Source organism: Staurois parvus, unplaced genomic scaffold (genome assembly GCF_062004578.1).
Source record: "Staurois parvus isolate SC_StPar_1 unplaced genomic scaffold, SC_StPar_1.0 ptg000025l, whole genome shotgun sequence".
NCBI lineage: Eukaryota > Metazoa > Chordata > Amphibia > Anura > Ranidae > Staurois > Staurois parvus.
Genome location: NW_028317821.1, coordinates 3171405 through 3315583, shown reverse-complemented (window position 1 = coordinate 3315583; position 144179 = coordinate 3171405). Strand labels below are relative to the sequence as shown.

Here is a 144179-nt window from a genome sequence, read left to right as displayed (position 1 = left end):
ATCCTAAGTCTTGTGAAAAATGGTTACTTCCATCTATGCAGTGAGATTCCTATATAGGCAATTATAATGATTTGCTTGAAAATTGCTTGAGCTAGATCCTCTTTGTCTTTATTTGCAGTAATTATATATTCTAAAATACAGAAAACACATTCTAAAACACAGAGAGACCTAAAACGTGTAACCAGTCATGATGTCATGTTAATCACAACAGAATGCTTTTTGCCTATTTGAAACAGATAATCTGAGGTCAAAGGGATTATTTTGTTAAATATAATATAGAGTCCTTTTGTAGTAAAGTTTATCACCAAAATTTTACTTTATTCTGTATTATTTAAATAAACTAAGGGTACAATTGGAATTAAAATTGAGAAGTATGGAATAATGACTGTGGTCAGTTCCGATGGACTGATGCTTATAACATGATCTAAAGGCATGCTATAGCTACATTTTATAATATTGACAGGGAGGCCACCTTAGCAAGCCTTAGGTGGACTTTTGGGGCCATTAGGTTTCATTGCAGCTTGATGAATTACAAACTATGTTTGGGAAAACTAGACTGCATATGGTTGAGCAGTAAAAATACAGTAGAAAAAGGACAGACACTGGTGAAAATTACAAATAGAGTCTCACAATGGTACGTGTGACATTCTTTTCTTTTATGAATCTCTTGTACTGTAAAAAAAGATGTGCTTTAAAATGTGCTATTGTAAAAAAAAAAAAAAAACACTAGTTTATTTTACCTTTCTTTTTAAGGACAACCTTGTTTTCCACTGATAAGCATTTATGTTGCAGGGCAGTACTAATAAAATGTATTTCATTGCTAAGCTAGGCCCACAGTTGTAGCTTATAGTAATATGAACTATAACTAGAAGTTTTATTATTACACTAACAAGCTAAATTTATTGCCTTCTTTAAAACCATATTTAATGTACTCCAGGCCCTGGCGCCTCATTTTACATTCCTGATGCTAACAGTTATGAAGAAGACTCTGCAGGAAAGTTTAGTTGCCTGGCAAAGTTAGAGGTAAGTTATAGATTAAAGGACTTTGATTGAAACTAATTACATATAAACTTTGTGGGAATGAAGCCTAGAATGCTGGTTTACTAAAGGCGAAGGAATTTGCATTCTGCAAGAGAATTTTCACTTAGCTTGTGACTGAAGCTCTGGTGACTTCCATCATCCAGTCATGTGCAAGCACACACAGTGTGTTCTTTTATTTTCCTTGCACATTTTGGGTATTTTTTTGCAAAATGAAGGTTCATCTCAATCACTAAGCTAAGAGAAGATTCCCCTACAAAGTGAAAATTCCTTTGCAAAGTGAACAGTCCATTTGTTTTCAGTAAATCAGCCCCTTGATGTAGCAATTGCTAGAAATCTCTCTGTTGCTTTTTTCTGTAAATTCTTGCAGTGCCTAATTTTCTCCAGTCAACTGAAATGTTCCAAAAGTGAAATAGGTTGGTGGGATAAGGATGCTTTTTAATCCTCCAGTACGTGCAGAATAAAGCAACCAATTGTATTAAGGGCATCATATTTTCTAAACGTCTTCTTACATTGTTTAAACATCCCTTTGAACAGAAGTAAGGTGTTAAATACTGTATTCAACTGCTTAATATTTCTTTCCCATTACTTTTTAGGAAGAAAACAATGTAGATGCAAAATTGGTACTTATCAAATTCCTGTGCACATGGCACGAAGACATGGTAAAAATAATAATAATGTCACTTGAGTATTTTGGCTAATGGTGGTCTACGAGTGGGGGAGTTGGTCATTCTGTTATTAGTTATTATTAATTGAACACATTTTAACTAATTAAAACATGTTTATTAGGATCTGAAAAAGAAAGAAAAATTAATTGAATTCATCCAAGAAATTGTGGTAAGGAACAACATTTATGTTCATTATCAGAAGCTTAGTGATGGTAGCCTACACTATATACTGTTCAAATGCACTACTTATATACTGTTCAAGTATTTCATTTAGCCAAAAAAAGGCTTATTTTGAAAAGCTATGTCTTTCTTGCAATGTTTTCAGCTGCCATCAGATACTATGACAAATATGTAATTGACAAAATTTAGAAAATATCTCTAGAAAGAACATCACTGTATGGTTCAGCAAGATGCAGAGGTTGCAAATTAGAAATATGAAATATATGATCATTATGAACAGTCTAATATTGTTGTAAAGATATATCTGTACATCTTTACATGCAATTAATAAATTGTAAGCACCTGATATAAACCTCCTGTAATCTCCAGAATAAGAGAGAAAGGGGTTCATTAGGGATCAATCAGGGCTATTTCTTGCAGAGTACATCATGCCTACATGATGGGAGAACACAGTGATGACCTCACCAGTGTACTTCTGTTCCTTCATTGTCCAATCTCAGGCTGTAGTATCTTGTTGACTCTCTGTGGCCCATTAGCCCAGAGTACTTATGTTCTTAAACTGTAACCTGACTATTACTGTACCCAGGGGGTCAGCATAACAGCTAGGCAACTAACATTTTCAGAAGAAGGTTAGCAATAGCATCTTAAACATTTCTCTTAGGAAAGGTTAACTTTAAACTAGGTCCAGGACCTGTGCATGCTGTATGGCTGGGGGTACCTGTTTTTGTTAGGAAAGGTTTACCTAAACCCAGGTCCAGGATCTGTCCATAATATCTGGCTAGGGGTGCCTGTTTCACTTAGGAAAGGTTTACCTTAACTCAGATCCATGACCTGTTCCTGCTATCTGGCAAGGGTACCTGTTTCTCTTAGGAAAGGTTTACCTTAACTCAGATCCATGACCTGTTCCTGCTATCTGGCTAGGGTACCTGTTTCTCTTAGGAAAGGTTTACCTTAACTCAGATCCATGACCTGTTCCTGCTATCTGGCTAGGGGTGCCTGTTTTTCTTAGCAAAGGTTTACCTTAACTCAGGTCCAGGATCTGTCCATGATATCTAGCTAGGGGTTCCTGTTTCTCTTAGGAAAGGTTTACCTTAACTCAGATCCATGACCTATTCCTGCTATCTGGCTAGGGGTACCTGTTTCTCTTAGGAAATGTTTACCTTAACTCAGGTCCATGAATTGTTCTTGCTATCTGGCTAGGGATACCTGTTTCTCTTAGGGAAGGTTTACTTTAAATTAGGTCCAGGAAATACCTGTATGACAAGACTGGCTGCTTGGAAGTTACAAATCCTTTGGCAGGTAAAGCAGTTTACATATGCAGTATGTATTTTAACTAGGCATTTAACTGCATGCTTTAAAATTGCTTCCTTGTTTGTATACAGTACTATAAGTAGTTTAAATTATTAGTGGTGTTTTAGCATGTCGAAGTTTTGAACAACTCTGACTTTTATTATTCTTTCACTTTCTAAATTAGAATGTCACAGGTTGCACTCAACGTGACTTTTTGGAATCGGATGCAAATATAGTAAGAAATCAAATTTATATTTGACCTCACTCCTTGACCTCACTTTTCAATCTTTCTGCCATATTTAGCATGCATGCATGTACAGTATATTCTACAATATATATATTACCAAATATGCATCTTATTAATTGGTGTTTTATTTGCTTTTGGCAGGAGGAGCTACTCGTGGACCAAAGAGGAGCATTACAAAAACTGACAATGAATGTGAAGCAGCTTTTGGTAAAGCCAACTTGCAATAATGTAGATGATTAAATTTCTCAGGCCTAGTTACAGTGGCATTAACCTTTATTAATTATTGTAAAGTGTTAATCTGCAATAATCACAGGAATACAAATACTGTGACATAAGTTTAAAGCTGAACTCCAGGAATCCTTATCAGGAGCCCCACTGCAAGGAGTAACTGCTAATTTGGGTCTAGATGGCATGGAAAGAAAAGTAAGGAAAGAAGATTCACTCATCCAATCCTCTGTTCCTCCACACTACCGGACTGGTCCCAGCAGTGTCTTCTTCCCCATGCTCCAGCTGTTTAAGGCCCTAACGTTATCAAGATCAGTGCAAGGTCCATAGCCCTGCATTGAATATGTTGATGCTGAGGGACAGTCCACTGTCAGAGCATGGGGGAGTGCTGTCTGCTGGGGGTGCAGAGGATCAGGTAAGTAAAAATGTTTTTACAGCCCTAGGCTAAATGAGCAGTAGTAGGTGCAAGAGAGTTAGGCTTTACCTCCAGTCAAAAACCTTTATAATTTGGATAGACTAGGAAAGGGTAAGAATCTTTCTCAGATTTCTCTTGCTGTCTAGGTACCTAGCAGATTCTGAAGCTCCAATTTCACAGACCTAGTTCTTCAGTAAGCAGCTTTTAAAGTAGTCTACTCCTTTGCATTGAATGTGGATAACCTCTGATAAAAGTCTACTTTACAGCATGCTGAATCAATGTAATAGCATACTGTATATCCATATACTGTAGCATAGTTTACAGAAATGTATCTTAAAGCAATGCAGGTTACAAATATATTGGTAATTATTCCTGTATAAATTGTCAGAATTATTTATTATTCAATAGCTTGTGATCCCCCAGGCTTTTCTTTAGTTGACATATACAAGAAGTACCTATGTCTACCTGGTTTTATACCAAACAAAAGGCATTTCACATTCTTTTGCTTACCTTAGTTTATTCTTTTTGCAGAGACATCTACATAAAACTGATGTACCAATATCTTTCTGTAGACTTCTGGTAAGCTTTCCTTGTAGCAACGCTTTCTTGTTACTATGCAATTATACATTATACTGTGGGTGATGAATTTATTAAAATTAGCATATCTTGACGACAAATAGTTTCAAAACATGTGTAACTGTTTCTGAAATATATTGTAAGGTTTGGTAAAGCTTAGAGCAACCTTTTTATTATTATTATTATTACATCGAGTTTATATAGCGCCAAAGGGTTTGCTCAGCGCTGTACAATAGGGGAGGGACAATACATGGCACAGTACAACAATAACAAACAACGTACGAGGGGTTAGAGGGCCCTACTCTTTCGAGCTTTCTAGACCTTTTTCTACACAGAGGAACCCTTGAAAGAATTTTCCGATCTCAGGAAAATCCTGCTAAAATCAAAATTCGTATATATATATACAATTTATAATACATTAATGTAATGGTCAGTGGGAAGAATGCTCCTTACACCTGTGGTCATTGGTCATTACCCCCTTACAGATAGCTAAAAAGACCAATGGTGTCATTGGGAACTTATCTGAGAGGCAGAAATTGTACATTGCTCAAGGAACCTCTAGCAACCTTTGGAGGAACCCTAGGGTTCCATGGAACCTTGGTTGAGAAACCCTGGCCCAGAGGTCAGATTAGTATGTTTTCAGTTTTATTCTCATTTTGTTTTATTTGTCCTTAGACATGAACATAACTGACCATGTGCTAAAACGTGAAGGCATTACAGTTACTGGTAGATTAAGTATATCTCAGGCTCTGGGCTGTTTTTAATTTAAGCATCTCTCAGTAGTGCTGCTCATAGGGTCCAAAGGATCCTAAAGGTGGCTTATAAATGGGACCAGTACTACTTCTGTAGAGGCCAAAGGTAGTCAGGTTTTAGGTATGTTGCAGGAGCCTGGTTTGAAATGCGCTACAAGTGAAAGTTACTACTACACCTGCCAGTGTGTCTGCCAGTCTGTACATCTATCCCATATGATATATTCAGTTTCATTAAGTGTTACTGAGCAATATTGAACATAAGCCACTTCCTATCACAGGCTCTGCAACAACTGTTCTTGAACTACTAGCCCCAGCATGTGTATACTGCAAGATGCAAGGAGTAAATGGAACATTGCACATAGTTTAACTATACTATACAGGGCTCAATTAGAATAAGTAATAAACTTTCCAAATCATGCAGTGAATGCCCCAGTCAAATTACACACTTGGGTTTATTTACTAAAGCTGGCACTCAGACTCTTGTGCACTTCTGCATAGAAACCAATCAGCTTCCGGGTAAGCCACGCACCAGTATCTCCTGTGCATTAAAGTAGATTTTGGCTTCCTGTAGTCATCTAACTAGTGATTTTGCATTGCTATAGGCTACTGAACTTTGTACATCACCATTCCTCTATGCTGCCTCATTGTTTTTCTATTCTTCATCCTCCATTCAGTGGGAAGGAGTCCAAGAACTACATGTTCAAGGACTGACACATATATCCTAGTAAAACTCATGTCTATCACATTTCTAATATTGTCAATTAGCATAGTGTTAACTGTATTCTGGATGCTTTTAAATTACTTTGCAATCAAGAAAGAGCTTCTAGATATTTACTTTTTATACTGCTAGTTTCTGCTTTAGCAAAAGCCATGTGATTCCTGAATTTTTTTAAAAACCTGCATGGATCCTGGGATCCATTGTTCTAGGCATCCTGCATGTAGGCCTCTTTCACATGGCTGGCTGGGGGGATGGTAAAACAGGCACCTAAACTGCAGTATTACCACCCCGGGCCGAACACCTAAAGGCTAAATAACAGTCGGTGGAGGTCGTTTACATGCAGCAGCCGCCATGTTTCACATTGTCTACTGCAAATGTCTACTGCAAATTTAAGGTCAGCTATTAAATTCAACGTGGCTGTGCTTGGCTTGCAGTTGCAGTCAGTTATAAACTACTGTTCAGCAGTAGAAATTCATTCATTCAGGTGGTGGCAGAACTTCCTCCTGAAAACCTGACAGCAGCTGCCTAGCCATGCTCTAAGTAGAGATTTCACTGCATATCGCTTTTCAGAACTTTGGCTAGTGTCATCCTTGCCTTAGACAACTTTTTGTTTGTTCTGAACTCTTGCGATGTATTGGTAAAAAATAAAAACAGTAAAACAATGTCAATTTTATTTCATGCAGGATATTCTGACAAATAATGCAGCTGCCTCCAGTGGGCACAGACGACCCACCCGCTCCCTTGGAGAAGCACTTAGTGGTGTTACCAACTTGTTATCTTTAGTAAATAGCATTTCTCCACTGCTAGGTCTTTTAGGACCAGTTGCAAATCTACTATCTCCTGTTGGTAACATAGCGACTAATTTGTTAGGAGGAGGTGGTGGATTGTTGGGATTGCTAGGAGGGAGCCAAGGTGGCTTATTGCCCAGTGTGCTGAATGGAGTACTAGGTAGTAAAGGTAGCTTGCTAGGTGGTGGTCTGGGGGGTTTGCTAGGGGGGGGTCAAGGTTGTGGAGCAGGAGGAGGTGGACTGCTAGGAGGTCTTACTGAGGGTATTTTAGGAGACAAAGGGATGCTAGGAAGTGTGCTTGGAGGGGGCCATGGACAAGCCTCAGGTGGATTACTTAGTGGTGTAAATAATTTGGCCAGTGGTCTTTTAGGAGAAAATGGACTGCTAGGAGGGAATAAAGGAAAAGGCTCAGGCATAACAAGTGTGGTCAGTGATCTCACTGGAGGCCTCTTGAGTGGACCAGCAGGAGGACTTCTTGGAGGATTTCTGGGATAATAGAAGGTAAACAATCACAATACTTGACAGATGGATCAGAGTATGTATTAATTATTGTGTTTCAGCGTTTGAGTACAGAATGCAGCCATTTTCCCTAGCCCACAAGTACAAAGTGTACATCAATCCAATCACTAAAAGCTCATATAAGGTTAACATGTTAAAGTAATATTTAAAAGTTTAATGGTTTTTTTTTTAATTTTCAGCTTTTATTAAAATATTATCTGGTGATCCTCCCATGAAAGTGTTTGTTTCTGCATTTTCTGTTATAGAGTGACAATCTCTGTCACTGTCTCTCTGTTGTACACCTGTGTTGTCCCCGGCACCCCCTCTCCCAATGCTGATACACTTTACACACACACCTTCGAAAAACAGTGTCTCTGAAAAAAAGTGTTTCTGAAACTTAGAGGTGAGACAGTAAGTGCAGGGTGACAGGTCTTGGTATGGTATATGGAAAAACATTTTAGCTAACTAATAGGCAAAATTGTTTTTTTTTAAAGGTGTGTATTATTTAACATCCATCCCACCCCACCAAACCAGCCATAATGGAGTTGCCCCATGAACTCAGGGCCATGCAAAAGGCAAGAGATACTCAACCTGCCACTCTAGCTTCCCCCATACAAGTTGTATATACTCACCTTTCATTAGCTCATTCTTCCCTCTATTTGGTTGGGAATGGGGGTAGCGGTATTCATCCCAATCATTAGATGTGGTGCCTGCAATAGTTTCCTTTTTTTATGCTTTTTCCCCTATATTTCACCTAGTGATCCCGCCATATAACACTTCCTGTCTTAGGGTGTCTGTATTCTGGATGAAGTAGTAAAGCAGATACCTTTAGACTGCAGCATTATCAGTATGGGGAGCAGGTAGTGTTAGACTAGCAGATTTATGTATAATCTGTTTTTATTGCAAGTTTTTGAATTTTTGAAAAAGCTAGGAAAACATTAAAAGGGCAAGAATTAAGGACGAAAAATACAGGCACACCAACAGTACACAGGAAAATAGGGCTTAGAGACAGTGTACAAAGGAGGTGAAATTATGTCACTTTACTACATAGATATATAAAGTACAATAGACGAATTGGTGTGAAACAGAACAGCCGGTAACATAATGTGGTAGAAGACTCAAGGGAAAGCAAGGAATAAAGGCAAACTGGCCTTTCAAAGTAACATAACCTATCATGGTAAGGGCAGCACAGTGGCTAAGTGGTTAGCACTTCTGCCTGGTAGCACTAGGATTGCCAGTTCAAATCCCAACCACAGCACCACCTGACTGGAGTTTGCATGTTCTCCCTGTGCCTGCGTGGGCTTCCTCCAAAACATGCTGGTAGGTTAATTGGCTCCTGTCCAAATTTGCCCTAGTATGTGTATGTATGAATGTGAGTTAGGGACCTTAGATTGCACACCCCTTGAGGGTTAGGGACCGATGTAAATGTACAATATATATGTAAAGTGCTGCATAAATTGATGGCGCTATATAAGTACCTGAAATAAATAAATAAGTATGTTCTTGCGACATATGTCTGCAGTATCAGATATTAAAAAAGCATAGAAAAAAAAACATTAAGAAGAAAAGAATACTCCAAAGCATAATCCTATGTAGCCCAGGCAGTGGTCTTATAGATTATTGTAGAAATGTAAAGAGCCATAAAAGAAAACAAGGAAAGATGAGAGAAAAAAAGGGAAGGAGGAATAGGAGTATAGGGAAAGCATCGGATGTTGTGCCTGAGACTCAGACTAGAAGATGTAAATCAACTTGACAAACAAATTGAAGCTGAATTCCAGCTAACATGGAGAAACTAGAAACAGGGTAAAGAAGTAGAGTATTAGTAGCTGGGTAGAGAATAGCCCTGTTGCTTTACCCCACATGAACTGGTTACTTTATCCTACATGGAAAAAGCACCATTTGTCTTTTTTGAAGTCAGGTAGTAGAGCTAATGTGAATAACATTAGTTGAAGGCTAAAAACGTGAACAAATTATAATAAATAAAACTGTCCAATTATTTAAAATCAGATCTGTTAGAAATAATTTATTGACATGTACCTTTTTCTTTAATTTCAGAGGAAGAACAGTGAATTTCCACGCTGTCTGGAAACAACTGACATTGCCTGCTGAAGTAGTCTAGAGCAAAGCTAATCACAGTCTGAATAAATTAAATATAATTCAGTACATGACTTCGTGGTCCTCTTTTTGTTCCACAACAGGTCCCATGCCCTGTATTTCAATACTGTTGTTTCAGTTTTGCACTTTTTGTATGTTTACCCATCACATGCCATCTCTGGGGGTTAATAACATGTTATTAGGTAATAGTGACATCAGTAAGGTATAAGCGAAAGTGCCAAGATGACACATGCCATCTATGGGGGTAACAACATGCATTAGGTAATAGTGACATTGGTAAGGTATAAGTGAACGTGCCAAGATGACACATGCCATCTATGGGGGGTAACAACATGCATTAGGTAATAGTGACATCAGTAAGGTATAAGCGAAAGTGCCAAGATGACACATGCCATCTATGGGGGGTAACAACATGCATTAGGTAATAGTGACATTGGTAAGGTATGAGTATAAGTGCCAAGATGACACATGCCATCGATGGGGGGTAACAACATGCATTAGGTAATAGTGACATTGGTAAGGTATAAGTGAAAGTGCCAAGATGACACATGTCATCTATGGGGGGTAACAACATGCATTAGGTAATAGTGACATTGGTAAGGTATGAGTATAAGTGCCAAGATGACACATGCCATCTATGGAGGGTAACAACATGCATTAGGTAATAGTGACATTGGTAAGGTATGAGTATAAGTGCCAAGATGACACATGTCATCTATGGGGGGTAACAACATGCATTAGGTAATAGTGACATTGGTAAGGTATGAGTATAAGTGCCAAGATGACACATGCCATCTATGGAGGGTAACAACATGCATTAGGTAATAGTGACATTGGTAAGGTATGAGTATAAGTGCCAAGATGACACATGTCATCTATGGGGGGTAACAACATGCATTAGGTAATAGTGACATCAGTAAGGTATGAGTATAAGTGCCAAGATGACACATGTTATCTATGGGGGGTAACAACATGCATTAGGCAATAGTGACATCAGTAAGGTATGAGTATAAGTGCCAAGATGGCACATGCCGTCTATGGGGGGTAACAACATGCATTAGGCAATAGTGACATCAGTAAGGTATGAGTATAAGTGCCAAGGTGACACATGTTATCTATGGGGGGTAACAACATGGATTAGGCAATAGTGACATCAGTAAGGTATGAGTATAAGTACCAAGATGGCACATGCCATCTATGGGGGGTAACAACATGTATTAGGCAATAGTGACATCAGTAAGGTATGAGTGTGACAAACGCGGCGTCAGACTCCAGCCCTTCTCACCAAACTCGTGACTGAAGGACTAGCCAATCTAAAATCGCGATGTCACGTGCGTAACAATGCCACACCCAGCTGAACCCTGCACAATGATTTTCCAGCTAATTTGACCACAATCTATGTACCGGCAGCCTGAGCGATTGTAACTGGGTCAGGTTAATTACGCAATTAACCCTTCACACTGCCACCACCTCCTTTTTGTACAGAGAAAGAGGAAACTCGGCGATATCCGCAATAACACTATAATGGTTGAGATAATTGTCTGTATAACATGGTCACCACAGGCCAGGTATACAGAGGGTTAAACAAACACAGTAGCGCTCTTTTAGAGGCAGGAATTCGTAAATTGCAATAAAGAGCTATAGAAACAGTTCAACGCTTTTAGAAGGAAAGATTTATTACTAAAAAGTCGAAAAGGGTGCAATAAAAATATTTACAGAAAAAAGATGTAACCAATATATATACAAATATACAGAGAACAACAGCACAGCAGAGAGATAACAGAAAGGAGGTTAAAGGGTTAAAGTACTTGCCAAAGTTCTGGGCTAGCAGATCAAGTTTCAGAGCGAAAGGGCACGGGTCTCCACAGGTGGTGCTGATGTTAAAATGGGAGAATTCTTCAACTTAGCTCTCTTAGGCCTGACAACCCATTTTGTGGTTCCCTAGCAGGGGGTGTCTCTGAAGTCAAGGACCAATGCCCCGTTTATGGCGTAAAGGTCTGGGCGTAGACCTAAACTAGAGCCAAATTCTCTCATAGTTCATATTTTGCTCATAACTTTCCCTATGCACAAGTGACATTCCACCCGTGGGTAGATTATTATGCAGATGCCACTGACGATCGGGTAGATATGAAATATGAAATACATATTTGAAGGGTTCCAGAGATGTAATTTTCTGCTTTCCTATGTATTGTAGTCAGGGAGTGTGACCTACCAAACTGTTTGTCTGCTCTTGGCCAATCCGATGATATGCCTGGTTTTTATGTAAGTCTCTCATATTCCAAGATGTGAGACATAGGGGAAAAATGGATTTTTAAAAGTTTTATCTGGTCTCGCCTTCCTTGGAATGTCTTTGAACTCCTGGGAAGGCTTGCTGTAGCTTTTACGAGGTGCTAAATCGCACAGATTCTTTGGACAGCGAAGTCCCAGCTCCCTTGGGGTTTTTATAACTCATAGCCCCCTGCTGGACTCTGGCCTCCTGTGACATTCCTAACACACACACACTGGCCAAATGTTACTGTGACTTTCAGAGAGGGAAGGGGGGGGAGACATGGAGAATTCTTAACAAAATGGAGGGTTGTGCCTGCCTTTGGTGCGCACATTTGCGACAATGAGTATAAGTACCAAGATGACACATGCCATCTATGGGGGGGGTAACAACATGTATTAGGCAATAGTGACATCAGTAAGGTACGAGTATAAGTGCCAAGATGATACATGCCATCTATGGGGGGTAACGACATACATTAGGCAATAGTGACATCAGTAAGGTATGAGTATAAGTGCCAAGATGACACATGCCATCTATGGGGGTAACAACATGCATTAGGCAATAGTGACATCAGTAAGGTAAAGTGCTTCACTTGTTTTAAAAATAATTTAATCATTTGCACAGAGGTGCATTTTTTAAAAATGTGAAGAGATTTGCTGAATGCAGGAAATCCTTCAGCACTAGTGCTATTCAGGTAACATTCCATTCATTGCTCAAGCACTCTTTAATATAGGTTACCTGTTGAGGAAAGCAAAGTAAATCAATGTTCATATGTAGACCAAATATTATAATCAATGTTTGGGTCAGAACAAAGTAAAGTTACACCTGCCAATCACAAATGTACAGCACAGACTCTTAGACCTGACAGCCGAAGGGTGGTGAGATGTGATGTCAGGCACCTCCACCTGGGGATTTTTAGATTTTCAAGCACTGACCTTGGCTAATAAGTAGGTGCTTAGGTTTCCCCTACTGGGCCTAACTAATAACCCATCAATGTGATAGGCAACTTCACTGACCATTTATGAGGCATTGTGGGGCTATCTGATGACCTTCTAAACAGAGTGAGTATTTGCATATTAGTGCATCCCAGGATTTGGGGCTCCAAAGGCACTCTAAAACAGGGGCTCTCTTCTAGGGTCCATGGACCTCTATAAACTGAGTTACAAATGCAGTGAACCACTGATGAATATCAGAAGTCAATCAGAAGTTGATTTTTTTTAGATTTAGAAAGAGTAGGGAATTTTAGTTTTAAAAATTGGTTAAAACTTTTGCCAAGTATTGCTCATCTACATCCGATTCAAGAGATTTCCCTTCACTTCCTGTCCTTTAGACTCAGCAGTACAGGAGTCTGGCCATCAGGGTAAACAGAGAAAGTAAATCTCCCTATTGTCTGCATCTCTTTAAATGTTAATTCCCTTTGGGAGTATCTCACCAAAAATTGCATTTTTGTTGCAAGGGATGCCCAACATGTGACTTTATCTTAGTGCAGACTTCTGGGAAAATCAATGAGTCAATCGCCAAAGCAGAAAATTATATATCTGCGGAAAGGGGGGCGTTCTGTATGCCATCTGTGTACAGAATACCTCCAGGTAGCCATATTGCATTTTGCAGATATTACAGAGCTGAAAAGGAAAGGTAATTTTTAATAACATTCAATTACAATATGACGTGAGTTGCAATTGTATACGCTATATTATTTATTTTTTTATTTGCTAATTTTTTTCCCCATGAAAGTAGAGTTACTCTTTAATGCCAATTGCTGATGTCAGTTGGATGTCAAAATAAGTGCCAAATGGTGTCAATGAAATAAAATAGGCCCCTTCTTTCATGTGGGGAAAAAACAATTACCAAACAATGGTGTCATTGGGAAAGAATAAGTGACAATGTTTGTTGTCAGTGAAAAAAAAAAAGGAACCAATTGATAGGTTCAAGGGGAAGAATAAGTGCCAATCCCTGGCTGGTGTCAGTAAGATATCAAGATAGGTGCCAGCCGTTGACAAAGCCCTAACCTTGGTGTGGGGAAAAATAAGTGCCAGTAATTGGTCTAAGTGTAACATTAAAAACATGTCAATCTTTGTTGTCGGTGAGAAAAAATAGGTGACAATGGCTGGTGTCAGTGGGATATTAAAATAAGTACCAATCCTTGGTACCAATGAGATATCAGGATAAATGCCAACTATTGACAAAGCTTTACTTTGTGTCAGTGGAGAAAAACAGAAAATTTCCTATCAAATACTTACCATAATTTTCCTTTCCTGAAGGACTCCATGGCAGCATATGTAAGGGTTAGTCCCGCCCTCTCCTCTCCTAAAGGACTCCACTCCCATACATCTTTGCTCTTCACCAGAGGCCGTTTTCCATAACTAGCCTACTCATGGCATTGGGAGGGTACTCCTGCTGCCATGGAGTCCATCAAAAAAGTAAAATTACGGGAAGTATTTGATAGGAAATTTCCCGGTTTTCTGACAGACTCCATGGCAGCGTACGATTGACCCATGGAAAAGGGTGAATAGATGGTCAGGAAGACGCCACTGGGCTAAACGTATGTCGAAGTGTCACTACATCACTTCCAGGGACGGGACGTTCAGCCATAGCGAAAGCGAGGCTTGGAGAGCATGTTAGCCATCTTTGATATTCACTAGCTGCAGATACTGTCGGTATTATAGGCACCGCTTCATGTGAGTGCTAAATCATTTGTTTTTAGCTCAAAATGTGTATTTAATAAATAATACACTTAGAAAGATCTTATATCTTTCTGTTGTATTTCGGTTTCGGTTATCTTATATCTTTCGGTTTGTATGAGCAGCCTGGCACCACATCTCCTTAAGGATTAACCCGTGTTGAATACCTAGATGAATCGGAGAGTTTGCTGAAAATCCCTTTGCCTTAGCTTTTGGCCTTAATGGAAAGCTGCTAGAGGGGAGTAACATTCTAGGAAAGCCTGAGAGGATGGTTCCCTATTTGACCAAAAAACGCATTTGACCACCTTTATTGGGGTCAAAAGGTCTGGTGATTGAGCAATTTATATATATCTTGCCAGTCACATGGTGAAAATACAAAATCACTCACTTATTTGGGTTACAGCATAGAGGAATAGAAAGGACGGTCACTTCTTTCAAAATCTAAATTCACTTTTGGAATTTTTTTGGTTTTTGTGTTCTTTGTAAAGTTAATGGAAAATATAGCACCCACTATAGGTGTAATAAATCAAATTTTACGGTTTGGTTTAGGGGCATGTTGTGAAACAAGCCTCCTATATGTTCATGCACATTATTTATGTAGCACCTGTCTATTTATACATATTGGTTTGCACAAGTGTGGTCATCTACCTATTAGGGACAGCTGCACATCTTACACAATTTACTTGTAATTATTTTTGATAGATTAGGCGCCATAACAATAATCTTCAATTCACTCAAGGGCAAAGAATGGCCCCCTGCGACAGCAGGTCTGGCTTAAAATGGAAAAGAACAGGATCCCAAAAGCTGTGCTGCACCAGTAAGGGAAACCATGGTCTAATATAGGTGCACCACTTAGATACTCAAGACCAGAATTATAGATGCAATGTTAATCGTATGCAAATAAATAGTTATAAATAATTATAAAAATTGAGTAATTGTTGATAGTCAAATAAAACTCTATTGTGCGGAGGATGCTGGACTTTCTTCACTAGTTCTCCTAACTTTGTACCTTCATCAACGGATCTCCCAGCACACAGGTTCTTCTCTGGAGGGATTGTCCTGGATCCAGTCGTAGCCAGTGAGATCAGAATAAGTGCCTGATCTGGGATGATTGGAGCTAACAAACCCACAGAGCCCATCTCGGAGGAACCCAGGGAAAGGGGATCTCTCTGACCAGACCAGGCTGTGTACATCCTTAAGGGGCCCTCTGGCTAACCACATTATTTACAAATGCGTATTAAATGCGTATTAATGTTACGCATCTGGTGAGTGCGTAATCTTAACACATTCCTGGCATATCACCGATTAATCGTCATAGTGTGTGAAGCACTTACCTTAAGATCATTCTCAGCTGGATCTTCACACTATCACTTTATGGACATTTAATTGCCATTTTTACTAGTTTGTTATTTTAGCACTGTCTTATGCTCATGATTATCACTTTATTAGCACTTTATTGATACTGCAGAAATGGTTTACTAGCACATTATTTGCACTTTGTCACTTTATGGGTTTTTTTGACTATCAACAATTATTCAATTTTTATTATTATTTATAACTAATTATTTGCATACGATTAACATTGCATCTATAATTCTGATCTTGAGTATCTAAGCGCTGCACCTATATTTATCTTATTGTCTTGGAGGTTGTTTTGGTTACCTTTTTGGTGCATTAGCTGCTTATGGTTTTAGCGCTTGCTTTTCTGCCTTGAAACCATGGTCTGCTTGGCCTGTATGGAACTACGGCCACTACCTCCACTGCTTCTGCTCTGATCTTCCGAATAAACCTAAAAATGACACGGATCAGGGGAAACACATAGGCTGTGTGAAACCTCCACTGATCAATCAGAGCGTCCACCCCGAAGGCCTGAGGACAACAATTCCTGGTGTAGTACATCTCCAGTTTGCTCTTGCATGGGGAGGCAAACAGATCGACTTGTGGACTGATCCCGAGGGTCAGTATCCACTTGAAATCTACCGTGTCGAGAGACCACTTGTTGTCTAATTGAACTCTGGATAGAAGGTCTACTTGTGAGTTCAGGACTCTGGGGACGTATACTGCCGATATGTTGGACAGGTTTCTCTGAGCCCAGATCATGATTGGGTATGCCCCTCGCAAGAGGGACAGGCTGTGGGTCTCACCTTCTCTCCTTATGTAGGACACTGCCGTCGTATTGTCAGACCTCAGGAGGACTGATTTCCCCTGTGTTAGGTGCTGGAAAGCCCATAGGGCACAGAACACCACTCGCAATTACAGGACATTCAACTCCAACCTGTGGGAGGGAAAGCTACATCTGCCCTGAGCATTCTCTGACTGGCAGAGAGCGCCCCATCTGGACTTGCTGACATTCATTGTGATTGTGACCCAGGAGATGGGGGCAATCGAATGCCTCTAGTTCTGATCAGGACCACGACCGCCAACAAGACTTTTGAAAACACATGAGTCGATGTCAAAAGCCCAAAGGGAAGACATATGAACTGGAGATGCTGTTGGTCCACAGCAAACCAGAGAAACCTCTGAAAATTTCTTGCAATGGGCACATGAAAGTAGGCATCCTTCAGATCCATAGAAAGGGGCCAGTTGCCTGGTTGAATTGCTTCTTGAATTGTGAATAGTGTATCCATCTTAAATTTTGACTTCCTGATAAAGGAGTTTAGATGGGTGAGATCTATGACTGGCTTCCAGGCCCCATTTCTTTTCTGGACCAAAAAGAGGGTTGAGTACATGACCTGAAATTTTTCGCCCTCTGGAATTGGCACAACAACACCCTGCGCCAGAAGAGAGTCCACGTAGGACAGCAGGATTTTCCTCCTTTCTCTGGAATCTGGAAGGGCCATAGGGATAAACTTGAGATGAGGAGGGACACATCCATGCCGGGTCGGCTGTGATGGCAACCAAGCTGTGAAAAAAAAGCATGACATGCCACCAGCAGAATCCCAACAGACCACCATGGGGGGCAGAAGGGAGCAGGTATTGACCTTCACAGTGGACCACAGCGCTTGGGGAATCTGCCACATTAAGCCCACAGGGATTCTGACAGCTGTTTAAATCTGCCACCAATGTGACGTAACCGCCGCCGTACTGCGTATGCGCCAGAACCCTGGCATCTCCTCATGATACCTGCGTGCATGCACGAGCACCAGCATCTTGCCACACTGTGCATGCGCAAAGCCAAGCCTCGTTCTGAGACCAGCTCGAGCATGCGCAATGCACTGGAGGAATCGCAGACCAGGAAGTGGTGGCCTGGAGCGCAGCACTGTGCTCCAGCCACCCACTAGCACCAGGGAAAAAGAAAAAAGGGGGAAAGGGAACACAAACGGGGGCACAGGAGACAGAGAGAGACCACTGCTAACTGATCCCAGCACACCCACCCCCGCCTGCCTCAGGGACCACCTCGTCCGTTCAGGGCGCTACATGGCCACCCGCTGTAAGCAGGCTATCTGGCCTAAGTTGCCACTCGCCTGCCATTGACAGACCTCAGCTCTTCCAGGCACTGACTCCTGCTTGCCCATTTCTTCCCTGCTATTAGCTGTTAAACGCTGGAATTGATGAGGGGACGCATCTGTGCAACTCCACCACGTCCAATACCCCACCATTAGCTGGGAACCCATAGAACTGACAAGCGACGCGTCACCTCACATCTCCTGGAGAGTTTCACCAGGCCTTGGTCGTGGACCATCTTGTAGGAGGGAGCCAGGTAACACTTGCACTAGGTCCATAAGAGTAGGACAAAAAAGGAAAGCGGCCTCTGGCGAGGAGCAAAGACTTATGGGTATAGGGTACTATAGGAGAGGAGAGGGCGGGACTAACCCATATGTATACTGCCATGGAGTCTGTCAGGGAAATAGGTGCCAATAACTGGTGTCAGTGAAATTTTAAAAATGTGTCAGTCTTTTGTGCCAGTGGGATAAAATGTAAGTGCCAGTTGGTGTCAGTTTGACGAAAGAGGTGCCAATCATTGGTGAAACTGGGATAAAATAAATCTCATATCAATGGCATAAGTGGGAGCATTGTCTCTGCTAACCGGAACTGTTGTGACCAATGGGCAGGAGATCACTCCGCCCGATACACAACTGCACAGCATTGCTGCTCTGCCAAATACTAAGTGTTCTGGATGCTGCGGGATGGGGTTGTCTCTGGATTAAAGTGAAATTCCAGTCAAAAAATGAAAGCCTCCCTGTGATTTGTACCTAATAACCCATTCGTTTTCATATTAACCATTAGTCCTCATGCACACTAGATGTTTTTACAGCTGCTAGTTTTGGCTTTTGGTGTTTTTTTCTACAGCAACAAAACTCCCCAGCATGCTGTCCTATGTGTCCATACACACATAGGCTTTAATCAGCATTTTTTGGCAGGGGCGGTTTTTGGTTGTCAAAAACTCCGAGAACTAGTGGGTTTCTAGAGGATGTTTTTCGCTGTAAAAATACTCTAACGCTGGTAAACACAGAAAAACGCAGTAAAATAATAAAAATGTGGCAACCCCGCGTTTTGGGCATTTTTTTAGCAAAAATTTTATTTATTTTTTTGTCTAAAAAAACGAAAATGTGGCTACATGCTAATACAAAAACACTAAAAGCTGCGGAAAAAGTTGTGTTTTTATTGTGACTTTATACAGCTAATGCTACCGGCGTTTTTAAAACTCCCAGTGTGCATGAGTACTTAGTTGTAAATGTTAATGTATGTATCTGTTGATCCAGCCAGTTCACAGTTCTCATCATAAACTCTTGTTCAAGCCCGACTATGCTGTATTGACATTTTTGGAGGATATATATTAAAACTGATGCTGGAATACAGTGTTCATGTATTTTGTGCGACAACTACATCAGTATTCAGTAGAGATATAATCTTCAACCAGTAGATGGCAGTGTTGATAAGTTTGTAGCTGCATCTATGGTGTACTCCTTCTTTTCTCTGAATACAATGTTCCTGTTTCCTTGTTGTGTGAAGCAGAAAAGCAGATATGGACTGTGAATGGTCTGTTCTGTAGGACTATATATATGTGTATGGCCAGCATTTGTTTTAGTACACTATAATTACTGGGTGCTGTGTAATACCAAACTTCACCGCTGGGTGGCAGGATGTAGCGGTACAGTATATATATTTAGCAGTTTTTCTATTAAAATGTTAATATTATTCTGTGTATTAGGCTGGGTTCACACTTGTGCGGTGTGGAACATCACATGTGATTCGCACAGGAACCGCACCGCATTCCCGTGCAAATCACATGCAAATTCTTTGTGGTACAATTTGAGCCATACATTTTGTATGGCTCAAATCGCACTGCATCCGCACCAGAAAGGTGCAGGACCTTTTTTTTGGTCGGCAACTTTTTTTTGGTCGGCACCTATGTGATCCAATTCTGCACATCGCACTGTATTTTGCAAACAGATTCCGGGGTGTTGTTAACATACACACCCGCAGCGGTTTGCATGAACAGGGTGCGATTTTGATGCGGTGCGGAATTCGCAGAGAAATCGGTGCGCATTGCTCACCGCATCAGTGTGAACTCAGGCTTACCCTAGGTTCACACCCAAGCATTTTCCGCAGCGTTTTGCAGAAATGCAGTACAGTCCATTTAACATGATTTCCTATGGGACACGTTCACATCTCCGTGTTTCAACCCGGTGCGTTCCGGGTGCAGAAAAAAAAGTAGAACAGGCTGCATTTTTCTGCACAGATCTGTATTGGAACGCAGTAAAACGCATCAAATACGCACCAGAACACACCAAAAAGCACCAAAAACCTACTGGAACGCACATGTCCCTATTTAAATTGAAGAAAAAGGAGAAAATTAACTGGAATGCATAAAAAACGCACTGGAAAGTGTCAAAAATGCAAAAAAAGTGCCAAAAACATACATGCAAAAATGCATCCGGAACGCATCTGGACTGCATTTCTATAGTGTGAACTGGCCCTCAGGGCCAGTTTACACTATAGAAACGCAGTCCAAATGCGTTTTGTATGTGTTTTTGCATGTGCGTTTTTGGCACGGTTTTGATGCGTTCCAGTGCATTTTTTATGCATTCCAGTTCATTTTTTTCCTCTCTCTTTTTCTTCAATTTAAATAGGGACATGTGCGTTCCAGTGCATTTTTGGTGCATTTTGGTGTGTTTTTGTGCATTTTACCACATTCCAGTACAGTTCTGTGCAGAAAAAATACAGCCTGTTCTACTTTTTTTTCTCTACCTGTAACGCCCTGCACTGCAGTCACTGATGTGAACTATGACATTGATAACCATATAACCTACTTTCTGTACGTTTTGGATGCAGAAAAAACACAACTGAAGCGCATGGAGTGTGAACGCAAAATGTTTTTTTTGGTTCTATAGACTTCAATAGGACACTTCACAAAAGCATGTATTGTGTTTTTGCTGCATTTTTTATGTGTTTTGCGTTTAAAAGCCTAGCAACAAGAAAAATAAAAAAATGGAAATAAAAACGCAAAATGCATAAAAAACGCAAGTGCAAAAATGCAACGCAATGCAGAAATGCCTCAAACGCAACCTGCATAGGTGTGAACCTAGACAGTCTAAGCTCCCACTTATGCGTTTTCCGCTGCATTTTGCGTTTTCAAAAAACGCACAGTAGTCCATTCACACCCCGGTCACATTGATCCTGACTTTGAAATCATGTGACTTCACTGTAAGTCACACGATTTCAAAGTCGGGATGTCATTGCGATTTCAAGTGCGATTTGCAAGACATCTGACACAGATGTCTATGCAAATTGCACCAAAAGTAGTACATGTACTACTTTAGAAAGCGTTGGAGCTCCAACCAAGTCGGACCCGCACTGATATGACCACTTTAATTGCAGACAATAGGGTGCGACTTGGCATACGATTTGCAAGTCGCATAGCATGCAAATCACATGCCAAGTCACACCTAGTGCGACCAGGGTCTTAGCATGATTTCCTATGGGACAAGTTCACATCTCCACGCACCCAGTGCGTTCTTTTTGGAAAGGGTCAGGGACTTTTTTAAATGCAAAACTTTGTGTGTTTGGTTTTATAGATGCTGCAGAAAAGCATGTAGTACATTTTTTATGCGTTTTGCGTTTTATTCTGCCAAGTTAGAAAAAAACACAAAACGCATCAAAAACACGTACAGAACACATAAAACCGCAAGTGCAAAAAAGCACTGCAGAAACAGATCAAATGCAAACAGCATAGGTGTGAACCTAGCCTTAGCATGCTGAACCGCTGGATGGCATCATGTAGCAGTCCAGTGTTTATGTTGAGGAGCCTGTGTTAGTCGGCTCATTGGAGGGCAATGTAATACCATGCTGAACCGCTGGTTGGCATCATGTAGCAGTCCAGTGTTCATGTTGAGGAGCCTGTATTAGTCGGCTGAATGGAGTGCAATGTAATACCATGCTGAACCACTGGGTGACATCATGTAGCAGTCCAGTGTTTATGTTGAGAAGTCTCTTAGCCGCCTATTGATTGGAGTGTGATGTAATACCAAGCTGAACCGCTGGGTGGTAGCATGTAGCAGTCCAGTGTTCATGTTGAGGAGCCTGTATTAGTCGGCTGAATGGAGTGCAATGTAATACCATGCTGAACCGCTGGGTGGCAGCATGTAGCAGTCCAGTGTTCATGTTGAGGAGCCTGTATTAGTCGGCTGAATGGAGTGCAATGTAATACCAAGCTGAACCGCTGGGTGGCAGCATGTAGCAGTCCAGTGTTTATGTTGAGGAGCCTGTATTAGTCGGCTGAATGGAGTGCAATGTAATACCAAGCTGAAACGCTGGGTGGCAGCATGTAGCAGTCCAGTGTTCATGTTGAGGAGCCTGTATTAGTCGGCTGAATGGAGTGCAATGTAATACCATGCTGTGCCGCTGGGTGGCAGCATGTAGCAGTCCAGTGTTCATGTTGAGGAGCCTGTATTAGTCGGCTGAATGGAGTGCAATGTAATACCAAGCTGAACCGCTGGGTGGCAGCATGTAGCAGTCCAGTGTTCATGTTGAGGAGCCTGTATTAGTCGGCTGAATGGAGTGCAATGTAATACCAAGCTGAAACGCTGGGTGGCAGCATGTAGCAGTCCAGTGTTCATGTTGAGGAGCCTGTATTAGTCGGCTGAATGGAGTGCAATGTAATACCATGCTGAGCCGCTGGGTGGCAGCATGTAGCAGTCCACTGTTGATACGTTAGCGTGCTCTTGATTAGAGTGGTATGTCATACCGCGCTGAACCATAGGGTGGCAGCATGTAGCAATGCCAGACAGGAACTGATGACGGGCAAGCAGTTCATCAGTAGCTTCCTGCTGTGGGTGGGGACATTACACAAGCACACGTGATTGCCGGCTCTTCCTGTGTCGTAGGTCGGGGCCAGAACGATTTCTTATTGGTCGGTGAACATTAAGGGGAAGTGTTATCTTGTATCTGAAGGGAAAGTGTCCTTGACAGTGAAGCGTAGAGAGGAACAACATGGAGCCTCCAGTGATTGAAGGCTTCACCCCCAGCGCCGCCATACAGAGGGAGGGCTTCAGGGGAAAGTTCGTAAGGAAAGTGAAGGAGAATCCTCTTGTACCGATCGGTAAGTGGGGAGTGCAGGGGGTCCTCCAATCAGCATGCCATTTGTAGTATAAACAGAGAAGACGTGTTATAGCATAGCTCCAACATATACCATTAGCACAGTCTTTGCCACACTGGAGCCTACAGCAGCTGTCAGTACTAGAAAGTATAAAGTAGTTCATGAATTAAATTACCAGCATCCCGTAAAATCATATTTAACCCCTTGCCTACAGGGCACTTTCACCCCCTTCCTGCCCAGGCCAATTTTCAGCTTTCAGCAGTGTCGCACTTTGACAATTGCGCGGTCATGCAACACTGTACCCATATGACATTTTTATCATTATTTTTAGACAGAGCTTTCTTTTGGTGGTATTTAATCACCTCTGGGTTTTTCATTTTTTGCTACACAAACCAAAAACGACTGAAAATTTTGAAAACAACATTTTTTGTTTCTTAGTTTCTATAATATTTTGTAAATAAGTGATTTTTTTTCTCCTTCATTGATGTGCGCTAATGAGGCTGCACTGATAGGTGGAACTGATGAGGAGGCACTGGTAGGTGGCACTGATGGGCATTGACTGGCATCACTGATGGGCACTGAAAGGCAGCACTCATATATGGCACTGATAGGCGGCACTGATTGGAACTGTTAGGCAACACTGACAGGCACTGATTGGCAGCTTTGACTGACGCTGATAGGCGGCTTTGACTGGCACTGATAGGCGGCACTGAAAGACAGCTCAGATGGGCACTGATATGTGGCATTGATGTGTGCTGGTAGGCACTGATATGTAACATTGATGGGCACTGATGGGGCTACACTGATCATCAGGGCACTGATCATCAGTGTTCTGATGATCAATGTACATGTCCCCTCTGAGGAATGCTGATTACTGGCTCTCCTCTCCATCTGTCAGCATGAGGAGAGGACTGCTGATAACCGGCATTTCCTTATTTACATGCAGTCAGCTGTGATTGGACACAGCTGATCACATGACAGAGCCGATGTCATTGACTCTGTCCACTGATCGGTGATCTGCTGTGTCTCAGGGACACAGCGCACCACCAATCGCACACACGCGGTTAGAGTGGGAGGAAGTCATATGTCATCCTCCCAGAACGAGAGAACCGCCGCTCTCCAGTCATTTCATTATATGGCGGGCAGGAGGCGGTTAAAGTCATATGTAAAATCATATTTAACCCCTTGCCTGCCAGGCACTTTTACCCCCTTCTTGCCCAGGCCAATGTTCAGCTTTCAGCACTGTCACACTTTGAGTGACAATTGTGCGGTTATGCAACACTGTACCCATATGAAATTTTTATCATTTTTTTCACACAAACAGAGCTTTCCTTTGGTATTTAATCATCACTGGGTGTTTTTATTTTTTGCACTATACACAAAAAAAAGAGCAAAAAATTTGAAAAAAAATGTTTCTTTGTTTCTATTATAATTTTGCAAAACAGGTAATTTTTCTCCTTCACTAATGTGCGTTGATGAGGCTGCACTGATTGGACACAGCTAATCAAGTGGTAAAAGGCCACCGTGATTGGCCTTTTACCTCATCGTGATCAGCTGCGTCCGTAGGACACACCGATCAAGGACAGCGCTGGGGGGCGCGGGAGGATGTCATATGACGCCCTCCCAAAACTGGACAACCGCACCGTAGCCGTCTTTGGCTATAGTGCGGTTGTGAAGTGGTTAACGTGGAGTTCCACCCAAAAGTGGAAGCTCTGCTTTTCTGCCTCCTCCCCCTGTAGATGTAGCCACATCTAGATTGCCCATGTTCACCTATGCCACTCTATTTGGCTGCCAGGAGTAAAGTGAAATACCTAGTATTTGGGGGCATGGAGAGTATGTGATTCATTTCTGTTCCTCCCATGTGGCAGTGCTGGAGCTTGGAAATTGACTGCTCTGGCCCCAACACTGCTACAGGACGACAGAGGGAGCCCTTAGCCCTGTGTAAGCCCTAAGCTATTATTCTTATACAGGATTTATATAGCGCCAACAGTTTGCGCAGCACTTTACAAAATGAAGGCAGACATTACAGTTACAATACAATTTGGTACAACAGGAAAAACAGGGGCCATGCTCATTAAAGCTTACAATCTAAGAAACTTGACACTTGTAGTTAGGTCCATGTATATATTCAAGCTATAGTTATATAAAGGTTTTGGGCTGAAAGTGCACACTCTCAGGTTTAATGTGAAGGTATGTACATCCAAATTGGAGGAAGAATTTAGGAATTACAGCTCTTAAAAGTTGGATAATTGAATATAATCATAAATAAAATGTTAATTTTTAATACTTTGCTGAGAATCCTTTACTGGCAATGATTGCCTGAAGTCTGGAACCCATGGACATTACCAAACACTGGGTTTCCTCCTTTCTGATGCTTTGCCAGGCTCTAACTGCAGCTGTCTTTAGTTGTTGTTTGTGGGTCTTTCTGCCTTTTAGTTTTGCCTTCAGCAAGTGAAATGCATGCTCAGTTGGGTTGATATCGAGTGATTGACTCGGCCATTGCAGAATATTCCACTTCTTTTCCTTCAAAAGCTCCTGGGTTGATTTTGCAGTGTGTTTTGGATCATTGTTCATCTGTACTGTGAAGCACCGTCCAATCAACTTTGCTGCATTTGGCTGAGTCTGGGCTGACAGTATATCACTAAACACTGCAGAATTCATCCCTTTGCTTCTGGCTTCTGTCACATCATCAATAAACACCAATGACCCAGTGCCACTGGTAGCCATGCATGTCCATGCCATCACACGTCCTCCACCATGTTTTACAGATGACATTGTGTGCTTTGGATCAAGAGCTGTTCCAAGACTTCTCCACGCTTTTTTTCTTCCCATCATTCTGGTACAGATTAATCTTAGTTTCATCCATCCAAAGAATGCTTTTCCAGAATTGGTCTGGCTTTTTTGGATGTTTTTTTGGCAAAGTCTAGTCTGGCTTTTCTATTCAGGCTTATGAATGGTTTGTACCTTGTGGTGAACCCTCTGTATTTGCTCTCGTGAAGTCTTCTCTTGATTGTAGACTTTGACAATGATACGCCCACCTCCTGGATAGTATCCTTCCCTTGTTTGAATGTTTTGAAAGGGTTTTTTTTTACCATAGAGAGGATCCTGCGATCATCCACCACTGTTGTCTTCCTTGGATGTCCATGCCTTTTTATGTTGCTGAGCTCACCAGTGCATTCTTATTTCCTCTGAATATGCTAAACTGTTGATTTGGCCACTCCTAATGTTGCCTCTATCTCTCTTAATTGATGAAGAAATAATGGAATAGCCCACACCTGGCCATGAAACAGCTTTTGATTCAATTGTCCAATTACTTTTGGTCCCTTAAAAAAGGAGGGATGGCTACTCTTAAGAGCTGGAATTCCTAAACCCTTCCTCAAATTTGTATGTACATACCCTCAAATTAAACCTGAGTGTGCACTTTCAGCTCATATCCATTATATAACTATAGTTTTATCATGTTTTGGTAAATACCTGAAAAAAACTAAAATTGTGCCTGTGCCCAAATATATATGGACCTAACTGTACATAGGGCGTCTTCTTTTTACTCCTCTAGGCCAATGGATCAGTAGGGTGAGTGAAGGGAAGGTAAATATAAGCTTCTGCTGGGGCCCACATTAATGTGAACCTTCTGCTGTGCCCTCCATGGGAAAAGCACAGGTTCACTTAACCACTTGCCGTCCAGCCGTTGTATATAAACGGCCAGACGGTGGCAGTCCAGGGGCGGGTTGCCGCTCATAAACGGAACCCGCCATTATGGACTGCGCGCGCTTCCTGGGAGCGCGCAGTACCGTGATCTGGTGACCGCTGTGTCCTCTGGACACAGTGGAACACCGATCGTCGTATGGGACCTCTGTACGAGGTCCCAATCATGTGATCACTGATTGGCCGATCAGTGATCACATGCTGAGTAGTAAGCAAAATGTCACTTCTGACATCATTGCTTACTACGTGTGAAATCAGTGAATGATCACAGAGGTCACATGGTACAAGGCTATTCACAACAGCCTTGTACTATGTGACAAGCTGTGACCAATCACAGCTCACACAGTAGTTCTCAATGGCTGCAAGAATGCAGCCAGAGAGAAGGAGAAATGATTGCTTTTACAGCCTTTATGAGTGTAAAAGCTTCCAGTGTAAAAAAAAAAAAAAAAATTTCATCACCCCCCACAAGTTATACAGTGTCACCATGAAGACACTGTACTGCTAGGGTGACAGTATGGAGAAAAAAACCCATTAATAATATATTAAAAAAAATGTAAAAATTATAATTTTTGGTTATAAACTAATTTGGGTTATTTATTTATTTTTTACTAAAAAGATAACCGAATAAATTTTGGCCAAGATTTATGATGAAATATTATTTATTTGCAAAAATTTTTAAGAAAAACAATTTTTGTACATTTTTGGACTTTTTAATTTATATAGCAAAAAAATAAAAATCCCAGTGGTGAATAAATACCACCAAAATAAAGCGTTATCTGTCTCAAATGAATGCTAAAAAATTCATATGGGTACAGTGTTGCATGACCGCGCAATTGTCATTCAAAGTGTGATAGCACTGAAAGCTGAAAATTGGCCTGGACAGGATGGGGGTGAAAGTGTCCGGAATGGAAGTGGTTAAAACCAGACATCATGATGGTGATGTCACTACATTTTATTTTTTTTTTTTCTTTTTGCAGTGCTGCTACATTGGTTACACTACTTAGATAGGGCAGGTACTCAAAATGTCCCATCAGGTATCCTATCCTGTATGTGTATATTTCGAAACAGGCAAGATGGTGCTAAGATGAGGTAGGTGTTACTTGTATGGTAAACACTTGGAAATTTTTTTTTCAAAGGATTACTCTGGAATAGTAGTAATAATAAAACATAAAAGCACTTTCTGCTTTTTTGTCCCTTTCGTATTCCAATTCATAAACCAGTCCTAATTACTGGTAAGCGTGGTCTCCAAACTGTGCAGGTCGGATGCTTGTCTCTAATCACCCTTTGGGGCACTATTCTTCCCAACCACTTTTACAGGTTGATTAACACGCAGGAACAGGGAAATCTTCCAGATATAACACTTGCTGTCATGACAGTTATTTAACAAGGGCTTTTCACTAGAGATCTTTTTTAGCCATAACCTGGTTTGTTCAAAAATGAAAAAAAAAGGTTGGTTTTAGATATACCGTATTTTTGGTTCCATAAGACGCACCTGACCATAAGACGCACCTAGATTTTAGAGGCAGAAAACAGGAAAAAAAATATTCTGAACCAATGGACTGTAGACATAGTACAGGAGATGACCAGAGACTGCAGACATAGTACAGGAGATGACCAGAGACTGCGGACACAGTACAGAAGATGACCAGAGACTGCGGACACAGTACAGGAGATGACCAGAGACTGCGGACACAGTACAGGAGATGACCAGAGACTGCGGACACAGTACAGGAGATGACCAGAGACTGCGGACACAGTACAGGAGATGACCAGAGACTGCGGACACAGTACAGGAGATGACCAGAGACTGCGGACACAGTACAGGAGATGACCAGAGACTGCGGACACAGTACAGGAGATGACCAGAGACTGCGGACACAGTACAGGAGATGACCAGAGACTGCGGACACAGTACAGGAGATGACCAGAGACTGCGGACACAGTACAGGAGATTACCAGAGACTGCGGACACAGTACAGGAGATGACCAGAGACTGCGGACACAGTACAGGAGATGACCAGAGACTGCGGACACAGTACAGGAGATGACCAGAGACTGCGGACACAGTACAGGAGATGACCAGAGATTGCGGACACAGTACAGGGGATGGCCAGAGACTGCGGACGTAGTACAGGAGATGACCAGAGATTGCGGACGTACTACAGGAGATGACCAGAGACTGCGGACACAGTACAGGAGATGACCAGAGATTGCGGACATACTACAGGAGATGACCAGAGACTGCGGACACAGTACAGGAGATGACCAGAGACTGCGGACATACTACAGGAGATGACCAGAGACTGCGGACACAGTACAGGAGATGACCAGAGACTGCGGACACAGTACAGGAGATGACCAGAGATTGCGGACATACTACAGGAGATGACCAGAGACTGCGGACACAGTACAGGAGGTGACTGCTGACCTTTTGGGAGGGGGGGGAGCGGGTACCTGAATTTGACAGGTACCCGCTCTTACTTCCACGGAGTTGTTCTTTGGTTAGTGTCGGCTCTGCAGCGGGACCTTACCTGTTCCTCTATCCAGCGGCGCGCTGGCTTCCTGGCTTCTGTAGTGTGGGCGCTCGGCTTGACAGCCGGGTGCCCAGTGCGCATGAGCGAGAAGCGCTGCGCTTTGTGATTGGTCCGGTGGCTTCTGGGACCTGTCATGTGTCCCAGGTGCCGCCTTACCATTCACAAAGCGCACCGCTTCTTGCTCATGCGCACTTGGCATCTGGCTGTCAAGCGGCCGGCCCGGTATTCTGACGCGGCAGTGGAAATACCGGACCGGCCGCTCCATATTCGCTCCATAAGACGCACTGACAGTTCCCCCCCCCCCCTTTTTTGGGGGGGAATAATAAGTGCATCTTATCGAGCGAAAAATACGGTACTTTAATGGTTTTTCGTAGCCGTAATAATGTAAAGTGTGAATTTAAAAGCTCAATTGAATTTTCACTTTAAACCTGCTAAATGCATTCCTGGTGGTTCAAAACAAAAGGTGCTCAATGTCATACAGTTTTTTTTTTTTTTTTTTTTTTTTTTTTCTAAAACCACTACAGTCTGAGTAGAAGAGTTTATGCTCTGATAGCAGCTGCAGGGCAGGTCCTCACTGTCAGAATACCATAGCTCCACAGGAGGGATTCCCCCATCCATCTCGAATGTGTGGATGGAAGAGTTGATTCACTAACAATAAGCCATATATGATTCATTTTCTGTCATACCTGGCTTGTGATCTCCTCCAGCACTGCGCTGTTAGCTCTCTCATTGGTCACAGGCACTGCGATCCTCTCCTGGTCTCTCTGGGTCTGACTCATGTGCACAGGAATCACATCATCACAGCACAGTGATATACAACCATAAATGCATGCACAGCTCCATATACACAAATGCTGATAGGCAGAGAGAAGGGTTTATAACAGAAAAGGTCAATAGGGTCTTTTTTTTCTAATAAAGTTCCTACTTTTTTAATTCAGTTTAATTCCACTTTAATGTTGTTAATGTTTCAGCAGGTACAGCAATTTCAAATTGTGCATTTAGTGATCTAATTTGAGTTGACCCCTACCGATAATTTTCCTTTGCTGTCTTCACAGGCTGTCTCGCCACTGCCGCTGCTTTGACATTCGGGCTTATTAGTTTCAGGCAGGGGAAATCCCACCAGTCCCAGCTTATGATGCGCACACGTATTGGTGCACAAGGATTCACAGTCGTAGCCCTTATCTTTGGAATCTTTATGACTGCTGCAAAATCCCCATCTCCTCCTAAGTAAAGTCCTGAAATGGTACTTTGGCACATCCCAAGTAATCAAGGACCTTATGGGAGCAAGCTGAAGCCTATGGAACAGAGTTGGACTTTTTCTAAAAACGGGTTATGGGATAGATGTTTGTGATCCTAATAAATATCTACACTAAGTATACCTGAATCTTCATTGTAATGGCTACATGTATTAATGGCCAACAACTATACAACTATTATACAACTACTACTGAGCAAGAGAGCCAACTTCTGCATAACCTTTCATATCTTATTTCCCGAGCCAAAGTTGAGACTGTGGTATATATGTTGTTGCCTTTTCCCATTCAGCTTTGCCAATGGTTGGTGGTTTAAATCCTATGTTTGTTACAATTCCACCATCATGGTAGTAAGTTGTTACATGTGGAGGTCCTAGTAACATCTTTATTCTTTCATGCTGAAGAAAAGGTTTCCGGACTGCTTATTTGGGTGTGTGGGAATCCTGCATGCAGGGCTTTATTGTTCACAAGGGTGTATAAAGGACTTGGGTGCTTCCAATGTGGAGTGTACCATGGTGCAATTTATCCCTCAGTGATACCCTTTGTATTGGTTTACAGGTTGTTTTCTCGCAGAGGGGGATTTTTAAGTCTTTCATCACTGGTCTTGCTGTTTAGTAAGCATATTTTATCACTTATCTTTTTGTAAATAAAACCCAAAATCTACCATGTGCTTTTTTTTTTTTTCCTTTTTGAATATAAGGAAACTTTAGCTTATTTATGTATTAAAACTTAGGGAGTTGTCTGGTCCTTTGTTGCAATAGGTCATTGAATCAATTATAGTTTCTGTAATGCAGGGCTTGACAAATCCCAGGCACCAGTTCGCAATGGCGACTAAAAACCGCGTCCTGGTGCCTGGGCCCCCATCAGCCCACACTCCTCTGTTGTCCTCCACTCCACATCCTTTGCCTGTGCCTCTTCCCCGCCTCACAGAGTGGATCTCAGCATTCTGGGGCCCCCAGAGTCTCCCCCCATCCCCCTGAGTCCAGGCGGAACACATAGCTGCACAACTCCACAAAAGCCGGCCCCTTGGACAACACCGCAGAGCCCATGGAGCGGAGGATGCGGTCTCCCAAGTCACCGTCCCATCCACACCACGGAGCCCATCAATGCCTTCAGCTGTGGTGGTGCTCCCTACCAGAGGACCGGAGTCACCAGGGCCACCAAGTCCTACCACCTGTGCAATAGCTGGCAACCCCACTTCCAGCACGGCGCCGACTCCTCCCCCCAACAGACCACAACAACCAGGCGGATATGTGGAGGAGCCACTGCTGGATAAGTGAGAGCTGTCCTGCTGCTCCCCATCTGCCCTGCTGCTGCCACCCTCCACCTGTCCCGCTACCCCCAACCTGTCCCACTGCCCCTCATCTGTCTCACTGCCCCCTCTTGTGACACTGCTTCCCACCTGTGATGCTGCCCCCACTGCTCCCCCCTCCTATGATGCTGTCCTCCCGCTGCTCCCCACTTGTCCCCTCCCATGATTATTCCCCCTCCTGTTCCATTGCCACCCTCATGTCCCGCTGCCCCCCCCCCCAGTTTTGCTTCCACTGTCCCGCTGCCTTCCTTCTGTGACACTGGCCCTCTCCTATCCCGCTGCTCCCCTCATCCTGCTGCTGCCTCCCCTCCTGCCCCTCCACCTGGCTCCTAACTTTTTTAGCTGGCTCCTAGATTCAAGCTAATTTGTCAAGCTCTGCTGTAATGGCATTCTTTTCTGGTTAAGTCATCTACTCCCCACCTGTCCTGCTGCCCCCAATCTGTCCCACTGCCTTCCATCTGTCTTGCTGCCCCCCTCCTGTGACACTGTCCTCCACCTATCCCACTGCCCCCCTCGTGTGACACTGCCCCCCACCTGTCTTGCTGTGCCCCCTCCTGTGACACTGCTTCCCACCTGTGATACTGCTCCCCACCTGTCCCACTGCTCTCCTCCTTTGATGCTGCCCCCCTCCTGTGATGCCCCCCACCTGTCCCAATGCCACCCCCCATGATAATTCCCCCTCCTGTCCTGCTGGCCCCCACTGGTCTTGCTGTTCCCCCCCCCCCCTCCTGTGATGCTGCCCCCCTGTCCTGCTACCTTCCTTCTGTGACACTGCCCCCCTCCTATGTCGCTGCCCCCTCCTGTCCCGCTGCTCTCCTCATCCTGCTGCCCCCCTCCTATGATGCTGCCCCTCCATGTGTCTTCCTGCCCCTCCACCTGTCACACTGCAACCCAACTGGCTCCTAATTTTTTTAGCTTTCTTCTAGATTCAAAGCAAATTTATCAACCTCTGCTGTAATGGCTTTATTTTTTGGTTAAGTCATCTACTTCCCCTGCAACTCCCCACCTGTCCTGCTGTTGCCTTCCACCTGTCCTGCTGCCCCCAACCTGTCCCACTGCCCCCCATCTGTCTCGCTGCCCCCCCTCCCCGTGACACTGTCCTCCACCTATCCCGCTGCTTCCCCACCTGTGACACTGCTTCCACCTGTGGTACTGCTCCCCACCTGTCCCACTGCTCCCTTCCTGTGATGCTGCCCCCCACCTATCCCACTGTCCCGTCCTGTTACTCCCCCTCCTATGATGCTGCCTCCCACCTCTCCCCCCCCCCCCCCCCCCCCCTCCTGACAAACCCCCCTCCTGTCTCGCTGGCCCCTGCCGGTCTTGCTGCCTCTGTGACGCTGCCTCCCCCATACCATTGCCTTCCTTCTGTGATACTTCCCGCTTCTCCTCTCATCCTGCTGCCCCCCTCCACTTGTCACGCTGCCCCCCACCTCACTCCTAGATTCAAAGCAAATTTGTAATGGCTTTCTTTTCTGGTGAAGTCATCTACTTACATGCTCTACAAGACATCAGGTTGACCTGTATTCATATCCATGACTGGTCTTCACATGGCATTTAATACAGCATCAGGCACAGTGTTGCTAATGAGATTTTAAACAGAGGTGATTGCTTGTGGTTACAGTATGTCAGAGATGCATAGCTAGACCAAGGATTATGGTTGCCAAAGACTGGTGAAAATGTAATAACTTTTCAGTTAAGATGAGAATTCACCCTATAATGAACATTAAACGGTTATATAACACATGGACATTGTCCGATGCATTGCACCATATTTAACTTTTGTCCATACTCCAGTTGTCCAGCAATCAGCACTGGAAACTGCCGGCCATTTACCAGCAACATCATACAACTTACAATGTTGTCAGACCACCCATACAATCTGTGTCATATGATTGCAAAGCCTGACTGGGAAACTGATACTATGAGTTGCCTGATATTGCTGATGGTGATATTACAGTGCCTTGAAAAAGTATTCATCTCCCTTGAAATTTTCCACATTTGGTCATGTTACAGCCAAAAACATAAATGTATTTTATTGGGATTTTATGTGATAGACCAACACAAAGTGGCACATAATTGTGAACTGGAAGGAAAATGATAAATGGTTTACAACATTTTTTACAAATATCTGAAAAGTGTGGTGTGCATTTGTATTCAGCCCCCCTGAGTCAATACTTTGTAGAACCACCTTTCGCTGCAATTACAGCTGCAAGCCTTTTTGGGGATGTCTCTACCAGCTTTGCACAGCTAGAGAGTCAAAGTTTTGCCCATTCTTCTTTGCAAAATAGCTCAAGATCTGTCAGATTGGATGGAGAGTGCCTGCGAACAGCAATTTTCAAGACTTGCCACAGATTCTCAATTGGATTCACCGTATCTCAAAGAAGTGAGTACACCCTTCACATTTTAGTAAATATTTTATTCTATCTTTTCATGTGACAATACTGAAGAAATTACACTTTGCTACAATGTAAAGTAGTGAGTGTTTGGTTGCCCTTCTCTGTACTTTCTCCAGTTCCCCAATGTTCTTTTTGTGAATTGGTGCCCAAAACTGAACTGCATATTCCAGATGAGGTCTTACTAATGATTTGTACAGGGGTAATATGATATCTCTCTATCTGGAATCTATACATCTTTTAATACAAGAGAGGATTTTGTTCGCTTTAGAAACTGCAGCTTGGCATTGCATGCCATTATTAATCTTGTGATCTACCACAGCTCCCAGATCCTTCTCCACCAATGATTCCCCCAGTTGTAACCCCACTCCCCCCCAATATGTATGATGCATGCATATTCTTAGCCCCCAAGTGTATAACCTTACATTCATCACCATTAAACCTCATTTACCACATAGTTGCCCAATTAAACAGTACATTGAGGTTGGCTTGTAAATTGGAGATATCCTGTAAGGATGTTATTCCACTGCACAGCTTGGTGTCATGTGCAAAGACTGAAATGGGATTTATAATCCCACACCCTATATTGTTTGTAAATGTATTAAACAGGAAGGGTCCCAACACTGAACCTTGGGGTATGTTTTACGTTTTTGGTTGTAACATGACAAAATGTGGAAAATTTCAAGGGGTATGAATACTTTTTCAAGGCACTGTAAAAATCATTCAGAACAGGACTGTACGTCAAGGAGACAGCAATGCCAATGAGAACTGACAAGATCTGAGTCCCATAGTCGACAGAAACAACTTTAGTTATTCAAGGGCCTCTGTCAGGCGGAGCGAGGACGTTGCCATTGTGAGTCGGGTGAGTTGAAAGGTAGCTCATTAATTGCAGGTTTCAGGTAGTTCCAAAGTCCCCAGGCAATTGGGTAAGTAACCCAAGTTTCAGAAACAGATGATTTACCTTTGTGGAAATCTTGGTGTTGAAAAGGGAAACCCCATTGATATTTGATGTTTTTAGAATGTAACACCTCAGTTATGGGTCTGATATGCATGTTCAGCGTTTTGATGAGAGGTCAAGAAGGAACCTGATGGGGGTTTCATTAAATAAGATAGAGTTCTGGGTTTTCGTCACTTGAAGTATCTTGTCTTTAATTTTTTAAAAAATAAATTCTACAAATAACATTCCTGGGTAAGAAGGGGTCTGGGATTTGGGGACCTAGTGCTCTATGTATACGATCAATCTCAATGGAGGTATTTGGACCAACTGATTGAAGATGGCCATAGTGGCAGAAGTTAGGATTTTCGTGTCAACCAATTCCTTTTATTGATATGTCGGTTTTCGCTTTCAATATCACCCTGCTGGTATAACAGTTCATGTATAAGGACAGGATGCACATTCAATGTAACTTCATGTGATTTCGGTACTCTGTGACATTCCTCTGTGGTTTACTCTCAATCCACCATTCTATGTCGATATCCATATCTCTTTTTCAAGTCAGCAATCTCCTGTTTGTAAGTGTGCTTTAGCCTTGTAATATAAGCCTAAAAGTCCTGTTTATTGAGCAAAAATTGTATGTGACTCTCCAAATCCCAGGCCTCTTTAGGGCATATCGAGGCTTGGGACATGCTACTAGAGCAAGATGACATTCTGTCTGAGCCCAAGGGGGAAGGAGAATGGCACTGGGAGTTCACCTGCAGAGCTGAGTCGGAGCATGCTAGAGAAGATGGGGCTGGTGCCATCTTGGCTGGCTGCTGTCCACAGGAAGAGGATACAGAGAGGGTGAAGAACTTGTTAATTTCAGCAGAACTGCAGCCCTTTTTGTCTTCTCTGGTGTCTGCTGTATATTGAGCACAAAGGTGAGGCCTGAAATAGCTGATAGAAGCCCTGTGTGAGCAGGAGCTGCTGGAGAGAACATCTCACCACTTCACCAAGCCATGCCCTCCACCAAAGTAATTAGGGCTAATTTAATGTAAACTAAGATTTAATAAAGGGTTTAGTAGGAACACTTAAAAAATATATTATTTTAACTTGTCAGGTTACGTTAAAGTAGAATTCCAGCTTGCACCTAGTTAGTTATAAAACTGCCCCCCTCTTAACACCTATGCCAGTGGTGGGCAACCTTTTTTTTCAACTGAGCCAAATCTTGCCAAAACCACGACTGAAATTTATTTTGAGAGCCACATTTTTAAAACTGAAAATACATCCCCCATATAGTAATTCATCCCCCATAGTAATTCATCCCCCATATAGTAATTCATCCCCCCTATAGTAATTCATTCCCCATATTATGTCAATTCACTTACCTTCCTCTCGCCGTGTTCCCGCGCCATTCCGGTCTTCAGGGTGGACTGTGAGAGGAGAGGAGTTCATCACGCTGCCCCACCTACATCCTGACAGCCAATGTTTGCCACGCTCCGCGGGCCGGATTAAAAGGTCCGCCGGGCCGTAGTTTGCCCATTGCTGGGCTAGCTGCAGAGTCCTGACTTTTGGGGCGGCCGCCCGAGAGAAGGGAGGGGAGCAGGCGCCCAGCACACAGAAGAGCCGCATTAAAATGTGTAAATAGCCGCGGCTTGCCGACCACTGAGCTACGGCAACCCTATTGCCTGTCACCTGGTGGGCAGTGTGCTCCGGAGCCGCAGCAAAGGTGAAAAAGAGCCGCATGCGGCTCTGGAGCCGCGGGTTGCCGACACCCGACCTATGCTAACTGACCTGTGTAAGAAAGATGTATATGCTTACGTATTGTCAGCTGCAGGGGAGAGGAGAAAGGGCTCCGGCAATGGCTAGTAAAGCCTGGAGCGGTGACGTCACCCATAGATTTTAATAGGCTATTAACTTTTGGCGTTCCCTCTTTCCCCTAAAGCCGTGCTGGCTGACACATGGGAGTTGGATCACCAGACCACAGTGGCCTGAAAATAGATAAGTGTACTGTATATAAGTGTAAACCTTTCATACACAGGATAGTTAGCATAGTTTTTTAGGAGCGGGAGAGGAAAGTTTACGGGCTAGTTAGGTGTGAGCTGTAATTTAATGAAAAAAATCCTCCATCACTATACTTCTCAGCCCAATGATGGGGTGCTTGGCTTACAATTATAATGCATTATAGCTCAATTACAAGGGGTAGCCATCACATCATCTTTGTACCTTAACCACTTCCAGACCGGACACTTTTACCCCCTTCCTGTCCAGGGCAATTTTCAGCTTTCAGCGCTATCACACTTTGAATGACAATTGCGCGGTCATGCAACACTGTACGCATATGAATTTTTTACCTTTTTTTTGAGACAGATAAAACTTTATTTTGGTGGTATTTATTCACCGCTGGGATTTTTATTTTTTTGCTATGAAAATGTTTAAAAATGTTGAAAAAAAGTGTTTTTCTTATAAAAGTTTGCAAATAAATATTATTTCATCATAAATCTTGGCCAAAATTTATTCCGTTATCTTTTTACTAAAAAAAAAATAAGCCAAATTAGTTTATAACCAAAAATTATAAGTTTTAAACTTTTGTTTTACATTTTTATTTATTTTTTTATATTTGTGATTTTTTTTTTTTTCTTAACATACTGTCACCCTAGCAGTACGGTGTTAGCAGTGACACTGTACTACTTGTGGGGGGGTGATGAAGATTTTTTTTTTTTACAGTGATTGCTTTTACACCCATAAAGGCTGTAAAAGCAATCAGTTCTCTTTCTCTCTGTCTGCATTCTTGCAGCCAGGGGCGGACTGACCATTTGGAAACTCATGCACTGCCCGAGAGCCCGGGGTCAGTAGGGGGCCACATGAGATGCCCCTGGTACCTTTTTCATAGGCTTTTTTGAGTTTGGGCAAGGACACAGGGACCCCATGATCCTCTATTGCCCAGGGGCCCCATGAGTTGTCAGTCCGCCCCTGCTTGCAGCCATTGAGAAATACTGTGTGAGCTGTGATTCACAGCTTGTCACATGGTACAAGGCTGTTGTGAATAGCCTTCTACCATGTGACCTCTGTGATCATTCATAGATTTCACACGTAGTAAGCAATGATGTCACAAGTGACATCTTGCTTACTACTTTGCATGTGTTTACTGATTGGCCAAGCAGTGATCACATGATCGGTCCTCGTACAGAGGTCCCATCCGACGATCGGTGTTTCACTGTGTCCGGAGGACACAGCGGGCCCTGGATCGTGGTGCCGCGCGCTCCCAGGGAGCTCACACAGCTAGAAATAGCGAGTGCCGTTTATGAACGGCAACCCGCCCCTGGAGTGCCACCGTCCTGCCGTTTATAAACAGCAAGCGGACGGGCAAGTGGTTAAAATGTTTGGGGAATTAAAATGCAAAAGTGATCTGTGACCTCTTTTTCATTTTGATCTTAAATGTTTGAGGTACATGGACAAAGCTCATCTTTTTGGTCTGAAGATGAATGAAACACAAGGTTACTTTGTATCTTTGAAACTGCTCTGACACAGCAACTCCTGGCTATTATTTTGACAGCAGGGAAATGCAGTAGGGAGGAGCATGGAAGAACAGAGCATATTACACATTCGCAGTGTACTTCAGTCAAGTTTTTTGAGCATGTGTAGCACATGTCCACAACTGGCTAGGAATTGTGCAATTCTGTGATGCCTATTAGTTTAAAGTGTTACTAAAACCACGACAGTAAAATCAGTATGTATATGCAGTAAAACATGCTTGTTATACTCGCTGTGGAACCTAAGGTGTTAATCCTCTGCATTGTGTAAAAAGGATGTTTGATCCTGTCTTCTCTAATCCTTCCTTTCTTCCACTGTCCCCAATCCATCTGCTGATCGAACAAAGCCTTGGGGTTTGTTTTTCTTGGGAGAGTGCATGTGATCAGTACAGGGCCAATCAGCACTGTCCAGACTGAGGGTCAGGGGTTATGCAGCCTCATAGAACAATCAGAGAAGAATGAAAATTCCTCCTACAAGCTTTAACCAGTGCTCTGCAGGACACTGATAAAAGTCACAAGACTGCTATATAATAAAGGTATTTAGCAGTTTAAATTTACTAAAATAATTGGATTTCCATGTTCTGTGTGCTGTAGAAGACCAAATAGAGTGAATGCAGAGTCCTGGGTTTAGTAACACTTTAATTTGAAACACAATAAAATAAAAGTGTTTTGTCTAACCACTCGTGTTGGTCCATTTCTTACACATGAAAAAAATGGAAGCTGACTGTTTCTTTACAAGTGGCCAGGATGTTATCCTGGCCCCCTAGTTTCAAAACTTTCAATTTATGACCTGAAACAAATAGACAGATAAGGACTTCTCACTTTTCTAAACTGCTTACTTTTTCAGGTCACAGACTTAGAAAGTATTGAAGCAATTAAAGCAGAACTAAACCCTCCTATCCTTTACACCTAGGGAAGCTTCTTATCCCTGTTTGATCTGCAGTTGCCAATGTGCTGCCTATGTAGTCCGTTATGACACCTGCCCTGCATTGGGGTCAGATGTCTGTAAAACCATGGACTGCAGAATTGGTCTCTTTTTATACCAGACTGCTGGTTACTTCAGTGGTATGCAGGAACCTGCATTAGGCAAAAGATCAGGTTGTGTAAATGAAACACAATTATGATTCCAGAAAATCTCAAGCTGGAAGTACAGTTGCAAGAAAAAGTATGTGAACCCCTTGCGATTACGTGGAGTTTTGCATGAACTGGGCATAAAATGTGCTCTGAACGTCATCTAAGTCACAACAATAGAAGAACACAGTCTGCTGAACATAATACTACACAAACATTAGATGTTGCCATGGTTTAATTGCACATAACATGTAAACATTCACAGTGCAGGGAGGAAAAAGTATGTGAACCTTTGGACTTAATAACTGGTTGACCCTCCTTTGGCAGCAATAACCTCAACCAAACGTTTCCTGTAGTTGCAGATCAGACCTGCACAACGATCTGGAGTAATTTTGGACCACTCCTCTTCACAAAACTGTTTCAGTGTAGCAATATTCTTGGGATGTCTGGTGTGAATTGCTCTCTTAAGGTCATGCCACAGCATTTTAATCAGGTTGAGGTCAGGACTCTGACTGGGCCACTCCAGAAGGCGTATTCTGTGCTGTTGCAGCCATTGTTTTGTTGAATTACTTGTATGCTTTGGGTCATTGTCCTGTTGCATCACCCATCCTCTGCGGAGCTTCAGTTGGCAGACAGATGGTCGTACGTTTTCCTGCAAAATGTCTTGATAACTCTGGAATTCATTTTCCCATCAATGACAACAATCCGTCCAGGCCCTGAGGCAGCAAAGCAGCCCCAAACCATGATGCTCCCTCCGCCATGTTTTACAGTGGGGATGAGGTTTTGATGTTGGTGTGCTGTGCCTTTTTTTCTCCACACATAGTGTTGTGTGTTCTTCCCAAACAACTCCAATCTTGGTTTCATCTGTCCACAGTATATTTTGCCAGTAGTGCTGTGGAACATCCAGGTGCTCTTTTGCAAACTTCAAACGTGCTGCAATATTCTTTTTGGACAGCAATGGCTTCCTCCATGGTGTCCTCCCATGTACTTCATTCTTGTTTAATGTTTTCCTTATTGTAGATGGGTAAACAAAAATGTTAGCATGTGCCAGAGATTTCTGTAGGTCTTTAGCTGACACTCTGGGATTCTTCTTTACCTCATGCAGCATTCTGCACTGTGCTCTTGCAGTCATTTTTACAGGAGGACCACGCCTAGGGAGAGTAGCAACAGTGCTAAACTTTCTCCATTTGTAGACAGTCTGTCTTACCGTGGACACATGAACATCAAGGCTGTTGGAGATACTTTTGTAACCCTTTCCAGCTTCATGCAAGTCAACAATTCTTGATCGTAGGTCTTCTGAGAGCTCTTTTCTGCGAGGCATGGTTCATATCAGACAGTGCTTCTTGAAACCAGTAAACCCAAAACAGGTATGTGTTTTTTAACCGCTTGCCGCCCTGCGTATATACTGTGTATATACGTGTGCAGGGCGGCAGTGGAGCGCAAAACCACGTTTTAAAACAGGTTCCGCACTCCCGACACTTTCGCCGGCAGGGGGCGCGCGCTCCCGCCGACCCGCGGGTGACACGATTTGATCCAGGAGGGATCAATCATTAGATTTCAGCCAGTGATTTCTGGCTGAAATCACATGATCGGTCCCTGTCCTATCCTGTCCTGTGTTGACAAATACACAGGGCAGGATATGATGTCATTCTTCTCTGCCTGGACACATTCCGTTCCAGACAGAGAAGACATCCAAAAAGTGAGTACACAAGCACTACACTACAGTTAGAACACTCTAGACACATTTAACCCCCTGATCGCCCCCCCCCCCCCAGTTAACCCTTCACTGCCCTGTCACCAGTGTCACTGATCAGTGAAGCAATTTTTACTGATCACTGTATCAGTGTCGCTGGCGACTTCTGATAGAGTTAGCGCCCATCCCAGATAGCGCCAGATTGCCCGCCAGTACACCAGTAATCCCGTTTAACCCCTTGATCGCCCCCTCCAGTTAACCCCTTCACTGCCCTGTCACCAGTGTCACTGATCAGTGAACCAATTTTTACTGATCACTGTATCAGTGTCGCTGGCGACTTCCGATAGAGTTAGCGCCCCTACCAGATAGCACCAGTTTGCCCGCCAGTACACCAGTAATCCCGTTTAACCCCTTGATCGCCCCCCCAGTTAACCCCTGCACTGCCCTGTCACCAGTGTCACTGATCAGTGAACCGATTTTTACTGATCACTGTATCAGTGTCGCTGGCGACTTCCGATAGTGTTAGCGCCCCTCCCAGATAGCGCCAGATTGCCCGCTAGTACACCAGTAATCCCATTTAACCCCTTAATCCCCCCCCCAGTTAACCCCTTCACTGCCCTGTCACCAGTGTCACTGATCAGTGAACCGATTTTTACTGATCACTGTATCAGTGTCGCTGGCGACTTCCGATAGTGTTAGTGCCCCTTCCAGATAGCGCCAGATTGCCCGCTAGTACACCAGTAATCCCATTTAACCCCTTAATCTCCCCCCCAGTTAACCCCTTCACTGCCCTGTCACCAGTGTCACTGATCAGTGAACCGATTTTTACTGATCACTGTATCAGTGTCGCTGGCGACTTCCGATAGTGTTAGCGCCCCTCCCAGATAGCGCCAGATTGCCCGCTAATACACCAATAATCCTGTCTAACCCCTTGATCGCCCCCCCCCCAGTTAACCCCTTCACTGCCCTGTCACCAGTGTCATTGATTACAGTGAACAGATTTTTATTGATCACTGTATTAGTGTCACTGGTGACTTCCGATAGTGTTAGCGCCCCTCCTAGATAGCGCCAGTTTGCCCGCTAATGCACGGGATTTTTTTTTACCAAAAACATGGAGCAGAATACATTTTGGCTTAAATTTATGACTAACTTTGAGTTTACGATATATTTTTTATAGCTGAAAGTAGAAAATATTGTTTTTTTTCAAAATTTTCGTGGTTTTTTTGTTTATAGCGCAAAAAATAAAAAGCGCACAGGTGATCAAATACCACCAAAAGAAAGCTCTATTTGTGTGAAAAAAAGGACATAAATTACGTTTGGGTACAGCATTGCATGACCGCGCAATTATCATTTGAATTAGTGCAGCGCTGTATAGCAAAAAAAGGCATACATTACAGTATCTATACCATAGCGTGTAGACGCTATAACTTTCACACAAAGCAATCAATATACACTTATTGGGATTTTTTTTACCAAAAACATGTAGCAGAATACATTTTGGCTTAAATTTATGACTAACTTTGAGTTTACGATATATTTTTTATAACTGAAAGTAGAAAATATTGGGTTTTTTTCAAAATTTTCGTGGTTTTTTGGTTTATAGCGCAAAAAATAAAAAGCGCACAGGTGATAAAATACCACCAAAAGAAAGCTCTATTTGTGTGAAAAAAAGGACGTAAATTTCGTTTGGGTACAGCATTGCATGACCGCGCAATTATCATTTAAATTAGTGCAGCGCCAAACAGCAAAAAAAGGCCTGGTCATTAAGGGGGGTAAATCCTCTGGGGCTCAAGTGGTTAAGGGCAGGACAGCTGTCAGAAACACATCCAATATCATCACACTGATTGGAGTCAAGGTTGGCTCACTCCTGGCTCCAATTAGCTCTGGGAGAAGTCATTAAGCTAGGGCCTCACATACTTTTTCCTCCATGCACTGTGAATGTTTACATGTTATGTGCAATTAAACCATGGCAACATCTAATGTTTGTGTAGTATTATGTTCAGCAGACTGTGTTCTTCTATTGTTGTGACTTAGATGACGTTCAGAGCACATTTTATGCCCAATTCATGCAAAACTCCACGTAATCCCAAGGGGTTCACATACTTTTTCTTGCAACTGTACATTGATTGCTCCTGTTTTCTCCACTTCTCCACTTACAAATCACATCAATTCTGCAGATTTGTAAACGTCTTTAAAGACAGCCACATTGTTATGTCTATATAATATAAATGCTGAGACTAAACAATGGAGGGTGTGATTTAAAGGAAGGTGTTGATACGGCTAGAAGAAGCATAAGGGCCTGGAGAGCCAACAATGCTGGCTTTAAAGTGTATCTGAACCTCAAAACTTTATATATACACACACATGTTATACAGTCAGGTCCATAAATATTGGGACATCGACACAATTCTAACATTTTTGGCTCTATACACCACCACAATAGATTTGAAATGAAATGAACAAGATGTGCTTTAACTGCAGACTGTCAGCTTTAATTTGAGGGTATTTACATCCAAATCAGGTGAACTGTGTAGGAATTACAACAGTTTGCATATGTGCCTCCCACTTGTTAAGGGACCAAAAGTAATGGGACATTTGGCTTCTCAGCTGTTCCATGGCCAGGTGTATGTTATTCCCTCATTATCCCAATTACAATGAGCAGATAAAAGGTCCAGAGTTCATTTCAAGTGTGCTATTTGCATTTGGAATCTGTTGCTGTCAACTCTCAAGATGAGATCCAAAGAGCTGTCACTATCAGTGAAGCAAGCCATCATTAGGCTGAAAAAACAAAACAAACCCATCAGAGACATAGCAAACACATTAGGCGTGGCCAAAACAGCTATTTGGAACGTTCTTAAAAAGCAGGAACGCACCAGTGAGCTCAGCAACACCAAAAGACCCGGAAGACCACGGAAAACAACTGTGGTGGATGACCGAATTCTTTCCCTGGTGAAGAAAACACCCTTCACAACAGTTGGCCAGATCAAGAACACTCTCCAGGAGGTAGGTGTATGTGTGTCAAAGTCAACAATCAAGAGAAGACTTCACCAGAGTGAATACAGAGGGTTCACCACAAGATGTAAACCATTGGTGAGCCTCAAAAACAGGAAGTCCAGATTAGAGTTTGCCAAACGTCATCTAAAAAAGCCTTCACAGTTCTGGAACAACATCCTATGGACAGATGAGACCAAGATCAACTTGTACCAGAGTGATGGGAAGAGAAGAGTATGGAGAAGGAAAGGAACTGCTCGTGATCCTAAGCATACCACCTCATCAGTGAAGCATGGTGGTGGTAGTGTCATGGCGTGGGCATGTATGGCTGCCAATGGAACTGGTTCTCTTGTATTTATTGATGATGTGACTGCTGACAAAAGCAGCAGGATGAATTCTGAAGTGTTTCGGGCAATATTATCTGCTCGTATTCAGCCAAATGCTTCAGAACTCATTGGACGCCGCTTCACAGTGCAGATGGACAATGACCCAAAGCATACTGCAAAAGCAACCAAAGAGTTTTTTAAGGGAAAGAAGTGGAATGTTATGCAATGGCCAAGTCAATCACCTGACCTGAATCCGATTGAGCATGCATTTCACTTGCTGAAGACAAAACTGAAGGGAAAATGCCCCAAGAACAAGCAGGAACTGAAGACAGTTGCAGTAGAGGCCTGGCAGAGCATCACCAGGGATAAAACCCAGCGTCTGGTGATGTCTATGCGTTCCAGACTTCAGGCTGTAATTGACTGCAAAGGATTTGCAACCAAGTATTAAAAAGTGAAAGTTTGATTTATGATTATTATTCTGTCCCATTACTTTTGGTCCCTTAACAAGTAGGAGGCACATATGCAAACTGTTGTAATTCCTACACTGTTCACCTGATTTGGATGTAAATACCCTCAAATTAAAGCTGACAGCATGCAGTTAAAGCACACCTTGTTTGTTTCATTTCAAATCCATTGTGGTGGTGTATAAAGCCAAAAATGTTAGAATTGTGTCGATGTCCCAATATTTATGGACCTGACTGTATTTCCAAAAGTATTGGGACACCCATCCAGGTCATTGGATTCAGGTGTTCCAATCACCTCCATGGCCACAGGTGTATAAAATCAAGCACCTAGGCATGCAGACTGCTTCTACAAACATTTGTGAAAGAATGGGTCGCTCTCAGGAGCTCAGTGAATTCAAGTGTTGTACCTGTGCAACAAGTCCATTCGTGAAATTTCCTTGCTACTAAATATTCCACGGTCCACTGTTCGTGGTATTATAACAAAGTGGAAGCAACTAGGAACAACAGCAACTCAGCCACAAAGTGGACATGCCTAGGTGCTTCATTTTATACACCTGTGGCCATGGATTGGAACATCTGAATCCAATGATTTGGAGGGGTGTCCCAATACTTTTGGCAATAGAGTGTATATTGCAGATTTCCAGTAGATATGGTGGCTGTTTGACTTTTAATTTTTTTAGGCTAGGAACATTTTAAGCAAGTACAGAAAATACCTGTTGATTTTGGCAGAAATGCAGTGTCCTTGTCACCTCCAGTAAGCTTTAAAAAAGAACAAAGGGTCTTATATTTATTGTGTAAACTACTAGTCTTATCAATCTACCATCCAATGGAGATGAACAATGGTAGATATGTTTGAAATCCAGCCTTTGTGATATTCATAGATACAATGGAATAAGTGTAGATATGAAAAGACAGGTAGTAAGCTATTTGCAGGATAACAGGTGAAAATAAAGGGAAAAACCATCTAAGGACAGGTAAGCTGTAACATATACATTTTTGTATGCCTTTCTTCCAGGTTCAGGGCATGCATGTGATTGGACACAGCACAATTTCAACAGCGGATTTCAGCTAATGATTTTGGCTGAAGTCGGTTGATTGGCTGTGGTCAATCACACATTATGTTCTGTGTTTACAAAAATGTACTGTGAACAGCACACATTACACATTGTTAGGCACACAGTTAACCCTTTGGTTGCCCCTAGATGTTAACCCCTTCCCAGCCAGTGTCATTAGTACAGTGACAGTGTACCAGCACTGATCACTGTATTAGTGTCACTATTGATGTCAGTGTACCTCCCAGTCAGCTTCAACTAGCGCCAGATTGCCCGACACACTACTACAGTCCCACTATAAGTCGCTGATCACCACCATTAATTGTATTGTGTCATACCTGTGTAAATTCCAGTATATATACACATCATAGTCTGTAGACACTATAACTTTCACACAATCCAATTAATATGCACTTACTGGGATTTTGTTTTTGCCAAAGACACATTAGAATACATTTTGGCTTAAATTAGACTTTTTTTTTTTTTATTGGATATGTTTAATAACAAAGTAGTAAATATTGCTTTTTTTCTCTAATAATATTGGTCTTTTTTTTTGTTTCTATCACAAAAAATAAAAAATCCAATGGTGATCAAATACCAAAAGAAAGCTCTATATGTGTGATTAACATGATAAAAATTTATTTGCATACAGTGTTGCATGACCAAGCATTTGCTAGTTAACATAGCACAGGGCTGAATAGCAAACAAAATGCTCTAGTCATGAAGGGGTTAAAACCTTTCCAGAGCTCAAGTGGTTAACTTTCTCTAGGTCACAAAACAACACTACAAATTTACAGTTTATAATTTTAGATTTATTGATTTGGAAATGCATTGTGCACAGATCACGTGTCTTTTACAAGGCAGTAGGTTTCCCCTGCTAAAAACTCTTGTACATTATACAGTGAATAAGTCCAACTTGTATTGCAATGGCTATAAGCAACATTCCACCAAGAGACAGTTTGCTTTGATTACAGATGGATGTGGAGCTAGAATCCATTCAATACCATTCAGCAGAGCTGAACAGAATGCTTACATTCAGCATTATTGAGCAGAATTGGAAATATGGAGTCATCCTCCACAGCAGCTGTTGCATTTGTATGTTGACTTTTCTAAATGGAAGGCATGAGATGAAGCTGATAGGTACGTATCACTAAATTCAATTCCTTTCTGTCTGGTGGAACTTGTGTGTTGAGAATTTTATTGTTCAGTTCTCTTGCAGCTACATCTGGTTGAGTGTACTTCATATGATCCCATGCTTGTTGTAGACCAGGGGTCTCCAAACTTTTCAGTGTAAGGGGCACATTGTATATTTTACAAATATTTGCAGGCCAGAAAAAAGTGAACTCCTAAGTGAATGGGTCCCCCTTACATTAGGATAACTATCAGAGTCCCCTTCTACATTGGGGTTCCTGTCAAGAGTCCCCCCCTACATCCCAAACCCCATCCATAAGAGTCCTTCCTTACCTCAGGGTCCCCATCAGAGTGCCCGCATACATCAGGGTCCCCAACACAGTTCCCTCATTACATGAGTGCCTCCATTAGAGTCCCTTTTACCACTGTAAGGCTCACAGCAAGACTATAGCTGCAGGTCAGGATATGCGATCTGGACAGAGGAAGATCCTAGTGATCCTAGCAAGAGGATGATGACAACAAAGCAGGGGGGAACCTGTGCTGGAGACTGGTAAAGGCAGGGGGACCATAGGCATCCTCTACTGCCCTTAAATCCCCAAACTCTGCACATTGAGGATATACCACTGACTCTAAGGCCTCATTCACACTATGGCGTATTGAATCGCCATGATTCTGCCCACGATTTTGCTAAAATAAATTACAGTGCAATTACGGCAAACCGCATTGTTCGAAGCGTGTTGCTCAAAAGAAGTTCAGGAGCTTCTTTTGGGCAACACGCTTTGCATGATTTACCGTGCGACAATTGCTGCAGAACCGCACTGCGTTTTAAGGTGCCATTAAAATGAATGGCACCTGAACATGCTGTTGTGCAATTTGTTATTTTAGCAAAGTGTTTTGAAATCATGGGCAGAGTCACGGCGAATCTGCTTGCGATTCAAAACACCATAGTGTGAATGGGGCCTAACTGCAACTCGGATGTGACTCAAGAGCTGTAATTTGTAGACCTCTGTTTTAGAGCTGGATGAAGACTGGATCTAGAAGTACACAGTGCTACATTTCTATATAGGGGGGCCACTGCAGGAAGGACATCCTCACTGATCGATATTACATCAGCATTTTACTTGCAATATATAGCATTTCAGCACTGCAAAAATGGACATGACTAAAACAGAATAACTACACTAACAAATGAAGCGCCATATTTTGATCCAGCAATAAAGACTTGTGCCAAATTATAACTACATGATTGGATAAAATTGCTGCTTTTCTAAAAGCTATACAGAAACATACATGTAAATATATGCAATATTGATGGTATCCCTTTAGATATAAAAAAAAGTCATGTTTTCTGACCTAAAAATAAATTATAATTTTAGGGACTGCTTTTAAAATCCTGGGATGCCTGAGAGAACGAAACCCAAAAGCCTTTTTTTTTTTTAAAAATAATACTGGATTAGAACAATTGTATGGTTTAATACTACTAATAAATATAGTAAAATGCTGCAGATGCTTGAAAGATGTGTATTATTAGTTTGGAGTGTTTTAATTTACAGCTACTTTTTCTATTTCCACTGAGAAGGAAGGCTTTGCAGATTGCAAAGTTGGTTTAATTAAAATCCATACAATGGTAGAATAGGTCACCCATACGGGTGACATACAAGTCAAAGACTTCTCATGATACAATAGGTAAGCGGGGGCAAAAATATAGGTGTTTTATAAAAGGCCATAAGCAAACCATTCACCGTTAAAAGAAATATAAGTTTCACCATTCAGCTGAGGATGTCTCTAGCTTCCAGCTAAGTGTCTCTGGACAGGTGCAAGTCATCCATTTACAAATGATTCTGTTATTTGTTATGACAGAATTTTCTCCTTTAGCTGCTATACAACCGAGAAGAACAATGAAAAAAATTGTAGTGTCAAGGGATTACACGTGTATTAAGAGACCAGTTAGATGGAAGATATTTACAGCTGGACAGAGAAACTTGTGCAGTCTTACTGGAAGTATTGTACAACTAAAATATTCAGTATTCTTTAAATAAATGATCAGTTTTATTAAAGAATGATTTTATTTGATGTTAGCTAACATATTTCTATCAAGACTTTTGTCATAATGCCTCTGTGCATAGTTTTTGTACCCTATTTAGAGAGGATTTACAGTACTTTGCACCTTGCCTCACAAGCTTTACATTTCTCAAACAATTTATGACCAATATACAAGCAAGCATTCTAAAAAGACAGGCACAGAGAGAAAATAAAATATCTCAAGCTTTTCTTCTACCCACCACATGCTTGTGTAACAACAGTCAGCATTCTTAAATTATCAAATCAAAGTTGAAATGGTGATGCTGTACTGAGTTGTAGTTCAATAAAAGGTGTCTTGATGAGGGGACAATGCGGGATTGGTGCCTTGGTCATGTTGATAACATAAATGCATGGATCTCCGACCAGTGAGGATGGATTCTTTGGTATAATGTGAAGCAGGGAGGTGAGGCGAGGTTGGATAGGAAAAGTTAGCGAGACAGAGGTGTCTGTTTCAAGGAGATAAGCACGGATCTCATGCGAGACACATCTTTTGACTGCTTGCTGCTCTTGGGGTTGAAATCGCAAAGTCGGGCAACACGTTCCCATTCAGTGCCGGTCTCCTCGTCCTTGGTCTCAGAGGCAAGAACCTCATCTGATGCTCTGGTATATAAAAATAGTAGAGAGGTTAGTGACAATACCTGTGCACATCGCCAGTCAGCAGGCTTACTTCCAAAAATTGCACGTTTAAGGTAAATCTATCCAAGGAGAAATATGGGAGCGTCCACTGTCAACCCCTCTTCTAAAAACTCTACTTGCCTACCCATTTTGCACCAAAGTTAAACATATACACAGGGACACGCATAGGAAGATTGTTTTGATAAAACTTATAAAAAGGTGCCTTGTGATAACTGGTGCTATGCAATACTTTCAAAAGGTTTAGCACAAGGGACAGTACTTACATTAAATGAGAAGTGTCCCTTGTGCTGGTGTCTGCTTTCCTACCTGAACTCTTCCGTCCTCTGACTTCCTCCCCATTCCCCTGTAGCAGTAAACTGCCCTTTTGACCCACCTCCTCCATTCAAAGAAGCTTTACTTTAGCTTCCAGCAATGGGAAGTGCCCTTTTGGCCCACCTCCTCCATTCAAAGAAGCTGTACTTTAGCTTCCAGCAATGGGAAGTGCCCTTTTGGCCCACCTCCTCCATTCAAAGAAGCTGTACTTTAGCTTCCAGCAATGGGAAGTGCCCTTTTGGCCCACCTCCTCCATTCAAAAAAGCTGTACTTTAGCTTCCAGCAATGGGAAGTGCCCTTTTGGCCCACCTCCTCCATTCAAAGAAGCTGTAATTTAGCTTCCAGCAATGGGAAGTGCCCTTTTGGCCCACCTCCTCCATTCAAAGAAGCTGTACTTTAGCTTCCAGCAATGGGAAGTGCCCTTTTGGCCCACCTCCTCCATTCAAAAAAGCTGTACTTTAGCTTCCAGCAATGGGAAGTGCCCTTTTGGCCCACCTCCTCCATTCAAAGAAGCTGTACTTTAGCTTCCAGCAATGGGAAGTGCCCTTTTGGCCCACCTCCTCCATTCAAAGAAGCTGTACTTTAGCTTCCAGCAATGGGAAGTGCACTTTTGGCCCACCTCCTCCATTCAAAGAAGCTGTACTTTAGCTTCCAGCAATGGGAAGTGCACTTTTGGCCCACCTCCTCCATTCAAAGAAGCTGTACTTTAGCTACTAGCAATGGGAAGTGCTGTATGAATGGAGGACAAGCAGATGAATGAACAGTCTGATTCCTCCATTTACAGTTAGCTTTTCTTTGCTGGAAGCTATACTACAGTGAATAAGAGATGGATACACAAAGGGCAGGCATAACCGGCACTCTTGACAAGTGCCTATGACTTGTCCAGTGGCTCATAATAAACCCCACAGCACCAGAAGATTACCGCTGTGGGAGAATAGGGGGGGGGGGTGAAACGAAGATTCCAACAAAGACAGCAAGCACTAGCACAAGGAACACTTCTCATTCAATAAAAGTACCATCCCTTTTTCTTATTTAAAAAAAAATTAACTAAACTAGGGCTTTAAATTGTTACCACACAATGTGGACTGAAGTGTTATGGATTCTCAACATGATTTGAATAAACTAAAGCAGAGCATGAGTAGACTGACCCTTTCAACACATGGTAAAATTCCAGCATAAAAGGGCCAGGAACCTAAAGCAAAAACAGATGCCTATACGTCCTCATGCACACTGGGCATTTTAAAAACGCAAGTAGCGTTAGCTGTATAAAGTCATATTAAAAACGCAAATTTTTCTGCATTTTTTAGTGTTTTTGCATTAGTGTTTAGCCATGTTTTCCCGCATTTGCATTTTTTACCCCAAAAAATAACATTTTGGCAAAAAAAAGCCCTAAAATGGTGTTTTTCCACATTTAACAGCATCAGAGCGTTTTTACAGCTAAAAACCTCATCTAGAAACCCACTAGTTCTGAGATTTTTTTTCCAGCCAAAAAATGCTGATTAAAGCCTATGTGTGCATGGACACATAGGATAACATGGGGAATTTACTGGCTATAGAAAAAAAAAAAAATCGCCAAAAGACAAAAACAGCAGCTTTAAAAACATCCAGTGTGCATGAGGGCTAAAAATGTAAGACTAAAATGATAGTGATATCTAAAATCAGCATATAATGTGATATAACCTTTTACTTTCTCATTATCCATGACCTTAGAGAAAAAAAAGTCTACCATCTGGAGTTGGCCATATGGTCCCTCCTAAAGAGATGGAAATTCCAGTGTAGTTACTGATTGGCTGGCTTTACATGAAAATACATTTCCCAAAATACATGATTATATTCAATTGTCCAATTACTTTTGGTCCCTTGAAAAAGGGGGAATGGCTACTCTTAAGAGCTGTAATTCCTAAACTCTACCTCCAATTTGGATGTACATACCTTCAAATTAAACCTGAGAGTGTGCACTTTCAGCCCATATCCATTATATAACTATAGCTTGAACATGTTTTGGTAAATACCTGAAAAAATCTAAAATTGTTCCTGTGTCCAAATATATATGGACCTAACTGTACATCTCAAATTGCTGAAAAAGTTCATATTGGTTCTGGTAGAAAGGTGAGCAATGGAAGAAGGTAACCTGGTCTGATTCAAGAACGGTTTAAGGAACACAACAACAGGTATGGGATATGTGGGATGTGCTAGAAAAAACACGTCTGATCCATGGAAGCCCCACCTCTCAACTTACAGGACTTAAAAGATCTGTTACTGACAGTCTGGTGCCAGATACCATAGGATATCTTTAGAGGTCTACTGGACTCCATGCCTCAGTGGGTGATGGTGAGTGGTCATAATGTTATAGCTGATTAGTGTACACTCACTGGCCACGTTGTTAGGTACACCTTGCTAGTACCAGGTTGGACCCCCTTTTGCCTTCAGAACTACCCTAAATTCTTTGTTACATAGATTGAACAAGGTGTTGGAAACATTCCTCAGAGATTTTGGTCCATATTGACATGAGTTACTATTACTTTTCTGTCATCTCAAACCAGTCTGCCCATTCTCCTCTGACCTCAACAAGGCATTTTCGTCCACTCAACTGTTGCTCACTGGATATTTTCTCTTTTTCGGACCATTCTCTGTAAACCCTAGAGATGGTTGTGTGTGATAATCCCAGTAGATCAGCAATACTCAAACCAGCCCGTCTGGCACCAACAACCATGCCACGTTCAAATCACTTACATCCCCTTTCTTCCACATTCTGATGCTCAGTTTGAACTTCAGCAAGTCGTTTTCACCATGTCTAGATGCCTAAATGTATTGATTTGCTGCCATGTGATTGGCTGATTAGCAATTTATGTTACCAAGCAATTGAACAGGTGTACCTAATAAAGTGGCAGGTGAGTGTATATAGGCTGCCACTGCCACTGGATTCAATTGATAGCCAGGACACAAATATTTCCAGAAACAAATGTAAGCTTTAGCAGCAATCATGTTCTCTCATGACCGCATCATGATGTTCTCTCATGATATGCATCTCTGCTAGATCATGCTCTTCTGAGCCCTTGAAAGTTATAAAAAGCCTGGTGCCAAAGTAATCCTTTGAACTCAACCCATACCTGAGATAAACTTTGGATGGAATTATATATATATATATATATATATATATTTGAATACATGAAATGTAATTTTACCTAAAATGGAAAAAAAACTAACAAGTTAATAAACAGGGCACCAAACAGTAGTGCCATATAAATCCATTTCAGATGTATCGCTATATACCAACTAGACAGACAGACAGACCAAGCTATGAACAAGAGACTGATTATAACATATGACCATTATACTGTGATAACTGTATTCTTATCAGCAGCAGAGAGATTACATCAAGAATTAAGAGATAAAGGATAGAATAAAGAGAACATACACGTAGCCAATGACTTCAGCATTAGGCTGCTGGTAAAATGCTTTGTCCGCAATCCTGGGTTAACAGCGTGCAAAAGACAATAAGAGAGAAAGACATGAAGGAGAAAACAGATAGTTAGTGCATACTAATGTTAAAGTTAATGCAGCTGTGATCAAAAAGCAAACTTGGATTTTAAGGGCCTGTTCTGCCATGCTAAAATACACCTGCTTAGCACGTCAAAAACGCATGTAAAATAACCTCCTTTAAATGCTATGTAACTGGACGAATGTTACTGATTCAAACATGAACCACTACACTTGAAGATTTTCAAATGAACATTAGAATGAAAATTCTTAGTACATCTGATGACCTGACAAACGTCGCTTGAAAGTGCTTCAACATTTGTTTGCGTTTAACATTCGATTTTAGAGTAAATGGATTTACCCCAAACAAACTGCAACCAATTATTTGCAAGTAATCTCTGCATGAGCACTTACATAAAATTGGTCACAAATAGCTGTCAGCATTCCATTCCTTTTAATAGGGCTGCCCACCCGCAGCTAATCACAAGGAACCCACGCTGCAGCTAATCACAAACCGCCCCATTCCCAAGTGTGAATGGGGCCTTGGTTTTAATTTTTCAGGCTTCTTTATTTCCTTTTTTTCTACCTGGTAATACTGACAGTGGCACACTTTCTCTCCTAGGGTGACATTGCTCCCTCAACTTACTGTATCTAAAGAAGAGCAGCATTGTCACCATAGGACAGAAGGGGGAGGTAGGCCACAGAGGTAAACTCTGATAGGTTAACCAATAGCAGCTCACAGGACAGCATTGGGTTTTTGCACTTTTTTGAAAAGATATAATAAGGAGCATGTAAGTTCATTGTTAGGATTTACATACACTTTAGGATCACTGGAATCACTGTAGGAGGAATGCTGTGCTTAAACTCACCCCCCACCACTGACCACAATTGTTCGTAATTGCAGAACAAAGTCAGCAACAAGGAGTTCTTATTTCTGAAAATTCTTTGACATGTGTTATGACTGTTAGTCCTCATGCACACGGGACGATTTTTAAAGCTGCTGCTTTTGGCTTTTGACGTTTTTATCTACAGCTAGTAAACCCCCCAGCATGATATCCTATGTGTCCAATGCACACATAGACTGTAATCAATGTTTTTTGGCTGGGACGTTTTTTGGCTTGAAAAAAAACCCAGGACTAGTGGGTTTCTAGAGGAGTTTTTTAGCTGCAAAAATGCTCTAACTCTGACAATTGCTGTAAAACGTGGTAAAATGTCGCAAACCAGTGTTTTTGGACTTTTTTTGACCAAAAATAAAATATTTTTTTGAGGGTAAAAAAAAAACGCTTAGAAAAGGAAATGTGGAAAAACGTGGCAAAACGTAGCTAAATGCTAAAAAACGTCCAGTGTACATAAGGACTGAGAGCAATATTAAAACATGAAATGGTATATCTACAAGGTGATTAACCACTTGCCGACCAGTCGTGTACCTGGTATGTCACCGGTCTTCAAGTGGTTGTACCGGGATAATGCAGCTGCAGGCATCATCCCGGTACCATTATTTAGTGCTGTTGGTTGTCTTTCTTGCTATTAAAAGCGACGGGGGAAGGGGGGGTTAGGTGACCTCCCCTCCTGCAGCGTTCCGCTGCTTTAACGTGATCACCTTTCTGGTTTACTCAAAAATATACGACGCCATTTTTAAAAAATAAAAGCATTCAATCACGAAAAATTTACGTTGTTTGTTGGGCCTGTGCAATTTTAAAGTGTGACATGTTTAGCATCTATTTACTGGGCATAACAACATATTTTATATTTTACAAAAATTGGGTTATGTATTGTCTTTATTTGCATTGAAATAAAAAAAAAGTGTATTTTTTCCAAAAAATTGCTTTTGAAAAACAGCTGCACATAAAATAAAAAAAACGCTGTACATAACATAAAAAAATTGCAAAACCCAACAATGTATTCTCTAAGGCCTCTGCTTTAAAATATATATATAATGTTTGGGGGTTTTAAGTAATTTTCTAGCAAAAATAAATGATTGTTACATGTAAACAAAAAATGCCAGAAAAAGCCTAGGTCCTCAAGTGGTTAATTCAAGATGAATTTCATTTTCCTACAGAATTCAGTAAAAGTGTGAAGAATAAAAATGCTAGGCACCACAAACCTTTTATCCTTCCTGAGGACACAATGCAGCTGAACAATACTGCCCGACCCATAACCTGCCCCAACCTGTTACTGGACAATGAAAAAGTAGCAGAGATCTTTCAGGTTAGCACTCCTTGCAGGGAGTCTCTAGTATTAAGCTGGCCATACAAGGTTAGTTTTTCCATTCACTCAGGGCTGAAAAAAAAAATAGAACCAAACATGTTCCTCCATCCACACAAATGAGGTGGGTAGAGGAATCTCCTACTGCTGGAACATTGTATTCTGATAGCTGCATCTCCCTTCGACAGAAAGTGATAAAACAACCAAACTCGAACAGGGGAACACACACACTGATCAAAATTCTGCTGGACCAAATGAATGAAAGTGTATGGCCAGCTTTAGTTGGTCAGCATGGTACAAAGCAGTGGAGCCTTGACTGGTTTACAGTATTGCTCCTTCCTCTACCAGACTGAATGCTGCTGTAAAGAGGTTTACAGGCAGCTGTTACGAACCAAGATTCTGGATCTTTTGCCTGCTCTGTGTAGAAATATGTTTAACAATTGTTAATGAGACAATAATTGAATTAAATGTCTTTTTATATCAGCCGAAGTTTCTGCTAATTCCTAAACTGGACTGAATCAAGATGTCTTCATTCATTCCTGTTCAGCTAGTTTCAGGTATCTCCACATAGCACCAGCTCTCCTCTACTGCACTCTGGGAGCCTCATCACCTACAGTGCTCTATTATGCAGATACTGACTTTAATTAGAAGAATTGAACCCCTTCCTGCACTTCACTACTGTCCAATCACACTTAGTGAGGTGCCTGAAAATGATCCAACCCCAACTTGCTTTAGTTCTTTGATTAAATCTGAACTCCAGGGAATTTAAAGTCTTTCCTTGCAATAGGCCTACCCCCACATTGCAAGGGTTACCTACTAATTTAGTCTGCTTCAGGGGTCTCCAGACTTTCTAAACAAAGGGCCAGTTTACTGTTGTTCAGACTTTAGGGGGTCTGACTGTGACCAATGGAAGTAAAAAAATGCCCAGTGTCAATGTCTTAGGTTTGACGGTCAGTGGAGTAAAAAAATTGCATAAGTAACGTGGTCAGTAGGAGGAGGAATAGTGCCCCATCATTGGTGTCAGTGGAAGGAATAGTGCTCCTATCATTGGTGTCAGTAAGAGTAATAGTGCCCCCATCACTAGTGTCAGAGGTAGAAATAGTGCCCAACTGTTGGTGTCAATGGAAGAAATAGGGTCCTATCGTTGGTGCCAGTTGGAGGAATTTTGCCCAACAGTTGCTGGCAATGGAAGGTATGGTGCCTCATCGTTGGTGTTAGTGGGAGGAATAGTGCCTTAGGGCTAGATAAAGGCAAACAAAGCACTGCATCCAGCCTACAGCCTACAGTTTGGAGACCACTGGTGTAGGGCAGTAGTCTCCAAACTGTGGCCCGTGGGCTGAATGCAGTCTTTTTCTTGCCTTTACCCGGCCCTTGGGGCAATATTCCCCTCACTAATACAAGGCACTATTCCTCCTACTTGTACTAGAGGCACAATTACTTCCACTGACACCAACAATAAGGCAACATTCCTTCCATGACACCAACGATAGGGCACTATTCCTTCCACTGATACCAACGATGGGACACTATTCTTCCCACTGACACCAACGATGGTACACTATTCCTCCCACTACTAACCACAGGAGCTATGTAATTGTTTTTCTCCCACTGACTCTTGGATATTTTCAACTCTCACTGGCCACATTCAGTAACCCCCTCCCCCAAAGTCTGAAGGACATTAAAATGGCCCTTTGTTAAAAGTTTGGAGACTCCTGGTCTAGGGGATGCAAAAGCACTTATCTGATTCTCCGCTCCCCCAACAAATGGTGCTCCATGACACTCTGCCAATGGACTGTCCCTTGGCATCCTCACATCCAATGCATCAGTCTTGATGATGTCAGAGGACCTTAGAACAGACCACCAAAGTGCAGGAGGGGTTGCAGGGATTGGTCTACCAAGTAAAACCACTTTTCTCGGTTCCCTAGGCATAAACGAATAGTTTACCCCTGCAGTGCAGGTGCACTTTTCCCAGAGTTCAGCTTTAAATTAACATTCGCAGTTTATCTCTAGTATTGTCACTAAAATACAACCAGCATTACTGAAGGTACATTCAGGTTTATTAAAGTAAATGTAAACCTAATCACTAAACCTTATATTCACTTTACCATGCTAACATATTGCAAAACTCATACTCAGTATTTCTAAATTTGTAGCTTACATTCAAATAGAGCCTGGTGATTCTGTCCTAAAGGTCCTTGTTTACATATTTCCTGTTATAGGGTGACAATGCCCTGTCCATATTTCCAAAATGTGATCCTGCGTTGTTACCATACCAGATGGGTTTTCAACAAGGGACTATATGGTTGTTTTGGTACATTATGAGGGCATGGTCTATTGTTTTGACCATCAGGAAATCCACCCTGAGAAATGCCATACATTCACTACTGGAATGCATGCAGGTAGATGCGATGTAGCTGAAAAAAGGATGTAGGAGATCAGCAGTACTGAGATGCAATAAAGGTGAAAATAAGTATTTTTTTAATGCCAATACACAAAGCTTGAGCAAGCTAAGGCAGGCCATACGTGAGCCTTTTTTTCTTTAATCCAGCATGTTGAACAAAGAAAAAAGAACCAATTCCCCACCCACACATTTGAGGAGGAAGGGGGAATCACTTCCAATTAGCTATTGTATTCTGCCGGCAGGGAGTCAGCAGAATAGGATGATCAGCTACAACCAGCGGCACCGATTGCTTGATAAAAACCTGACAGGCTAGTAATACACAAGTTGACCGATAGATCAACTTTTGTACAACCGGGCAGCCCATACATGGATTGAGATTCAGCTTGTCCCTGCTGAATTTTGATCCATGTATGGCCAGCTTAAATGTAATTCTTTTAGGGTTTACATCTATTCCTATATTTGAAATGTACACAAATGCGTGGTAAATCATTTTACATTAGTAGAAGATTATCTTTACAAAGTTCCTACAACCTATGCTGCCTAGGTAACCCTTTGATCATGCTTTTACAAAACTTCTGAAATGGGTGTTGCCTCTTTAGCTTAATGATTAACCCTAGCCGTCTGTTAGTGATTTCTCATTGTCTCGTACACATCTTCCTACTACGTTGTACAAAGTGCAAGCAAAGAATTATGCCGGCCATATACAGCAATCTTCAGCCATTGCAATTTCTTGCACCCAACGTATAAGCACAAAATGACAGTACATATCGATGCAACATACCACCAACAGTTTAGATCATTTCATGGCTTCAACTGTACCTGCAGGAGAGGTAGGTTGCATTGATCTGGCACAGTCATTCCTGCTGAACTCGACATGATGTGAACGGGAATCTGTCATATATTCTTGGATGACTGCTGGAGTAAATGCTTAGAGAAACCACAGTGTGACAGCAAGATGCAGGCTGCCATTAACAATATACAATGACAGCAGGACTTGAGATTACTTTTGGAGGTACAGTGATGATTTATTCTGTTGATTCAGGGAAAACAATACACTCTGAAGCAGATCTCTATAGTAATGCAGGCCATAGATGGGTCGTTTATCGGCCGAATTGTAGGCCGAAAAACAAAAAATTGATCTGTTGCCACCAACGATCAGCCGTTTTTCGTAGATTTTCCAGCATGACCGATAAAAGAAGCGAGAAGGAACCAAAAAAAATCGGCCGAGGACATTGCCCACTAACGGTCGGACGAAAATTCGGCCAATAAACGACCCATCTATGGCCTGCATAAGCTATAACCTTCATGAAATTTTAAAGTTGTGCAATGTATCTCTAAAGCAGGCCAAATCTGGCCTCCAGGCAATGTCATGTGGTCCTTGCACCTCTCCTGTAGCTGCAGCACCCCCCCATCTTGTCTCAACAGTTGGCAGCAGAAAGGAGGACAGCACCCCTTCATCTCCACCTCTGCCGGGGTCTCAGCGTTCAGCAGACTCCGGCAGCTGATTCCAGCCCTTCTTAGATTCTTTGCCCCCAGCTTCTTTGCAGAAGCAGCACAAGGTAAGGGGAAACACTGTGATAGGTGGGGATCTCTTGACTTCTGATGGTGGGGAGGCTCTTGACATCTGATGTGAGGGGGGTGGGGTGCTCTGGACATCTAGTCTTAAAAATACATTTGGCCTTTTGAGGGCAACCATAAGGCTGATGTGACCCCCATGATGCAATTGAGTATGACACCACTAACATATAAATATTTCAGTACATTTTATTTAACCCATTTGTGCTGACGCCTCCCGGCCCTTTAAGAGGTTTCAGAAGCCGTGGGGCGGGGTTTTAGGGTCATGTGACTGCCGTGATTCGCTGTCATGGCAGTCACATGATTGGAAAAGGTCCCGATCAAGGGTAAATCGGGACCTTCCCATGAGTCACGGACAGGGCGCATGCTCTCAGCACATATGTATTTTCAAATGGTACTCAAATATGCGGCTGCTTGGCGTCAAGGCCCAGACGCCGAGAGGCCGCCTATTTGTGTGTGCTCGATGTCTAGGGGTTAAAGAGCAATTTCAGGCACAAAATTAGCAATCAATTGTTCTACAGCAAATGATTTAATGGAGTAATGCCCCGTACACACGATAAGAAAATCATCCGGAAAATTTTGCGAAACCACTGATCGAATGATTTTCTTTTCGTTTATGAGCAGGATGTTTTAACCGATAACGATATTGTGAACGAAAAAATCCAGTTGCACAACGGTGAAAAATGTTATCGTTTCACATACGAACGACCGATTTTCTATGCGGTGGTATGACGATCGTACGAAAAAAAATCTATGAAGCGCTATCATGCAGCAGCAGCAACAGAAGATGACTCGGATGTTTATGTCCAAGGAATCTTCGTAAACACAAACGAAAAATCCAAATGTTAAAAGTAGATTGGCCTAATGAGATAATGAAAGCAGAATGATTCATATTATATTTTATGTATCCCTATTTGTGTATATAGGTAATGTAATAAACTATATTATACTCATTGCTGTGTATATCGTTCATTCTGGCCGGAAGGGCGTGGCTACAAGGTCACACGCACACTGCATCACTTCCACTTGTACGGAAGACGTCAACACTACGTATTGCCCGACGAATGATTTTTTTAGATTGGTTAATGTGGGCCATGATTTCAACCAACGAACGAATGCCTCTTGGTCGTCAGAAGACTGATCGGTCGATTTTCTAATTGTGTATTCCCACCTTTAAACTTGCAAAAGTTCATATGGTTTACCCTAACTTGACTTCTATGCACATTACCTTTTTTAATAACAGTCTTTCTACACCATAGACAACCATGAGCCTGCAATGGGTTTGCTGATAATAACGCTCCTGTATCACAAGAGGAATTTGTAATGATCAGCAATAAAATGGAATAGGGTGGTCTGCTGCACTACTGCAATTGCTGGATTAAAGCCTGGTTCACGCCAACCCATTTTTTTTAGTGCTTTTTGCAGAAACACACTACAGTCCATTTAACATGATTTCCTATGGGACATGTTCACATCTATGCTTTTTTGAGCTGTTGTGTTTTTGGTAACGGTCAGGGACTTCTGTTACCATAGAGTTCAATGGAGAAGCTGCTGAAGCGCATGTAGGGCGTTTTTGATGCGTTTTGAATTTTTATTCTGCCCTGCAACAAAAACATTTCCCCTTTAACAAAAAAAAAAATGTGAAAAAAATATAAAATACAAATAAAAATACAAACAAAAAAAAATATAAAATAAAAATATAAAATACAAAATATACAATGCATTAGTGTAAACCAGGCCTAGAAGTTAAAAACTGATTAAGGCTGGCCATACACTATACAATTTTCTGTTCAATTTATGCCAATATTCCTTTAGATTTACCTTCAACTATGTAGTGCAAGGGCCTGCTTAATTGGATACAATTGAAAGTGTTGTTTAGGTTTGACCTCATTATATGGTTTTTGGTAAATCTAGAGCAATTTTCTAAAGAAAATTGTATAATATATGGCCAGCCTAAGGATGAGCTCAGACGTATTCAGATCCTAGACCGAACCCACCCTGACCAAGCCTGCCAAGAAACTGTCACTATACTGGGCCAATCATAAGTGGCCAAGGCATTCCCTGCCCCGCAGCCGCATGTGTATGCACTTACTTGGATACATGTGGCTGCAAAGCAGAGAATGCCCTGTACAGTGACAGTTTCTTGGAAGGCTCACTCAGGTGGGATCGGACTAGAACACATCTGAGCTCATACCTAATGCTGATCAAGCAGACCATGCTGCGTCTAACCCGAGTGTACCTTTAATATATTTAAAGTGAAATGATACTTATATTATGTCCCCAGATAAAACACAGTATATACATTGCAAGGATGTTAGCAAATGTTATTGCATTGTTTTATCTGTTTCTGTAGATAATGGTCTATAAAATGATACAATCTTTGTTAAAATCAGTACAAATGGAAGACTTTGCCTTTATTGTAACATGAACAGTCTCTATGGTGTAAAAAGAAACACTGCAGCAACTGTGCAATGCAGATCTAAAGACAATGTCAGGGATGCTAAATTGTAAACAGGAAGCTTTATGTAGTTTAGGGTGTCCCCACATCCGAGCCAGTTTAACTGAAGCAAGGCCAAGTTTGATTGTCCCCCCTCCCCATTCCCCCGCTGGTTTGCACTCACACTTGATTTTAAGGAAGTGTTACCGAGAGCATTCTCTCACTCCAACCAAACCAGCGATCCCTGTTTCACTGCACACTTCTCTATGGCATGGTTTGCACTCACACTGCAGCAAACCGTACTGGATCATAGGTGAACCGCACCCAGGACCACCTGTTCCAAATGGTCCCAGGCAAGGTTCGGAACACTCACCCCAGATTCACAGTTATGCGGCCGTTCAGGCCGTTTCATTTGAATGGACTTCCGTGCCCGTGACATGCATGGAAGAAGTCCCAGCACTTCTTTGGAAAAACGCAGCCTGCGCGGGAACCTCGGTTTCCAGTATGGTTGCGTTTTCCAGTGCGGGCGGCATGCCATTAGAACTAATGGCACCCGCCCACGAGTCCGCAATTCTCTGTGCGGCTGCACGGTTTTTCGTGCAGATCCGCAGCGGCACCACCCGCACAGATGTGGACCTAGGGTCATACTTAGGGTTGCCACCTCATCCCTTTAAAACCAAACACATATTATTTACACAGGTTCTGTGGCTGATTAAGATGGTCATTAACCACTTCCCGTCCGGCCCATGTACATAAACGGCCGGACGGGAGCAGTGCAGGAGCGGGTGGCCATTTATAAACATACTCCTGCTTCCCTGCCTATGCGCGCTCCCTGAGAGCACGCGGAACCGTGCTCCCAGGGAGGTCCCGATTCATGTGATCACTGTTTCATGTGACCTCTTGTTTTTGAGGTCCCGATTCATGTGATCACTGATTGGCCAATCAGTGATCATATAAATAGTAGTAAGCAAGATGTCACTTGTGACATCATTGCTTACTACTAGTGAAATCTGTGAATGATCACAGAGGTCACATGGTACAAGGCTATTCACAACAGCCTTGTACCATGTGACAAGCTGTGACCAATCACAGCTCTCACAGTATTTTTCAATGGTTGCAAGAATGCAGCCAGAGAGGAGAAATGATTGCTTTTACAGCCTTTATGGGTGTAGAAGGAGAAATGATTGCTTTTACAGCCTTTATGGGTGTAAAAGCAATCAGTGTAAAAAAAAAAATCTTCATCACTCCCCACAACTATGGTGACATTGTACTGCTAGGGTAGCAGTATGTAAAAAAAAAAAAAATAATAATAATAATAATATAAAAAAATTAATTAAAATGTAAACTTTTTTTGAAAAATTATAATTTTTGGATATAAACTGATTTGGGTTATTTACTAAAAAGATAGCTGAAAACATTTTGGCCAAGATTTTTGAAGAAAGATTATTTATTTGCAAAATTTTATAAGAAAAACACAGTTTTTTCAAAATGTTTGTACTTTTTCATTGATATAGCAAAAAAATAAAAATCCCAGTGGTGAATAAATACCACCAAAATAAAGTTTTATCTGTCTCAAAAAAATTCTAAAAAATTAATATTGGTAAATGTTGCATGACCATGCAATTGTTATTCAAAGTGTGATAGCGCCGAAAGCTGAAAATTGGCCTGGACAGGAAGGGGGTGAAAGTGTCCAGACTTGAAGTGGTTAAACTCACTTAGTGCCTTATCTGTATTAAATTAGCCTCAGAAACTGTGTAATTATGTGTTCGGGTTTTTAAAGGATGAGGTGGCAACCCTACTCATTCTACACAAACGAACTGGCTGAGGGGGCTGAACCGCGCCTGGGACCGGTTCAGAATACTAGTGTGAATGCATCCCTAACCCTTTGATGCTTAGCACACGCAAATATGTGGTCTCTCGGCATCTGGGCCTTGACGCCAAGCGGCCGCATATTTGTGTGCAATTAGAAAATACATATGTGCTGAGAGCGCACGTGTGTCCGTGACTCAAGGAAAGGTCCCAATCTCCCATTTCGATTGGGACCTTTTCTGATCATGTGACTGCTGTGACGGCGAATCACAGCGGTCACATGACCCTAAAACCCCACCCACCTCCCGACTTCTGAAACTCTTAAAGGGTCGGGAGGCGCCGGCACTAAGAGGTTAAAAATTTTTTTCTGAGCTTAGTTTTTCCTTTTAATTTGAAGGCGTCTATGGGGTCATTCCCAGAGTATATCCAGCCCCTTAGAAGTCTATGGGAAACTTGAATTCTACATAGTAATATATGGAGAAAATTCCCTCGGGAGGAGGAGGGGCACGAAACGTGGCTTAGAATAGCTGTATCTGATTTAGGGAGAGCTCATGGTGGGTGATCATTTACACCACTCCATTCAAAAGTCAAAGAGCTTTAGATGGAATTCCTATTTAAATGTAAATACAGTCTACTGTAGAAAAGCACTACAGAATAGGCAGCCAGGCTACTGACCTGTTTGTAATCTTATTCTTCTCTATCTGTTCACTCTGTCTCTGGTACCACTCCTCTAGATCTTTCTTGGCTTTCTCTCTCCATTCCTGCTCCGTCACCTTGGCAGCCGCATCTGTTACATGCAAGTGACAAACATAATGGGAAATTGTGTAAAAGCAGACAAGTGCACTTAGGATGGTTGGTTGGATCATTTTAATCACAGAAAGAGAAGAACAAGTGTTTCAACCAATTTAGCTTTTCTATTTCTTTGAATCTGCACCAGTAAATAATATGTCGATTTAGATTAGGTGACACCATATATGTTCCAGTGTGGGAGAATATACTGTATATGTAAGGAGGCAATACATACACACCCTGGATGATAGGTTTGTTTAGCAATATCTTAGTTTAAGAACAGACCTCCAGTTTTTTTTTTTTTTTTGTTATTGGGTCAAAAGAAATATATTGCCAATGTTTACTTACCTTCTCCTTGATCCAGTGCGGTCTCTGATTTCCTCCTCTGTCAAGTACCAGCAATCCTCTTCTAGCCAGGACAACACTGTGTCCTGTCATTCCGCCTATTTCCTGTGTGTCTAGCCCAGTGTTTCTCAACCTTTTTCCAGTCAAGGCACCCTTTAAAATTATGGAAAGTCCCAAGGCACCATTTAAAATTATGGACAGTCCCAAGGCACCCTTTAAAATTATGGACAGTCCCAAGGCACCATTTAAAATTATGGACAGTCCCAAGGCACCCTTTAAAATTATGGACAGTCCCAAGGCACCCTTTAAAATTATGGACAGTCCCAAGGCATCCTTTATAATTATGGACAGTCTTGAGGCACCCTTTAAAATTATGGACAGTCTTGAGGCACCCTTTAAAATTATGGACAGTCCCAAGGCACCCTTTAAAATTATGGACAGTCCAGAGGCACCCTTTAAAATTATGGACAGTCCCAAGGCACCCTTTAAAATTATGGACAGTCTTGAGGCACCCCTTTCTAAAATGTGAAAAACTATTCTAATACTTTTATATAACACAGCAACATCCACACATGTAGGACACCCAACATTAGAGGTGATTTATTCTCCCAAAACAAATACACTTTTGCACACTGGTACTGAGTAGTATTCCAATGTTTCTCTTCTCCATCAGTTTTTCTCCATCACTGAGCTAATGTGACCCCAGCACTGATGGAGAGGGGCAGGGGAGGGGCAAACTAGGAAGCTGTGTTGGCAGCTGACATCCTCCTTATCAACTGATGATGTAATTGGCTATCAGGACACCGGAGGCTAGAAGGTCGTAATGGTGTACAATGAAAACCCATGGCTTTGTGTAACTAAAATGCAGGCTTGTTCCCCCAGCTGGCTTGTATACAAGTTTTGGGCAATTTGTAGACATTTTTCCAAGGCACCCCACGGTGCCTGGGCACCCTGGTTGAGAAGGGCTGGTCTAGCCTGTGATTTACATGCCCCCCACCTTTCCAAGGGGCATAGCATCATACAGGCTGGGCTCACATTACTGCAGGATTGAGCTACGATCATGCGTTATTTCGAGAGCTTCGCTCAGTCCTGAAAAATGCCTGCACCAAGCTGCTCCCACAAAAAAGATTAGAAGCTAGGGATGATGCCACAGGGATGAGCAAGATGATATCAAGAAAAATGGTATGTAGAGGGACTTGGGGTAGGGTGGGGTGGCAGGGGAAATCCTGGAATTCCACTTTAAACAGTATGCTACTAGGTTGATATGATAGATACCTTGGTAGAGTAGAAATGTACTTGACATTATAACAATAACTCAATCACAACCATAACTCAATGAATCTGCAACTAAAGCTGGGTATACACTAGCAGAATTTCAAATGAACATTTATACAAAAATTCTTAGGAAAACCATATGAATATTCTCAGGACATTCCAATGTCCTTTGAAAGTAATTCAAGATTTCCTTTTTGGAATGAATGGACTTTACCAAACAAAAGCCACATGCACTGTTGGAAATTTGTACATTTGAGAAAAATTTTCCATTGCGCTCCTTCAAATTTTCTTGTCACTGCGGTGGAAAACAAACATTGATATGACCCCACTAATGATTAGAAAACCAAACATTCTTACAGAAAACAATTTTTACTGAAATTCTTATAGTTTATACCTAACTTAAAGTGGTTGTAAAGGATTTTTTTTCATGGTGGTGTGCGCAGTTCCAACACACCTGGTGTGATCCTGCACTAAAGCTTACAAGGGGTTTCTCCTCCTTCCACCCAGCAGGGAAGGAAGTGGTGGGGGAGTGAAGGAAAATGAGGAGCCCACCTAAATGCGAACTCTCACAGACTTGGGGCTGCAGGAGAAACATTGCCCGGAAAACTCTGTTTTATTATGTTTTCAAGTTATCCAGAAAGAACTATCATTGTAACATATTGTCTCATGTTCCAGAGCTGGGGAAGCAATTTCTTGGTGGAGTTACCCAGTCGGGATGTCAGAAGTCCGTCACATGAACCCCTTGATATTTAGCAACAGAAGTATGAGTTTGATCAGTAGCACTTCTAGGTACTTGACAATGCCAAATATTGTTTTGATGCAATTTTACAGTACTTGGTGGATGAAAAAGTTTATTTTAAAAATAAAAATAATAAATGCAGTGTCATTGTTATACAGTGTACAGTTATGTTAGAATTCAAATATGAATGTTGACTCATTTAGTATACAATGTATAAAAAATAAACTGTGCTGTACAGTCCACCAATCCAATCATCATTTATCAGTACAGATTAAAGAGAAAACAAGTTGCTGTGGGCAACAGTGGTGACAGTTCTTTCAGGCAGGATTATAAAAAAAACTGACAAGATTGTGACTAGTTTATAAACTATAGCAGTGGTTTCCAAACTGTGGCCCTCAGTTCCTTCACTTCTCTTAATCCAGGCCCTGGGGCTCTATTCCTCTCGTTGAAATGAAGCACTAATCTTCCCACTGACACCAACAGGGGGGGCATTATTCCCCCCACTGATACCAATGATGGGGCACTATTCCTCTCACCAACACCAATCATGGGGCACTATTTCTCCCACTGATACCAATGATGGGGCACTATACCTCCCACTTACACCAATGAAGGGGGAACTATTCCTCCCACTGTCACCAATGATGGGGCACTATTCCTCCCACTGACACCAATGATGGGGCACTATTCCTTACACTGACACCAATGATGGGGCACTCCTCCTCCTCCTCCTATTGACCAAAGGCATGTAGGTTTTTTTATTCCCATTGACCACCAAGGCATTGTTTACTCCCCCTGATGCCAGGACATTTTCTGCTCCCACTGGCCACCCTAACGTCTGAGGGACAGTAAAGTGACCCTTTGTTTAGAAAGTTTGGAGACCCCTGAACAAGAGAAAGAAGAAAACACAAGTTGTTCCCCAGGGCAAGCAGACTATCACTTGAGGTTTTCATTTGCACCATATTTATTTTTTTTATTTTTAAATATTCACCACCATGAAGTGAAACCAGTACAAATCTTACCCAGCTCCTCCAAGCGCTCCTTCTGCTCTTCTCGCCATTTGCGGAGACTCTCTGGCTCCTGAGTGAGGCGGTCAGCCTGCGCTATAGCTGCATATCCATCATTGAAACCTGAAGAATCCTACAACAGATACATTATGTGGTGTTATTGCTTCTACACATTTATCGTATGCAATGCTGAACTATGCCCATAGGCCTATTTTGTTGTGCTTTGTCCATGAATTCAGATCATTGCAGTCATACAACGCCAGGGAGCTCATATAAAATAGATAAGTGTATTCTCCTTCTAATGAAATGTTAATTACTTATTGTTACAAAGTTACATAGAAAAGATGTTACAAAAAAGAATCAAGGGACAGCTTGCCTCCTCACCAATACAATGATATCCTAAACCTGGGTCTATGTGACCTTTTCTGCAAATCTGGGCCTGCTTGAGGGTCTTTTGGAAATAATTAAAGCAGAACGCCAGCCAAATCTAACAAGATAAAACAACAAACCAGCTTCTATTGCAATTTTCAGCTTCAATTCAGAGATTTCCCTAGCAAACATTTCTTCTGCTAATACTGTAGATGTCCTGAGTCTCATGTCCAGCATCATTCAACCCAATTCTTCTGAATCTAGGTCATCCTGGAAAGTGTGATTTTATTGAATTTAAAAATATACTCACGAACAGAGAAGTATAACAAGCGTATAAGATCCTCAATGAAACTTTAGGAGTGTGAGACCAGTGCGAGTCTTATCAATGAGCTCTGATGAAGAAGGGACTCCCTTCGAAACGCGTCAACCTGACTTTGAGAGTCTTCCCTCATGATAAGACTCGCGCTGGTCTCACACTCCTAAAGTTTCGTTGAGGATCTTATACGCTTGTTATACTTCTCTGTTTGTGAGTATATGTTTAAATTCAATAAAATCACATTTTAATGAGGTAATGCACAAGGTTGGTGTGCTTTCTGTTTCACTTACAGTACTGGTCGAGCTTCCCCAGCCTCAGAGTCGCACAACCTTTTATGCATTGGTGGTGAATTTCTACAAGTTCTGTTTCCATCCATCCACCCTTGCTCTGGGTCATAGAGTGCAGGAGGTGTTGTTTTTGTTTCCTAGGTCATCCTATACCTGCCCTCATCCTGTGACTGGACAGTGAAAAGAGAAGTAGCACAGCAATAAATTAATCTCTCGTCACTCTGCCGTCTGCACATAAACTGTTTTTCTACATGAGCTGTTTCTTCCTCTCACACTCCAGCCCTGCTGTACAGAGACTGCAAGAGGCTGATACCAGGTCAAATTCAGGTACTTACACTGAACATTTTAATGATGCTTTAATAATTACAGAACTGCATTAATTTTTGTCTTTGTGATCTGCATAGAGTTCAGTTTTAATTATTACTCCATATGAGCAAAAGCAAACTCTACTTTCTAAACACCACAGATAATATTTTAAACAATTGTCTTCAGCAGAAATATACAACAGCACAATACTTTACTGCTCTGACATGCTTTATATGACAAAAAAAATTATTTCAATTGACATATTGGTAGTGTCAGTTAAAACATCGAATCCAGCATTTGAAGAACTGTCGTGATGAATACTTAAAGCGGAACTAATCCCTCCTATCCCTTACAGCCAAGAAAGCTGAACTGGGTTTGGCCTGAACCTTAGCTCATCACTACTGTTCAACTGCCTTTGTTATTCTCTACATTATCTCTTGGTAGCTTTAGTATTTGGGAAGACTTTTATGAGAAACGCAGTTTCCAATAAGTACAGTACATTACATCTAATGGTTTGTGTTTTAACCATGCCCCACATTTTAAACTCACCTGAATATCTCCATTCACTGGAGTAGTTACTAGGTCATCATACCCACCTAGAAGAAGAGATAATTATACCAATAAATGACCATAAGTAGCAGAAAAGTACACATAACAAACAACCCAGAAGAAATTACAAGTTGTTCTGCCATATACAGTGAAACAATAAAACATGTTTGTAAATCCCTTTTGCAATTTTTATGATTTTCATAGTATATCCATGTAAAAGAAAACCTGCCCTGAAAGAAATACAAAACTGCAATTGCAAAACTTTCCTTGTTGCTTGGCTATCTCTGACTGCAATACAAGAGTCACTGACCTGGAACAAGCATACTGCAAGTGAAGTCAGAGGGAAGTCTGCACTGCAAATGTATTCTGGGTCAGTGACTTATAACATTGTGAAGCCTTTAGATCAGCATAACAGTTGGGCAACTACCATTTCCAAAAGGAGTTTTCAGGATCAGCAGCCTACCTATTTTAACAGTACATTAAAAGTACATTCCTTTAGGCTGGGTTCACACCTGAGCAAAGCATGAACTTGCAGCCCTGCTCTGGGTTTTTCTTGCCCAGTTTGGAGATCCCTGCTTGGGTTTTTTTTTTTTGGATTTTTCCACTCATTGCGCACGTGAATTGGCTGTCCCATGTGTGACAAAGACACCAAAGAAATTCCAAAAATGTTGCATTTTGGCGCATTTGCTGGATGACAAGCACATGCCTGCCTGCTATCAGCGCTTGGGGTGCCATTAACAATTAACAGCATCACAAGCATAACATGCATTTGCAGTGCATTTCCAAGAAGCTTTTTCTTTACATTTTGTTGCACATTCTGGAAGCGCCAAATGTGAATGGAGCCTTAAAAGAGATAACAATGGTCAAGCATTGTGACAGAACCTAAATAAATTATCCTAGCATATGTATGACTGTGAATTTAAAGTAGCAGCAAGCAGATTAAAACAATTGTATGCTACCATTATTTATTATTCATGATTAGTAGAAATTACACACACACATTTTTAGGACTGGTTTTCTGCAATCTATTTTTTCCCAAAGCCATGTTTTTACTACATAAATATGTCTTAAAATATATTCATCAAACTCTGCTTACAAGCAAACTCCTAAGGCTGGTGTCATATGGGCGACTCTGCCACCAGTGATTCTGCCGCAGGCGACTGGTCACAGGGCAGGATTGCTAGGAGGCTGCCTGTTGTCCCTATGGAGTCACTCCCTCGCTAGCTGACAGTAGCTGGGAGGGATTCCAAAGGGGCAAACAGGGAGCCTCTTAACGATTCTCAATCTGGAGATTTTGTCACTAGTTGCCCGTCTGACATCAGCTTTATAGTGTTACTAAATCCATGACCCTGCATTCACTCTACCTGGTCTCCCACAGTACATAAAAGATGAAAATGCAATTATTTTAGTAAGTATAAACTACTAAATACTTTTTCTCATCATCAGCTAGAGCAGTCTTGTGACTTCTATCAGTGTCCAGCAGCGCACTGGTTAATCTCCCTAGCGGTCTGATTATGTCAGTATTTCTGTGCTCAAAGTGGTCCATTTTTTTGCATAGAAATATGTTGTTGTTTTTTATTGTAGGCCTGTAATTCTTAGGAATAACTCACTGAAATCTGTCCGAACAAGAGTCTAGTAAACATCCCCGGTATGTTCTCTAGCTGGTCTAAAACCGCTTTTGACCTAAAGGGACACTTTTTGGACACCATGGACGTTTCTCAGTTTCAAGGCAGAAAGAACAGTAAAAATGCAGGCAGGGCACAGGACAAATCACTCGGGACAAAATGTATGTGAAATGGTTTGATACAGCAATGTTTTACTATGTGATTTTAGTGTATTTAGTGAATGTCACTTTTTAACATTTTTAAATGTCTTGCTGGTTCAGGCCCCCGTACGTCCCGATGCTAGCAGGGACCGGAACCCAGAAGACGGATGCCGGCATCGGCCGGAGGTGATGGCCGGGGATGCTGCAGGGGGGACATCGCGGGAGCGAAGGACAAGGTAAGTGCAGAAGGGATCCCAGAGAAACACTGCAGGGTAATCCCGAGTGTAGCTCGGGGTTACCGCTTTTGGTACTAAAAGTTAACCCCAAGCTACACTCGGCAATACCGTCAGGGAGGTTAAAGCTTGTAGGAGGAGTTTTCATTTTCCCCTATGAGGCTGCAGGACCCCTCAACCTCTGTCTGGACAGTGCTGATAACAGTACTGATTGGCCCTGTGCTGATCACATGCACTCTCCCAAGAACAAAAAAAAAAAACTCTCTAGCATTACACACCAAACTGAACATGTGCATCTTTCCCCCAAGGCTCTGTTCTATCAGCAGATGGATGGGAGACAGTAGAAGAAGGGGAGTATCAGAGAAGACAGGATCAAACATCCTTTTTACACAATGCGGAGGATTAACCCCTTAGGCTCCACAGTCAGTATAACAAGCATGCTTTACTGCATATACAGACTGATTTTACTGCTGTGGGTTTAGTAACACTTTAAACTACCTTCACATTAGCCTCCTGCATTTAGATTATTTAAATGTAGGAGAAATTATCTGGAAAGTAAAAACAAACTTTATGCTTCCCAGATTAAGTTCTGCTACGCTTTAATGGACCTGCCGATACATGCAATTATTAGTGTTCAGAGTATCTATTCTGCCCCTGGATTCACAGAATTTTATTTTCTCTAAATGCAAACTGAACGCACCTAAATGCAGGTAAACACACCATAAGAATGTGATGACAACTTGCACTTTTTATTTTTTCCAATGCAACATATTGAAAAAAAAATCATTACGTACATTTATTTGAATTTAGAAATGTCCCATAAACACATAAAATTGCTGGCTTGTCAATTCCAGTGTGAATGACACCCAACAGGCTAACCAGCACACTTCCAGGATTGTAACGACGATAATATAACGAGGCTTCATTCACACAGGCATTTTGCCACAGTGTGAATCCCAGGACAGGAAGCTACGGATTCCTGCTGCTGGGTTTGACAGCTGCGAGAGGATAGCTGTGGCTGCCAAGCCTGAACACTGTAACAAAAGGCTGCTGGCAGCTGTGGCTATTCGGGGCTGCTCAAACAGCCAGCGAATACATGCGGCGATCACACTTTGCATGCATCCAGCTGCAAACACCACAGGAGCAAAAGGCTGCAGCTGCTGACAGCCTGCCATTGCAGTGTATGGCTCAATGGTAGCAGCTAGCTGCCTGTCAAACCCAGCAACTGTCAAACACAGCTGTCAAACCCAGCAACAAGAATCAGTAGATTTCTGCCACTGGTAGCACTGTGGCAAAACGCCTGTGCGAATGGAGCCTTAGCTGCAACTCAAACTGTGATCTGCAGCTGAAAGATCCTTGCTGTGCACTTGATGAATATAAGTCCCCATGCACACTGGGTATTTAGCTGGGATGCATGGGGCTCAGGTGTTTAACTGCAGGGGGAGAGCACGCATACACCATTCAGCCCTGCTGCTGGCAGCCTGTCAAACTCTATGAGACACTGCCAGCTGCTGCAGCTGAATGGTGCACTTAGTAGTACAAATGTTTAACCACTTACCCTCCTGAGGATTTACCCCCCTTCCTGACAGACCATGTTTTGCGTTACGGCATGCGTTAATTTAACTGACAATTGCGCAGTCATGCACTACTGCACCCAAATTAAATTTACGTCCTTTTTTCCCCACAAATTGGCTTTCTTTTGGTGGTATTTGATCGCCTGTGTGTTTTTTATTTTCTGCGCTATAACAAAAAAAACCTGACAATTTTGAGAAAAAAATTTAGTTTTTGGTATTAAACATGTCCAGTAAAAAAGTTTCGTCATAAATTTAGGCCAAAATTTGTTGTGTTACATGTGTTTGCTAAAAAAAATCCCAATACGTGTAACTTAAATGGTTTACGTGAAAGTTATAGCGTTTACAAATGGCGGCATAGATACTGGAATTTTTTGGGTTTACTAGTAATGGCGGCAATCAGCGACTTATAGCGGGACTGCAGCAGGCATTCTGGCACTGGGGGGAACTGACTTTGTGTCACTGACATCCCCAGTGACACCAATACAGTGATCAGTGCTAAAAAAAAAGCACTGGCACTGTACTAATGGCACTGGGCAGGAAGGGGTTAACTTGAGGGGCAATCAAAGGGTTAACTGTGTGCTGTAAGGGTTTTACGGTGGGTTGTGCGTCTGTGCTTCACTGTAATCACACTGCTTTGGATAGCTGTGCACAGCCATCCAAGGTAGGGTGCACGAGCTGACAGGGAGAACTGTATTGTTTACATACAGTTCTCCTCCCCATCGGAAATCCTCAGCAATCACTGGGCGCCGGGACCCGGTGATTGACAGCCATGGCCGCAAATGGCGGCACAGGTAGGGTGCGCACCTTGCGCACGCCCCCTACCCGGTAAAGCAAAATCACGTGTATATATACGTGATTTTGCACACCCATGCCGCCCTGTAGCAGTATATCTGCTATAGGGTAGTAGGGAAGTGGTTAATGCAGTATGTGCCCAGAGATGAATGCCTAGAATGTAGGCTGCTTGTGCTCCAGGCAATCATCTCTGGTTGCATACTGTTATGAACGTTCATACCGCTGGATACACCACCCAACCTCTCATCCAGCGGGGCTGGATGGTTCACCTGTGCCCTCCACCTGCAGCTAAACACCCAGTGCCTCATGCACTAGGGCCAAACGCCCAGTTTGCATGGGGCTCAAGAAGTTTTTTTACAGGTTTGTTAACACAGGCTGGCCATACACTATACAATTTTCTGTCCAATTTCTGCCCAATTTCCTTTAGATTTACCTTCAACAATGTAGTGCAAGGGCCTGTCTAATTGGATACAACTGAAAGTGTTGTTTGGGTTTGACCTCATATTATATGGTTTTTGGTAAATCTAAAGCAAAAATCTCAAGAAAACTGTATAATGTATGGCCAGCCTTATCAAGGCACAAAGAGGAGAAAAAAAGTTTTTTAAAAAGTGGACTTTTAAGACGGCTGTGGCAGGGAACTGCTTGGAAGACAGGTGGAGTTTAGAAGCAAAACTGAAGAAACAATGTTTTGTGAAACCTGCAGTCCTGATTTTATCCCTTGCATTATTTCAGTATTGAAGTGTAAGTTACCCCACCTTTTCATATTCCTGATATTACAGCAATCTTCCAAAAAAAAACTGCAGCATTTTTTGAATTCACCTGTACCAACGAATATACGAAACGAATGCCTAGGATATGAAACGAATTCCGAAAACAAACTGGTTTAACATAACGAATATGACAAAATTACTGCCGAATATAACTAAATGAATCCCAAATACTATTTGGTTCAACATAATGAATATGATGAAACAAATGCTGAATATAACAAAATGAATCCCGAGAATGAATTGGTTCAACATAACAAATGTGACAAAACAAAATTCTTCAATGAACAAATGCATTTGAAAAGTATCATGTACTTGTGTTAAAAAGTATCCTGCTCTCTTTGTATCTCTTCTGTTGTGTGAAATTCCTGGTGATCTTGCCAGTCTCCTGCTTTCCTATTAAAAACTGACCACACCATTGCATGGTGGCACATTGATCCTAGCAGGGTCAGTTTTCAGTCCACAAAATGTTGCGCCATTTCTCTTTAGGCCAGTCAATGTGCTCTTTGGCAAATTGTAACCTCTTCAGCACATGTATTTTTTTCAACAGTGGGACTTTGTGGGGGCTTCTTGCAGATACTTGGCTTCACATAGGCGTCTTCTAATTGTAACAGTACTCACAGGTAACTTTACACCTTCTTTAATCTTCCTGGAGCTGATTGTTGGCTGAGTCCTTGCCATTTTGGCTATTCTTCTATCTATCGAATGGTAGTTTTTCGCTTTCTTCCACGTCTTTCAGGTTTTGGTTGCCATTTTAAAGCATTTGCAATCATTTTAGCTGAGCAGCCTATCATTTTCTGCACTTTGTTTATGCTTTCCCCTCTCCAATCAACTTTTTAATCAAGGTACGCTGTTCTTCTGAACAATGTCTGGAACGACCCATTTTCCTCAGAATTTCAGAGAGAAATGCACTGTAACCAGCATGTACAACATTTGCTGCCTTCCTTCCTTAAATAAGGGCAATAATTGCCACCTGTTTTTCAAAGAATGAATGACCTCACTAATAGAACTCCACACTGCTACTATTTTGAACATGCCCCTTTCAATTAGTGATTCAATTACACAGAATCGGCAGCATGCATGTCATGACTGTTGGGTCTGTTGGATTTCTATTACTCTACTACACCTGCTAGTAAATTATTTGCCATGTAGAAATATCATTTCTACCAAAAACAGTGATTGATCAGGTTAGTGATGTCTGACTGCTAATATTTTGAACACAACTGTGTGTGTGTATATATATATATATATATATATATATATATATATATATATATATATATATATATATATATATATATACATACACACACATAAACAATTTGCTTGCATCTATATTTTAAACTGAGTTGTGTTTTACAAGGTGAGGGGTCACATATATTTTAACACCTGTACTAGTAACTTCAAACTCGTCTACCACCTAAACTCCTAGTGGACACCAGGAGTGGAGCAGTGTGCCATGGCACAATGGCCAAACATACACTACGGGGTCTATTTATCAGTGTTTTCACCCAAGATTCATACAACTTTCACCCAGGATTTACACATTCTTCTAATTCAATCTTATGTAAAACTGGGTGAATCTTGAATGAAAGTTGTGTGAATCTTGGATGACTCCTAAAACCTTCACAACTGAAAAAAATATGTCTGCTACAATAGCAGGTCCATTTTCAATTAAAAAAAGCTTTTTCCTCATTAGAGTCATAAAACACAGAAGCTTTATTCATAATGTCACTTTTTTATCCCTGGATATAACCTTTAAGACATATAACATCACTAACAATACAGATATCTGTTGTGAAATCTGGGAGCATTTGCAATGTCTATTCAAATTCTGTACAGTCTGTGTTCTAACTTGTTAATGTAAATTGCCACCCACTTCCTGAATTTAATGCAAACTGTGCTGCTACATACAAAAAGACACTAATGTACTGAAACAATTCAGTATATGTCTCTATGGTGTGTTCGCTGTGGGTGGCTCAATCCCTGATGGCTTTGTTTGCAGAATGCATGGAAAGGCTACCCATGCAAATCATCCAACACAATTCAGAGCTGCTCAGCCTTCCCTGTCAATCCTTGAGGCCCTACAACGGCTTAATGACAGCTGGACGTTTGTTGTGACAGTAAGAAGAAATGTGATATGAACTGGTTCCTGATAAATATGGGGCAATAGATAACATAAGGACACTGGTGTAAGAAATAAAATGAAAGTGGTATCACCAACACCAGTTAACAAGCTTACCAATCCTTTATTACCCCCTGGTCACATCAAGCCCAACTTTGTAATCATGCGACTTACAGTGAAGTCGCACGATTTCAAAGTCGGGATGTCATTGCGATTTCAGGTGCGATTTGCAAGACATCTGACACAGATGTCTATGCAAATCGCACCAAAAGTAGTACATGTACTACTTTGGAAATCGGTGCGGCTCCAACCAAGTTGGAACCGCACCGATTTGACCGCTCTAATTGCAGACAATACGGTGCAACTTGGCATACGATTTGTAAATCGCATGGCATGCAAATCGCATGCCAAGTCGCACCCGATGTGACCAGGGTGTTAACGTGGTTGCATTAGTTTTCTTGTTTTAGGCTTTTTTCTGTTATTTTCACCAGGTGATCCAGCCAGTAACACACTTCCTGTCTTAGGCTTGGTTCACATATGTGTGGGTGGTGCCGCTGCGGATCCTCATGAAAATCTGTGCAGCCGCACCACCCGCACAGAGGAATGTGGAACTGCGGGCGGGTGCCATTAGTTCTAATGGCACACTGCCTGCACTGGAAAACGCAACCGTACTGGGAACCGAGGTTCCCGTGTGGGCTGCGTTTTCAGAAGTGCAGGGATTTCTGCCCTGCGTGTCACGGGGCACATGAGTCCATTTAAATGAATGGGCTCTCGTGCCCGCACTAAACGTGGCCCACAGAGCAGCATATATGTGAACCAGGGGTAAAGGTGTCTCCGCTCTAGATTAAGGAGGAATGGAAACACCTTTGGGCAGCAGCACTGCCATTCTGTGGTTTTTGATTGACTTACCTAACAAATAAAAACTCCAGCTAACACTTGTTAAGCAGTTACAGCAACAATTATTTCCTTTTGGGTTAAAGGTTTTACATATGTTAATTACAGGAGATAAATGAGTTTATTAAAAAAAATAAACATCTATACTCACTTCTATGCTGCAGCTGTCCCCTGCTGGTTCTAAGACCAAAATTGAGTGATCACATGATTGCTGATCATTTAGTTCTCAGTCAGTTCTGAGCGCAGTTCTCCTGCAGTGCTCAGTGGAGCGCTGAGCTAGGGTAGGAGCGGGCGCAGCTGGCTCTGGTTCCCAGTTGCACGCTGAGAGGCAGGGCCAGCTGTCAATCAGGCAGCTGAGTGGATACCGACAATATTGTCAGGATCCTTCCAGAGCCTGGAGCGGCTCTGCTTTATCAGCTGATAGCAGGCAATAACTCAATATAAACTGACTCGGAGTCACAGCAGTACAAAAGGAAGTGTACTCCGTGACCCATAGGAGAAGTATGACTGAAAAAGCTTTGGCTGTACATCTTTTAAAGTTGACTGTTGTAAGCACCCGTCAGTGTTAAATGGTTTGTCTCAACCCTCTAAGTGCTACTTTGTCTGGACAGCTTGGTCTGTTATTGGACATTGAAAAATAGCAGACTTACTGGCCAGATCACCAGGTGAAAATAAAGGAAAAAAGCCTAAAAAAAGATCCAGTCACTACATCTATGAACTGGTAAACTGCAATATTAAAAATTCTTGTGTTTGGAACTAATACTGCTTTATTTAGAAGGTTGGACATTTACAAACACTTCTCCATTGTTTTATTGTGAAGTGAATAATCAGATACACTACAGAAAGCAAGTACATTTAGTTAGGTATTTTATTGTAAAAAGATCAAGAAAAATATTTACGTAAATTCCTTAATCAGCCCTGATATAATTTTCCTGTAATCCACTTTGCAGCAGAGTCCAAACTTGGAGATGGAGGGGCAGCACTCTGAGCCAATCAGGCTCTGCCTAAATGCACATGTGCTGACGAGGAACATGCTGAGAGTAGGGTTGATGTACTAGAGACAACTTGCCAGCTGCAGAGTGCCTTCCACTTACCGGTACCTCTGTGGAATTGCTCCCTTGCCGGCACTGAATGCTGCTGAATCTCGAGCACATGCAGGAAGAGCGACAACTCACTGCCATCAGCTACTGGGGGAGCATCTAATTAAATGAGCCATCATCAATGCAAACAGCATTTCAACATTCTGTAGCTGTGTACAGTTAAGACACTATTGCATTCCATGGTGTAAAAATAAAACAAACATTCACAATCGGAATTTCAAACATTACTATATACAGAACGTGTTTCTTTTACAGACTTCCTTCTTACAAAAGGCGTATTAAATTCACCCCACCAAATCCCGAATAACAAGTGCAGCCAAGCAAGAGCACAGAACTGAACATTGCATTGTGTGAGGGTGCAAAAGTGCTGATGTTTTTATACAACATTTGCCACGAGCTGCTCATTTGTACGCACATCTTCCAGTGTACACATTCTTGTTCATAAAAGAGAATCTCTATTATTTCAGTCATCTCTCAGGATGACTTGTTGAAAAACAATTACCTCATTGTTACAGAACAGCTCAAATCAGCTTTGTGTTGTGCATTCTTCTGTCTGGAGTCAACCCCCACTGCTGATTCTGTTTCGATCCATTGAACCCACACCTCCTACACTGTGTAGATCCATTGAAACCCCACCTCCGACGCCAGTCGTAGCCTTTGAAACCCCACTTATGACTCTGTTCAGATCCATTAAACCCCTATCTCTGACTCTTTAGATCAACTGAACCCCCACTTCCAAAGCTGTATAGATCCTTTGAACCCCCACCTCCAACGCAGTTTAGATCCACTAAACCCCCACCTTCAGCTCTGTTTAGATCCACTGAACCCCTACTTTCAGCTCTGTTTAGATCCACTGAACCCCCACTTCCAAAGCTGTATAGATCCTTTGAACCCCCACCTCCAATGCGGTTTAGATCCACTGAACCCCCACCTTCAGCTCTGTTTAGATCCACTGAACCCCTACTTTCAGCTCTGTTTAGATCCACTGAAACCCTACTTTCAGGTCTGTTTAGATCCCCTGAACCCCCACTTTCAGGTCTGTTTAGATCCAGTGAACTCCCACTTTCGACGTGGTTTGCATCCACTGATCCCCAGCTATGACTCTGTTTAGATACTTTCAACCTCCACCTCTGACTGTTTAGATACACTGAACCCCCACCTCTGACGCTGTATGGATCAACTGAACCCCACCTATGACTCTATTTAGATCCAATGAACCCCCCACCTCCAACTCTGTTTAGATCCATTGAACCACCACCTCCGACTCTATTTAGATCCATTGAACCCCCACCTCCTACTCTGTTTAGATCCATTAAACCCCCACCTTCAGGTATGTTTAGATCCATTGAACCTCCACCACCAACTGTTTAGATCCAGTGAACCCCCACCTCTGACGCTGTATGGATCAATTGAACCCCACCTACGACTCTAATTAGATCCAATGAACCCCCCACCTCCAACTCTGTTTAGATCCATTGAACCCCCACCTACGACTCTATTTAGATCCATGGAACCCCTACCTCCTACTCTGTTTAGAGCCACTGACCCCCATATATGACTCGGTTTAGATCCATTGTACCAACACTTCCAGCTCTGTTTAGATCCAATGAACCCTCACCTCCAACTCTGTTTAGATCCATTGAACCCCCACCTTCAGGTCTGCTTAGATCCATTGAACCTCCACTTCTGACTGTTTAGATCCATTATGCTAGCCAGTTACTGCCACAGATAATCAAACATGAGAAAAACTTGTGTGCTTCAGTTTTTAAACAGCACACTATTTTAGCCTACTGTCTTTTAATTAAATACTTGGTGACCTAAAGATGTTATAAATAATACTCTCCCATTATATAAGGCCACTTATGCTAATAGACGGGTACCCCGTAAATTTGATAAAGTCTGGGGCGGCTGGGTTGCTTTCCCGTTTCAGTGGCAAATTGAGGAGTACTGCACCTTGGTTCACGTAATAATTATATTGGGTTGTTCATGTACATTGCTTAGCGGTCTTGTTGGCCAGTGAAGCTCCTGAACTATGTGAAAATAATACTTTTATCTATTGAAATGGTGTGAAGAGAGTTTCTTTGTAAACTGTAGGATGTATGTGTCTTTTGGTAGGGGGGGGGTGTCTTATTTCTCCTGAATGTATATGTATACTGACGTTCTCTGTACAACACGGGCATGTTTTTCCTCTCTTTTGTATGTTGTATTTATTATTGTTGTTGTGTAATTGAATGACTACCTGGCTTGTTGGCCGTAGCCATAGCTTGTTTTTGTTGTTAATCTGTATATTTTCTGAAAATTAATAATAAATAGAATTTTACAAAGTAAAAAAAAAATACTTGGTGACATACAGCAATGGTTTCCTTTCTGTACTTGGGAAGCAGCAGGCAGTAAGCACATCCAACCATAGAACTGACTCAGCTGTACTTGTGTAAACGCTGATGCTTTCTCGGATCAGTGTTCACAAGTGCACATGTCAAAAGCGCATTTAAACGCTGATGCAAGAAAGCATTGTGATTTATGCGAGTACGGATGTGTACAGCTTATCACTTCTATGGCTGGCTGTGTGTACCACCTGCAGCTCCCCAGGCATGGAAAATCATTGGTATTTTTACGCTAAAGCATATCTGCGACTCAAGCCATCTGTGTGCATTAAGTGGACCAATAACAAATATTCATATGAATAAGGCACATATAAGCATTAGGAAATCACTCATTTTTTTTAAATAAAAAGATACTTTTTGTCATCTGTGAATAAAAAGTGTGGCTCCAGAGCCCCCAGGGCAGCATAGATCAGAACCAGGGGCAATGGGTGTTTCATGGTGTTAGACATTATACGTTATTGTTTTCAGCCAGACAGACCCTTTCTGGTAAGCCTGCAGACTGATAAGAGGATTAGCAAGGCACAACATATGAGTATGATGGAAAAATGCATAAGTAGAGGTTACCTTCAATGAAACTGAATGCCAAAACGATAAGCAGTGCAGATATACACTCACCGGCCACTTTATTAGGTACACCTTGCTAGTACCGGGTTGGACCCCCTTTTGCCTTTAGAACTGCCTTAATTCTTCATGGCATAGATTAAAAAAGGCATTGGAAACATTCCTCAGAGATTGTGGTCCATATTGACATGATAGCATCAAGCAGTTGCTGCAGATTTCTCAGCTGCACATCTATGAACTGTTGATACAAGGCAGGATGGATCCATGCTTTCATGTTGTTTACACCAAATTCTGACCCTACCATCTGAATGTTGCAGCAGAAATTGAGACTCATTAGACCAGGCAACGTTTTTCCAATCTCTATTGTCCAATTTTGGTGAGCAAGTGCGAACTGTAGCCTCTGTTTCTGGTTTTTAGGTGACAGAAGTGCCACCCATTGTGGTTTTCTGTTGCTGTAGCCCATCTGCTTCATGGTTTGACGTGTTTTGCATTCAGAGATTGTATTCTAAATACCTTGGTTATTAATGAGTGGTCATTTGAGTTACTGTTGCCTTTCTATCATCTCGAACTAGTCGGCCCATTCTCCTCTGACATCTGACATCAACAAGGCATTTTCATCCATACAGCTGCGATTCATTTCATATGTCATTTTTAGGACCATGCTCTATAAACTCTAGATTTTGTTGTGTGTGAAAATCCCAGTAAATCAGCAGTTTTTGAAATACTCAGATCAGTCGGTCTGACACCAACAACCTTGCCACGTTCAAAGTCACTTAAATCCCTTTTCTTCCCCATTCTGATGCTCAGTTTGAGCTTCAGCAAGTCATCTTCACTACACCTAGATGCCTAAATGAATTGAGTTGCTGCCATGTGATTGGCTGATAAGTAACTTGTGTTACCAAGCAATCGAACAAGTGTACCTCATAAAGTGGCCAGTGAGTGTATATATAGTGATATAGGGGGTGTTTAGCTCAGTGGTGGCGAGCGTTTTCGAATTGTCATGCCAGTCCAAACTGTGATTAAGGGCTTGCAGGCCCACCTTTATTAACCAAAGGAAAAGAAAAAGTCTCTTCACAAAGCATTAAATGCAAGAACAGGTAACAAAAAAAATACCAAGCCACCTAGCTTACTCTTAAGCAGCACCGCTGCTCTTGTTATGATCCTCCAGACTTCAGTTATAGCACCTCTTGTAGAGGCCTACTCCTGGCCTGTAAATAGGTGATCTGCTGGCACCCCCTCAGTCCCCTGAGACTTACAGACTCTCTCAGTCCCTTGGAGTTGCATAGTCACCTAAGCTCTCCCAGTCCTCCAGACTCGCTCAGCTGTCCTGGCTTTCATAGTCCTGCAGGTGAGGAGTCTCTCCAGGATGGAGTGCAGTCTCTTGGATGTATCATCTCTCTTAATGGGAACACAACTGTGAGACTAGGTTCACACCTTTGCGGGCGACAATTTGTGCGCGCACAAGATCTCACTCATTTGAATGGGCTGCTGTGCCACGGGACACACAGAAAAGAAGTCCCTGCACTATTTTTGAAATCGCAGCCTGCACGGGAGGATCCCAGTACGGTTGCGATTTTCAATGTAGATAGCGTGCCATTAGGCACCACACGCACAGATGTGGACCGTGCCTAAGACCTGGACACAGGATTGAAGACTTCGTCCTACCCAAATCTCTTCAAAGTCTCCAAGCTCCAGATTGATACAGGATTGAATACTTCTTCCTACCCAAATCTCTTCAAAGTTTCCAACCTCAGACTGATACAGGATTGAAAACTTCTTCCTACCCAAATCTCTTCAAAGTCTCCAAGCTCCAGATTGATACAGGATTGAAGACTTCTTCCTACCCAAATCTCTTCAAAGTCTCCAACCTCAGACCGATACAGGATTGAAGACTTCTTCCTACCCAAATTTCTTCAAAGTCCCCAAGTTCCAGACTGATACAGGATTGAAGACTTCTTCCTACCCAAATCTCTTCAAAGTCCCCAAGCTCCAGACTGATACAGGATTGAAGATTTCTTCCTACCCAAGACACTTTGAAGCCTTAAAGCTCCAGACCCTGAAAGAAGTTATATGCTAATGTTTACAATTTTTGTGCAAACTAAACTTAGCCCCACCTCTCAACCTTCCCTATAGGGAAGGTTGAAGCTTCAAAAATCTTTGGGCATACACTATAAAATCTGATTGTACAATCTCTAAAACTATCTAAGACAAGGTCAAACCTAAAGAAGCAATTCAATTAGAACAAATTTAGACAGGCTCTTTTTCTACATTGTTGATGGTAGATCGAAAGGAGATTGTATAATCAGGTTGTATAATGTATGGTTATCTTTAGAGTTGAAGAAAAATATAAAACCCTACAGGGACCTGAGATTTCACATTATTATTCACACTCGGGAGCTGGGAGAAATTATGTACTATCGGCCCAAGGTCAGCTAATTAACAGGAGATCAACTGTTATTCTCATATAAACTAAGTAAACCTAAATAGAGATCTAATATAAATGTTTCATAGGTAAGCATCCACAGTTATTAGAATTTAAAGCAGAACTAAAGCCAAAATTATTTTTCCAGTTTGGATAGAGTAATGGTGACCATGCACATTTCAACAAATGATCGATTTCTTCTACGATCAATCTCTTCTTATATGAATAATCAATGCATAGTCAACAACCCATTTGATCAATATGCTACACAAGGGAAATGGATTTTAATCCGATTGTAATTTATTGATAGCATCTCTGTTTCCACCATGTAATAACTGATTTGAAATATGATTGCATTCATGAATGAAGTACATCAGTGATGTCAATCAATGCAAAACAATCAACAATTTTCTGCTCTGGCTGATCGACTCCTATGGATTGGATTCCATCAAAATTGAGTGTAAATCGATCAGAAAAGAGGTTATGGCTATTCGATAATTTGTGGATTTGATAGTTTTTATTTGAATCGCACATTGATCGAAGTGTGTGTAGCCCCCCATTAGGGAGGGTTTTAACCCCTGTAAGGTTATTTTTGTCATTTGGGTCTCATCGGGGAGATTTCCACTCACTTCCTGTCTTACTCTCATAACAGTCACCAAAAGAAATAGAGAGGCTGATTCCCCCTAAAGGAGACGCAGACAGTGATAAAAACCTGACTGGTGTTCTAATTCCTCTCCATTCTGTCCAAAATAAAAAAAATTGTCTGCATCTGCCTAATAATGACTGCTTCTCTAAGTTGTCATAACTGCAACTCTCAGGCTCTGTGGGTACAGGTGGCTGGATTGCATTTCAAAGAAATTGGCTAATCAAGGTGTGTATATTATCCCACCCCATACACGGCCTCCTCCCTTCATTATGAATACAAACATGTTTTATGACATTCCAGTTCCTACCCCTCCCTGCTCAGCTCTGCTACAACCTGCTGCTTTGTGTTGTTTAAGCTGTGTTCAGCTATTGTACTACTGTCATCAGATGATGGGTACCCCGAACCCATTGATACCTCTGGCTGATGGATGCCAAGGGAAGTGTCACGCTTGGATTGAAATAGATTATTGCTCCCCCCAATATAAGAACAGTGGTGGGGTGATTGTTACATATAATACATATTCAGAGGAAACTATTCAGCAGTTGGTTGCTATCTATTCCTTATAGGTATCATTGACATCTAAAAGCATTTAGGCCTGGTTGACATAATGGCATTTTAATGCGCACATCAGAACGTGCTAAAATGCACGCGCAATAAATAGCAATGCTATTAACAGAGCTTGTTCACTGGCTGATTGCAAAAAAAACAAGGCTCACATATTAGGGCCAATTTAGACAGGAACCAACTAACTTACCAGCATGTCTTTGGAGTGTGGGAGGAAACCCACACATGCACAATGAGAACATACGAACTCCATGCAGGTGGTGCTCTGGTTGGGATTAGAACTGACGACCCCAATGCTACAAGACAGAAGTGCTAACCGCTAAGGGTCTTTTCACATGTTATACATGCCAAAATTTACAGATCCATTCAGCAGATCTGCTTGCTCAGCGTGTGATCTTTCTGCTGATCCGCGCTGAGCAAGCGGATGACAGATCTGTGTCCACTCCGCTGCTGCAGAGCGGACACAGAGCGGCTCGCTCTCTTCAATGGGAGGTCGGATGAAAATGTACGGCCTGTCATCCGACAGACAGAAGGGGAATTGGATCCCCATTTGTCCCTTTTTTGCGGGTCGGATTGGATGTCGGCGAGTGTAAATGGACACATGTCCGTTTACACCCACCGCTCCATAGAGGAGAATGGAGGTCCTGATCGATCCGCCTGAAAAACGGGAAGATGGACCCGATCGGAATGTCCATCTGAAAGAGGCCCTAGCCACTGTGCTTAGGAAACAAATATTAAAGCCTGATTTTAGCTTAGGCCTCATATACACTGGACGTTTTTGTTATTTCTCCTCCTGGTAGTGGTGTTTTAACAGAAAAAAAATGCTTGATGCATGTAAACGCGTGTAACACTTTTAGGCACATCTATCGCTTGGGCATTAATTCTTTTCATTAGCAAGAATAATATATTTTGTTCATTGAAATGAATTAACGTTTAAGCACTAAACATGCCAGTGTTAATGTGCATTTAGATGCATTGATATGCATTTTTTTCTGCCATAACGCCGCTGCTCCTGGAAATGCTGGCAGTGGCACTGCCTCTAAAATCCTCTAGATGCCTGTGTGTGAATGGACACATAGGCTAACATGCAGGGGCATTTAGAGTTAGAAAAAAAAAACCCACCAGATGCCTTTGAGAACAGTGTAAAAAATGTCCAGTGTGCACGAGACCTTAGGCGAAAAACAAAAATATCCAGCAGCTCTGAATAATAACAAAAGAATAATCCTTACAGAAAATATGTGCATTTGCATTAGGTTGGATTTACCAAAGGCAAACAGACTGTGCATGCTACAGGGGCATTTGCTCTAGAGCAGGAGGTGAATCTTCACTTTGCAAAATATACCCAATCACATGCATGGAAAATAAAAATAAAAAAACAGCATTTTTTGCTTGCACATGATTGGATGATGGCAGTCAGTACAGCTTCCCTTCATTTACTAAGCTCTAGAGCAGTGGTCACCAAACTGTGGCCCTTTGCTTGGCTTTATTTGGCCCTTAGGACACTATTACTCCCACTGAAACAAGGCATTATTCCTCCCACTAACACCAACAATGGGGCAATATTCCTCTCACTGACACCAATGACACTTAACATGTGGCACTATCCCTCCCATTGACACCAATGATGGGTTTTTCTTCCCACTAATACCAATAGTGGGGCATTATTCCTCCCACTGACACCACACATGGGGCACTATTCCACTGACAACACACATGGAGCACTATTCCTCCCACTGCCACCAATGATGGGGTTATTCTTCCCCCTAATACCAATGGTGGGGCATTATTCCTCCCACTGCCACCACACATGGGGCACTATTCCTCCCATTTACACCAATGATGGGGTTATTTCTCCCACTAATACCAATGATGGGGCATTATTCCTCCCACTGACACCACACATGTAGCACTATCCCTCCCATTGACACCAATGATGGGTTTTTCTTCCCACTAATACCAATAGTGGGGCATTATTCCTCCCACTGACACCACACATGGGGCACTATTCCTCCCATTGACACCACACATGGGGCACTATTCCTCTCATTGCCACCAATGATGGGGTTATTCTTCCCACTAATACCAATGATGGGGCATTATTTCTTCCACTGACAACACACAAGGAGCACTATTCCTCCCACTGACACCACACATGTGGCACTATCCCTCCCTTTGACACCAATGATGGGTTTTTCTTCCCACTGACACCACACATGGGGCACTATTCCTCCCACTGACACCACACATGGGGCACTATTCCTCCCACTGACACCACACATGGGGCACTATTCCTCCCACTGACACCAATGATGGGGTTATTCTTCCCAATAATACAAATGGTCGGGCATTATTCCTCCCACTGACACCACACATGGGGCACTATTCCTCCCACTGACACCACACATGGGGCACTATTCCTCCCACTGACACCAATGATGGGGTTATTCTTCCCAATAATACCAATGGTGGGGCATTATTCCTCCCACTAATACCATTGATGGGGCACTATTCCTCCCACTGACACCACTGATAGAACACTATTCCTCCTTCTACTGACTTTAGACGCTATGTAAATTTTTTTTACCCCAAGGCCACCAAGTTTGAGGCATTTTCTACTCCCACTGGCCACAATCCGGCCCTCCTAAAGGACAGGAAACTGGCCCTTTGCTTAGAACGTTTGGAGACCCCTGCTCTAGAGCAAATGCACTTGCTGAGTGCACAGTCTATTTGCCTTTAGTAAATCAAACTATTGTGTTTACATGAAAGTAAACTATTTAAATGTTTTACCCAAACACCAGCTGAAAATAAAACAAAGCCCGACAAAAGGAGCCAGGAACTGAGCAGACAAAATATGAGTGCTAGTGTGAAGTAAAAGGCACATTTTCAGTCTAATTGTGGCCTGAATTCTAAGATGTAAATTAGCTTGTCATACTTTTATTATTTTCTGTAAGTCACTTTTATTTGAAAGCCGGCCATACAGGGATCGAAATTTGGCCAGTTCAGCAGGGACCAGACGAATTTTGATCCATGTATGGGCAGGCTGGTTGTACAGAAATCAATCTCCCAATTGACTTCTGTACAACCATCCTGTTGGGTTTTTCCTGATCGATCAGTGACACCGGCTATAGCTGTCAGTGCTGATCAGTGTATTCTGACATCAGGGAAGTCTCGGCAGGGAGGATTCTTCCATCCACATCGAGCGCGTGGATGGGGAAATCGGGTCTTTTTTTTTTTCATTCAATTTACTGGTTGAATGAAAAAAAAAAATGAATAATGTATTGGCTGTCTAAATATCAATAAATCCTGGAGGCTAATATCCTACAGTCAGGGAAGAAACTATAGCTAAAATGGGTTTGGATTATCCAACAGAACGATTAAATATGGAGCCATTCTCATTTATTTATTGTGGTAACGTGATGTTTTATGCACATTTTTTCAAATATTGTTGCAATGTGCAGTGAAGCAGGCACAACAGTGTGTTGACATTCATCTTATAAGGCATTCATGTGTACTGTTAGGTTCCTTTAACATGGACAGCCAGGGTGCATTGAAAACAAGTGGTTGACAGGTTTTATCGCCCCCCCAACCACCCACCTGTAAGGGGACATGATGCCTCTCAGGTAAGTATATATTGCAATTTCAATGCCTTCCCGCCACTGCCTCCAGCCCTTTAAGAGGGTGGGGCAGCACAGTGGCTAAATGGTTAGCACTTCCGCCTGGCAGTACTAGGGTTGTTGGTTCAAATCCCAACCACGGCACCACCTGCCTGGAGTTTGCATGTTCTCCCTGTGCCTGTGTTGGTTTCCTCCAGGTACTCCGATTTCCTCCCACACGCCAAATACATGCTGGTAGGTGAATTGGCTCCTGTCTAAATTGTCCCTAGTATGTGTATGTATGAATGTAAGTTAGGGACCTTAGATTGTACGCTCCTTGAGGGTTAAGGACTGATGTGAATGTACAATATATATGTAAAGCGCTGTGTAAATTGACGGCGCTATATAAGTACATGAAATAAATAACTAAATGTCGGGAGGCAGACATTCCAATAATTATTATTATTATACAGTATTTATAAAGCGCCGATAGTTCACTCAGCGCTGTACATTACAGAGGGGGACAGAACATGTGACAGAACAATACCAATACAATGCAAAACATGAGGGGATTGAGGGCCCTGCTCTTTCGAACTTACAATCTAGGAGGATAATGTGGATGTTGTGACTGGCGGTCACAGCAGTCACATGATCGGAATGCCTCTGATCACTGATTGCAAGTATGAACTGGGAGCTTTCCAGTACCTGCCTGCAACTGTGCTGGGAGTGCGCAGGGAGCACTTTCTCAGCACTGGAAAATGTTTACCTAGGGACGCATATATGTGCAGCCTCTCCGCATTAAAGTCCACCCGCCGAGTGGTAGCATATGTGCGTACCTCCAACGGGAACTGGTTAACTTAGCAGAAAGGCAAATAAATTCCATAACCCCTTATATGTATACTTGATGGGGCTTATGCTGTGTATACACTGGTAGAATTTTGCATGACAGTTCACCCGAAAATGCTCAGAACGTTTTAGTGTCGTTTGAAAGTAGTTCAAGATTTTGTATGCTTTTAACATGTGATTTTGGAATTAATTTTTGGACTTTACTGAATGAAAACCACATCCACTGTTAGACCCTGGTCCCACTGGGTGCGATTTGGCATGCTATTTGCATTCTATGCGACTTGCAAATCGCATGTCAAGTCGCACCCTATTCTCCACAATTAGAGTGATCATATTGGTCTGGTTCTGACTTGGTCGGAGCCACATCGATTTCTAAAGTAGCACATGTACTACTTTTGATGTGATTTCCATAGACATCTGCGTCAGATGTCTTGCAAATCGCACCTGAAATCGGCATCTCCCCCGAATTTGAAATCGTGCGACTTCAATGTAAGTCGCACGATTTCAAAGTTGGGCTTGATGTGACCAGAGTGTTAGATAGAAAATCCCACATTTGAGAAAGATATTCCATCCTGCTCTTTTGAATTTCCTTGTCACTGTGGTTGAAAACGAATGCCGACAAGACCCACTAATGATCAGAAAAACGAACAAATGTCCTAACAACGAAAAATGTTGAATGAAATTTTACTATAATATTCCCAGCTTTATAGATTCAAAGATTGGAAGTCAGGGGGTCAGCATGACCTCAAGGCAATTAGTATTTTCAGTATAAGAAAGTTCCCGTTGAAACCACAAACCATAAAACACAACACAAAAAAAAAATAATAAATCAATTAATAAAAAGGCTTCCTTTTTTAAAATATAAATGAAAAAGAGTAAAAATTTGGCCTACTTACACCATGAACTAGATAAAATGTTTAATATTTGTCCAATAGATAATCCTGGAGTCATGAAGTCAGTAAATAAAGGCCTACAGGCTTGATGTTTGAAGGCCTTGTATTGTGCATACAAGCTGACTTCCTGTGCTACATTGCTTGTCATTTGATCAGGCTAAGTAAATTTGAGATAGCCTGAGCTTTTCAAGACCAGTTACTATACGGACATTGCATAAAGACATTGCTGCTATGGAAATTTGTAACCGATTGAGTCATTCTGGGTTTATTTTGTACTCCTTACTTGAGAGTTTTAAGAATTCTATCTTCTACAAAGAAGCTAATTAATGAACATTACATTACACCTGCATTTAAAAAAATCAGGCTATAGAATAAAATTAGTTTTAGGGTATGGATAGCGCCACTAGAAAACATCTAATTAAACAAAAAAAACCTCACCCTCAAACAAGGTAAAAAATTACAAAAACAGAAAAAAGGTAGCGCTCTAACCAAATAGTTAATAATAACATAATACCATCATCAAAATGTGAAAAAAAAAATATATATACGGTATATTAATTGAAAAAGAAGAAAAAAGTGAAAAGTGTATCAAAATCCAAAAAATATATGATCTTATATACAAATAAAATATAATAAACTTATTTATCAAACAACTAAAGTGTCCAATTTCATCATGAAAAAATATATATTCTAAAAAAATCAATACCAAACACAAAAATGTGTTTATTTAATTAATCTGGTGGTGGATTTTTTCATGGTGTTCTGGGTTTATCTCAAGAGTTAACAGTTTGGAGCACTGAAGTTTATAACACATATCTTTTTCTCCATCAAGTTGCACATTGGAATTTGATTGATGTTAAAAGTTTTTTTCACGTACATTTTTTTTACACATAAGGACACTATCATTGGACATATTTTTATATTTGTTATTGATTTTTTAGAATATATATTTTTGTATGATGAAATTGGACACTTTATTTGTTATATACAAATAAAATATAATAAACTTATTTTATCAAAGATCATATTTTTTGGATTTTCATACTTTTTTTCACTTTTTCTTCTTTTTCAATTAATATTTTTTTTCACGTTTTGATGATGGTTTTTTGTTATTATTGACTATTTGGTTAGAGTGCTACCTTTTTTCTATTTTTGTCACTATAGAATAAAATACTTGATTGGGTACTATAGGCAACAATTTTATATTTCCACTGCTCTGTTCCTGCTCTAGCTTTCAAGTCTTTTGTCTCTGGATTGCAGCTGACAAATGTATAGGCTGCAGATGGAGGAGATATCCATTGGGAACAGGGTCAATCGGTGATATTACTCTGCTAATTATGCTGGCATCTGCAGGAATCGCCCTTGTGGAAACCAGTCCTATTGTGTGTGTGCAGTAGCTGATTACGGACCTGTCTATGGGAGGAGGTCCAAGGCATAAATCTTGTAATAGGATGCGCTTAAAGAAGGTATCAGGTGTCCCACACATGGAGTCAAATCTCCATACCGTTCAAATGCCAGCAAAACTGTGAAACAGTGTAGCTGTGTATAGGGAGGACAATGACACACAAACTCCAACTGGATTGCTCATACTTTTATATTTCCTTGCTATTCAGAAATCAGCTAATAGGGGGTCTATTTCTAAAATATTTGTTGGATGATTGTCACGTATTCGTTCACACTGCACAAATTCTGCCCACAAATTTTTTTATAAAACATTAATTCCTATGATTGTGGTCAAAATGGCACAACGTATCTCTGAAATACCTCAATGAGAAAATTTACGCATTTTTGGCTATTAAATGAAGCTGACGATCACAGGAATTAATCTATTACAGACATTAAAATGGAAGTTCAGGCTAAACCTACCTAATCTTAAAATGTTACTAAACCCAGGACCCTGCATCCACTATATCTGGTCTCCCACAGTACACACAACATGCAAATGCAATTATTTTAGTAAATATAAACTGCTAAATACCTTTTCTCATCAGCAGTTAGAGCAGTCTTGTCACTTCTATCAGTGTCCAGCAGAGCACTGGTTAAAGCTTGTAGGAGGAGTGAGTGCAGGGTCCTGGGTTTAGTAACATTTTAAGATTAGGTAGGTTTAGCCTGAACTTCCACTTTAATGTCTGTAATACATTAATTCCTGTGATCGTCTGCTCTAGGAAGATGCAAAACCCCGACCTCTGTCTGGACAGTGCCGATTGGCCTTGTGCTGATCACATGCACTCTCCCAAGAAAAAAAAACCCCTCTCTAGCAATACACACTAAACTGAGCATGTGCAGAATGGCTACAGTTCAGTCTGTCTTATCAGGAGATAAGAAGTGGACATTTGAATAAAAGGAGGAGCAGAGAAGTCAGGTTCAAAGGGCCTTTTTATACAATGCAGAGGATTAACCCCTTAAGTTCCACAGAGAGTATAACAAGCATGCTTTACTGCATATACAGACTGATTTTACTGTTGTGGGTTTAATAACACTTTAATCTTGTTCCGATCCCCATTCTAAGTCTTATACTAACTAGTCTATAGAGGAAAGACATCTATACTTACCTATTCTGAGGGCGCTTTGGTTTAGACTGATTAAATTAGCTTTCAGCACTGGCTTGAAGGGAGAGGAGGGACACCCGACAGCAGATGCCCCATAGTAAGCTATGGGTGACGACACTGCCCGTCCGTTGAAGCCAACATCGCTGCTTTCTCCTCTCCCCTGAAGTCAGTGTTGGGAGCCGATCATGTGACCAGACCAGAGCGCCCTAAAAAAGAGTTAAGTATACACATCTTTCCTCTACAGCAGTGGTCTCCAAACTGTAGCCCAAGGACCAGAATGTGGCCCTTTGCTAGTCTTTATTCAGCTCTTGGGGCACTAATGCTCCCACTAATTTGAGTCACTATTCCTAACACGGACACCAACAGTGGGGCATAATGCCCTGACAACAATGATGGGGCACTATTCCTCCCACTGACACTAATGATGGGGCACTATTCCTCCCACTGACACCAATGATGGGGCACTATTCCTCCCACTGACACCAATGATGGGGTACTATTTCTCCCATTAATATCAATGATGGGGCACTACTCCTCCCTCTGACATCAATGATAGAGCACTATTCCTCCCACTGACACCAACAATGGGGCACTATTCTTCCCACTGACACCAATGATGGGGCACTATTCCTCCTGGTAATACCAATGATGGGAAACTATTCCTCCTCCTACCGACCACAGGCACTATGCCACTGAACACCACACCTGAGGCATTGTTTACTTTCACTCATGCCAGGCCTGGCCACTGGCCACAATCCGGCCCCCAAAAGTCCAAAGGACAGTAAACTGGCCCTTTATTTGGAAAGTTTGGAGACCCTTGCTCTACATGCTAGTTAGTATAGGACTTAAAGTGGTAGTAAAGTCTGTTTTTTAACTTGTACCTACAGGTAAGCCTATAATAATTACTATATTAATCCTTCAAAGCTGTGTGCCATAGAAAGTGATTCCCATGCGCATGCGTGGGAGTGACGTCATTGCGGCTTGGCCATTCAAGCCGCTGGAGCCCGAAAGAAGGACTGGATGAAGATGGAAGCCCTGTCAGCGGTGACAGCTGGCCACTGGATGCATACTAGCACAATATGCCTTTGTCTTGCAAACTTTTTTTTATTTTTATTTTTTTACTACAACTTTAAAATGGGGTTGGGAGCAGGTTTAAGATCAGATACTTTTAGCCCGGACTTCCACTTTAAGGCCAAAATTCGTGCAGCCATATCAGTGTGTGTGCCATTCGTCCAATGAAGGTTTTAAGGACAGATTCGTGTGTGTAGTACAATGCAAAAATAAATCTACCAAATAAATGCTGAGGGTGACATAACCTCATTATTCAAGTAACTGAATTAAAATATAAAACATACAACCTACAACATCAATAAGAGCTCACATACACTGCAGCTGCTAAACTGACGCTCAGGAGCTGTTGAGCGTTTTTTTCAGCAGCCCCTGAACTCTCCTTTATGTTTTCTATGTGTCCACGTAAACATAGTTGTTTACAGGCAGTTAAGTTTACAGTCGTTTTTTTGAACGCGTTCAGGAGTAGACTTTACCGGCGTTTCAAACGCTTGTAAATGCGGTTAACCGCGTTTACAAGCGTTTGCGTTTAGACGCATTGTTTGACAGGTCCATATCCAGATGCTGTCCAGAGCCTTTTTTCTTCATCAAAAATGCATGCAAAGCGTGCATGTATTCATGTATTTTCCATGTATTCAAATGCACCTAGCACACCAGCGCAGTCAGTTCCAGGTTTTGCATGAAGGAAAAAATGTTAGAACGCGCTGCATTATGTTCATGATGGGATCCATAGTGAATACAACCAGAAAAGACAGGTCATCTCAACACATACTGCTCTCTCTGCTTCTGCTCTCTCAAAATGTCTGAAATAGTTAATTATTTACTGTTTTTCAGTGCATTCTGGGCATTTAGGAGGGTCTCCTGAGGTTATCTTTTAAAAACGCTTCTAAACGCAAATGCTTCCACAAGCGGTATGCAAACGTGGCTAAACTGACGTTTTTTCAACCTACATTTTCTAGCAGTCCAGCAGTCAGAAGAGTTTTCCAAATGCCCCGTGTACATGAGCACTAAGTCTGACTGATCAAGATATTGTGGAAGCTGTTGAGAAACTGGTGTGCAAAAAAAAACCCTCTAGCAGGACAATATGGTCCCTGGACTGCTAACTAGTTCTAGTTGCATGGTTATTTTGTTAACCCTTCAGTGCTTTTTCAGAAACTGATCCTAAAAACATACGCAAATAAGGCATTCTGAGTTTGTTCTGGTCGATGACTCTGCATGTACTGAAGCCAAAGACAGCTGAGTATTACTTTTTAAGGAAGCCGGTATTGTTAGCGTTTTGTTAATTGCCAGATATAAAGAATGTTGCTGGCTCACCCAACTGTGCACTAGTGCAGTAAAGCATTGGTCTATATTTGAAAATTCTCAGCTCACCCAATAAAGGTCCCTTTATTGCACTCTTTCCTGTCTCATCTACAAACACCTGCAGTTGTAGCACCATAAGCATTGGACAGTATATGAACAGCTGCTTTCACACTGATCCCTATTTCTTCTATTAAAAAAAGCGGAAGAAAAATGCATGACCAATAAATCCACCTACTACTGAGGAAGTCGCCAAAGTCCTCTCAAAAGCCCGCCTCACTACCTGCCCCCTGGACCCTATCCCCTCTCAACTCCTCCGGTCACCCCCCTCTTCCCCCATCCGCTCCCTCACCCACATCTTCAATCTCTCCCTCTCTACTGGCGTATTCCCCTCCCCCCTAAAGCACGCGCATATCACCCCCATCCTCAAAAAGCCCTCCCTGGATCCCGCGGACCCCAACAACCTCAGACCCATCTCCCTGCTGCCACTCACCTCCAAGCTCCTTGAACGCTTAGTCTACGATCGCCTAAGCTCCCACCTTACAGACAATAACCTCCTTGACCCTCTACAGTCCGGCTTCCGTCCCCTACACTCCACTGAAACTGCCCTCCTCAAAATCACTAACGACCTACTCAACGCCAAAGCCAAGGGCGACTACTCTGTCCTCCTTCTCCTGGACCTCTCTGCGGCCTTCGACACAGTTGACCACCCCCTCCTCCTTAATAAACTACTCTCCCTTGGCATCGGAGATACTGCTCTCTCTTGGTTCTCATCCCACCTATCCCGACGCTCCTTCAGTGTCACCTACAATGGTGCCACCTCCCCCTCCCTCCCCCTCTCTGTTGGGGTCCCCCAAGGCTCTGTCCTTGGACCCCTTCTCTTCTCCATCTACACCTCCTCCCTGGGCAAACTCATACAATCTCACGGCTTCAACTATCACCTCTATGCTGACGACACCCAAATCTACCTCTCCACCCCTCACCTCACCCCCACTATCTCCGCCCGCATCACTCACCTCCTAAATGACATCTCAGACTGGATGTCGCTACACTTCCTCAAGCTCAACCTCTCCAAAACCGAGCTTCTCGTCTTTCCCCCTGCCAACACCCCCCCCCCCATCCTATCCATCATCACCAACAACTCCACTATCACTTCCGCCCCGCAAGCCAAAGTCCTTGGCGTCATTCTTGACGCGAACCTCTCCCTCCAACCACATGTCAAATCACTCACAAACACATGCAGGCTCCATCTTCGCAACATTGCCAAGATACGCTCCTTCCTCACCCCAGACACCACCAAACTTCTAGTACACTCCCTCATCATCTCACGCCTTGACTACTGCAACTCCCTCCTCACTGGCCTACCCAAGTGCAGGCTCTCCCCGCTCCAGACCATCCTGAACTCAGCTGCCAGACTCATCCACCTCACCACCCGCTCCACCTCTGCCACCCCCCTCTGCCTCTCCCTCCACTGGCTCCCGATTGCCCAACGCATCAAATTTAAACTCCTAACCCTGACCTACAAAGCCGTTCACAACACTGCCCCTGACTACCTCACCAACCTTATCACCAAGTACCACCCTACCCGTACCCTTCGCTCCTCACAGGACCTCCTTCTATCCTGCTCCCTGGTCTCCTCCTCCCATGCACGACTGCAGGACTTCTCCAGGTCCTCCCCCATCCTCTGGAACTCACTGCCCCAATCCATCAGACTGTCGCCTTCCCTATTCACATTCAGGCGCTCCCTCAAAACCCATCTCTTCAGGGAAGCCTACCCCACCCTCACCTAACGGCCATCCTCCCTCATTCCTCCCACCACTTCATCCCCCTCAGCCACTTCCTACTGTACCTTTTACCCCCTCCCTCCTAGATTGTAAGCTCGTAAGAGTAGGGCCCTCTTACCCCTCGTACATTGTTTGTTGTTGTTGTACTGTGCCATGTTTTGTCCCCCCTATTGTACAGCGCTGAGCAAACCCTTTGGCGCTATATAAACTCGTAGTAATAATAATAATAATAATCCTATGGAACTCTTCATGCTAGTCATTTGCAGGTGCGTTTTGTTTTTCAAAGTCCTGCTTGCTGCATTTTTTGGTGTATGTTTAGTGCAGTAAAAAAAAAAAAAAAACATCAAAAACACACCTCCCCATTGAAATGAGTGAAATATGCATAAAAAATGCATAGACAATGCACCTGCGCCAAAAACGTATCATAAATGCACCACCCAACTGAAATGAATGGAAAACGTACCAGAAACACCTGTGGTTGCATTTTTGGTGCGTTTTTTGAATCACATGTCAGGTGAAAAACACACTGGAAACATGGCAAAAATGCAGTGACACCCCGGTCACATAAAGCCTGGATTTGAAATCGTGCGACTTAAGGTGGGAATACACAATTAGAAAATCGACCGATTAGTCATCAGATGACCGAGAGGCGTTCGTTCGTTGGTCGAAATCGTGGCCCACATTAACCAATCTAAAAAAACTGTTCGCCGGGCAATACGTAGTGTTGACGTCTTCCGTACAAGTGGAAGTGATGCAGCGTGCGTGTGCCCTTGTAGCCCTTCTGGCCAGAACGAGCGAGCAAGTATAATTTCGTTTATTACCAGGGTGGATAAAAATCAATGATTTTTTTTAAAAAAATCAAAAAAATCCGATTTTTTTTATTTAAATCGGATTTTTTTAAATAAAATGCTTTTTGAGGAAAATATATTAGCATCCGAAGGTTATTTCATCATGAAATAAAGATTTGTTTTTTAATTATGTAGAATAAGGCTGTATATGTTTAATTTTTTTGGTAAATAAATTCCATTAATCCATTCACAATGTCATGCTCTTCCAGAGGTTTTTGTAAGATTATTGGGCATTTTCTCTGCCTACAAGATATTATCACAGATGCTTGGTTTACTTTTTCAGTTCTCAAAACTGAATTTGACTCAGCGGAGATCACATGCCTCTTCTTCACAGCAAAAATGTTATAACATGAACAGAGTTAAGAAAAAGACCTTAATCCTAACTTCTACAAACCTATGAATACAGAATCAACCCCTTCAGTGCTAAATTTCAAGAAGTTCAGTGAATAGAATAGAAACAATATTTTTCTGATTGTTTGGAGTGGAATAGATCTGCACAAGAAGAAAGTGAAACTAAGTGTGAGGAGGAAGGGGCTGACAGTCTAAGTTTCTTAAAATATATATATTTTGTTTAGCCAAATTAGTTAACAAACATGGATGTTTAAGCAAATAACATATGCTGGAATGTTATTGTTTCAGTTGAATAAATCTATTTAAATTGTTATTATTAAGGTAATGATTATTTTTCTCCTTCCTAAGTACAACAGAAAAGTTGTCCAAATATGAATGATTAACCTATTAAACTGGGGATAAAAAACTAATATGAAAAGTTATTATTCTAAAAATCTTCATCTACTTGCATATTAAAGTTATACCAGCAAGAATTAGTCTTTATGTAAAAAAAATTTAAATCAAATCCACCGTTTATTACATTATCTATATACATAAATAGTGATACATAAAATATAATATGCAGAATTCTGGTTTCATTATCTCATTAGGCCAATCTACTTTTAACATTTAGATTTTTCGTTCGTGTTTACGAAGATTCCTTGGACATAAACATCTGGGTCATCTTCTGTTTCCGCTCATGCGTGATAGCGCTTGACAGATTTCTTTTGTACGACTGTCATACCACTGCATAGAAAATCGGTCGTTCGTATGCAAAACGACAACATTTTTCACGGTTGTTCAACCTAATTTTTTCGTTCACAATATTGTTATCGGTTAAAACATCCTGCTCATCAACGAAGAGAAAATCGTTCGATCAGTGGTTCCGCAAACTTTTTCGGACAATTTTCTTATCATGTGTACGAGGCATAAGTCTATGGTACTAACCACTTCAAAACGACAGTGAAGTCAAACGATTTCAAAGTCGGGTGAGATGCCGATTTCAGGTGTGATTTGCAAGACATCTGACACAGATGTCTATGCAAATTGCACCAAAAGTAGTATATGTACTACTTTAGAAATCAGTGCGGCTCCGACCAAGTCGGAACCGCACCGATTTGACCACTCTAATTGCGGACAATAGGGTGCGACTTGGCATACGATTTGCAAGTCACATTGACATGCAAATCGCACTCCAAGTTGCACCCGATGTGAATGGGGTGTAAAAACGCTGCAAAAACACACATGCATTTTTACCGAGTTTTTGCAACTGAGCAGTGCGAAAATAACCTACATGTCACAGTGTCATAGAAAGCAGGTTAAACCAGGGGATCCATGACAGGCACTTTTCTGTATTCCATGGTACTTTTACCATTCTAGCCTACTCTCTCAATGCAAAGCTGCAGTCCCCAGAACTCATATGCAAATGATGTCCTCCTAAGAAGTTATTTGAAATTTGGGTAGATATACCCTGCGCTCCAGTGCCTGGGCCTGGTGATAGGTCATTGGGAACGGCATTTTCATCTGGGAAAGGAGCAGACTGTTTACTCCAAACCTAGAAGTTGCTGTTTGCTGTAGGGCTGCAGATGCTATACATAAGGACATTTTGCTTTCGAAAGCAAGGCCTTATGATGGCCATACACACTTCGCTGATTCAATCACATTGATCTAATAATAAAATCAAACGACTGATAAGGTATAACTTTCCTTTCAATTGATTTTGACTCGATTTAGACCAGGCAGAGTAAAAAAAATATTGACTGTGTTGCCATGATCAGCAGCATAAAGAAGCTCTCTTTATGAATTGATCATATTTTGATTAATCAGATCATAAGACTGGATGGTGACAAAGGAGATGTGATCAATAACTTACAATCGTATCTTCCAACTATCGACTGAAATCTACTTTAGCATACCGATCAAATGGGTTGTTGACTAGAGGATAATTATTCCCAGGAATTTTTTTCAGTGGGAACGCCGGGGAACACAGTTCTAGCACCTCCAGCACTGAATGTAAGTAATGGCAAAGGGTGCTGAGGTGTGCTGGAAGGTCTAGTGATGCTGGCTGCTGTTTTTGCACGGTGGTCTATTGTTGCTGGTGGGGGATTAATTGTTGTTGGAAGAAATGTACTGTTGAAGAAGGGACATATTGTTGCTGGCTGCTGGAGGATCTGACTTGCTGTTGGGGGTCTATTGTTGCTGGGGTGGTATTTTGTTGTGGGCGTCCTTTGTTACCGGGGGGATCTATTGTTGCTTGGGGTGGTCTAATGCTCCTGGCTGCAGGGGATTTATTTATATTGAACAAATTCCATACAAATTACTTAGCAGCACAAAAAGATACCTGGTTCTGTATTCTCTAAAAGGAGCTGTACTGGGAGTTGGGTAGGGGGGATAAAAGGAACAGTGCTCGGAGTTAGGTAGGGGGACAGAGACAAGCAATTACTCAGAAGTCATTGATCATTTATCAAAGTGTGTATGACCACCTTTACAGGTTTGCTGAAAGATCAGAGTTTGGTCACTGCAACAACAAATAAATACAATCTGATTGTACAATTTCCTTTAGATCTACAAGGGCCTGCCTGATTAGATATTAACCACTTAACCAGTTACCATACTCCCAGGCCTAGCACATCCAGCATTGTCCCACTGTGATCTGTTGATCCCCCAGCACACGCTCGGCCCGGCACTGCCATCTTTCCTTCTACGTCACTGGGCTCCAGCTGTCTCTTCTGGATTCCTACAGCCAACCCCGATGACGTGCCACCAGCTCCATCCTCCTCCTGTCATAGGTCTGTCCTGCTCCACCTGCACTGTGGAAGTTGATGCCTCCTGGGATATCCATTATAAAAATCCCAGGAGGCTGCTGGAAAAGCAGACATGCCATTCTTGCTTAGGTGAGAATGGAGATAGGGGGGAGGATGGGGGTAACCTCTTTTCAACTGCATAACACCTATATGTAGTCATAGAAGTGGGTTTAATGCCCTGTAGCCGCAAGTATGTGTCTATTGCAGCCTGAGATGCTCATAATGTGGGATCAGATGCTCACAGTGTGGGATCAGATGCTCACAATGTGGGATCAGAAACTCATAATGTGGGATTGGATACTCATAGTGTGGAATTATATGCTCAGAATGTGGGATTGGATGCTCATAGTGTGGGATCAAATGCTCAGTGTGGAATTAGCAGCTCATAATATGGGATCAGATGCTCACAGTGTGGAATTAGCAGCTCATAATGTGGGATCAGATGCTCACAGTGTTGAATTAGCAGCTCATAATGTGTGATAAGATGCTCACAGTGTGGAATTAGATGCTCATAATGTGGGATTGGATGCTCATAGTGTGAGATCAGATGCTCACAGTGTAGAATTAGATGCTCATAATGTGGGATCGGATGCCCATAGTGTGGAATTAGATGCTCATAATGTGGGATCAGAAGTTCATAGTGTGGGATTGGATACACATAGTGTTGGATGGGATGCTCATAGTGTGAGATCAGATGCTCACAATGTAGAATTAGATACTCATAATGTGGGATCAGATGCTCACAGTGTGGAATTAGACGCTCATAATGTGGGATCAGATACTCACAGTGTGGAATTAGATGCTCATAGTGTGGGATCAGAAGCTGATAATGTGGGATTGGATACTCATAGTATGGAATTATATGCTCATAATGTGGGATTGGATGCTCATAGTGTGGGATCAGATGGTCATAGTGTGGGATCAGATGGTCATAGTGTGGGATCAGATGCTCATAGTGTGAGATCAGATGCTCATAGTGTGAGATCAGATGCTCATAGTGTGAGATCAGATGCTCATAGTGTGAGATCAGATGCTCATAGTGTGAGATCAGATGCTCATAATGTGGGATTGGATGCTCATAGTGTGGAATTATATGCTCAAAGTGTGAGATCAGAAGCTCATGTGGGATCAGATGGTCATAATGTGGGATCAGATGGTCATAGTGTGGGATCAGATGGTCATAGTGTGGGATCAGATGGTCATAGTGTGGGATTGGATACACATAGTGTTGGATTGGATGCTCATAGCGTGAGATCGGGTGGTCATAGTGTGGGATCGGATGGTCATAGTGTGGGATCAGGTGGTCATAGTGTGGGATCAGGTGGTCATAGTGTGGGATCAGGTGGTCATAGTGTGGGATCAGATGGTCATAGTATGGGATCAGATGGTCATAGTGTGGGATCAGATGGTCATAGTGTGGGATCAGATGGTCATAGTGTGGGATTGGATACACATAGTGTTGGATTGGATGCTCATAGCGTGAGATCGGGTGGTCATAGTGTGGGATCGGATGGTCATAGTGTGGGATCAGGTGGTCATAGTGTGGGATCAGGTGGTCATAGTGTGGGATCAGGTGGTCATAGTGTGGGATCAGGTGGTCATAGTGTGGGATCAGATGGTCATAGTGTGGGATCAGATGGTCATAGTGTGGGATCAGATGGTCATAGTGTGGGATCAGATGGTCATAGTGTGGGATCAGATGGCCATAGTGTGGGATCAGCTCCATATTCCATATCCACATCCTGCACCTGCTGTACTATGACCTTGACAAAGTGCCTATCTCCCTAGCAGCAAATGTCAGCTCTGTGGCCAAGCAGATGCATTGCAGAGATGTGATCCCGGTGTGACTCACCCAGGTCGGACTGCTCTATGGAGGAGGCTTGGCTGGCCACCAGCACGGCTCCGAAGCCCTCGTCATTCTCGATGCCGGCGATCTCGCTCTCTTGTTGGGCCAGGAAAGCGGCGGCCGGGTCTTCTTCTGTCTCCACTGCGGCCCCGGCACTCTCCGAGGAGGAGAAGAAGCCGAAATCATCAGACATGTTCCCTGGATGAGTTGTGCTCCCCGCTGCGGTGTGTGTCACCTCCTGAGTCTAGAGATCCGGCCAGATCCTAGCAGGAGGTCCGAGCCATTCCCAGTGTAGAATACACACCACCCAGCCCTGAGACTGCTGAACTCCCATCAAGAGGCAGGACTATGACATCACGACTGACATCCCCACATTCGGCCAACAGATGGCGCTCCTCTCCAGGACAATCCAATGCCCAGTGTGAATTGGGCTGTGTCATCACTATGGCTCCAATGTAGGCAAAGGAGACATCACAGGGCCTGGAGACTGAAGACCTTTCTGGAAGAATGGAACATTACTGCTACCTAAATGGTGTGCTGGTTTCCAAAATGATGCATTGTGCTTGGCACTAGCTGCTGTCCTCAGCCATCCTACTCCTGTGGAGCAACTATTGCTCATTCCCATCATATCTGCATCAATCAACACAAGGGCACCTAGTAACCATTGTTTTCAGTGTGTCCTGTTCCCACCATTGCAGCGTTGAGGTGTCCTCCCCAAGTAGTGCAACACAAGGCACATCGACATCGAATGAAGTGTTATTTTGTGAGGTTCAATAAAGTTAAAGTGGAATAGAGTAGCTAAGTGGTTAGCACTTCTGCCTGGCAGTACTAGAGTCATCGTTTGAGTCCCAGCCATGGCACCTGCCTGGAGTTTGCATGTTCTCCCTGTGCCTACATGGGTTTCCTCTGGGAACTCGGGTTTCCTCCCACACTCCAAGGACATGCTGTTAAGTTACCCCCCTGGCAGTATTCCCAAGTGTAGCTCGAGGTTACGTTTCAGTACCAGAAGCGGTAACCCCAAGCTACATTCGGGATTACACTGCAGCGTTGCTCTGGGATCCCTGGATCACTTACCTTGTCCCGTGCTGACCTCCCGCAGCGTCCCCAGCCATGTCCTCCGGCCAATGCTGGCTTCCGGGTTCCGGTCCCTGTGAGCATCAGGACCTACAGGGGCCGGAACCGGTGGGAGATTCAAAAATGTCAAAATTTTACATACACATAATTCACTAAAATCTGATAGTATTACATTACTGTATCAATTCATTTCACATACATTTTGTCCCTAGTGCTTTGTTCTGTGCCCTGCCTGCATTTTTACTGTTATTTCTGCCTGGAAACTGAGAAATGTCCATGGCGTCCAAAAAGTGTCCCTTTAGGTCAAAATTGGTTTTAGACCAGCTAGAGAACAGCGATAGTAAAACAGAACCACTTGCAGAATTGAGTGATAATGATTTGTGGGGAAATTCGTCATCAGACACTGAAAACAATTCTGTGACTAAGCTCAGTGATGTGCGAACTTGGTGCTATATTTCAAATTTCAGTGTTTTTGGTTTGATTACATTATTGAATTAAATGTATTATTATTATATTATTATTTTTTATGATTATTTATTAAATTATAATTTATGATTTTGTGTTTCAAATTTTATCATACCCGGGATGTTTAGTAGACTCTTGTTTGGACAGATTTCAGTGAGTTATTCCTAAGAATTACAGGCCTACAATAAAAAAAAACATATTTCCATTGAAAACAATGTATCGCTTTGAGCACAGAAATACTGAAATAATCATACCGCTAGGGAGGTTAATTGGATCCTGTCTAAATTGACCCTAGTATGTGTATGTATGAATGTAAGTTAGGGACCTTAGATTGTACACTCCATGAGGGTTAGGGACTGATGTGAATGTACAATATTTATTTAAAGCGCTGTGTAAATTGACAGCACTATATAAGTACCTGAAATAAATAAAATAAAAGAAACTATACTGCATCTGAGCTAAATGCTATTTAGGTCATTGTTAACCTCTTTCTCGCCACCCTATAGCAGAAATACTTCTGCAAGGCTGCACAAAATCACATGTATATATATATGTGATCTTGCATTTCTGGGTAGGGGGCACGAGCCCTACCCGCGCTGCCATTGGCAGCCTCAGCTATCAATCACCGGGTCCCAGCAAGTCATTCCCCACCGGCACCTGGCGATCGACGAGTGTCACTGACGGGGGGGGGGGGGGGGAGAGGTCTGCATGTAAACAATACAGATCTCTCCCCTGTCAGCTCCTGCACAGTGCTTTGTATGGCTCTGCATAGTAGAGCCGTACAAAGCAATGTGCTGACACAAAAACACACACAGCACACAGTAAAACAGCGCACAGTTAACTCTTTAATCGCCCCAGATGTTAACCCCTTTCTGCTCAGTGCCATAAGTACAGTGTCAGTGCTTTTTATTAGCACTTACCACTGTATTACCTCTGATTCACACATCCGCGTTCCTGCGGGCCGCATTTTGCGCGGACACGAGAGCCCATTCATTTGAATGGACTCCCGTGCCCCTGGACACACAGGGAAGAGGTCCCTGCACCTCTTCTGAAAACGCAGCCCGCACGGGAACCTCAGTTCCCAGTATGGTTGCGATTTCCAGTGCGCCCGTGGATCCACATTCTTCTGTGTGGGTGGTGTGGATGCATGGATTTTTGTGTGGATCCGCAGCGGCACCACCCATACATATGTGAACGTAGCCGTAGTGTCACTGGGAATGTCATTGACAGTCAGTTCCCCCTGTGTAGAATGCCCACAACAGTGCCGCAATAAGTCGCTCATCGCCGCCATTACTAGTATTAAAATTTTTTTTAAATTACAGTATATATACCGCCATTTGTAGACGCTATAACTTTCACGTAAACCAATTCATTTACACCTATTGTGATTTTTTTTTTAGCAAAGACGTAACAGAATACATTTTGGCCTAAATTTATGATGCAATTTGATTTTTTAAATTTTTTTAGTGGACATGTTTAATAGCAAAAAGTCAAAAATATTGTTTTTTTTTTAATCAAAATTGTTTTTAGCACAAAAATGTAAAAACGCACAGGCGATCAAATTCCACCAAAAGAAAGCTCCATTTGTGGGGAAAAAGAACATAAATTTCATTTGGGTGCAGTGTTCCATGACCGCGCGATTGTCAGTTAAAGTAAAGCAGTGCCATGTCGCAAAAAATGGCCTGGTCAGGAAAGGGGGGTAAATCCCCTAGAGGGCAAGTGGTTAATATTCAAAGAACACTCCCCCATCCATCCATGTCCCATGATTTATTTTGCTGAGAAATCATTTTAAAAAACACCCCCTGACATTTCTTGCACTGGCCATCTCAAGTACCGGCAGATGATTCATGTAGCATTTACTTCCTGGAATCCATCTGCCCTTAATTCAGGCATAGGTTGAGCTAAGAGCCCTCCCTCCCCTCCTGAAAACTCCTGGGATGTATGACATCATTTGCCAAGGCATGGAAACCAGGAAGTAACTGAAGACATGTAAAAAAAAATAAAATGTAAAACAAGTAAATTTGATATATTTTCCAATCCATTTAGCAGCATCTAGCAGCACAAGGATTAAAAGTAGCCAATGTTGATAGAAAGAGTAAAGTTCCACTTCAAGGGAAAAAGTCAACAGTGCGATGCCCTTACAAAACGCATTACCGCACGTGCGTTTTAGCATTCAGGCTGATGTGAATGAAGCCTTATGAATGGTCTCATCATGCAGTCTGCTGGTGTCCCAAAGACTTGACATTTCAGCTGCACTGGATGCTTGCCTTCTATCATTAATAGGCAATCTAAAGCCCAACAAAAGGAATTAAAAAAAAAAAAAACAAACTTCTCTTACACTGGCTTCCGACATACTGCACAGGGTTAAGTGCTTGTTATGTTTAGGGGGTCCAGAATAAGGAGAAATGCTTACCTAATATGCGCTCCAGCAGAGTCCCCCCCAGTGATGCGTCTGGACCCCCACAGACCTGGTCACAGTTACATACGCACCCCCCAACAGGTACCACGCTGGGTTAATAGCCCTGCATGGAATGTGATGACACCCACAGCACAGAGCTTCAGAGAGAAGAAGGCAACACCAGGGCCATCTGGAATGGGAGATATGGTAATAATACCTGTTCCTGCCCCCCCCTACACATGAGATGCATTTAAAAGTGGTTGTAAAAGTTTTTTCTGCATTAAGGTAAAAAATAAATAGTAAATAAATAAATATGGTAAATAATCGCTCCCCTGCAGCCACCCTCCCCCAAATACTTACTGGAACCCAAACTCAATCCAGCGCTGTGCCTGTCTGTAGCAGCTCTTCTCCCCTCTCCCAGCTCTTACAGGCTTGGCTTAGAGCAGTGGGAGCCATTGGCTCCTGCTGCTGTCAGTCAAAACCCGAGACCAGAGAGTGGGGAGGAGGGGGGCGGGATCAAACCGAGCTATGCATCTGAATAGAAGCAAACAGCCCAGCTTAGGAGCAAGCACGAATGAGTGCCCCCATAGGAAGCAGCTTCTTATGGTGGGCACTCAGCGGAGAGGCGGCGCCAGGAGAGCTGGGGGGGAGACCCCAGAAGAGGAAGAGCGGGGCTGCTATATACAAAACGATTGCACAGTGCACATGTTTATTATTTTAAGAAAAAAAAATCTAAAGCTTTACAATCACTTTATGCCTTGCAGTGCAAGAGGGTCCCAATGCAAGGTTAGATTTTTTTTTCACAATTACTGGAGTTTAAAGGATAAGTTCACCTGTTGGAAAAAAAAGAATACATGCATGTATTTTTGCATTAAAAAATTTTAATGTATTAATTTTTTCCTGAAGAAACATGCAGAGCATTACACCCACAAAAGCTGCAGGGCTTGTGAATGAACCACGAGAGTGCTCATCAGCACCCTCGTAGTTCATTGAGAACTACAGATGAAACTTGAAAAATTTGAATATCGTGCAAAACTTTATTTATTTCAGTAATGCAACTTAAAAGGTGAAACTAATATATGAGATAGACTCATCACATGCAAAGCAAGATAGTTCAAGCCGTGATTTGTCATAATTGGGATGATTATGGCTTACAGCTCATGAAAACCCCAAATCCACAATCTCAGAAAATTAGAATATTACATGCAATCAATAAAACAAGGATTGTACATAGAACAATATCGGACCTCTGAAAAGTAGAAGCATGCATATGTACTCAGTACTTGCTTTGGGCCCCCTTTGCAGCAATTACTGCCTCCATGCGGCCTGGCATGGAAGCTATCAGCCTGTGGCACTGCTGAGGTGTTATGGAAGACCAGGATGCTTCAATAGCGGCCTTCAGCTCTTCTGCATTGTTTGGTCTCATGTCTCTCATCTTTCTCTTGGCAATGCCCCATAGATTCTCTATGGGGTTCAGGTCAGGCGAGTTTGCTGGCCAATCAAGCACAGTAATCCCACGGTCATTGAACCAGGTTTTGGTGCTTTTGGCAGTGTGGGCAGGTGCCAAGTCCTGCTGGAAAATTAAGTCTGCATCCCCATAAAGCTCGTCTGTGGAAGCAAGCATGAAGTGCCCCAAAATCTCCTGGTAGACGGCTGTGTTGACCCTGGACTTAATGAAGCACAGTGGACCAACACCAGCAGATGACATGGCTCCCCAAATCAACACAGACTGTGGAAACTTCACACTGGACTTCAAGCATCTTGCAGTGTGTGCCTCTCCATTCTTCCTCCATACTCTGGGTCCTTGGTTTCCAAATGAGATGCAAAAGTTGCTCTCATCAGAAAAGAGGACTTTGGACCACTGAGCAACAGACCAGATCTGTTTTTCTTTAGCCCAGGTAAGACGCTTCTGACGTTGTTTGTTGTTCAAAAGCGGCTTGACAAGAGGAATACGACATTTGAAGCCCATGTCCAGGATCCGTCTGTGTGTGGTGGCTCTTGATGCACTGACTCCAGCCTCAGTCCACTCCTTGTGAAAGTCCCAAACACTTTTGAATGGCCTTTTGCTGACAATCCTCTCCAGGCTGCGGTCATCCCTGCTGCTTGTGCACCGTTTTCTTCCACACTTTTCCCTTCCACGTAACTTTCTATTAACGTGCTTTGATACAGCACTTTGGGAACATCCAACTTCTTTTGCAATTACCTTTTGAGGCTTTCCCTCCTTATGGAGGGTGTCAATGATGGTTTTCTGCACAACTGTCAGGTCAGCAGTCTTTCCCATGATTGTGATTCTTACTGAACCAGACTGAGAGACCATTTAAAGGCTCAGGAACCCTTTGCAGGTGTTATGGCTTAATTAGCTGATTAGAGTGGGACACTTTGAGCCTAGAATATTGCACCTTTTCACAATATTCTAATTTTCTGAGATTGTGGATTTGGGGTGTTCATGAGCTGTAAGCCATAATCATCACAATTATGACAAATCACAGCTTGAACTATCTTGCTTTGCATGTAATGAGTCTATCTCATATATTAGTTTCACCTTTTAAGTTGCATTACTGAAATAAATGAACTTTTGCAACATATTCTAATTTTTTGAGTTTCACCTGTATAAGCCATCTGCCACGGTGGCAGATGGGACTTGTAGTTGCTCACTGTAAATGAATGACGCAGCTATGTGGTGCGGAGCCCTGCACAGCTGCCCCATTTTTGAAAAGTGACAGTGAGTGCTGGGAGAAAACCCCCCACCGGCTCTCACAAGGGGGATCAAGGGGATGCTCCAAAAGGTGAACCTATCCTTTAAAGATGGCCACAAACATTACAATCTGGTTGTATAATTAATTTTAGATTTACCAACATATAGTGTGAGAGCCTACCTGATTATATGGAATGATGTGTTTAGGTAAGCATACACACTGTATGGTACATAATGGACAAAGCAAATATACAATAGACCATAAAGAACTTTCCCTTTAAAGTACAGTGAATGGGCTTCCATCAAGATCCCATTGTGTCCCCCATACCACCAGAAGTCATAAATAAGAGGGGGGTAGAAGAGACATAGGAGGATAAAGATATTTGGACAGGAAAAATCTGGGAAAGGACAGAGTGTAGGATTACAAAAATACAGAAAGAGGGATAGGAAGGACAATAGATGGATAGAGCCTGGATAGAAAAGGGGTGGGCTGATTTGACAAACTCTGCATGGATGCTGTGGTGACCAGCACCCTTCATGGGTGAGGTCAGACACCAGCCATTATCAAGAGCTTCCAGGGAAGGAAGTTATGCTGTTCCATGCCAATGCTCTTTAAATGATTTTAGTATTGAAAACGCACCATATGAGGGGATGAGGCTACCAAGAAGACAACATTCTATGCTGAGGTGGATTTAGGGGCCCCAGAGGTCATTCAAGCAGCCTTAAAGTGTTTCTAAACCCAGTAAAATCAGTCTGTATATGCAGTAAAGCATGCTTGTTATACTCACTGTGGAACGGGGCTAATCCACTGCATTGTGTAAAAAGGATGTTTGATCCTGTTTTCTTTGATCCTCCCCTTCTTCTACTGTCTCCAATCCAGCTTCTGATAGAACAGAGCCATGGGGGGCAAGCTGCACATGCTCAGTTTGGTGTGTATTGCTAGAGAGTTTTTTTTTTTTTTGAGAGGGTGCATGTGATCAGCACTGTCCAGGGTCAGAGGTCCTGCCGCCTCATAGGACAATCAGGGGGAAAAGAAAACTGATTTTACATGATTAACCAGTGCTCTGCTGGACACTGATAGAAGTCACACATCTTTTCTAAAAAAGGTATTTAGCAGTTTATATTTACTAAAATAATTGCACTTCCATGTTCTGTGTACTGTGGGAGACCGGATGTAGTGAATGCCAGGTCCTGGGTTTAGTAACACTTTAATACATACTACTATTTTAAGAGTTAGTTGATTAGGTGATCTAATGTTTATGACCTACCTGCAGATGTTGCTGGCCATGGCTTATATTGAGGAATAGCAACCACTGGTTGGAAAACCTTGCTTTGCCTCCATTGCTTTCCCCAATAGGATGGTGCTGGAAATGACTGAAGTGAACCTGCCCCAGCTTTCCTTATTGTTATTCATATGCCAGCATATATGCTTTAATAAATCAGGCCTACTTCTCTGCAGCTGGATTCCCACTCATCCTATTTATTACCAACTACTTTTTTCAACTTATACAACTATATATGCAGTAGTTTATAATTTTACACTTCTCTTTCACATGAAAGCGAGGAGAAAGTTTTGAATTAAAGTGGTTGAAAACCTCAGACATGAAATATGAACAAAGCATATCTTTTTATAGTGTGTACTTGTGTCTATCCAGAGTAAAGTCATTTATGTCCACTGTCTCCTTCGTCTGATACCTGTGAGTCACTTCTGGCAAGTTTTACTGACACCAAGACAAAAAGGTGACAGGGGAGGGAACTCCAGCCCACAGCCTGCGATTGACAGCCTCAGCTATGTCCCTGTGTTCTGTGTGAAGGGGGACTTGTCCCTTTCGTCCAATCAGCTCTCAGAGCTCTCTTCACTGATGTAACCTCAGCTCTCCGCCCCCTGCTTTGCAGAGCTGAGAGCTTCTGTGTAAATTTTGTACTTTGAATGGACGTAAGAGTCAGACGGCTATAGATAGACAGGTACAACGTATGTAGGAGGATTTGTTTCAATGCTATGTATCACCTGAGGCTGGTCACTACACTAGATATATGTCAGGGTTTACAGCCACTTTAGCCTCCTTAGCGGTATTCCCGAGTGTAGCTCGGGGTAAAATTTGAGTACCAAGAGCGGTAACCCCAAGCTACACTCGGGCTTACCATGTGGCATTGCTCAGGGAGTCCCTGCAGCACTTACCTTGTCCTTCGCTCCCACAATGTGTCCCCTGCAGCGTCCCCGGCCATCTCCTCTGGCCGATGCCAGCATCCGGCTTCCGTGTTTCGGTCCCTGTGACGTCGTGACGTACGGGCACCGGAATCAGCGGCAAATTTGAAATTTTTTAAAAATGTCATTTTTTTTTAAATGACTATTACATAGTAAAACATTGCTGTTTCAATGCATTTCACATACATTTTGTCCCTACTGCTTTGTCCTGTGCCCTGCCTGCATTTTTACTGTTCTTTCTGCCTGGAAACTTAGAAAAGTCCATGGAGTCCAAAAAGCGTCCCTTTATGTCAAAAGCAGTTTTAGACCAGCTAGAGAACAGCGATAGTAAATTAGAACCACTTGCAGAATTGAGTGATAATGATTCGTGGGGAAATTCGTCATCAGACACTGAAAACGATTTTGTGACTTTGCTCAGCGATGTGCGAATTTGCCTCTGTATTTCAAATTTCAGTGTTTTTGGTTTGATTATATTATTGAATTAAATTTATTATTATTATATTATTATTTTTTATGATTATTTATTAAATTATAATTTATGATTTCGTGTTTCAAATTTTATCATACCCCGGGATGTTTACTAGACTCTTGTTCGGACAGATTTCAGTGAGTTATTCCTAAAAATTACAGCCTACAATAAAAAACTACATATTTCCATGCAAAAAAATTTTACCGCTTTCAGCACCAAAAATCGGAAATAATCATACCACAAGGGAGGTTAAAGTAATATCACTTGTAAGCTGCAACAAACACAGATATAAAAGCAGAGCAGATTTTCCATCTGTGGATCCTGTAGGCACACAACCTTTCGTGTCCTAACACCTCATCTTAGGGTAACTTCTTTTACACATTTACATTTCTTTTAGTTTTCAACCTGTTTTAAAACTAAAGTTTAGTAATTTTTTTTTTCAACAGCAACAGGAATGGTGCTTACCATGAATGAAGAGTGTCCTGTGTGCTGGTGGCTGCTGTGTTCAGTTGAAATCCTAAGGCCGGCCATACATGGGTCGAAATTCGACCGCTTTTTCATCTGAAAATTGGACCTAAGAATAGTCGGCCGATTTTTGCTCTGTTAGTGGGTCAATGGCACCGGCCGATTTTTGTGGTTCGTCCCCTTTTCTGTGATTGGGCATGTTGGAAAAATGGTGAAAAACAACCAATTTTTGACTCAATGATGGTCAAATTGTACGATCGTTTTTCTGAAAAGAATATGTGCATGAGCCATGACCTGGAAGGAACAGAAGAAGGCAAGAACGGAGGAGTGGGAAGTCTGGGGACCACACCGCTGCTGCTGCTCAGCCTATATTCTCTGACAGATCTAAATGCTGAGGCTGAGCGACACGGCTCCAAGTGGCAGAAGGGACTAACTCGGCATTTGGACAGGGTGCTCTGGGGGTGGGGTTCAGACCCCCCCTAATCGCCCACACACACACAATTTATCTACTGTATGTCCCTGCGGCAGAGAGTTGGGAAACCAGTGGCCGTGTCTGCGCCCTTGGCTGCCTAGTTCGCCTAGTGATAGCACTGGCCCTGCCCACTGTGTTGTAAACTTGGCCCTGCATATGGGTAAGGTTATCAGTACTGCACAGCTCTGCTCTTTTCCCACAAATTACAAGCTTGTGTAAAATGTTACATTTCAGCTTTGTATTGCAAATAAATTAGAAATTAACAAGTTATTTATTTTGTGTTCACAACCCTGTATAGCCTGTTATAATGTCTGCCTAGCTGACTCACAAGAGGAGATAAAGGTCCTTCCACACCTTTTCGACTGTGCTGAGCACCTTTAGCCAGGGCAGTGCCAATGCAAGACAAGCCCCTATGGGGCTAGTTCACTCCCCTGCAATGCGGTGGTGTGCGCTGAAAAAAAGTACTGCATGTATATATATATATATATACAGTATATATATATATATATATATATATATATATATATATATAATCTGTCTTTATTAAACATTTTTCTCAGAACAAAAGATAAAGCAATGGTAAAGACAAAGATTTACAGAGACAGAGGAAAGATAGCAATTTAAAGGGAGCAGGGCCCACTGTAGACCCTGCGTACTGCAGTAACTTTTTTTTCAGTGCAGGGTTGTATGTCACAATCCACCATATCGTACATTGTGGGCAATAGTCACTTGTTACACTTCAGTTAAGTTCTTAAGGAATAATCACCTATAGTTGGACTCTTTCTATATATGAGTTGATGAAGTATTTAGTATACTGAGAGATGAGCTGTTAGGAGATAAACCTAATTCTGAATTGAATGATAAACATCAATGGGGTTTTATTTGTAATTTTCATACACAATATAGAGATGTGGAGCATATCTTCCAGAAACACTGGCATGTGCTGAAAATGGATAGAATATTTGGGTAATATTATTCCTGAAAGACCTATGTTCATATATAGAAAGGGCCTCCAACTATAGGTGAAGAAGCAGTTAAAAAGATTTTAGATCCACCAAAACATATAGGCATTTATTCCTGCAAAAAATGTTCTGCCTGTCGTATAGTGACTAATAAATTTAATGGCCTGACCAAATTCCAATCCAAATCCAATGAAAGGGAGTTTGAGATAGCCACATTTATTACCTGTGAGTCCACTCATGTAGTATATGCTTTAGAATCTCCTTGTGGCCTCATTTATATTGATAGAACCCAAAGGCATTTGAAAATTAGAATACTTGAACACATTAAAAATATAAAGAAGGGCTACAAATATCATAGTGTATCTATGCACTTTAGAAAATATCATAACCGTGACCCCACTGTTATCAAATTTTGGGGTGTAGATTTAGTCCCACGTATGTGGCGTGGGTCTAACTGAATTAACGGAATTATGAAAGTATGAAACCAGATGGATATATATGACTGAGGCCCTGTCTCCTAATAGTTTAAATGTGGAACTGGATCTAAATTGCTTTATTAGTGATTATTGATAGTATTTATGTATGTTAATTTATTTCCTTAATTTTAAGATAATTTTAATTATTTTATATCATTTTAATTTTATTTAATTTAAGTTAATTGTATTTATTGGTTAATTTTAATTAATATTATTATCATTGTTTTGGTTATGTTGTCATCTGTACTATACAAATGAATGATAATTATATGCCATTGTTATCTATTAATCAAACACAAGATGGCGCTGATGAGTGGCTTCGACTCCTCTCAGATATAAGTGTGCTATTGAGCCAATCAGTTGAGATATGTGTCATCTTTTTCTTTATCTCCTATGAGGTATTGTCATTATAATGAACCAATGAGAAAAGGGGCGGCTCTATAAGAGCTAACTTAATCCATTGCTGATCACACCCTCGAGCGAAGTCATGTGACGAAATGCGTTAGGGCGTGATCCAGCAGTGACATCATCACGCACGCCGTATCACGAGTCTGGACCACGCGACCGCAATCGTGTCATTTGTTGCAGGCTGGTGAGACGCCACTGTGTGTGTAGGAAGCGATGTACTAAGTGCTGCAGGCTGAAATATTTTAATTATAAAAAGGCTTTTGATGTACTGACTTAACATGAGTACGGTTTTTATGGGGGTATTTGTTGGAATAAAATTTCTGAAACGGTATTACGCTATGGAGAGTGTTTTCTACTTTGTTCACATGTGACCTATGGAGTTTACTGGGATCATCTGCTCATTGCTAATGATATGCTGCAGAGTCTTATCATACCCACTGAGTTTAGATAAAGATATGCTGGTTTTTCACCAGTATCTGGTGAGTTTGCACTTTGATAGGGTGTTGAGCACTGGATTATTCACATTGGTGAAGGATGTTTAAAAGATTCCATAACTTCATTGATTGAAGATCACATATGTTCTATATGGACTTTATTTAATGGACTTTATTGAGGATCAATTATTTGTTTCACCACACACATTTTATTTTATTTTATTTGGTGGTTGGATTATTATTAATATTATTATTTCAATTATTATTATTTAATTTCAGCTGTTTTTGGTGAGCGCTATTATTGTGTTTATATATTTATTTTCACAAAATTTAATACCCTAGGATTGGGATTGGGACCAATAGAGAGTCATCCTGGGTGACACGAACTGTAGGGAGCGCAGAGTACAGCTGCCAGGACGTTATTTAATGAATAACTGTCATATAACGGTCAGAACCCATTCAGACCAGAAGCTGAGTTGTGTTTTCCACATGTGCATTTACATACGATTGACATACATTTGTGGTGCCTTTTTTCCAGATGTTTTTGACATGGACAAGGATAGGTCATCATGTTTATGTGCATTTGTACTGTGAAAAAATGCAGTTTGCTGTACTTTTTTTTTCTGCACTGCACCCAATGCAATAGGTTGAACTATGCTCATTAGCGAACATGGATTTTGGACTGTTGTGCTAACATAACACATTGCCTTGCGTTAAGGCACAGTGGGGTAAATTTACTAAAAATATTGCACTCAGAATCTAGTGCAGCTGTGGATGGGATGGTAGCCAATCCGGTTCTAACTTCAGCTTGTTCAATTATGTTTAGCCAATAAAACCCGGAAGCTGATTAGTATCTATGCCTAGCTACACCATATGTTGCACTCTCCAGTTTTAGTAAATAACCCCCACTGTGTTAGAGAGACTATTATCCATTTCAACAACAATTCAAAATCCCTGTGGCTGCAGCTGGATGTCCCCCTACTCATATGTCAGCAGCCCCAGCAGACTCATAGATGTTACTCAAGTAATCCTCTAATGCCGGCCATACCTGGGTCGAAATTCGACCGATTTTTCATCCGAAAATCAGACCTAAGAATGAATCGGCCGATTTTTGCTCTGTTAGTGGGTCAATGGCACTGGCTGATTTTCATGGTTTCTCCTCTTTTCAGTGACCGGGCATATTGGAAACTTTGTGAAAAACAACCGATTTTCGACTCAATGATGGTCAAATCATAAGATCATTTTTCCGAAGAGAATATGCGCATGAGCCATGACCTGGAAGGAACAGAAGTTTTGCCTGTTATATGGAGTGAACTTTATGACTTGGTTGGATGATTTTCGAAATCATTTATGGCATCCTCGGATTACCGAGCGAACTACGTTTTTGATTTTTGGACAAAAAATCGTTCAGAAATCGACCCATGTATGGCCTGCATAACTCTGTAATACACCCCTTTTGCTTCTCACCTGAAAGCTACATCAAAGTAGGGAGGTGAAGGGAGGGCTGAAGGAGCTTGAGTAACTAGACACTTCCAGAAAAGGAGAAGGCTATGACATGCAACTTCTGAAAAAAAGTCAAATTTACTAGCAAACACAGTTTTTTCACAATTCAATACATAATCGTTATAACAAAATTGAAAATGAGAATTGCTGTAAGTAAGCATATCAAATACTTGATTTTTCATTTCTTTTATCTGCAATTGTCTTAGTTGATGAGAGGGTTTCTCTAGTGGAGCCCATACCTTAATTTTGATTTCAATGATTTTTATTGAATTTTAAACCTGACAAACATATATGAATCAAGGTTGCCTATGCAGGGGCTTGCAATGGCACATACTGTGAAAATAAACCTATAGATAAACTGAAAACAGTAAACAAAAACAGCAAATGTCAGGTGTAAACTGACACCACAGTAATAACGTAATTCAATGTATAACCACAGGCAATAGGCGATAAGATGGTCCCTTCTGCAACAATGGAATGCCCTCAGGGTCCATCCAGAAGCATGTAAACTTAACATTCCTTAATTTTAACACAAACATTATAACTGGTCCATGTGTGTTGTGGTACATTCAACAGGGCTGTCTTACTGGCATCATAGGCCTCTGGGCAAAGTAATGCACTGGGGCCCCTACCAGCCTGCCCCTATTTAAACACCTACTCTCAAGGCTGAGGGGCACAGCACGAGGTGTGGATCAGGAGGACACAATACTGGGATCAGGAGGGCACAGTAGAGGTTCTGGGACATGGTCATCCCTGAACAGCTTAGTAAAATGACTGTCCTGGCAAATCCATTTGGCAAGTATGATGTAATGCAAAATGATCATGGGGCCCACATACACCTGGGGCCCCTGGGCATTGACCAGGGGTGCCTATGCATTAAGACAGCCCTGACATTTAATTTTGATGAGGAAATTTCTCCCACAGTGCTATTGTGTTCTGAAGAAAGCCTTCCCCACAGCAGAATACAATGATCACTGCTGGTGGCTATAGCCCTTGGCAGTGATCACACAAAAAAACCCAACAGTCTGGTTGAACTGAAGTTGATCGATAGCTGGACTTCAGTACGCCCAGTTTTCCTACAGATGGATTGAAATTTGGCCAGCCTAAGATTTGCATACTGAACTTCAAAGGCATAGATGTGTTTTCAGCTGTATGCAGCAAGGGAGAAAAACTAAAATTCAGCTTTTGGGCTATACTTCTCCTATCACGTGAGTGCAGTCCATTCTCCTGCCAGCTGACATCACAGAGCCAGTCCAGGCTCTGAGAAGATCTCCACCATATGGTCAAGATCCACCCAGAACCCTGGACCCAACACCTGGCTTAGCCACTCAACAATTCGCCCCCTACACAGCCCAGCGCTCCAGTGAGCATTGGATGGCCAGAGCAGAGACCCGGAGACTTACAGTCCCAGCTCTCTGCTCAGAGTGGAGTGGGAGAACTGAGCAATAGTGGTCTTTGATCACTCAGTTCTCTGTGCAGAGCACAGATGCAGCATTGGATCAATGCACACCCACCTATGTAAGTATAATGTTTGTTTATTTCTACAGCCCATACTTCGCTTTTAAAATACATAAATGTAACTTCATCTCCAGCCTGCTCCTAAGATAATGAACCTGCATCATCACACCACTGCTATATGTTCCGGGGAACAGGCAAGTGACATAGGAAGTTGATCGAGAAAACAGCAGATTTATCTTCCTGGCTGTGCCGTGATTACACATTATGTGAATTGTAAGCTCGAAAGAGCAGGGCCCTCAATTCCCTCATGTTTTGCATTGTATTGGTATTGTTCTGTCCCCCTTTGTAATGTACAGCGCTGAGCAAACTATTGGCGCTTTATAAATACTGTATAATAATAATAATGTGAATCACAAGACTGGCAGGACAAGATGACAAAAACAGTCCCTATGCAAGTATACTTCAAGCTGTCTGCCTATTAGAGATCTGTTGTCGATGTTGATTATATCCCTTAGACAAAAAGCAGCTGAGAGTGGATTATCAGCTGTTGAAATGTTTTGAAGTTTGTATAAAAACGCTCATTAAATATTCACTGCACTCACTGTGAGTATGCGAGCTTGGTTTGCCACCAGACTTATGAACTGCCAAGCATTTCATGTTTCACATGACTGTCATATGCCTTTATGTGTTTCTATATTTTGTTTCTGCTCCTCCCTTTCCTTTGGTTTAGTTAATGCTGTTTAGATAGCCCTCCCCCTTCCCAGTAATGCATTACAGCTCTAGCCTCATGTCATGGAGCAGGAAACATTATGATCTTTTGACCTATCGAATGTTCATTGTTGTAAGATTCTCTAAGTTTATGGAATAAACTTCACAAGATCTACAAGATGTCTTATCGATTGAGTCATTGACTGTGGTATCCAACTGAGGTTGAAGTTATCGCTATCTCATCACAACTGTAAGTTACAGAGATCATACTATCAATGCTTAGATTGGAGAGACAGAACAGTCAAAAGATCTGTGAAATGCTTCATAGGATCCTGGCCAGTCAAAAGATCAGTGGAATGCTTCATAGGATCCTGGCTAGTCAAAGGATCAGTGAAATGTCTTTATAAGAATACTTGCTAGCTAGAATACACAGTGATATGTTATATGGATACTGGATATAACAGCTATAGAGAGTGCAGCCACCTCTACACAAGTCTGTATATGCCTCCAAGTGTATCCCAACATAACACTCATCAGTGTCAGGACAAATTATTGATGTGAATGTTTTACAACTGCAAGTGTATTCACTGCATCTGTATACATTACCACATGGATTGTCTGTGAACTTATAAAAAAGAAAAAGAAGATCTTTCTGCAATCATTGCCTAGGAAACCTGAACTCAGCCACAGAAAAAGTGATACATTTCTCTGTAAACTTTCTATCAACCCCGCTCCTTGCTAACATGATGTTTCAGGAAAGTAATATACAGTCTGGGGAAACCAATACACAACCACAATCAGAGCTTCATCCAGAGCATGACTTAGATAAATGAGAAAAACGCTTAAGAAATCCAAATTGGAAAGTACAAGAGTTTTAATACCGACAAGGAAGAATTGCTGTCTAATAATAATGACTTATAGTCTAATACTGTTAAATGCATGTCTGCTCTCTCCCAACAATCTCATTAACCAATACAACTAGAGGGTGCTATCCAGCAATTGAATGTCGCTTATGAGAATTATCAAAGACTGTGTGTTAAATATATTGCTCTATTAAAGCAGTACAACACTCAAAGGTCACTGGAAGAATTAATGAGTTTTGAGGAGCTCAATCTTGAAAGAGACAATTTAGTGGTGTGAACAAAGACAATGGCAGAAGTGAGAATAAACAGGGGGTGAAGCACTATGGAATCATAAATAATTCATAAAATACAAATGAATAAAATGCTAAAAAGGTGTCTCAGTGTGCATAAATTATTGTGAATAACACACTATGGTGCAAAACGCATAAAAGTGCAAAGAGTAAAGTCCACACATAAATAATACATGTCACTGTGTTGTGACCAATCAGAAATATTTGTGAGTGCCCAGTCCACAATATCCCAGTGGGTTGAGTGTTGAGAGGATCATGAAGATCTCTTATGATGAATATAAACGTGGTGATATCCAAAACTGATATAAGACTGTGCACTCACCAGATGTGCAATCAATATGCCCATGTAAGAGACAACCCCTCTTAAGGTTTGAATCCAGGAAACCCTCTGGAATGTGGTCTGGTCTATTCTGTCAGATGACCATGCTGTCAGTGTGAAGAAATTCCAACTAGGATCTGACCTTTCTTTTACACAAAGCAGTCTTGGATTGCTTTGGAATGTTAAACAAGACACATTCACATTTCAAGCATTAGCCTGTGACAAGCCCTTCACAAAGTGAGGAGTATTGTCTACAGTAAACAGCATTTATGAGGTTTCATTACACCTCTCACCATTCAAAGTAAGATACTGCTGAGACAACTTACTTCTGAAAGCTCAGACTGGGATACCCCCTTACCCAAGGAGAATCAACAAAGGTGGGAATCCTGGAAACAGTCTCTAAAAGCATTAGAACAACTCCAGATACCACGCTATTACTCTCAAGCATCCTTAAGAGATTCAGAGAGAAGAGAGATTCATGTCTTCTCTACGCCGGAAGAATGGCACTATGTTCCCACAAGCCTCAACCCTGCTGACCGTGGCAGTCTTGCAGTACCTACTACTGCGTTTCTGGACACATCTTGGCTATATTCACCATGAAAGAAGGTTCTGCACACCTTTACTTCAGGCCTATAAAGGAACTAGTACTTTTTTTGCCCAAAGAGGAAGACAAGTCATCAACCTTATTTAACCACAAGCCTACAGGGCACTTACACCCCTTTCCTGCCCAGGCCAATTTCCAGCTTTCAGCGATGTCGCACTTTGAATGACAATTGAGCGGTCATGCAACACTGTACCCATATGAAATTTTTATCATTTTTTTGTGACAGAGCTTTATTTTGGTGGTATTTAATCACCTCTGGGTTTTTTATTTTTTCTTAAACAAACCAAAAATCACTGAAGATTTAAAAAAAAAAAAGTTTTTTTTTAGATTTTGTTATAAAATTTTGTAAATAAGTGATTTTTCTCCTTCACTGATGTGCGCTAATGAGGCTGCAGTGATGGGCACTGATAGGCCGCACTGATGGACACTGATAGGTGGCACTGATGGGCAATGATGAGGAGGCACTGGTAGGTGGCACTGATGGGCATTGACATGCATCACTGATGGGCACTGAAAGGCAGCACTGATACATGGCACTGATATATGGCACTGACAGGCGGCACTGATATGTGGCAATGACTGGCACTGATAGGTGGCACTGACTGGCACTGATAGGTGGCACTGATTGGCAACACTGATAGGTGGCATTGATTGGCATTGATAGGTGGTATTGACTGGCACTGATGGGTGACACTGAAAGGCAGCTCAGATGGGCACTGATATGTGGCATTGATGTGCACTGGTAGGCACTGATATGTGGCATTGATGTGGCACTGATGGGCACTGGCAGGTGGCATGGATGAGCACTGACACAAGGCCCTGATGGATGCTGACAGGTGGCACTGCTGGGGCTACACTGATCATCAGGGCACTGATCATCAGTGCCCTGATGAGCAGTGTACATGTCCCCTCCGCGGAAAGCTGATTACCAGCTCTCCTCTCCTCTCGAGCTGTCAGTGTGACATCTCGAGAGGAGAGAAATGCCGACAACCGGCATTTCCCTGTTTACATGTGATCAGCTGTGATTGGACACAGCTGATCACATGACCGAGCCGACATCTTCGGCTCTTTCCTTGATCGGTGATCCACTGTGTCCGAGGGACACAGCGCACCGCCGATCGCCGCGCATGCACGGTGAGAATGGGAGGACGTCATTTGACGTCCTTCCAGAATGGGGGAACCACCTTACATCTATCATATTACTATATGGCAGGCAAGAGGTGGTTAAATGGAGGTAAGAAGGAATGTGCAAGTTGCTGCCTTCCCCTCTGAATATGGATTTCCATGTCTCAGCCTGGGCTTTCAAGACCAACATCTGCAAGTATTATGCATTGGTTTCCTTTGTTCTTTCCTTCCCTCTTGTTTTGCAGATGTTCCTGGAAAGAATCTTCATTACTTATTTTGGACTTGAACAAAAGTTTATTATAATAGAAATCATAGATTTCGACGGGGAGTGTCGTGTTTCACATGACTGTCATATTGACTGTCATATGCCTTTAAGAGTTTCTATATTTTGTTTCTGCTTCTCCCTTTCCTTTGGTTTAGTTAATGCTGTTTAGTTAGCCCTCCCCCTTCCTAGTAATGCATTGCAGCTCTAGCCTCATGTCATTGAGCAGGAAACATTATGATCTTTTGACCCATCGAATGTTCATTGTTGTAAGATTCTCTAAGTTTATGGAATACACTTCACAAGATCTACAAGATGTCTTATCAATTGAGTCATTGACTGTGGTATCCAACTGAGGTTGAAGTTATCGCTATCTCATCACAACTGTAAGTTACAGAGATCACACTATCAATGCTTAGATTGGAGAGACAGAACAAAGCAACCAACAAAATTTCAATGTAATTTGGCAGCACAGTGGCTAAATGGTTAGCACTTCCACCTGGTAGTACTAGGGCCGTTGGTTTGAATCCCAACCATGGCACCACCTGCCTGGAGTTTGCATGTTTCCCTGTGCCTGCGTGGGTTTCCACTGGGTACTCCAGTTTCCTCCCACACTGCAAAGACATGCTGGTAGGTTGATTGGCTCCTGTCTAAATTGGCCCTAGTATGTGTATGAATGTAAGTTAGGGACTATAGATTGTACACCCCTTGAGGGTTAGGGACTGATATGAATGTACAACATGTATGTACAGCACTATGTAAATTGACTGCACTATACAAGTACCTGTAATAAATGAAATGTAATGAAGATCAGAAGTGTTGTGACTATCCTGCATGTTCTCACTTAACATCATTGCATCCCCCAACTTCCACACACACCCATTTACAACTGGACCTTTATTTACAACTGGACCTTTATTTTTTTTTGGGGGGGGGGCATCTCCATGCACTTCTGGAAATCTTGCCTAGGTGAAAACTACATCCCCAATTTCCTTAGCCTTCTGGAATACTGATGCATTCCAACAGACACTGGGGTATTCTATAGCATATGCACTGATACACGTCATCAAGGGGTTGCTGTCTCCTCGTTTTTTGAGCCAGCTACCTAAAGATACGCTGCAGCATCTGCTGGTCATCAGTGGGCCACCTGCAAGAATTTAGAAATTGGCCTCTGCCAACAAAAGTAAATAAGCTGGTAGCATAGGCCAGGTGTGTGACAGCGGATTGATGGATTGCAGCACAAACCACATTGGATTCCCTGGACATGTGAGTATGTATTTTGAAGTGTTACTAAACCCACAACAGTAAAATCAGTGTGTATATACAGTAAAGCAAGCTTGTTATACTCACTGTGGAACCTAAGGGGTTAATCCTCTGCATTGTGTAAAAAGGCTGTTTGATCCTTTCTTCTCTGCCCCTCCTCTTGTTGAAATGATCACCTGATACAGACTGAATCCTTAGTCACATGCATATGCTTAGTTTGGTGTGTATTGCTAGAGAGAATTTTTTTTCTTGGGAGAGTGCATGTGATCAGCAAAGGGCAAATCAGCACTGTCCAGACAAAGGGTCAGGGGTTTCACATCCTCCTAGAGCAGAAGGAAAACTCCTCCTACAAGCTTTAACCAGTCACAAGACTGCTCTGCTGATGAGAAAAGGTATTTAGCAGTTTATATTTACTAAGATAATTGCATTTCCATGCTCTGTGTACTGTGGGAGACCAGATATAGTGGATGCAGGGTCCTGGGTTTAGTAACACTTTAAGGATAACTCAGGAAAACAGGTAAGAGGCTATAAAAAAAAAAAAAAAAAAAAAAGAGAACGTGGCGGTTGAAATTCCTCTTTAAGCTGGCTTTACATTTTTTGTGGAGCAATCTAACTTTTGGTTCCATTTTTATCAAAATTACAAAGCAATCAAAAAAGATAAAACGGTAGTTTTGGTCGAGCACAAGGAGAAGGGATTAAAATTGCCCCAGTGGATCTTGACATTGTGAGATGGGGAAACAGCTCTCATTGTTTGAACACTGTGTGGAAGTAAATTGATGGTTTGACTGACATTCTGCGGTTTAGCCACAAGATGTCACTGTTTTTCTAACACAGGCTCAGACTGCATAGATATTTGTATATTCATGAAGAGGTGGGGTTTTCACACAGAGTTGGAGTGAACAGGAAGAGGAGACTGCAGCCATGTTTTGGACGATGCTGAATACAGGGGCCATGTGAGCTGAGAATCCAATGACATTCAAGTGGGAAAGCATCCCTCACTAACCAGAGATTGCTGCCAGGAAGCTGATGAGAGCAGAGGAACTAAGCAACATTTGTTCTGTTCAGAGTCACCAGCGGATGCAAAGCAGACCCAGGTCGGTAAGATCGTGCACGCACCTCATTTCAGTGTTGGCGCCCAGAGACTGAGTCCAGGCCGATAGTTAGTTAGGGTCTCTGTTTGTGTCAGGCCGCAAGTGTTGTTACTGATTATTGGAAGGACTCCACCACTTAAAGTGACATTTCACATTGGAGAGCTGATAAAATCCTACAAACTCAAGCCAGACTGGCGTTTTGCTCAGAAGGAATACTCAGGTACGTGCTACAGGACCAGTTATGGGAGGGGGAATACTGTAGATTTGTGTAAGATTGTAAGCTGTTGTGCTGCACCACAGGCTAGCCCATACCATACACCCATACACTGATTCCTACTCTTTTAGGGTAATAACAGGTAAGGTGTGGCAGCTTATTTGTGCCCGCCAGTAGGTAAATGATTTCACTTTCTACCTTCATCCATCAGAAGGCGCCATGCTGTGCAGCACAAGGGTCTCAGCCTTTGGGTTTGGTGCATGTAAATTTATTGTATGTTTCCAGCATTTGTGGTTGTGTTTATTTGCCACATCTAAGTAAAATTCTGTTGTGGCAAAAGCTGGTGTTGGGGTTGCTTTCTTCGTTCGTGACTTCACTGTATCCTGGGGAGCCCACCCTGATACACGGCTTACAACATAAAAACCAGATTGTTTTCTAAGACATTTTTGTCAAATATTTTCCTTTTTCATTAATTTTTTATTTTAAACTTAACAATAATTTTCTTAGTTTATGGAGATAATTTGTGATGGTAGCTACTGATGGATAATGTTTGAAACTGACTGCAAAGTGCCATGTGTAGAGTCAGCTTTAGTCTTAATTTGATTGTAAACCCTCACTAAAATAGAAATGAAAGGCAAAACATTTGTGTATAGATAAAAAACATTATATATGTAGCACCCACTAGTGGTGCTAAAGAATTAGGTACATTTAATGGCTCACTCAATATTTGTAGTGAGCATGTTTGAGTAGACTTCAAGTCCAGGTCAGACCAGGTTAAGCCAGTCGTACATAGGTCAAATTCTGAAAGAATTTTCTTCTGAAAATCTTTTCTAAGAATTTTTGTTCGAATTTTGCACCATTAGTAGACCACAGCAATGGACAATTTTCAAGCAACCATCGAATTTCAGTGATCGGGCATGTTAGAAATTCATTCATTTTTCAAAAAATTTCCAATAAATGATGGGAGAATCATGCAAGAAATTTAGTTTGAAAAAAAAAAGAGCATGAGCTGTGACCTGGAAAGAAAAAAAAATATTTTTCTGTAGCAACATGAGGTGAGATTAAAAGGCTTTGTTGGTTGAATTTCAAAATCAATGGTGGCACCATCAGATTACAAAACGCACAAAATGTCTGATTTTCTAAAGAAAATTTGTTCAGAATTTGACCTATTTATGGCCTGCATTAGGCTGGATTACTCAGCAGGTTGGGCCTCTATTGGCTCCACCTGGTTCTGGAGGTCCATGGAAACTTCCAGAAGCCACTGGGTGGAAGGATGGAGACTTAGATCTGCATATACATGGAAGTCTGACCAATCCCAGACTTCCGCTGGATAAAAAGAGTAATCTCAGCAGGGGTCTGGAGTTGGGTGAAAGATGGATTACTGAAGGTGCTGCTGCGTAGCCCAGGAGGAAATCCCAGCGGGGGGGGGGGGGGTTGCCTCCAGTCTGGACATTGCAGGAAAGGAAAGGAATATGACAGAGGGTGTTCCACTACCTTACAGTCCACCAGGAAGGATAGCCTGCAACCGGGGACAGAAACTGGTTCAATGAGAGGCCTGAACACAGTTTACCTAGAACTACAGAATAAAAGGACAGTATGAGTACCGCAACCCCCCTGGGGCCAATAGGAGAGGTGGCTGCTGGGTGCAATACTAGTTCTCCCTGGGACAGTGCTGCATGCCTGTCCTGGAATCTCTTGCTCCAGGGTGGACAGCCAGGTGGATAGGATGGACAGCCAGGTGGATGGGCATTTCCTAGGAGGGGTCTGAGGAGAGATCACTTAGAGAAGGTCAGGCGCTCCTTACAAAGACTGTGCTATTGATTTATTAAGAGACTGTGCCACTGGAGTAGAAAGTTAAAGTTTTACTAAACCCAGAATCCTGCATTCACCATATCTGGTCTCCCACAGTACACACAGCATGGAAGTGCAATTATTTTAATAAATGTAAACTGCTAATACCTTTTCTGTTTGGAATCTGATTGTTTGATTGCTCCTGTGGACAGGTGTAATTATACAGGTAACAAAACTAGATTAGCAGCACTCCCTTTAAGAGACTGCTTCTAATCTCAGCTTGTTACCTGTATGAAAGACACCTGTTAGCCAGAAATCCTGCTGAATGATAAGGGGTCAAATACTAATTTCCTTCATGAACATGCAAATCAGTGCATAATTTGTTAGACATGTGTTTCTTTTGAATTTTTGTTGCTATTCTGTCTTTCAGTGTTACAACACACCTACCATTCGATTTTTAGACTGATCATTTCTTTGTGAGCGGGCAAACATTCAAAATCAGCAGGGGATCAAATACTTATTTCCTTCACTGTATGTACTGTGGGTGGCCGGGACCTAATAAAAAAGCGAAGAGACTAGCAGGAATACCAGGGATTTCACACAAAGGAAGCAGTACAAAGAGAACAGGATGCTTTTTCATAAAAGAACATGGTACAGCAGACACATATTAGCAATATAAAATGTTGGGTTTACATATAGTTTTTATAAATTAAAATAATAAACATGTTATACTTACCTTCTCTTCTGGGGTCCCCTGCTGGTGCCCTGGGCTTCTCCTCCTTTCTGAGTGCTCCCATAGCAGGCTGCTTGCTATGGGGGCTAGGGATGCACTGATACCGGTATCAGTGCCAATATCAACTATTTTCTCGTTTCTCTATTTTACTCGTACTCGTGAAAATACTACCGATACCTTAACTGATGCTTTGTTGTACAAATTGCTCCTCAAAGATTAGAATGCAATTAGAACAGTGCATTGCTATGTGATGGTGCTGGCCAATCAGATACTGTCTAGCCCAATCTGTCATCACTGCAAGGAGAGGAAAGAAAGAGGTGGGGATTTCAAATCGGGCTATGGGAAACCTGGGTTCACATTTACTGGAGTCGCATTCCTGTTCAAATTGCATGCTGTTCTTTACGATGCAATTTGCATCCATTAACACAAATCGCACCACAAAGTATCGGTACTTAGTATCGGCGAGTACCGAAAGTATCGGTACTTGTACTCACTGATAACAAAACGGTATCGGTGCATCCCTACTGGGACCACTTGTGTGGACTCAATCCTGAGCTGAGCTATGTGTAGCTCTTCTGACCCAGACAGCACAATTTGGCTCCACCCCCCCCCCCTTCAATCCCTGCCAATGTCTTCTTCTGCTGTCTCTGAGCCTGTGAGGAGAAAGGAAGAGAGTTCTTAGGCACAGCGCTGGATCAAGATCGGGCTCAGTACATATTTGGGTGGAATGGAGGGGGGGGGTGAAGGGGGATGAAAATGAACTTTTTTTTCTTTATATTCAACTTATTTCTATTGGATTTTAAGAATAAACAGGGTAGACAATAACATGGACAACCATAGGTTCACAGTGATGCATGAGCATAAAGAAATATTCCTGATATTGCACAAACAGCATCTAAGTAAGGCAGTGTGAACCATAGGGGGGGAGGGGGAGGGAAAGGATAAAGGGGGTGGGGGAAGGGAGGGGGAAAGAGAGGAAAAGGGGGGGGAAAGATGGGGAGGGAGAGAGATAGAGGGAGGGGAAAAAGGGGGAGGGGAGGTAACGGTCAGGTACCGACTGGCGGTGACTCTAGAGATCCACAGGCCGGGATTCCCCAGGGCGCGGAGTCTAAGCCTCAGTCTATTTATTCACCAGAGCCCCTGATGGTGGGGATGGACTTGGAGCAGGCTGAGACCCGGTCATGGCCCCCGAGTACACCCAGCTGCGGTAGAGGTAAATGCCAGTGGCACGTAGCAGATAAGAGCCTGCTGTGAAGGGGCGGAGCAGATCTGGGCAGTAGCGGATGGATCCGTGCAGGATGGATGGACGGATGACACCGTGGAGAGATAGCGAAGTCAGGCAGGCCAGGTCGGTAACGACGGAGGCGAAACGGTACAGAGCAGTAGGCAGAGAGTAATCGGGTCATGAGCCAGGTTCAGCAGCAGGAGGTCAGATAATCAGGAACAGGCAGAAGAGAAGTCAAGACGAGCCAGGGGTCGGGTCAGGGCAGGACGGTCAACAGCAATCTCAGGAACAGAACGAGCAGGAACAACAGGAACAAGACCTTATGGCAATTTGAGCATTGCAAGGGGTCGATTTAAATAGTGCGCCCTGCGCTATCATTGGTGCCAGGCGCGCATGCACGAGTGTGCATGCGTGGCTGCGATTGTTGCCGCGGTTGCCTATGTCCTATCTCCCGCATGCTGGTGCGCATTGGTATTCCGCGCATGTGTAGACCCGTGCGTCGCGGTGGACCTTGAGATCCCTGACAGTAACCATAGTAATTATAGGTTTAAAGAGAAATAGTTAAACAAACCAGTCAATTTAGCAAGGTTATTATGTAATTGCTAGTTGTACTCCAAGAACCAAAGAGGTAAATGCCTTCAAATTTTAATTGTGCATTGTGAGTGAAGTGCCCATATATGCCAGGCTTTGTAGAATTTGTGGTAATTAGAAATTGGAGTTAGAGAATCTTCGTTCCATTTCGCACTGGAGATTGAGGTTGGCGATCACTCTTGCTAGAGAAGGGGATTCTGTGGCTTTTCATAGACTAGTTATGTGGTTTTTAGCAGAGAAGGTATATTATAATAGTGCAGAGTTCTATGGAAAAGCTGTCGACATCAAGATGTAGGAGTGCCAAGTCTGGAGAGGGAGTTATTGGCTTACCGGATAGTTCTGAGAATATTTTGAATATGCTGTTCCAATAGAATTTGATGGATTTGCAGGACCAAATGATATGATATAAAGTTCCCAGTTCTTCACATTTTCGCCAACATTGTGGAGATGTGCGTGTGTATATTGTGGTGAGTTTATATGGGGATAGGACCATTGGTGTAGTAGTGTAATGTAGGATTCCCAATGTGTAGCACAATGAGAGGCTTTATATAACATAGAAAAAGCTCTTTGCCATGAGGTATCTGAGAATTGTTGGGAGAGGAGAGTTTCCCAGTTTATTATTGATGTGGTTCTAAAGTTGTGTTTCGAATCCAATATGCGTGAGTAGAATAGGGAAATGCCTTTATCTGGGTATTTGGATCTGTTTAGGAAGTGGAAGGCTGGGGCAGGGAGTGTGGTGGTGCATGGGATATTGTTGGATTTAGGACCATGTGCAATTCGTGTATATGTAAATTTGTCTTTGGATGTTAGTCGATATTTTTGTTGTAGTTGGTGAAAGGTGGTTAGTTTGTGGGAGGTGAAAAGGTCAGAGATGAGAGATTTGTCTAGTTGTTCCCACGATGAGAGATTAATATCTGGGATTAGGATAGCAAGAGTTTTAAGAGGGATATGAAATTCTTTGGATTTGGGTATGGAATAGAATAATATTTTGGTCCAAGCTTCTAAGGAGGCTTTGATGCAGGGGTGTGTAGTCGTTAAAAGTTTTTTATTGGCAGAGAAGAGAAGGAAGTGTAATTGTGGTGTGGCTGGGATTAGCATTTGGGTTTCTAAGATTGACCAGTTTTTTTGTGTAGATGGCTGCCACCAAAAGTAGGTTTGGTCAAGTAGGGAGGCTAAGTAGTATGTATGTAGGTAAGGGAGGTTAGTACTCTGTGGTAGTGCTGACTTTTAAAAAACAGCCACTCACCTGTCCCACGATCCTGCGTTGCCCCCGCTGCAGCCCGTTTCACCGGCCACCCTGTATTCCAGGCGCCGGCATCTTCAGTGTGGGCACCCAGCTGTGACAGCTTGCAGATTCACAGCCGGTTGCCCACTGCGCATGCGCGAGGAGCGCTGTGCTTCCTGAATGGCCCCATCGTCTTCTGGGAACTGTCACGTATCCCACAAAACTTCAGGGAGGGAGGGTAGGAGGACAACTCCCGCTTCTGATCGCCTAGGCGATCACAGTGGAAGTGGGAGCGGGTACCTGTCAAGTTCGGGTACCCGTTCCCCAGTCCTCAAAGTTACCAATCCTTAATAGGGAGCGGGGGACCAATCTTTAAAGCGGAACTTCCCCTTTTGGGTGGAACTTCACTTTAACTATTGGTATCAATACTGCATGGCAGGCCTTGGCTATCACAAATTTTTGGAAGAGTTGATAAATGTTCTTTGAATATTCAACACATTTTCATTAGCAAATGAATGTAGGTAACTGGAAAATATTTTGTCATTTTTCTATTCAGTTCATATGAGAGTATAGTAACTGGATGTTCTTTCCAATTGTTAGCACTTTAAGCAGTGTTCTACATGTAGTAGTGTTCAACATAAGTAACCTGTGTACCCCTTTATAAAAGCCAGCATTCCCTGGTGTAGGCCATCTTCTCTCAACTCCCCATTGACATGGGCACATTTTTATCATTACTGCACTACATTCCATATTTAACTTTAACTTTTTGAATTTTTAAATTCCTCCCATTTATTCCATCTTATATAATATCTCTCCATCTTATCTTCATTTATATGATAAAGTTCCTCCATCTTACATGATTGATCCACCCTATCAACCCAGTCCTCTATTTTTGGCACCTCCTGTCTCCGCCAGAACTTGGGTATCAAGCCCTTTGCTGCATTCAAGTAATACAATATACCAGATGTTTTATACTTTTTGACTGAGAGCCCAGTGCTATGAAAAAGGCAAGTCTCTGGATCTAATATAATGTCAACCTCTGTAATTTTCCGAATCAGGTACACTACTTTCTCCCAGTACTCCTGTATTTTAGGACACTCCCACCATATGTGATACATGGTGCCTCTACCTCCACATCCCCACCAACACAAAGGTGAATTATCTACACTCAGTCTGTGTGCCACACTCGGTGTAATATACCATCTTGCCAAAAATTTGTAGTTCATTTCTACCTCCTGCATGTTTATATTTTCATGAATTAATCTATACATTTTTTTTCTGTTTTTCCTCGTCTATTATTACACCTATGTCCCTTTCCCATTTTTCTTTATATGTTGGCCTTATATCTATGCTTATTTCAGTGAGAATCTTATATATTTTAGAAATTCCGTGTTTCCCATCTCCCGTGTATGCAATAGCCGTTCAAAAGGATTCCAATCCTTTCTAGTTCTTAAAGGTTTTGGAAGCTTCCCTATAAAGTGTTTCAATTGATAATAACGCCATTCGTCCATTCTCGTGAAAACTTCTCCCTTTTTTCTTTTCCAGTTCCTTGAGTGAACCCATTTCCTCACCCACCATTATATCCCTTAATTGTGCATCTTCTTTCTTAATCCACTTCCCTGTGATAACCTCTTTGCCCAGGAGAAAGAACTCTGTGGATCCTAATGGCATTTCCAGTGAATTAAATTCCCATCCCTTCTATCTGTGCAATACATCCCAAACGCTTAAAACATTTAAAGTGAATCAACTTGTGCTATCTGCTAATCTTCGGTGTTGTGTGGGCACCCATATGATCCCACTTAAATTAGTTTTACTTAGTACATTTTCAATTTTAACCCAGCTTTTCCGTTATGCGTCCAATCAAAAATTCTCATCAGTATTACCGAGTTATAGTATCTTTTAAAATCTGGTACTCCCAGTCCGCCTTTCTCTTTATTTCTACATAGAGTTTCATAACCTATTCTTGCTTTGTTATTCCTCCAAATATATCTTGTTCTCATTTTTCTAATTATTTTAAAATATACTTCTGGAAGTTTAATTGGTATCATTTGAAATTTATATAAGATTTTTGGAACAATTACCATTTTTATCAGATTTATACGACCTATCCATGACGGGGTTCCCCCTCCTAATTTCCTTAGTTCATCCTTAATTTCATTTAATAATGGAATATAATTTAATTTATATAAGTTCTTGTAGGAGGCAGTTAATTTTATTCCTAAATACTTTAATTCTTATTCTCTCCAAACGGAGGGGAATTCCTCTTGGATCTTATTTTTCTCTCTGTTTGGAAGGTTTATATTTAAGATCTCAGTTTTTGTTGAATTAACTTTTAAGTTTGATATCTCATCGTATTCTTTCAGTGACTTCATTAAATTTGGTAATGTTATCCTAGGGTTCCCCACATAAAACAACATATCATCCGCATAAGCTGCCACCTCTGTGTCTCCTATCTGTATTCCCTTTATATCTGTATTATTCCTTATTGTGGACAATAGAGATTCTAATGACAAAACATATAATAGTGAAGACAGAGGGCATCCCTGTCTTGTTCCATTTAGCATCCCGAAATACTTTGATAGATCCCATTGACAATAATTGCTGCAGAGGGTACACTGTATAACTTTCTTATCCATTCTCTTATTCTGACTCCCAACCCCAATACTTCCAGTGTGTCCATCATGTACCCCAATCTACCCTATCAAATGCCTTTTTGGCATCGATCGAGAGCAGCACCACAGAGGTTTTCTCTTTTCTACTTTTATGGATGAGGAACAAAGATCTCAATCTGTTGTCTCTGCCCTCTCTCCCTGGAACAAAGCCCACTTGATGTATATGTATCCATTCTGGCATTAGTTCTTTCAACCTATTTGCTAGGACTTTTGCGTATAATTTACTATCTGTGTTCAATAAAGAAATCAGGCTATAGCTTGAACATTGAGTGACATCCTTTCCTTCTTTATGAATGAGAACTACATGTGCTTGTAGGGATTCCCGCCTCATTTCCATCTCTCCCCCCAATGCGTTCATGTATATCTTTAATTTAGGTACTAATAGTTCTTTATATTTTGTACAAAAGCTCACCGTATATCCATCTGGCCCTGGGCTTTTCCCAACTATGGTGCTTTTTAATGCTACTTGTATTTCTACCTGCGTTATTTCTGATTCTAGGAAATTCAATTGTACCTAACTTAATTTCGATATTCCTGCATTTTTTAAATATGTCTGTCTTTTTTCAATTTTTCCTATTCCATCATTATTTGTAGTATTATGGGGGGTAATATTATATAACTTACTATAATATTCTTTAAACACCCTAGCAATGTCATTGGTTGAATATACTAATTCTCCTTTGGGATCTCTTATTTTTTCTATATAGTTCCTAGATTTTTTTTTCCTCTGAGCCCTCATTAAATACTTTCCTGGCCTATCTCCCCATCTATACCTCTCACTTATCATTTTATTAAATACTCTTCTCTTTTCTTCCGCCAAAAAATGATTTAGTTCTTTCCTATTTATTACCCTCTGCATTATCTCTTTTGTAACTCTACTTTTATGCATCTGTTCAAGTTCAGAGAGTTCCTGGAGGAGCCCATTCATTTTTTTCTTTCTTTCCCTTTTCTTCTTTTCTCCAATCGCAATAAGGATTCCTCTAATAGAAGCCTTGTAAGCCTCCCATATTGTTGCTATAGACACATCTCCTATATCATTTTCCTCAAAAAATTGCTCTATTTCTTTTTTAATTCTTTGATCCGTCTCTTGATCCAGGAGAAGTGTCTCATTTAATCTCCATACTGTTCCCCCTTTCAACTCCTTTCCCCATATTAATTTCATTGTAACAGGAACGTGATCCGATATTGACATTACTTCTATTTTTACTTTAAACAAAGACTCTATAAGTTGATGTTCTAGCAATCTATAATCCAATCTCGAATACATCTCATGTGCATGTGAGAAAAACATATAGTCTCTATCCTTCATATGCTTAATTCTCCATATATCCACCAGTTGACATTGAAATATCATCCTCTTCAAGGATCTCAGAGACCTACTCTCCTCCCTCTGCACAGGAGAGGTCATATCTATCTGCAGATCCATGCAAATATTAAAATCTCCCGCCACTATCAAACCACCTTTTTTGAAATCCATTAGTTTTTTCAAGACATTTTTTTAAGAATATCTCCAGTTTCTTATTTGGGTAATAAATATTTGCTACTGTACAATCTATTTCCTGTAATTTACCCTTTAAAAACAGAAATCTCCCTTCAGGATCTACCATTTTGTCCTCCAACTCAAACCTTATGTTTTTTACGAATCCTATTGCCACCCCCTTTGCTCTTCTAATTGGGGAATCTGCATAAAACCACACTGGATAGTATCTAGAATTTAATTTCACATTTGTTTCTCTCCTCAAATGTGTCTCCTGTAAGAATACCACTGAAGATGATCTATGCTGAAGCTCCTTAAATAACCTGAATCTCTTCCCAGGGCTGTTTAATCCATTAACATTGTAAGTTACAAACTGTATCTCTTCCATTCTTTCCTTCCTCTCCTCCTCTCTTACTAATGTGTCTCCCACCATATCACAGAGTCTTAACCTAACTACCCTCTCCCCATACCCTCCCCCCCTCCTCTCACCCCTTCCATCCCCCCACCATTCCCTCCCCAGTACCCACCCTCCCCTCTTTTAGGCTGGTATTTTGCCTACAAATCATTTGTGGGCCTAATCCCACCTTTGATTCAGACTTTGAGGTGAAGCTCCGCCCATGTACAAGTTACCAGCCCCCCCATCCTCCTCAGTGTCCCTGCATTATCTAATCCAATAAGTTTCTCACAAACCATCCGAGTGGGAGGCTGGGGGGAGAGTGAGAGAAAAGAAAAAAAAACACCCCTCTGCACCTCCCCTCCCACTCTCCATACTCTCTATTTCTCCTTCTAACTAGCTGCCATTCCTCTTTTTCAGTAGCCCATATCTCTCCTTCCTCTTCTTCCCATCCAGGTATTTCCATTCTCCGCAGTTCAAGTCTCTCACAAAAATCTCTCATATCTTCAGGAAATCTCAAACTTGCTGTAACTCCATTTTTCCATCCGATTAGACACGCCAGGAAGCCCCATCTATATTGCACGTTTTGCTTCTTCATCTGCTCTGTTAATGGTTTCAGAGATCTGCTAAATCTGCAAAAATTTGGATATTTATTTCTCCATATTTAATACTTGTTCTTCCTTTGATCTTCTTCCATATCTCTTCTTTATCCCCATAATTATGGAATTGCACAATTATAACTCTCGGTTTTTCTTTACCCCTTTCTTGTTGAAACTTTCCGATTCTATAACCACCATCTAATTTAAGAGTCTCTGATTCAGATCTGCCCATTATGGTATTCAACATTTTACATGCTATCCCCCTAAGGTATTCCCCTTGTGAAGTCTCTGGTACTCCTTGTATCCTTAAATTACACCTCTTATCCCTATTTTCTTGATCCTCCATCTTATAGAGCAGCCTTCTTTGTTCTTTTCTTATTTCTATTGTCCGTTTTTCTAATTTCAAGATAATTTGGACAAGTTTTTTTTACTTTTTCCTCCGTCTCTTCCACTCTAGATAACATTTGCCCCAAATCTTTCTGTATTATCACCATCTCTTGATTTATTGATTTTTCCAGATTGTTAAACATTTATCCTATTTCTTTTTTATTTGGCATTTGTAGTTCCTTTTCTTGTTCTCCCTCCTCCCATCTTCCTATCGTTGGCTGACTGCTGTTAACCATTCCCAGGGATAATCTAGGGCTGTTTTCCATGCTGATTTCCATCTCACTCCTTTCACCTACTCCTTGAGATCTTACTGGGGTCACATTCCCCTGTGAGGTATATTTTTTAATTGTATCTGTTTGGGAACCCTTGGGCCCGCTTCCTTTAACAGTTTTATTTTTCATGCCGTCAGTACAACTTTAATCCCTTATCCAAGCACCTGGAAGAGTTTAGTTATTTTATTGTCCTGTTAGCCTTTTTAATTCCCCCTTTTGCAAAGAAAAAAAAAAATTCTCTTCTGGGATCTGTGACCCCACACTTTATCTCCTCCTTCAGACCCCCTGGGAATCTCCCCCTTTAATTCACTTTCTGCTTTGAGCAACATCCATCAAGGTACATCAAGCCCAGCCGCTCTCACTCACCTTCCCCTCGTCTCCTCCCTTCTGTGAGGTGGCTTCAGGCTTTTCCTTCAGGGACTTTGCTTCCCCGTGCTGTGCCCGCTGTTTTGGGGGATTCCTCACTCGGGGTCCCCTGTGTCTCGTGCACCCGTATTCACAGGGAATTGACCGGCGTCTCCTCCTCCCAGCGCTCCTTTGTGGCTGGTCACATGGCCGTCTCCGCTTCCCTCCGACACCAGGCAACCTGGCACTCTGTCCAGGGACCTCAGCCGTCTTGCTACGGCTCAACCTCCGGAAGCTTTGCCTCCTCTTCATCCCGCTAAGGCCACTATTCCTCCGCCGAGACCCCCCTTCTCACTGGTAGGTCTCTAGCGGGCATCCTTGACAGCTTTGTGAGGGCACTGACAACAGGGTAGGAGGCTGGCTGTCGGAGAGTGCCTACTCTGCACTCTCACTCACCGCTATATTCAAGCTCCTCCCTCTCCCCACAAAAACTCTCTGAAGGTAACCATTGTATACTGTATATGGTTGTCTCTCATAACTATGATCCCAGTCACAAGAATCTACTTATTCTTGCTATGCCCATACGTGTGAAGGAGTCCAAAGAGATTTATACTTCCATTCAATATGGTATGGCTGTCTTAACACCTGAACTGTGGCCGAATGTGAGTGGATGCAGTCATTGTTCAGCCAACATTTTTCCAGCTGGCTCTTTCGATTGAAATCTTGCGTGGGAGGGGGCTGACAGGGCCACCAATATATCACATTTTGGCCGATTCACTTGGATCTAGAGGAAATCTTCATAATGTGTGGCCACATATCTCATATTCATATACTAAGAACAGTTTAAAAAAGGAGCCAGTTGCCCAATTCCTGAACCTTTGGTTTTGAAACCAGATACAGTGGAATGTTTGTTGACGTCCAAGGTGTTAGGAAAACCATTGTCTTCTCTCAACCTCCAACAGTCAGTGGTGCATATTTCTAGCTCTAACAGAATGTTTGACAAATGGAGAATGGCCTTCCCTGACCTTACTGACCATGACTGGGAGGACTGCTTAGGTTCCTATGTTACAAATATGACCTCTGCTAGAGATAGATTCAAGTTAAGTTTTTGCATAGGGTTTATTACTCTCAACAGAGGTTGGCAGTCATCTACCCAATGGTTAGTCCTTTTTTTATGGGATGCCATTCATCTACAGGTACTTTTTTTTCCATATGGTGTGGCTATGCCCATCTGTTCGCTTGTACTGGGAGTTAGTGATTGATGCTCCGAATGATCTCAGGGACTGTTCCCTTCAGATGGATCCACGATTGAGGTTATTGGAAGATATAGTGACTACCAGCTATTTTAAATTGTTTTTGTTCTTTGCACTTTACTATGCACTTAGGGAATTACTGTTAAGATGGAAGCAACCTGCCCCAGCCATGGCTCATAGCTGGAAAGCCGCAGTGAATGCAGTATTGCCATTTTACAAGTTGACATATGAGAGTAGAAACTGTCCAAAAAAGTTTGACAAAATATGGTCAGCCTGAAGTGATGCATATGGTTTAGACATGTGTGACAGGATGTAGCTGGCATTGCTCCTCCCCTGTGTTGCTATTCTCTTCTGGTGCTTGTTTCCCCCTCCTTCCCCACACTTTGGGATCCTCTTTCCCTCTCCCTTCTTCCTTGCCCCACCCCCATCCTTTGGGATCCTCTTTCCCTCTCCTTTCTTCCCTACCCCCCCCCCCTTTGCCCTCCTCCTCAATTCCCCCCCCCCCGTTTATATTTCCTCCCTCCCCCCCGCCATTGCCCATCGATAGAGCACAATTTTCTATTTTGGACACTACCTCTCTGGAGTGCACTACTGGGGCAATGCTTTTACAGGGAGGGTCGAGCTGGATGTTAAAAGCTCTGATTTAGGTATGATCTCTGAGCTTCTTTGCCATGTGTCCTGCTATGCAAACCTTATGGTATACTTGGTATTTATAGTCTCTCTTAATTCAGTATTGTAAGGGGTGATTATGTAGGATCTGATGTATCTTTATTTGACCCTTATATATGGCCTACTTGAGAGGATTCAATTCTACAGTACCAACTGTGATGCATCTGTTAATCTGTGCATTATAATTTTTTTTTTTAAACAGAAAAAACATAAGGAGCCAAGTTAACTTATCAGCATGTATGAAGTGTCAGAAGACAAGCCAAGGAAATCCACCCAAGCATAAGGAGAACATGTAAACTCTGTGCAACTAATTTCCTAGTTGGGCTTCGAACCGAAGATCCCAGTGCTGCATGGCAGACATGCTAATTGTAGACTTATTTTATTCACTCATTTACACACATAAAGCGTCAAACAACACCAACTAAGTCAGTCATGTATGTTTTTTTTTAATCAAAAGCTATAATTAAAAAAGTTTTAAACATCTAAAGGATTTGGTCATTATAGAAAAGGGTACAGAAGTAACAGCACCTGTCTTTCTGGTTTGACAGGTTCACTTCAAAGGAGTGATTGACTAATTTTGTTTTAAAAAAGTGGTTTTTTTTGGTTCCATATACAGCCAGCCACAAGCCAGTCCTACAGTGGCCTTACTATCTTTAACTTACAATAAATATAGAGGTATATTTATAAACGCAATGAATCTGACATTCAGCAAACATTCACTGCAGGTGAATGTTCCTGGTTCATGTGCTTTAAATGACCGTGATTGCTTCACAATTGAATGTTTGGTGAAAGTCACATTTAGGCTGGCCATACACTTTACAATTTTCTTTAGAAAATTGCTTTAGATTTACCAACAATCATATAATATGAGGTCAAACCTAAACAACACTTTCAATTGTATCCAATTAGGCAGGCCCTTGCACTACATAGTTGAAGGTAAATCTAAAGAAAATTAGGCAGAAATTGGACAGAAAATTGTATAGTGTATGGCCAGCCTTACTGCTTTATAAATACAGAATGTTATAAAAGAAATTCCATTGACAGCTGGAGATAAGCAACAAACAAGTTCTCCAACATTCCCTGTTTGTCATCACAGCTCATTCTCCAGATAAAAAAAAATTGTGCACCTGAGTATGGTGATGATCACCCTGCATCCTAAAGCAAGATATAAAGCTGGCCATACACATAGACTCACCGGCCACTTTATTAGGTACACCTGGTCAATTTCCTGGTAACACAAATTGCTAATCAGCCAATCACATGGCAGCAACTTAATGCATTTAGGCAACTAGACATGGTGAAGACAACAACTTGCTGAAGTTCAAACGGAGCATCAGAATGGGGAAGAAAGGGGATTTAAGTGACTTTGAATGTGGCAAGGTTGTTGGTGCCAGACAGGCTGGTCTGAGTATTTCAAAAACTGCTAGTCTACTGGGATTTTCACGCACAACCATCTTTAGGGAAATCGAGACTCAGACCATGCAACGTTTTTCCAATTTTGGTGAGCCTGTGTGAATTGTAGCCTCCGTTTCCTGTTCTTAGTTGACAGGAGCGGCATCTGGTGTAGTCTTCTGCTTCTGCTAATGTGTCTGTAACTCATCTGCTTCAAGGTTTGATGTGTTGTGCGTTCAGAGATGGTATTCTGCATACCTTGTTTGTAACGAGTAGTTATTTGAGCTACTGTTGCCTTTCTATCATCTCGACCCAGTCTGCCCATTCTCCTCTGACATCAACAAGACATTTTCATCCACACAACTGCCGCTTGTAACGGTTGTATGTATTGGCACACGAATAGCCGTGTGTGTCATGTCACAAGTCTTCTATGCCATCTTGTCTTAAGAAGGCATAGCCCAGTTATCGAGGGACACTACTCCTCGAGTGATGTCCTACTGAAGACTCCTTTCTATTGGTCCTCCACAAGGCAAAGTCTCAGGACCAATCTCCTGAAATGGTCCCCTGGCAACTCACACACTCATATTCCCTGATGAAGCTGAAATGACTTAAATATGAGCCCTTAGAGAACTAGGCTGAGCTCCAAATTCAGATCTGTGTGGGGAAATTATAGCAACTGCTAGGATCAAACTCCTGCTCAGCTGCAAAGACTGTGAACCTGTTCCAGACTTCGCAGTAAAATGGTATTTGTTGGCATCCTTCCTGAAACCCTGCAGGATTTACCACTGAAAGAGGATGGCCCTAATCCTTCCCTCACAATTTCCAATCCACCCTGGGCCAGGTATTGTGGAAACACTGCTGAAGTGCTTGGTCCAGACTCCAGTTCCATGGCTAGGGTAAAACCTAGACATGCCGGCTAATCGGGCATGCATGTTATCATAGTGAGACTCTCGGACAACAGTCCCCCTGGAGATTCGTGACCAAAGGCAGTAGAGGAAAGCCATTGCTAGGCAACTATTCCTTGGCTGAGTGAGCGTCCACTTCCTCCACCAACTGGTGAGGGTAGCATGAGAGGCAACTTGTGAAAGGATGGTGATGCAAACAGGATCAACTGAGGGAAGCCGCATACTTGAGTGATATGGGCAAGATCTTTTTGATTAAAGACCCATTCAATGGGAACCAAAAACAACTGGCGCCACAGTCTTTTGGCATTCTGGGAGCCCGTAGCCTCTGAAGATTACATTCGGTCTTGGACAGGATAGTTCCACTTCAATTGGAACCTGCCTTTGAGTTTCCTTTATTTCTAAACACATGACACTGCTGCTGTGTTAACATCATGCAGAATAACCAGTCAAGCCTGAATGCTAGGGGACAGCCCACATAGTAACTGCAGGTGGCAATCTGCCCCATAGCACAGGCATCAAAGGTGACAATAGTCTGAGATAATGAACCTACCATAGGGGATCGAGTGATCCCATGTCACACCCATAACCAGAGACTCCTGCACATCTGAGGAGAAGCACTTTGAATCAGCTCAAGTGCCAACTTCTTTATTGCAAAAAGAAAATTCCTTGGAGCGTGCAGAGAATGCAGTGTGCCCAGGGATGCAAGACATCATTGTTTCCAGGAGATGCCTGAATTGGGAAGCTTGACAAAACTGACAGATACCACGTTCCAAAGATGTTCCCTGCTCCTTCACCTATTCTGAGAAGGAGCAGAAAAGTACTCACTCAAGCATTATTTATTTATTTCAGGTACTTATATAGCACCATCAATTTAAGCAGCACTTCACATATATATTGTACATTCACATAACCCTCAAGGGGCGTACAATCTTAGGTCCCTAACTCACATTCATACATACACACACACACTAGGGCCAATTTAGACAGGATCCAATTCACCTACCAGCATGTCTTTGGAGTGTGGGAGGAAACCGGAGTACCCGGAGGAAACCCACGCAGGCACAGGGAGAACATGCAAACTCCAGGCAGGTGGTGCCGTGGTTGGGATTTGAACCGTCGACCCTAGTACTGCCAGGCAGAAGAGCTAACCATTTAGCCACTGTGCTGCTCTGAGCATTGAACTGGGCTTCCATATTGATGACTAGATGGGTCTGCTTACACTGTTTTGACACCTCCAATCCAGCCAAAACTTCAGGATGGCTGGATGAATACCCTTTTGAACTAGTAGGTGATCTGGGCCAACAGTAGAATACCATCCAAGTAATGATGGATGCAAAGCATCCCATTTCCCAACCCGTACTCTTCGCTCCTCACAAGACCTCCTACTTACTAGCTCCCTGGTCTCCTCCTCCCACGCCCAACTGCAGGACTTCTCCAGGACTTCCCCCATCCTCTGGAACTCACTACCTCAATCCATCAGACTGTCACCTACCCTCCGCACCTTTAGGCGCACCCTGAAAACCCATCTCTTCAGGGAAGCCTACCCCACCCTCACTTAACAGCCAATCTCTTCCACTCCTACCACTCCATCCCCCACAGCCACTTCCTCCTGTACCACTATCCCCTCCCTCCTAGATTGTAAACTTGAAAGAGCAGGGCCCTCGAACCCCTCGTGTATTGTTTTTGTTACTGTATTGTCTCATGTTCTGTCCCCCACTATAATGTACAGCGCTGAGCAAACCTTTTGGCGCTATATAAATACTGTATAATAATAATAATAATTTCCCCAGAGGGGCTACACAGAGATTAGGACTTTTTGTAAAGGTCACCTGTGAGGTAGAGAGCCATGAAGGAAGGTATGCAAACTGGAATTGTCAATCCCCCACTGAGTTTCTTTAAACTCAACACCAGTTGAATCTTCAGGCTTCTTCATACAGACACCGAAGAGAATAAAAAAGTCTGTGAGGGAGGACTTCGAATCCATGCCCTTTGCAGTCATATTATTGATGTACTGAAAGAGAACATCCACCTCTTGAGCAGAAAATG

The 144179-nt window shown here is 42.1% G+C and overlaps 3 protein-coding genes and 1 long non-coding RNA gene across 5 annotated transcripts; 3 read left to right on the top strand and 1 right to left on the bottom strand.

Annotated features, from left to right (window-relative positions):
- The first annotated feature begins 941 nt into the window (after positions 1–941).
- Positions 942–9563, top strand: LOC149471181 (uncharacterized). The gene is made up of 8 exons (XM_089652731.1): positions 942–1023; positions 1635–1700; positions 1828–1875; positions 3361–3411; positions 3565–3630; positions 4595–4642; positions 6793–7398; positions 9451–9563. The coding sequence occupies exons 2-7, from the start codon at positions 1698–1700 to the stop codon at positions 7390–7392; spliced, it is 816 nt and encodes a 271-aa protein (XP_089508857.1). The 5' UTR covers positions 942–1023; positions 1635–1697; the 3' UTR covers positions 7393–7398; positions 9451–9563.
- A 13241-nt stretch (positions 9564–22804) lies between these two features.
- Positions 22805–30614, top strand: HIGD2A (HIG1 hypoxia inducible domain family member 2A). The gene is made up of 2 exons (XM_089693790.1): positions 22805–23002; positions 30294–30614. The coding sequence occupies exons 1-2, from the start codon at positions 22894–22896 to the stop codon at positions 30467–30469; spliced, it is 285 nt and encodes a 94-aa protein (XP_089549916.1). The 5' UTR covers positions 22805–22893; the 3' UTR covers positions 30470–30614.
- A 3271-nt stretch (positions 30615–33885) lies between these two features.
- On the top strand, positions 33886–67599 carry LOC149471179 (uncharacterized). Its single transcript, XR_016315459.1, has 2 exons — positions 33886–34186; positions 67395–67599. It is a non-coding gene; the product is annotated as an uncharacterized LOC149471179 (long non-coding RNA).
- On the bottom strand, positions 47033–104334 carry CLTB (clathrin light chain B). 2 transcript variants are annotated; one of them, XM_089693762.1, is made up of 6 exons: positions 103986–104334; positions 70293–70339; positions 68481–68598; positions 64986–65097; positions 53822–53875; positions 47033–50055 (listed from the first exon to the last, which is right to left on the bottom strand). In XM_089693762.1, exons 1-6 carry the CDS (start codon positions 104170–104172, stop codon positions 49884–49886), a joined length of 690 nt encoding a protein of 229 aa, XP_089549888.1. In that variant the 5' UTR covers positions 104173–104334; the 3' UTR covers positions 47033–49883. The 2 variants fall into 2 exon arrangements, with proteins under 2 accessions (XP_089549888.1, XP_089549899.1); XM_089693773.1 differs by lacking the exon at positions 53822–53875 and having other exon boundaries at positions 103986–104333.
- Positions 104335–144179: the final 39845 nt, after the last annotated feature.

Coding starts and splice junctions, on each gene's coding strand:
- LOC149471181 (XM_089652731.1), top strand. Junction 1,876..3,360: donor AATTCATCCAAGAAATTGTG/GTAAGGAACAAC, acceptor TTTCTAAATTAG/AATGTCACAGGTTGCACTCA. Junction 3,631..4,594: donor TGAATGTGAAGCAGCTTTTG/GTAAAGCCAACT, acceptor TTCTTTTTGCAG/AGACATCTACATAAAACTGA.
- HIGD2A (XM_089693790.1), top strand. CDS start 22,894: ATGGAGCCTCCAGTGATTGAAGGCTTCACCCCCAGCGCCGCCATACAG. Junction 23,003..30,293: donor GAATCCTCTTGTACCGATCG/GTAAGTGGGGAG, acceptor CTGTCTTCACAG/GCTGTCTCGCCACTGCCGCT.
- CLTB (XM_089693762.1), bottom strand. CDS start 104,172: ATGTCTGATGATTTCGGCTTCTTCTCCTCCTCGGAGAGTGCCGGGGCC. Junction 65,098..68,480: donor GGAGCGCTTGGAGGAGCTGG/GTAAGATTTGTA, acceptor TGCATGTAACAG/ATGCGGCTGCCAAGGTGACG. Junction 53,876..64,985: donor AAGAATAAGATTACAAACAG/GTCAGTAGCCTG, acceptor CTGTTAACCCAG/GATTGCGGACAAAGCATTTT.